We start from the raw sequence: 137,654 nt of genomic DNA, 5'->3' as shown, positions 1-137,654 counted from the left end.
TTGCTGGCTGATGAGGGACACATTGGCTGTGGGCACGTGAGGGTGCTGCAGGGAGAAGGTGTGGGTGCGCGTGGGCGGGCTGCCTGGGTGCACGTGGGGGGAGCCCGTGGTTTGTGTAATTTTCTGGGACAGACAGGTGCAAGAGAAAGAGGGAAATTATTCTGTCTAAAATCTCCAGGATGTTCTCCAAAGCTGACAGAGTGATGCTGCATGTCTGGGGAGCAGGAGAGAGGGTGGACCATTCCCAGGCGCAGGAGCCAGGCCGGGCAAGGCGGGTACCCTGAGGGTCCTGGGAAGGCTGCTACAGCGCTGGGATCGTCTTGATGCTTGCCCAGGTGTCGTCTTGTACAGAGAATGGTGACACTCCCCACACCAACCAGTCCTAGTGAGAATCCAGAGGGGCTACCAGGTAGGAGTCATTGCAGTCACCCCAGCTGGCCGATGAGGCACGGAGCTCTGAGGGGTCAGCTGGACTTCCCAGGTCACAGAGCCAGATGGTTAGTGACAGTCAGGTCTTGAACCCAGGCCTTTGGATCCCAAAGTCCACATCTCCGAAATGACCGCGTGGAGGTCATGTCCCCGAAGGCCAAGCCAGGGAGGGTCCACCAAAACCAAGGGTAGCTGCAGTTTCCAGATTCTGGATTCTAGATAGAGAATTCTAGATTTCCAAGTGGAATCGGCCAAAGTCCTCACTTTCCACCTTTTTCTCTCCCAGGCTTTTCCCTCAAAAGTGTTTCTTTCAGCCAGATGCGGAGGCGCACACCTGTATTTCCAGTGGCTTGGAAGGCTCAGGCAGGAGAATCAAAGCCAACCTCAGCAATTGAGTGAGGCCCTACCAACTTAGTGAGATCCTGTCTAAATAAAACATAGAAAGGGGGGATGTGGCTCAGTGGTTAAGCACCCCTGAGTCCAATCCTTGGTACCAAAAAAAAAAAAAAAAAAAGTGTGTCTTTCATGCAGGTTGGCCTAGGGGGACGGTTGCTTTCCCGGACTCCAAGCCCTGGCGGTGGGCTTGACTACTCTGGGGTTCATCGGAACCTGTTGGCTCCTGGCTCTCTGCTGGGATTTTCTTCCTCCGTGGAGAAGCAGCCAGCTAACCATGGCTAGCAGCAGAACCCCACCCCCCGCGGTTGCTGCCTCCTCTCCTGAGGACATTTCATTTGGTGAGATTCCTGTAGGGTGGGCTGCCTTGTAACCCTCTAGCTGGTGGTGTTAAGAGGGGAGAACTTTGAAGGGCACTGTCCTCTTGGATGGCATTGAGTGCCCTCCTACAAGAAGCCTGAGAGAGCATGTTTGTCTCTGTGCCACAGGAGGATGCAGCTAGGGGGCGCTACAGAGCAGGGGGCAAATCCTCACCAGGTACCAGCAGCTCTCCCACCTCCCAGCCTCCAGCTCTGTGAGCCATACATTCTGTTGTTTGTAGATTATCCACTGCAGGACATTTTGTTACAGCAAAAACGGACTAAGACAGTGGGCTGGGGGCTCAAGGCCCTGGGTTGATCCCCATCGACATATACACTAATGTCCACTACGCACACGCACACGCGCACACACACATACCACTCATGAGTTTTATTAGAAAAATGGGATCACGGTTGTACCGTTTTCCTCAAGTTTGCTTTGTTCACTCATCAGTGTTTTTGACACTGCCGTTCTGCGTCTCTGCCTGGCCAGCCAGACAACACACCAGGAGAGGAGGGACAAAGGAGGGCAGGGGTCCCCTGGAGCCCTAGTGTCTCCAGCCTCAGAACGCTGCGCTCAGGAAGTCCTCCAGGAGGTTGAGCCTCGAGGGCTTGAGGCCGAACCTTGGGGGGGAGGCCCTTCCTAGACTTCCAGGCACGGCCTCGGACCAGCCCCCCAGCAGGCCTTTAGAAATCTGCTCCCCGTGTCCTCCTCCCACGGCTGCCACCTCCCCAATAATTTCTGAGGCAATTGCTCCTGCCTCCCACAGCGGAGCCGGCAGAGGTGTCTCAGCTGTGGGTGGGGGTGATGCCCCATCCTCACACCTGCAGGAGGTGAGCTCTGCAGGAGGTGGCCTTGAACGCCTTTGTCCACAGTGACCCTGAGCATGCTGGGACCACGCCCGAGCCACCAGAGTCAGCCAGAGGCAGGTGAGCCCTTCAAGGAGGGGCTGAGTTTTCAGTGAACAGGCTCCTCAGCTAGAAGCAGATAATTAACAGATTAGCAGGGCTGTTAGCTGCCAGCCAGGATTGCAGGCGGCTCCAGATTCATCCAGACTCCGTTGGCATGAGAAGGAATCTCTGTGGGAGGCACCTGAGCGAACCTGAGGGCAATGGAGGAGGTCATGGGACTCAGCAGGGACCCAGCATGCAAGCTAAGGGTTGGGGCTATGTGACCTGACTGTCTCTGCTTAGAAGAGCCCTCTTTGCCTGAGCCTGGGTGGAGAAGGCAGTTGGTGGGAGTAACAGGGGTCAGGGTGTTGACACCCGTGGTGTGTGTTGGTGTGCGTCTCACCCACGCAGCTTGCAAGGCGTTTTTGCAGTTGTTTGGGGGAGAAGAAGCTGTATACTGCAGAAGTCCGAGCAAGAACTGTGATGTTAGGCTCCAGAGCTAAAATCTTGCCCCCACTTCCTAACTGGGTAGGGCTCATGGGACTTCCAGTTGCGTTCCCAGGCTGCCATCTGCCATCTTGGAAGACCACTGGCCCAGATTGGTTAACTGGCCTGAAGCCCCAGTACCAGCAGATTGCAGGGGCGGAAGACATGGGCCAGGTGGGAGAAGCAAACTATTGAGATTTCAGAGCTGTTTGTTACAGCAGCATCGCCAAGCCTGTCTTACTACACAAGGGCCCTTCTCCCTGAACCTCTGTTTCCTTATCCCTTCCTGTGAAGTGGGTAAATATGGTCCCTTTTTGAATGGTTATTATAAGGTTAGGTAAGATGGTGAAAGGTGGCTGAATGGTAGTCTCAGCTTCTGGAGCCCACATGCCTCCAAATAAAAGAAATGTTGTTGTCCTGGGCCAAGGTCAAAGGCTAGGCACCTGCCATTGGCCACTGTGAGTGGGTGGAACTCTTATAGGGCTGAGCAAAGGGCTTCAGGGTTCAGCCTACAGGGCAGGGGCAAGGCCTGGGGAATGCTGGGGCCTGGACTTGGCCCTTCCAGGAAGGTTGTCCAGCTCCTTCTCTCTCTGGCTTTTCCAGTGCTCTTTTGTCAGCATGTGGGGAGAGGCTGAGGCTGCTCCCCATCTTACCTGGCCGGGCCTGCGTGTTTCTCCTGGTCTTGCTGGGCTCTGGAAGGCCTCACTTGGAACCTTCCAGGTTCCCGGTCAGAATATTGTGATGCACAAACTTCCCCTACCCCGTTCTATAGCAGTCTGTCTTAGTCTTTTCTCTGTTGCTATAACTGAATACCACGGGCTGGGTAATTTATAGAATAAAGGTTTATCCTACTTATGGTTCTGAAGGCTGTGAAGGTTCCGAAGGTGGCATTTCGGGTGAAGGTCTTCTCATTGGTGGGGATTCTTCAGAGTCCCAGTGTGGCACAGGACATCACACAGGGAAACAGCACGTCTAGCTCAGGTCTCTCCTCCTATAAAGCTACGGTCCCACCAGACCAGGGGCCCACCCCGGTGGCCTCACTTAATCTTCCCTCCCAAGGGTCCCACCTCCAAATGCCAGAGCTGGATTAAATCTCCGCCCTCTCCGCCTGTTGGTGGGGACATGGGAGCACACACAGCCCCTGCTCTGCTTGCTCTTCTGGCTGCCCCTCACCCACCACTGAGTCACGAACCCTGAGCTGGCCTGGCTGTCCTCCATAAGCGCGGCCTCAGGGACACTGCCCTGGAAGCAGCCTCTGTCCTTCAGTCCTCTGCTGGCCTGTCCCCTGCTGCTCCTGTTCAGCCTGCAAGATCAAACCCAGTTCTTTCAGCTGATCTCATTCCTCCTGGAGTTTCTGTGCTCTGTGTCCAAAGCCTGGGCCTCCGACCGCCTTCTGTTCCCTTTCCAAAGACGGAGCCCTCTCACGCCCCCTCTCTTTGTAACACCTTTTAAAATTCCCTTCTTGGCCTGTGCATGCTCCATGGGGACTCCTCCGCCCTCAGCTCCACATGGTATCCCCTCCCCAAGAGGCTGGTGGCCTTCAGTCCTCTGGGCTGGGCGCCTCTTGCCCCCCATGGTGGAGCCCACAGCTTGGGGCTTTGAGAGGTACAGACACAGTGGCCTTCAGTCCATCGATCACTGATTAGGAAAGAACTCATTCGCACACACCAGCAGGGGTGGGTGGTTTTCACTGTCTGTCACAAATGCTCTGGCCGAGGCCATCTGTGGCCACGCTTGCAAACAGAGGTAGCTATGAGGCCTGTGCCCTGCAGAGCACTCACCCCTGGCCACAGGTGATTCTAGGGCACTTCAAATGGGATCAGGAAACAGATCGGCTGGGAGCATAAAACACTAGATTCAGAAGGCTCAGGGCAAATCAGGTCAAATAGGTCATTTATGCTTTTATCGTGACTATATGTTGAAATGAAAGTGTTTTGAGCATACTGGGTTAACTATATGACTGAATTTTATCTATATTGGGGCTTTTAAAATGTGTATATCAAAAATTGAAGATTACATACACAGCCTGAGTTGCCGTCAATGCACAGCTCTCTCCCGCCCTCGTGCAATGTGTTAGCTTCCTATCACTGCTGTAACAAATCACCACCAACTCACTGGCTTAAAGTGACCCACATTTATTACCTTACACTTCTGGGTGTCACCAGGTTAAGATCAGGACTGTTCCTTCCGGAGGAGTCTGTTGACTGCCCCAGCTTCTCTGAACTGCCCCTAATTCTTGGCTTCTGGCTCCCTTGCCAAGTGCAAAGCCAGCAGCAGCTGGTGGGTTGAACTCCCAGGGCACACTCTGACACTCCCCCTCCACCCCTGTCTCCCACACCAAAAGCCCTCTGGAGATCGCCTTAGGACCACCTGGATAATCCAGGGCCATCTCTTCATTTGTTCACTTACTTATTTGAGATGGGCTTGTGCTGTATTTTTCCAGTCTGGTCTTGAACTCCTGGACTCTAAGGATCCTCCCGTCTCAGCCTTCCAAGCTGCTGGGACTACAGGAGTGCCACCAAGCCTGGCTGATCATCTCTCTAAAGTGAGCTGATTAGCACCCACGATTCCCTCTCACCATGTGGCCCAGACATCCCAGGTTGGGGGCCAGGACATGCACACTGTGGGGACCATCATTCTGCCTCTTGTGGGTCAGCACCCCGTACATCTGATTTCTTGTCCTGTTCAAACTATCCAGATCTTGGAGATGAGATGTGGGGACACTTGCTTCACCCCCCCCCCATTCTCTACAGTCTCCCACAATCTGTTTGAGGTCCCTGTGACCCCAAGGAAGGTGACTGCATCCTGGAGGGGGTGTGGAGAGGAACCACGTGAGTTGATCCACAGGCACCCTCTTGCCCTCGCACACAGGAGCTGGTTCGTTCGGATGCACCCGACCACAGCCAGGCCGATCAGAGAAAGTCTCAGCGCCTCTCTGAAACCTGGGGTATAAAGCGTTCCTATAGGTTGGGGTTGAGACCACATGAAAACTCTGGAGACAGCTGTTGTTTTTTTTTTTTCCTCTGTAGAGGTAAAGCCAGTCAAAAATGAAACTGTCTTGCAGAGAAATACAAATAGAAGTGAAAGTGAATGTTCAGAGAAAATATTGCAAAGACATAATGCCATCTTGGACCTCTGGATCAAACTGTGCCTGAGTCATTTGAATTAGAATTTTTGCTACTTACGAAATAAAGATTTGCAGCGACTCAGAGTGAGATTATAGTAGTACCTGATTGGGACATTCGAAGAACACCTAAAGTCTGTCCTTCCCCCCAGTCCCCGAAGCACTAGGTCCTCAAAGGAACACCCATCCCTCTCCTGGATCCCAGAGAGGACCCTGGTCTTGGCTCTCTCCCTCCCCTGGAGCAGCTATGTAGGTGTCTGCCTTGGCTAATTCTGCCAGCACTCCACAGCAGAACTGATTGGCCAGGAGATAGACAGCAGGAGGGACTGCCTCCTAGGGATCTGGAACAATTTCAGAGAGGCCAGGAGGCTGTTATCCATGGGACCCCACAGCAGGGGCAGAGAAAGCACCCCCCCCCCATGGAAACGGAAAGGAGGTGCTGGCAGGAATGGGGAGACCCCAGAGGCCAGGAGCAGGGGGCAGGGAGAGCAGTTCATCCTGACCCAGGGCTCCCCAGCCTGGGGACCAGTCCTTCCTGAGGTCTGTCTCTGCTCTTGCCTATTGGACCTAAGTCAAGTGACAGTTCCGGGGCTGGGGATGTGGCTCAAGCGGTAGCGCGCTCGCCTAGCATGCGTGCGGCCCGGGGTTCGATCCTCAGCAGCACCACATACCAACAAAGATGTTGTGTCCGCCGAGAACTAAGAAAAAAATAAATAAATGTTAAAATTCTCTCTCTCTCTCTCTCTGTCCCCCTCTCTCTCTCACTCTCTCTTTAAAAAAAAAAAAAAAAGTGACAGTTCCTATCACCTGAAATCACAGCAGGCCTGCAGGGGCCACAGTCCCAATCCCATGCCACCTGAGGTCCCTGTCCCACGTGGAGGACATTTAATGCCCTCCAGAGGTCCATGAGGTAAAGCCTGGTCCCCAGCTTGGCCCTACTGGGAGGTGGTGACACCTTTAAGAGGTGGCTGCAAGGGGAGGTCTCTGGGTCACTGGGGTGTGTGCCCTGGAGGAGGCCTCTGAGACCTCAGGCTCTTCCTTTTCCTCCTGCTCATCCTAGCCAGGAGTCCTTTGAGCTCAGCCATTTGTTATGGTGACCGAGAAACGGCCATCCTCAGGGGCCCTTGTGGAAGCAGTCCTCTCTCTTCCTCCTGTGCCAGACGATGGGAACACTGAGGCTGGAGGCATGAACTGAGCTACCCAGAGTCATGAGGCAGGAGGAAGCAGTGCTGGGCTGAATCCCCGTGTTTGTAGAGAGACGTGGCGCCCACGACTGGCTCTCTACTCGCCAGCCATCAAAAGGCAGAGGGCTGCCACACCATGGTCATGATCCCTCTCCTGGCTGGTGACTGCCTCCATGTCAAGTCCGGGTTGTGTTGACAAGGTGACAACAGGCAGGCAACTGGCAGGGGACCATGTCTTGTCCCGGATCAACAACTGGTGGAGAAAGCAGGACCAGAATTCCACTCCCCTTCTACTGACCTCTGCATGGGAAGAGCCTCTGTGTCCTGTGCAGCAGACACACCTGGGCCACCTGCTACAGTGTTAGGAACTTGTGCTATTGGAGTGGTCCGCATTCTTCAGGTCAGGCATGGTTTGCCTGTTCCCCCTGCCAGAGGCTGGCTAAAATGCAGTTCTGGTCCCGCGGAAACACGGCAGAAAAGCTGTTAGCTGGGTGGTGGTTCTAGGAAAAATTCTCTCACTCTTAAAAGAAGTATCTGGGAAGAGGTAGTCTCCTGTGCTGTGTGCTATTGTGTCTAGATGGGATGCCTGGAACCATGGCAGCTATATTGTGATCACGAGGGAAACTGGCTTGAGAACAAAGGTGGCCTTCTGAGGTGGGCAGCATGCAAAGGTAGAAGAAACCTGGATCTCTGTCGATGTTACTGTGACACTGAACTAACCAGACTTGGGCTGTCCTACCTCTGGGCTTCTTGGCATAGGAAATGCATCTTATCATTTAAGCCCTTTTGTGTTCAGCTTTCTTGCAGCTGAAAGGATTCTAACCAATCCACCCATTTCTGCTTTGCCCACTTTCTGGCTCCAAGGCCAGGTATAGACCAGCACCGAACAGCAGTCCCACTCTGGAAAAAAGGGGCACTACATGGTCTTTGCCCACCCAGTTGGAGCTCAGCTTTGTATGGCTGGCTGCTTATTACACAACCACGCTGCCTGCTACAGCCATGAAAAGTCTGTGGGCTGAATTCAAAACCCCCAGGTGGGGAGGGGTGGCTTAGGGAGGGGCTCTGGGGGCTACACAAAGGAAGGCCCTTCCCCTGCCCCCAGCAGTGCCAGCCCGCCATCGCCCCCAGTGCTCCCAGAGACAATGCAGCAGCCACCCACTAGCTACCTGTGGACGGGAGAGGCAGAGAGGGTGGTGGTTAAGAGCTGGTGGATCTGCAGGTCCTGGGGCTGGGCCAGAATGAGTTTTTGTTGAGGGAGTGTGACCATTTCCCCTGCTGCTGTGTGGGGTGCGGAATGAATACAGGCCCGCTCAGGGCTTGGCTGGCAACTGATTACATAGATTTGCTTCCCATAAGGGCTCTTTTGCAATGGTGCAGGACCCCAGGGACCACCCACAGTCATCTGTGCTTGAAACACTCTGCTTTATCCTCCCCATCCGGAGAAAAACCACAACCACCAAAACCCCCACCACCCTGAGTCCTGCTCTCTGGGAAAGGGACTCTGTCAGGAGAAAGATCTAGAAAGAAGCAATTATTTGAGGAAAGGCTCAGGGGGCCTGAGTGTCACTGTGCTCCCTGCCACTGGCTCCCAAGTACAGCCTGGAAATTGCAGAACCTGTCAGGACATCCCCTGGGCAAAGACCATGTAGTGCCCCTTTTCCCAGAGTGGGACTGCTGCTCAGTGCTGTCTGTACCTGGCCCTGGAGCCAGAAAGTGGGCAGAGCAGAAATGGGTGGATTGGTTAGAATCCTTTCAGCTGCAAGAAAGCTGAACACAAAAGGGCTTAAATGATAAGATGCATTTCCTATGCCAAGAAGCCCAGAGGAGGACAGCCCAAGTCTGGTTAGTTCAGTGCCACAGTGACATCTGCTACCCAAAGCAATCAGCCCAAGAGCAAAATCCACATAGAGTAAAACCAATTTGGGAAGTTATCAAGGACCTTCTTGGTGACATCAACTGAGCACCTGAATGCACTGATGCCTGAAACCTACCCCTGAACTTTTCAGTCACTTAAGTCAGTAAATCAATATTGTTTTAAAAAAAAAATTGGGGTGGGTGGGCGCCATGGTGCATGCCTGTAATCCTAGCAACTGGGGAGGCTGAGGCAGGAGGATTGCAAGTTCAAGGCCAGCCTCAGCAATTTAGCAAGACCCTGTCTCAAAATGAAAAACAAAAAGGAACAGGGATGTGGTCAAGTGTCCTGAAGTTCAATTCCCAGTATTGAAAAAGGTGTATGCGGGGCGGGGGTGCTGAATGTTAGCTCAGTGGTGCAGCGCTTGCCAGGCATGCAGGAGGCCACAGTTCCATCCCCAGCAGGCATTCATGCACATGCGCCCTGAGCAGAGTCTGGGAGTCCTTAGTAACACAAAGGCACACCCCTCATCAGGCCCACTCAGCCTCTCCTTCCGTGGGCCCCTGCTTCCCCCCAAACTCACCTTCAGAGCATGCTCTGTTTCTTTGCCTGCAGGGCTGAGCCCCTCTCCTTCTGGTGGGTTCTTGCAGGACAGAAATTGTTTTGTGTGTTATATTTGTTTCATGCGTCTCTGTGTGTGGTCCTGGGGACTGAACCCACTGGCATTCTACCATTTTTATTTTGAGACAGGGTCTTGCTAAATTGTGCACACTGGATTTGAACTTGATCTCCTATCTCTGCCTCTTCATTTATATATATATATATCTTTAAACGGGCTCTTCTGATTGGTTGGACCCACCTGGGATGATCTCTCTTTTGATTAACTTAAAGTCAACTGACTAGGGGCTTTAATGACATCAGCAAATTCCATTCACTTTTTCTATGTAGTATAAGTGTCACCTTTGACATTCTCTATGGATCAGAAACAAGTTATAGGACCTGCCCACACTCAATGGTGGGGAATATATAAAGGTTTAATAATTGGGGCTCATCTCAGGATTCTGCCTACTGGTCAGGTGGAAGGTCATACCTTGTGATATGTATTCATGCAGCGATACTGGGGATTGAACCCAGGGCTGCTCTCCCATTGAACAACATCCACAGTCCCTTTATTTTATTTTTTTTATTTTGAGACAGGGTCTCACTAAGTTGCCCAGGCTAGCCTCAAACTTGCCATCCTTCTGCCTCAGCCTCTCAAGTCACTGGGATTACAGGCATGCGCTACCATGCGTGGCTTGCCATTTAAATTGTGGTAAAACACATATGACATAAAATTTACTGCCTTAGCTATTGTTAAGTACATAGTTCAGTCGTGTAAGTACATTCACATTGTTGTGCGACCATGCCTGCCCACTCCGTGACCATACTGAGCCCCACTCAATTTGTGAAGTAAGCGGGCCAAGTATCACCCCTGGACAAAAAGAAATGGAGAACCGAAGTCCAGCCAGAAGGCAGTTACCTCTTGACAAACACTTATCAAGAGTCCTCAGTGTGGCATCTTCTCTGCTGGACCCTGCGACATAGCAAGAAGCAGGTCATCAGCCCCAGTCTAGAGTTGGAAAGTCAGTATCAGACGCTGTAGCAAACGTGGTGTTTGTCCCTTTCCCGGGGGAACCAAGGCTCCCATACTCCACTCCTGCTGGGGTGGTCAGTCATAGTACGCGCTTGCTGAACTCAGGAGAGGTGGCAGTGGTCTGGGCCAAGACAACCAACATGGTTCCAAATACCACACCCCCTAGAAACATGATTGGTCCAGATGATGGCAGATCGTCTTAGCAGGACCAATCAGAGTCTTCCCTGGGGCTTTCATTTGGATGTTCAGGGATAGAAATTTCTTTCTGCTGAGGCTACTAAGAAGGGTGGGGGTGAGTTTGGGCTGCTGTCAGTTCTCTTTTTATTGGAGAGTGTCTTCAGGAAGAGCAAGATCAAGCAGATACAAGCAGTAAACGCACGAGAGGGAACCAGAGGACCACCACTGCTTGAAAACACCATGCCTGAAGCAGCTGACGGCCATTACATCACCTTTTGACTTCTGCTTCTTTGAGTTGAAATCATTGCAAAAGTAAAGAGTCTCATTGGACAGAGACTCCAACAAGAAGTTCTCTGCCCACTCTACTAAACTGCCCCCAGGTATCAGAGACTCTTAGATTGGGCCTCACTTGGTTCATATTCTTCTTTTCTCAAAATCTCTTGGAATCCTAACTCTGTTCATTGACATCTGCTAGAAGGCGGATCCCCCTTTATTGCTGTGCTCTTGTTTATTGTTTTGTGACATTTGTTATCAGGCTAAATCTAACCTCTAGGCCATCATGGAAGTTGTTGATAAAGATGTGGGCATGGAAGCTAGAGCTCAGAGCCTGGTGGCTTCCTCCTTCAGGTCACCAACCCATCAATTTTTCCACCCCATCCCTGGTCTTCATAGGATCCCAGTTTTATAGAAGGGCTTCAGACCCTGCCTCCTATTCCAGTGTCTCCTCTAGGAGCTTGTCCTGTCCAGGGGAAGATGGCCTGTGTACTGGGCATTTGTGGGCAGAATCTAGCATTGATGTCTCCTGCCATCAGCACCCAAACTCTACCCCTGTGTTCTTAGCTGTGGTTTCCTGCAATGTTTAAAAAGACTTTATGGAAGATTCTGGAATAATGGAAGGGATAGCAACATGGAGCATCACCAACAATTACCTTACAGAAGAGCAAGATCAAGCAGATACAAGCAGTAGACACATGAGAGGGAACCAGAGGACCACTGGAAGGCTGTGCTCAGAGCTCCTGGGGGTGGCTAGAAGGGGTATTTCCAAAAGGGGCCCTTGAGCATGTCTCCTGTGTTGTTTAAGAAAAAGTGGGTGTCCCAATCCCAGAACAGAGGGAGCATGGATTTGCCTTTTCTCTGCCTTTTTGTTCTGTCTGGGCCTTCAACTGACTGGATAGTGCCTGCCCAGATTGGGTAAGGGGTTGGTCTTCCTTAGTCCACTAATTCAAATGCCAGTCTCTTTCAGAAACACCCTCATAGATAACCAGAAATCATGCTTTACCAGCTATCTGGGCATCCTTAACCCAGTCAAGTTGACACCTAAAAATAACCATGACATCTCATTTTTCTCACCCCCTGGTTGTCCCCAGAGAAAGGGGCAAGAGTCCCTCTGCACAGTCTAATGCCAGGTGAGGTCCTTTTCTCCAGATGATGTACAGCAAAAGGCCTACCATCACATTCACGGCACAAAAACGGGGAGAGGTGGCTTCCTGGAGGGAAGGCTGGGCAGTCCCTTCAGCAGTGGTGGGATGGGTGCTGGTTCCTGTATCTGGGGCCTGGCCAGACTCCCACGTGTCTTGGTTCCTGTAGGGGCACAATGTTCTGAAACTGTGCAATCTTCTAGCAAGTCCAGTGGGCTGTCGGGGAAGGGCCGGCGGTGCAGGAAGAAAGCATAGTCGTCCCCTCCTTATTCTATATTGCATGCCTACCACTTGCTGCTCTCCGGGTGACTTCTGGGAACAGTCAACAGATCAGTGAGCCCATCAGGTCTTCATTCACACGGGGCTCAGGGCTGACACAGAATGCGGTGTTAACTAAGCAACCTTCTGTGGTTGCAGAAGGTCCCTGAGTGTGGTCTGGAGTTCCGATTAACAGAGGAGAAGATGTGGCAGGCCTGACTTGTTGGCCTCTCTCTTGTTTTTTGGCGGGAGTTGAATCCAGGGTGCCTAACCAAGGAGCTACTTCGCAACTCTTTATTTTCTGTGGGATTTGCGATTCCACCTGGGCCTCCAGCATGCCAGGTACTTTCTGTGCTCTCCACGGAGCTCCATCCGCAGCCCTTTCCTTTTGTACTTGGAGACAGGATCTCTGTAAGTTGCCAGGGCTGGTCCTGAACCTGCAGTCCTGCCCAGCCTCCTGAGCCGGGGGGTCACAGTGCCCACCGTGCCCGGCGCTCTCCTCTGTGTCCCCAGCTTCGGATCGCTAGAGCCTGAGCTCCAGCTTGGTGGGGGGTACAACCCGAGAACCTCTTTCCTCAAGGGTGGACTCTGCCCACCCCTGAGTCCTTGTCCAATCTTTGGGTGCCTCGGGTCTCGCGTACATCTCGGGGGTCCGTAGGGGCTGGTACGGCCTGTCTGGGAGGGCAACCAGGGCCAGGCACCGCAGCCGCACTGGGGCCCGACTGCCGCCAGCGTCTGCAGGCCCCGCCCAGAGCGTCGGCACGTGGCTGCGCCCAGTGCAGCGCGTGGGGGGGAGGGGATCCACGGGTGAGGCGGGGCTTCAGGCCCGGCGCGCGTCCCAATTGGCTCCCAGGACTGCCTATAAGACTGCACGTCGTCGCGTCGTCGCCTTCTGCGGCCTTGCCGCATTGCTGCTTTGGCGGGAGTTGGTGGAGGGTGTGAGGTGAGGGTAGGGGGGCTGTTTCCGGGCTGGGCCACTCAGATCTGGCTCTAGGCCGGGAATTGGGCCTGGCAGCAGCGGGGCGGAGGACGGAGTGGGGCGGAGGACTGAGTGGAGCGCAGGCCAGGTGGGGCCTGAGGCGCAGAGGGGCCCCTCAGGGTAATTGTGGCAGCGGGTGGCGCGGAGCGCTGGTTTCTCCCTCCTCGGCCTGTGGCACCCCAGGACGACCGGGTGTCCTTGGGGCAGCTCAGGGAGCGTCGCCGTGGGTCTGCGAGACCAGGCTCTGTTGGAGCCTTGCCTCGCGAAATCAGCTCTCGGGGTACTTGGAAGGGCGCGAACGTCCTGGACTCTGCTTTGATCCCGGCCTGCGTTCTCAGATGTGCGCATTGTACATGTGGTGGCTGGCGAGTGGGCTTGGGCTGCTGAGCGGAAGAGACAGTGGCCTCTGGGCTGCCTCCAGCCGAAGCCCAGTGGGGTACATGCTCAGAGATGTCTAATTGAACATTATTTTTACAGCAGCAGCGGCTGGAAACCCTGATTTTTATATAACAAGCTCTCTTGTTTCAAACGTTGGCCCTAATTCATAATGGTTTAGAGCATTATGTAGCTAGAGGAAATAGATATGAGAGAACTGCATTTGCCCCTTGGGATGCAGCTTGCAACCTCTGCTGTAGGTGTCCTGGGGAGGGGGCATAGGGCAGGAGCTGCAGAAGGCTCCAATTTCTTTCTTTTTTTTTTTTTTGTACTAGGAATTGAACCCACAGGCTTTTAACCACTGAATCATGTCCTCAGCTTTTTAAAATTTAAGTTTTGAGACAGGGTCTTGTTAAATTGCTGAGGCTGGCTTTGAACTTGCGATCCTCCTGCCTCAGCCACCCCAGCCTCTGGAATTACAGGTGTTTTTCCCCATGCCAGATCCAATTTTTTTTTCCTTAATCTTATTTTGTGTCAGAGCCTAGCTAGATAGGCTCAGGCTGACCTCAAACTTTGGTTCTTCTTGCTTCAGCATCTTGAGTATCTGGGATTATAGGGGTGGGCTCCTGTGCCCAACCCATAGTTCCCATTTTGAGACCTTGGGTCCTAGAAAGATATATCCCAGAATTGCCCTGGATTGTGTGAGCTGACTTAATTGGCAGATGGAAGTTACCCCTTGCCCTTGTCTTTTACACCGCCCTTTTAGGATTAGCACAGGTGTAGTGTGGTTAGATTTTGAGAATGGGAATAGTTTGAGGCTCGGGGGATGTAGGTATCCTCCTTGCAAGGAGTCAGGAATTCCCAAAGTGCAGCTTTGGCTTGGAGTCTCACTGTGCCAGCTGTCTGTAAATGGGGCTGTGAGTACAGTTATGAAATGGAGTGCATTTGAGATAGGTCCCCCAGAACCTGTGCACTGTGGGAAGCATGACCCTGTTGCTTGGCTTTGTTTCTCTAAATTGTATAACTGGTCAGAGAAGGGGAGAGCTTGAAGAATCCCTGGAGAGGAAGGCACGGTCATCGAGCTCCTCCTTCCTGTAGAGTGATGGTGGCCGCACCGATGAAATAGTTTCAGCCCTTGCCTCAGGACACTTGGAGATGATGAGAAGTGAAACCTGAACCTTGGAAGAGGGCTTGACATGGCTCTTTGACCAGCAAGCTTGGACTGGGCAACTCAAGGAGGAAAGGGAGATCTAGAGTGTTTCCAAGGCATCATGAACTTAAGCCATGGGAAGAATTCTTTGGGTGGCAGGAAGGGGAGGGCACTCCCACACTGGCATGTTCATAGTATTTTAGGGTGAGAAGTATAGATAATTAGGGGCATAGTGAGAGATCAGGATAGAGGGATTTTTTTTTTTAGTTGTAGATGGACATGATGCCTTTATTTTATTTGTTTTTATCTTTTTTATGTGGTGCCAGGGACTTAACACAGAGCTTGATGCATACCAGGCAAGCGCTCTACCCCTGAGCCACAACCCTGGTCCCAAGGGTAGAGGGAATTTTAGGGTCCAGTTTTTGAGCCAGGGGGGTTTCAGTGCTATATTATGCAACGTAGACATTTGCTAGTATGAGGGGTCTGTTGTCTACCATTTGATGTCTTCTGTGCCATATGAGACAGGTTTGATTGTGGAAATATCTGTTTCCTACCCAGCTGGATGAGTTTTCCTTGTGAATGGGTCTGTGCACCATTTCTTTGTTAAAAGTCCACTGCTGTCCGTCATCTAGTAGCCAGTCACATTCCTGTAATGATTGAGTAGATAAAGAGCCGTCTTCTGGCAGAGAGGGGAAGAGCAGGAAAGCAGGACCTGGTGCCCTTGTGGCGATGATTATGTTCCTATTGGCAGTCCCATGCCCTGTCCTGCCAATCCAGTCCTGCACTTTCCCTCTGCACAGTAGCAGTCTCCGTCTCCAGTACAGGCCTGGTCAGTTATAGGTGATGGCAGGGTAGGTGTTGATGGTAAGACAATCAATACCTCTCATATTGATCTGAGAGGGACCTGATCTGGACACTGGGAGATGTTTAAAGGACAGATGGGTCTTTGAACTGAGCGAACTCCTAGCTTCCAGTCTGGTTCCTCCTCACTGCTGCTCTCCTGGATGTTGTCTCTCTGTTCTGGGGTAGGACCTTGGAGTCACCCCAGGAGCTCCTGGGTTATGGCTCAGATTCCATATGGTTCTGTCTTCACCTTCCCATAGGTCAGGTTCCTGCGGGAAGAAAGGTGGCTGGTTCTCAGATCTTATAGACCCTCATGACCACCATGTTGAAATCCAGATCCCCAGTCCAGCAGAGGAGCAGCCATAATGGCCAGGAGGTAGTGTGGTCCCTCTCATTCTCATGATACGCTTTGCCCTCCTACTTCCCCTCCTGTGTCCCTAATTCCTAGTGCCTTCCTTCCTCTGCCAAGGATCTTAAGTCCTTTCACCTCTCCCTGTGGCCCTTTTCCAGACCAGCCTGTGGTCCTCAGGCTTTGGGATGAAGCTGGAGGCTGTCACCCCATTTCTAGGGAAGTATCGTCCTTTTGTGGGTCGCTGCTGCCAGACCTGCACCCCCAAGAGCTGGGTAAGTGTTGGTCAGGTTGGACCCCACCCTAGGAAGCTCAGGTTAGCTTGGTTCTGGGAGCTGTGGTCCTGGGAAGCTGCTTTCTTTATGCCTTTCCAAGATTGGCCCTTCTCTGCTCCACACCTCTGCTTTTGTCTTTCAGGGAATGGAGGCACTGGTATTGGGTGTGTTGTTGGGCTATGGTTGGTTCCCAGGCCAGAGGGGCCAAAGGGAGTACAGGGTGTGCCTAGAGGGCTGGTTTCTAGCCACATCTGCATGAGTACTGTGGGGACACCGTTAACTCAGACTTCCCCAGGCTCAGGCACATGGTTGAAGCCCTCTTGTGCACCCATGCTATGTGCTGGTGCTGAGGGGCCTGCAATTCCAACAAAGATCCAGGGCACATGTCCCTCTGATGTTGATGAGAGAACTTGTCCCTGACCTTTTTGGGGGTGTGGGCACTGGGGATTGACCCCAGGGGCACTTGTCCACTGAGTCACATCCCCAGCCTTATTTGTATTTTATCTAGAGACAGGGTCTCACTGAGTTGCTTAGCGCCTTGCTGTTGCTGAGGCTGGCTCTGAACTCATGATCCTCCTGCCTCAGCCTCCCAAGCTGCAGGCATTACAGGTGTGCAGCAGTGCACCCGGCTCTCCCAGACTTTTGATATGCTGCTCTCTAGGACAGCAATTCCATATAGGATACAGCGCTTCTGTTTTGAGCATAGAACCCTTCTTCCTGAGCCAGCATCTGGATCTGGGTCAAATGTCTTCTGGAAGATGCTGTGCTGTAATTCTTTCTCCTGGTAGAATTGAAGGGCCACTTAAAGGGGCTGGGCAGGAACTCCTTGGCCCATGAAAAGGCCCTCCAGTACATGCTGTCCCTGCCCCCTTGGGCAGGAGTCCCTCTTCCACAGAAGCATAATGGATTTGGGCTTCTGCAACGTGATCCTAGTGAAGGAGGAGAACACCAGGTCAGAGCTGGGGGTGGCCAGGGTTCTTTTGGTGGAGGGTTGCTGGGTCCTGCTTTGTTATAAAGTGCCATTTTGTTGCTGTGATGGAAAAAGAATGGTCCCTGTCCAGCGCCTCACACCCATAGTGGGGAGAGGCAGGTGAGCACTCTCGCAGCTCCTCTTGTGAGCATGTATGGATTGCCCACTGGGCATCAGGCTTTGAACTTGTGTCCCTCTTGGTGGGGAGAGGGCTGGGACTAAGGTACAGAGAGGTGGTCTGTTCTCCCTGCTTTGCGATAAGCCATGCTCAGTGTCTTGGGAACAAGGGACTGGCTTGGTATGATGGCTTCCTGAGGCAGAGCCCCTTGTGGGCCCTGTGGGTGGCCCTCTCTGAATCACTGTCTCCCTTGCTCTGGGGTCTGTGCCCAGGTTTCGAGGCTGGCTGGTTCGCAGGCTCTGCTATTTCCTGTGGTCCCTAGAGCAGCACATCCCCCCCTGCCAGGATGCCTCACAGAAGATCATGGAAAGCAGTGGGTGAGGAGGCAGGGTGGGGTGGCCTGGCACTTCTGGATCCGTAAAGGGGAGGCTGAGAGGGCTGGTTGAGAGGACTGGCTGGGGCAAGGCTTCTCGAGTGCTGTCTTTGCCTGGGCCTCTTCTCAAGGAGGGAGAGTGAAGCCTGCAGCCAAGTCCTGGGGAGGCAGTCTGCTGCCTGCCTCACCCTAGCACCATTGCCCTGCACCCACAGGGTACAGAACCTCCTCTCAGGGAGGGCACCAGGAGGGGCTGGGGAAGGCCAGACGCCAGACCTTGTGGAGAAGGAGGTTCAGCGCATCCTGGGCCATATCCAGGCTCCACCCCGCCCCTTCCTACTCAGGTAACTCTGAACTGAAGGGCACTGGTCCCTGGGCTGGGCCTTCTGCCCTTCTGGACAGTGGGCAAGAGCTGGATGATATTTTTCTGAGTGGGCTGCAGCCTGCTGTCACCAGGTGCCTCCCTGCCCCACCCTCATGCAGTGCAGTTCTGTGTGCCTGTTAGACGTAGGACACTGGGACTAGAGGGGTGAATAGAGACACAGCTGTAAGAAGGAAGGAGTGAGATGGAGGAACCAGTCCCCAGGTGTTTCCCCAGCACCATCCGACTGCTCAGGGCCAGAGGGAAGGTGGGCAGCAGGGCTGTGCCCAGAGACTCTTTCACAAAGTCATTATTATCATGATAGGGGTGGAATCTAAGCTGGGCCAAGAGGGAGGTGGCCAGAGTAAAGGTGGTCATGTCTAGGAACTGTCACAGTGCAGGGTTTGTCAAGGTCACTGGTGGTCTCTGCTTTCTGTTCTGGCTCAGTCACCACCACTCTGTTCACTGGAGGGGTGAACAGAGACAGCTGTAAAAAGGAAGGGGCTGAGACAGACTGCTCAGAGCAGGAGGAGCCTTGTATGGCAGGACAAAAGGGGAAAAGGAAGCTGACTATTAGGGTATAGAAGTGAAGTTGGGGGAGATAGTTTTGCTGAGGGAATAGCACTAGCAAGACCCTGACCAGGAAAGGGTTGTGTTGCTCAAGAAGCTGATGTGGTTAGAAGCCAGCAAATAAAGGGGGAGAGCAGCTAGAGATGACTTTAAAAGGCAGAAATAACCAGATCATTCAGGGCCATGGAAGTTCAGGTGGGATCTCTAAGTGCAGCAAAACCAGTTCAAAGGTATTAAGCAAGGAGTGGCAGCGTGATGAGGTTGGTTTCAAGTAGAGACCAGAAGAGCACTGGGAGAGCAGCTAGTCCAGGTGAGTTGTGATGGACAGTAGAGGTTGGAAAATGTGGATCAGGAGATCAAGGTGCTAATAATGGGACTCACTGATGGATTGGGTGGTGGGACTGTGGGCAGGGAAGGGGAAAAGGGAGAAATCATAGGGGAGCCACCTGTACCCTAGAACCTGGTGGTACATACAGAGTGGGATAGGCTTGGGGAGAAGGGAGTTGGCCCAGGAAGGATATTTTAGACTTAAAAAGTTCCAGCTCCTGACTGAGGATGCAGTTGCATAGATGGGTCTAGAGCTCAGAAGAAAGTCTGGGGCTAGGGACCCACGTGTGCAGAGCTTAACATACAATTGGTGTTTAAAGCCAGGGGATGAGTGAGTCCCTGAGGGAAAGGGCTTAGGGTTGTGTATGTCAGGCTTTGTTGTCTTAAGTGCTGAGTAAGCAGAGGCCTGTTGGTGACCTTGACAAGCCCTGCACTGTGACAGTTCCTAGACAAGACCATCTTTACTTTGGCCACCCCCTCTTGGCCCAGCTTAGATCCCCCCTCCCCCGTCATGATGATGATAACTTTGTGAAAGAATCTCTGGGCGCAGCCCTGCTGCCCGCCTTCCCTCTGCCCCTGAGCAGTTGGATGGTGCTGGGGAAACACCTGGTGACTGGTTCCTCCATCAGTACGCATCTACAGGTGCATTTGGCACTCTCAAGGGCTCCTACCAGGTTGTTCCTTCTCAGGAGATCAGCCACTGCCAATAGACATCCTTTGTCCTGCCTTGTAGAGAAAGAGAAGCCATTGGGCAGAGAGTTCTGCTTGTTCACCACACCTCCCTGCCACCTGCTGCTACACCTCTGTCCTCAGTTAAAGCTGGTTTCCCAGCAGCGTCTGCACAAACTGCTTCCCACCAGTTTGCCCTCGTGGTGATGCCCTTTCCTTTCCCCCACATTATTCCACCTTTCCGGTAGTCTTTAGAGACAGTCTGGGCTCTACCTGGAGAAAATCTGGGTCTTGGACTCCTTTGGGTGAATGGAGGCAGATGGCTGTGAATCTGACATGAGCCAGCTTCACTATGAGGACTTGTGAGAGTATTGGTGCCTCTGAGGGCCAGGTGTGGCACCTGGCACCCACTCCTTTGCATCTTTACCACTAAGCAGAATGCAGCATCTCTGGGCCTCACTTTCCTCTTCTGTAAAATGAGGACAGTGGTAGTGCCTGGATTGGAGGAGTTCTAGGCGGCCCTCTGAGGTGTTGTGGGTTGAGCCTTGTGTCAGGCGACCCCTGCTGCACCTCAGGCTGGGTGTCCCTTCCCAGGCTGTTCAGCTGGTTGCTGCTGCGGGTCCTGAACTGCCTCTTCCTGAACGTCCAGCTCCACAAGGGCCAGATGAAGATGGTCCATAAGGCTGCCCAGGCGGTAAGGCCCAGCCCACACTGGGGTGAGATGCAGGGGCAGGGGCGAGGCGGAGCCCTGAAGTCCAGACCAGCCCCATCATGTGGTGGGAAAAATCCACTGCTCTCCAGCGACCTTCCCTTGTAGTCTCACGGTCCTGCTCCCAGGGGGCCGCTCCTAACGTCTTTTCATCATGGTCTTAACAACCATGACATCAGTGCATTCATTACCTTAAAAGTTTTGGAAATGTACTCAGGGGAGGAGCTCTTCCGCTGATTCCTCTCCCACTGGGGATCCTTGAATTTGCAGGTGATGGGGTTTGGCTTCCTGTGAAGTCAGGGTGGGACTGGGTGGACATTTCCCTCTGGTTCTCCCTGGAGCAGGGGTCTCCGCTGGTCTTCCTCTCTACTCACAAGTCGATCCTGGATGGAATCTTGCTGCCTTTTGTGCTGCTCTCCCAGGGCCTGGGTGTGCTCCGTGTGGCTTGGGACTCCCGTGCCTGCTCTCCTGCTCTCAGGTAAGAGCCATGTGTCCCCAGTCACATATGGGAGAAGTTCCAGGCTGGGGAAGGGTATTTGTGAGGAGGCATATGCTGACAGCAGCTCCCCAAAGGCCCCCTTCCAGGACCCTTGCTCTCAGCCATATGGCAGTCCATCCTGTGGGTCACAGATGGAGGGTCAGCTATGGGCTTCAGGACCATGGCTGCCTCAGTACGTTCAGACAGGGCATAGGCTGGCTCTGGGTGAAACAGGCTCTCACTAGCCTCCAGCTTAGTCCCATCTCTGGAGCCCCTTCTATCATCAGCTCTTCTGTGCCCCACAGAGCCCTGCTGAGGAATCTTGGGGGGCTTTTCTTGCCCCCAGAGGCCAACCTCTCTCTAGACAGTTCCAAAGGGGTCCTTGCAAGGGCTGTGATCCATGCGGTAAGTGCCCCCATTGGTCATATGTAAGCCAGGCCAAGGGAATAGGGCTCTGTTTCTGCTCTTGCCCTGACACCTGCCTCCCCCTCCCTCCTTTCCCAGGCCATGGAGCAACTACTGGTCAGTGGGCAGCCCTTGCTCATCTTCCTGGAGGAGCCCCCTGGAGCTCCAGGGCCACGGCTGTCAGCCCTAGGCCAGGCCTGGCTAGGACTAGTGGTGCAGGCAGTCCACGTGGGTACTGTCCCAGATGCTATGCTAGTGCCAGTGGCCATTACCTACGACCTGGTTCCAGATATATCTTGTGACATGCATCAAGTGAGACCCTCCTGCCCTTTGGGATTCCAAGTGGACACCATCTCCAGACAGGCATAATGTTGTGTCCCATGGCTGAGTCCCCCTTAGGGCTGGGGTCCAAGTAGGGTGTGAGGTGTATCGTTCTGTAGCAGGTTTCACAGCTGTTATATCATTATCTCATTTCATTCCTGAAAAACCCTTTTAGGGTTGTTTCATGGATGAGAAAACGGGAGCGTGGAGAGGGCAAGGTCATGCCTGCATGAAGTTGGACTTGAGATAAAGTTACAGGCTGGGAGCAGAGGGCATCTCTGGAGAGCAGGATAGGGTAGGCAGCCCTGAGACCTGCCTGAGAGTAGTGTCCCCAGCAAGCCAGGTGCTCAGCCTTTCCTCCCCACAGGCCTCCAGCCCCCTGGGGCTGTGGAGGGGAGCTTTGGCTGTCCTGCAGAGACTGCGCAGCTCCTGGGGCTGCCTCCATAGGGTCTGTGTCCGGGTGCACCTTGCCCAGCCCTTCTCCCTGCAGGTATGTAGCTAACTGGGCAAGGATGAAAGTCTACTTCGTCCTCTGGCACCCTGGCCCTCAAAGCCACTGAGGGAGAGCCTCTCCTGCCTCAGTGGTCTGTGCAGGTTTGTGGCTAGAGCAGGTCACCTGAGAGTCTTGTCCTGGCAGGAGTACACCATCAATGCCAGGAGCTGTTGGAGTGGCCGGCAGACCCTGGAGCACCTGCTGCAGCCCGTCGTGCTGGGCCAGTGGTAGGACAGGGGTGTGTGGGTTTCAGGGCCCCACAGGCAACCGTCCAGCTTTTGAAGTGGAACCCTCTCACCTCACTCAAACAGGCATGTCAGCACCCCTGCCTCACATGCAGCATGGGGTCATGGATAATTCCAGATACTTGCCTATGGTCTGAGTGAGGAACATGGCCCACAGGCCTGGAAGGGGTGGGGGTTATAGGAGCCGTCGCCTGGGCTGCGCTGAGCGAACACCTTAGGTGAATGCTCTGGGCTTCCCAAACATGCCTGTTTTTAGATTTGGTCCCTTCATTCAGTTTGTGTGTCTGTCCAGCACTGCTGTCCCAGACACAGAGAAGGAACAAGAGTGGACCCCAACAACTGGACCCCTCCTGGCCTTCAAGGAAGAGGACCAGCTCCTTGTCAGGCGACTGAGCCGGCACATCCTGCATGGTGAGGGGAACTGGGTGCCGGCCTTTGGGGAAGGTCCTACACACAGTCCCTTCTCTCTGGGTTGACCAGTCATCAGGGACTCCTGTTTCAAATTCATGTCTGCACCTGACCCACTAACCCTTGGTGGCATACTTGAGACACGTGAAGAAGAATGGACCCTGCCCCTGCCCAAAGTGCAGGGTAGCTGGGCAGTAGCTGAGTGCACACAGGCTGCCACCTGCACTAAGCATGTGCAGCACAAAGGCACATGGCCACTACATCAAGTCCTACCAGCCTGCCTTGGACTCATAGTGTCCCCTTACCTTATAGCCTTTAGCTACAAATGGTAAGGACAGCTGGATGGAGTGGTGCATGTAAGGGGCTTACCAGTGCCTACAGAGTTACACACTTGCAGAGGTCCCTTGTTACCCCCACCCCCACCAGGCCTTACAGACCCAGGCAGGCCCCGAGCCCAAGGCCTGGCTTTGCATATGTGTGACCACGGCCAGTTCTCCAGTCCTGTTCCCCTGCTGGGGTGGAGCTGTGTTGTGTGGCTGGGAAGACTTGCCAGGTGACGGGGAGATCAGGCCCCTGACCAGCACCTGCCTCTGTCCCCAGCCAGTGTAGCCAGCTCGGCAGTGATGAGCACAGCCATCATGGCGACGCTGCTGCTGTTCAAGCACCAGAAGGTAGGAGCTGGGTGGTGAGGCCTGGTGGCCAGCTCTCCTGCTCAGCTCTGTTGTGTTCCATAGGGTGTGGTCCTGTCACAACTCCTGGGGGAGTTCTCCTGGCTGACAGAGGAGACGCTGCTGCGTGGCTTTGACGTGGGCTTCTCAGGGCAGCTGCGGTGCTTGGTGCAACACACGCTGAGCCTGCTTCGGGCACACGTGATCCTGCTGCGCATCCACCGCGGGGACTTGGTGGTGGTGCCACGGCCTGGCCCAGGCCTCACGCACCTGGCTCGCCTGAGTGCAGAGCTGCTGCCTGCCTTTCTGAGCGAGGCTGTGGGTGGTGAGTCCCGAGGGTGCGAGTGGGTAGGGTGTGAGTGCAGGGAGAGGGGACCTGCCCATTCACTCTCCCCTGCTTCCACCAGCCTGTGCTGTGCGTGGGCTGCTGGCAGGCAGAGTGCCACCTGAGGGGCCCTGGGAACTTCAGGGCATAGAGCTACTAAGCCAGAGCGAACTCCACCGCCAGATCCTGCTGCTGCTGCACCTGTTGCCGCAGGACCTGTTGCTGCTACAGGTCAGACCCGCCCACAGGGTCCTGGGCCCCTCCTGGTTTGTTGGAGGTGGCCCAGCCCTATCCTGCACCCTCCTGTGGTAGTAGTAGTTGTGGCCTTGCCCTACCTCTGGCTAGGCCCCTGGCTTTCCTGGGTTCACACAGGTGTCCGTCTCTCCTCAGCCCTGCCAGTCTTCCTACTGTTACTGTCAGGAAGTGCTGGACCGGCTCATTCAGTGTGGGCTCCTGGTTGCTGAGGAGGTAGGTGTGGCAGCTGGAGGCAGAGTCCCTGTGTGAGGCCTAGCTTGCTCCTGCCTCTCCAAGTACCAGTTGCCCCAGACTCCTCTGTGCTATGTGCTGTGGGAATGGGTTGCCCAATGGCCCAGAGCACAAGGGAGCCTGACTCCACTGCAGCTGCCCCGGGCCCACGAGTGTCATGACAGAACATGTGTGTACTGTTGGGGTCCCCTTCACACCTCCTGCCTTGGCCTGTGAGTGCTTTGGGGCTCCCTCCCTGGCTAGCCTGTCGGGGACTAATGGCTCTCATGGCTTCCAGACCCCAGGCTCTCGGCCAGCCTGTGACACAGGGCGTCAGCGTTTGAGTGCAAAGCTGTTGTGGAAACCGAGTGGGGACTTTACTGACAGTGACAGTGATGACTTTGAGGAGGCAGAGGGCCGGTACTTCAGGGTGTGTTGGGAGAAGTCACTCCAGGAGGGAGGCAGCAGGGGGCACGGGGAGCTCCCCTCACCCTGGGCTCTTCCCCTTCAGCTCAGCCAGCAGTCACGCTGCCCCGACTTCTTCCTTTTCCTCTGCCGCCTGCTCAGTCCACTGCTCAAGGCCTTTGCACAGGCTGCCGTCTTCCTCCGCCAGGGACAGCTGCCAGATACTGGTAAGGCTCCCCCTGTGCTTGCCATGCTCAGGGCAGGTTTCTGCCCATGCAGGACTTGGATCTAGGTCTTCCTTCTGCAGAGGCAGGCTATACAGAGCAGTTGTTCCAGTTCTTTCAGGTCACGGCCCAGGAAGAGGGAATCTTTGGTGAGTCCAAGCAGCATGTGCAGGTTCCTCTAGTGGGGTGGATTAGCTGGTGGCTGCTGCCCCCTGCTGGCAGTGGCAGCCCAACTCCAAGAACTGACTACACAGAGGGCCTTAGCTCCTGTTGTTTGGAGGGCCCCTCAGTCCAATCGAAGCCCTATCCCTGGGCTATTCCCTCTTTAAACTTAAACAAGAGGAGGAAAGCTGTGTCCTGTGGCTCCCCCTAAGCCTTCACTTCTCCTCTCTCTAGAGTATGTGGACCCAAACCTCGCCATCAGTGCTGTCTGGACCTTCAGAGACCTGGGGGTGAGAGGGCCAGTGTCACCATCCTCCTGCTTTCAACCTCTGATAGAACTGCTCAAGGAAACCTGCTGTGTCCCCCACCTGCCTGGGCTGGCCCTGATGACACCGTAGACACTGGGATTTACCTAGGAATAGACATGATGAAGGATGAGGCAGTTTTCTTATCCAGCTTGGTATCCTAAACCACTGGCTTCCCCTACTCCCAGGTGGGGTGCTGAGGGCAGTTGGAGAGACAGAGGCAGTGTTTACACCCAGACAGAGGCCTGAGGGGCCAGAGGTCTCACTGCAGATTTCTGAGGACCAGGTGTGGCTGTTGGCTCTGTGAGCACAGTCCTGTGTGGGAGTACTCACAGTCCCATCTCATGGCCTAGGTGCTGCAGCAGACGCCCAGCCCTGCAGGCCCCCAGCTTCACCTGTCCCCTACATTTGCCAGCCGGGACAATCAGGACAAGTTGGAGCAATTCATCCGACAATTCATCTGCAGTTAGAGCCATAAGGCAGAGCCTGATCTCAAAGTGCCTCAACCCAGCTGTGTCCTCGAGACAGACCCCTGGCTGGACTAAGAAAAACTGTGGTTTGACAGTGTCTTGGCTTCTCTATTATTTGGTGTAATAAACAAGGGGAATGGACGAGTCCTCATTCCTTTGGTTATTGTGTTTTTATGTCCTTCTTCTCCAGTTCTATGAAAATTCCCATCTTGCCCTCATAAAAGCCCGAAAAGACGACAAAACAACAGAAGCTAAGCTAAGCTTCAACTTGAATTTATTGTGGAGCTCCACCTTCCTTCCTCCTACCTAGAGGAGCAGCATTGGGCCAAGTGGCACAGCAGAGGCTCCACCTTAGCTGGAGCTCGAGGGAGGAAGCTGTCACACCACCTTGTTGATGATGCTGCCAAGTTCTTCAATCTCACACTGGACTTCGTCACCCTTCTGCAACAGCAGGCCACCAGGGTTTCAGCTCTGGCACACACACCTACACAGCCTGCAGTCCTCAAGTCTGTGCCAACCCTGTGCAGCCTTCTCAGTCCTTGCCCCCTTTCTTCCTTTTAGCTAACTCACCTTGAGAAAGACAGGTGGCTTCCTGAACACACCAACACCTGGGGGGGTCCCGGTAAGGATGACGTCCCCTGGGTAAAGAGTGACAAACCTAGGGCAAAAGCAAAAGGGCCAGGTGAGGAGCATTGGAGGGCTCAACTAAGCTTCCAAGTGTGTGGATGGGAGGCCCACCCACTTACCGGGAAACCCAGGCTATCAGCTCCTCTGTCTTGAACACCATCTGGCTGGTGTTGCTGCTCTGGACCACCTCCCCGTTCACGCGGCAGCAGATCTTTAAGTTGTGGGGATCTGAAATGAAAACACCGTGAGGTCACTTGCTCCCACATTCAAAAAGATTTAACTGTACAGAGGCTTCAACCTGCCAGGTGAAGGGCCCTATGTGCCTAGCTTGGACTGTACCCTGAGACTTCCTGTGCAGAAATGGCTCCCTGCATCCCCATCACTCCAGGCACCAAGCAGGAGGCACTTGGGTGAGTGAAGGGGTGGGGGAGAAGAGCAGCTGGGTTTTCTTTTTCTTTTTGCCTTAAATGGACATCTGTCCACAGCAGAGCCTGACAACTGTAGCTATAAAAATGACTCGGCATCTACAGAACAGCAGGGTGATGGCTTGAGCAGGGACAGTAAAGCCCTGTGTTGCTGTCACCTGATGCTGGCTGGCAGTGGCCTACTCCACCTGATTAGCACACACCTGTATTTTTCTTGGTGGCTCTGTGTGCTGCATCCCCTCCACCCTCCACAGGCAGAGCAGCTGGAACACAATTGAGCTTTACTGGGGATCCTGCACTAGTGCTGGCAGGCTCTGCTGCCCTGGGAGTGGCTCACACACGTGGCCATGCCACCTGCTGGTGCTGCTCTGTGTACACAGTGGCTGGCTGAGGTCCAGTTGGTGCTCCTACCTCTCCTTCTCTATTGTGAAAGTGAACAGGATTTTTTTGGTACCACGACTGAACCCAAGGTTGCCTAACCACTGAGCCACATCCCCAGACCTTTTTTTGATTTTGAGACAGGGTCTCACAGAGTCCTTAGAGCCTTGCTAAGTTGCTAAGTTTGGTCTTAAACTTCCAATCCTTGTGCCTTGGCCTCCTGAGTCATTGGAATTACAGATGTGCACCATCATGCCCAGCTGAATAGCCTTTACCACAGTGATTTTCCATGCGGAAGGGCCAGCTTTGCTTCTAGTCCAGACAGGGGCAGCTGGAGGAAGCCTGGCCCACTATTGCTGCAGGGCTATTCTTTGTGATTCACTTTATGAATGTAGTTTTGCAAGCACTACAGTGAGCTCCCTCTGGGGACTCAGAAGGACGCCCATGGGGACCTCAGCTGAAACTGTGCACTTGCCCTCTGTAGCGGCCAGGGAAGTAGGCTCGCTTGTGGCTGCACCTGCACTCCTCCAAAGAGTGCTGCTTTCTCCTGATGCCAAGTACAAAGACCCACAGGGACCCACCTGCTATACTGTCCTTGGTAACCAAGGCAGGGCCCAAGGGGCAGAAGGTATCGAAGGTTTTTCCCAGCAGCCACTGCTTCCCATTGCGTCTCATTTGCCAGTCCCGAGCACTCACATCATGGGCCACAGTGAAGCCAGCCACGTGAGCCATGGCATCTGTGGCCTATGGAGGCAGGGGATTTGGCCAGATAGGAGGTTACATCATAGGTGACACCAACCCCCTAGAACAAAAAATCTCAAAACAGTCATCCCAAGTTAGGTGGTAGGTAAGGCAGTGTCAGCAAGCAAGTAGGTGCTGACCATGTCCCACTACTGGGGACAGCAGGCACCTTTGTTTTGGGGAGAGTGGTCAGTATTAGCAGGGACAGAAGCTGGGGCCTCTGCTCCAGTCGGGCCTGCGAGTCCCCTCTTCCACTTCACCTTGATATGTTTGCCTTTCTTTCCAATGACCACGGCCAGCTCCACCTCCCAGTCCACCTCCTGTAGAGTGGAAGAGAAGTAGTGAGGGGGATGGGAACCAGTATGATGGTTCTCTCTAGCTGCAGGGGCCCTGAGCCCCAGGCCCCAGGTCCCTAACAGTGGCCTTGGTTGCCAGTCCATATCTACAGTCCCCACAAACCAGAGCCAGGAAGTGCTGGGGAAGAACTGCCTTGTGGACCCACAGAGGCTCCAGCAGCGGAGGTAGCACTGAAGGCCATGGGCACAACTCCCCAGTGTAAAGGAAGAACAATGAGTGTCTGTAGGACTGAGCATAAAGTCGCTCTTGATGCCTGTAGCAGAGGATACCAAGTAACAATAGCTGACAATATATGACCCTAGCTTGTTCTAAACGCTATGATGTATTAACTCAATTTAATAAGAAAAAGGTCAGCATCTTGGGAAAAGTGCTTCAATAAGCACAAAAAGAAATACAGAGTTATAAAATAGGAACAAATGCTCCACATGGCCCAAATTAGCAAAATACAATTACAAAGTAGACAGGACTTAGCCTTCTGAATTGTCTGCTATTTCTCATGGTGATAACCAAAGCTGGTGTCAGTATGCACGACTCCCAGGGGCTGTTCTCCAACACTAGTCTCCACTAAAAAGGACCAGTTCCTTGAGAACGTGGTTAATTCCAGGTGCAGGAAGTACAGAGGGGCCTGGAATGACAGCCAGAAAGCAAGAAAAAAATGAGGGGCTTGGGAACCAACACAGTGGCCCTCTCTGCCCAGAGGAGGTTGTAAAACGAACATCTGAGCCAGGGAGTACAACCAACTGGACAGAACTCAAGAACAGGAAGTCACGGTGATGTTAAAGGCATGGAGGCAACTTTGCCTCTGCAGAGAAGAACACCAGCGAGTGAAGGCAGAAGGTGTCCAAGAATCATGTGCTACAATGAAGCAGGTAAGGACCCCAGGACTCCAGGAGGAGCCATTCGTCCCACACTGCCACCCACAGATCACTTAGGAACTACAACAAGGAAAACACATTTCACAGGGGAGACAGCTAGTGAATGTCAAGGAAACCAAGAGGTCACACTGTAGGACCACCTCATGTGAGCCTCCTGACAGGAAGTACAGAATTATAGAAAGTGCTTAATGAGGAAAACACAGAACTAGAATGTGGGATGTACCTTGACAAAACCTGACTGGATTCTTGGAAAAGTGTAAAGAGTTGGGCACAGTGGCATATACCTGTAATTCCAGCAACTCAGGAGGCTGAGGCAGGAGAATTGCAAGTTCAAGGCAGCCTGGGTAACTTAACAAGACCCTCTCTCAAAATAAAAATGATGGGGGATGTGGCACAGTGGTCAAGTGCCCCTGGGTTCAATTCCCAGTATACAACAACAACAACAACAAATCTAAAAGTTGGAAACAAGTCCAATAGTAGGTGACCAGTGAAGAAATTATGGCCCTGGTACAATAGAAAACGATGTGGTAACCTAAAATATGCCAAGGAGAATATTTAATAGTATTTATGAAAACGCCCTTGGTGGAGTCTTAAGTAGAACATGCATATATGTACAGTGTAAACACATTCAGGAGTAAAAGGACACTGGGGGGTAATACAGCCAAACACTAATAATGCATTATCAAGTAACAGAATTCCTGCAAGTTGAATGTACCCTTGTGACTGGCCCATTGACACAAAGGTGGTGGGGAGGCACAGACCTGGCTCTCTGGTGGGAGGACCACCGCATCGTAGGGCCCCACGATGGAGCTGGCAAACTTGCTGAAGATAATGGGTTCCTTGGGCACAGGCACGTTCTGTTCTTTGCAGTGGTCCACATAATTCATGCCCACACATACCACCTTGTCTGGCCGTGTGACTGGGGCTAGGAAGGTCACCTCTGACCGTGGGAGGATGGGCAACTGGGTTGTCAGGGCTCTGTAGAGACCAAGCAGGAAGAGGCTGGTTGGGAACAGGTTTGCAATCCTTGGCTGCCCCATGACTGGGGGCAACAGGGCGGATGGCTGCTTTTTAAAATATATTTCCTAGCTCTATCAACCATCAGAGTAGGTGTCCTTCGAGAATACTTCGAGCACTGTATTCATACAGTGTTTGTTTCCTTCTCCCATTAGGTAACTCATGTCCATTCTGGAGAATCCAAAAGGCACAAATGGGAATACGTGGCAAGGTCTCTTTGACCCCTTCCAGTCACATGATGTCCCTCCCTGGAGACACCCTCTATGTCCTGAGCAGTTCTTAAGAACAACTCACTGATGACCTTTCCTCTCATCCTTCTATACCCAAAATAGTGTACTGTATGCCCTTAAAAAAAAAAAAAAAATATATATATATATATATATATATATATATATATATATATATTTAAAAATTTTTTTGAAGATCCCTCCATCACAACAAATAGTTTTACTTGTCCCCTCTGCCCCTGCATATCACTGCACTTCAGAGATGCACACAACTCCCTAGTGAAGGGCAAGACACTGTTTCCACCCTGTGGAGAAAGCGACAGTATGGGAAAATGTTATCATCAACACCACATGCTGCCAAGTATTTCTGGTTTTGCCAATTTAGTAGGTGAAAACATCTTCAAGTGGTTTTAATTTTCGGGTCACCAATCCTTGAGCCAGATTTCACAGAGCTTCTGGCTTCAGAACGCCCCACTCCCCGACCCCAACTTGGGAAACAATAATCTCAAGAGAAAATCTTTTTGCAGTCCCCTTTCCTATAAGGAGCCAGGAGTCTAAAATGCTTCCCTTCCCTTGCTCCTGTAGGGAAAGGCCACCTGCTGATGTTCACCAGGTGGGGGAGTGTGGAGAGGGGGACTGGGGCAGTGGCTGTAGGGCGGTGCTGCTGGCTGACTCACCTTCTTGCCACTGACAAGGTGGCCTCTCCCTGCTCCAGGAACTGCAACATCGTCTTGGGGAGTGTGGGGTCAAATGCGTTGAGGTCAATGACCCCCCCATCATTCCCAGCCTCCAGGCCCAGGTGAGGCCCCTCCAGGTGGGGTGCCTGGAACTGCACCAGTCTCATGTCTCTGGAGGGCTGAAAGGGCTGCTTCCGAGCCTGCAGCAGAGCTGTGAGTAACCTCCTAACAGTGACCAGCATCAGAGCCTACAGAAGGAAAATAATCAAGAGACAGGATTTCAGAACCACCATCAGGATCCCCAGGCCCCATGGGAAGTGCTGTTTATGTTATTTCACCTGCTATATTTCATGCAATGAAAACATATTGGGGAGTGACTCCTTCATGGCAGGCTCTAGGCTTTCCCAGAGATCCTAGTGTTCCTTCAACCACTATTTTTTGAAAGTTTATGATGTGCCTGGCAATGCTTTGGGCACTGAGGCAACGATGTAGGTCCCACAAACTCAGCCCTGCCATCCCGCTTACTGGGAGACAGGTGAAAACTGAAAAAAAAAAACAAAAAAAAAAAAAAACAAGAATCAGCTATTGGGCCCAGTACTATGAAGATGATCACAGCCTTGACCTTTGTCCAGCTGCTATAGGAAGTGCTTTGAACTGAGTGGGACTGGGAATCTTGATAGCGGCAGCCCCACTGCCAACACTGGCCTCATGTGATTCCTTAAATACTAATTTGATTCTGTTGCCCTTCAACTTGAAATGCTTCTTAGTGCTCACATGTGCAAGCCCCTGACTTCTAGAGCAGCCCCCACCCTGCCTCTTCAGACAGCCATTATTTAGTTTCCACTGCTGGGGCTGCTACAGTCAGTGGGGCGTCTGACTTACAGCAGTGCTCTGTTGTCTCTGAAAGGCAGGGCTTTCCTGCTGAGTTCATGGAGCTGAGCTCTGTGCCTTCCATACAGAAGGCTCTCAGCGACTTCAAGGAACACATGACAGAAGCAAGGCCTTGACCTCACTTCTTGGGAGACATTGTTGACTGTCAACCTTGAAACAGATGACTGTGCCTTCCCTCAGATCATCTAGAAAATATCAACATGGTTCAGAAACCAGTTTGAATTCCATGCTCCACTTAAAGACAAATCCCATCCTCTAATTCTTTTTTTTTCCCTAGTGGGAAATTGAACCCAGGGCTTCCCACGTGGTAGGCAAGTGGTCTACCCAGAGCTACATTCCTAGCCCCTCCCATTCTCTTTATTTTGTTCTTAATCTAGGTAGGGTCTCTACCCTTACCACCATGTCCCTCTCCTGCATGGTGTCTTGCTTTTAAAAATAGTACTTGATGCTGAAAAATGTGCAGGTAGCTCTTTGAGCTCCAAACTCTTAGTCCTTACCCCCTGAAGTCAATCTATCCTGTCCAGTCAAAGACTCATTAGACTTAGGTTACCACTGTGCTGACCTCCAAGTTTAGCTAGAAAATCAGGGGCTTTGTGTCTCTTGCCCTGTTTTCTTATAGAAGCACCAACCATGCCACTGTCAAAAGGCTGTCCCAGTCAAAACGCATCCACTAAGAAAGTCTACACACTAAAATAATAGTAATGGCTTCCACTGAACACCAGATACTGTATCAAAAGTTCCACTTAAAATGTCTCATTTAATTCTCTTGACAACTGTATATGGTAGGCATTGTTAACCCCATTTTACAGAGGGCAAAGCTAGGGCTTAGAGAAGTTAAAGAATATGTCCAAGGTCCAAGTGTCACACATTTAAGAGATTGGAATCCATGACATTGGAATCGAGTGTTGTGCAAGCAAGATAATCTATGGACAACCCTTCCACTCCTCCCAGGGCAATGCCTCCAATAGGAGATCCTCCAGAGGCCCTGTTATCAGCCCTATTTGCCATTGGTCATGACTACTGGTGCCCAGGGGCCTGCTGCCTCACAGATAGGACTAATCATCTGCTTTTCTAGATAACCCCAGGTCTCCAGACTTTGCTCTTCCCACATGAGAGCCACATGCTGGTTCCTTTCACCCCTCCAACAATCACCTGGGACATGACGCCCGGTTGAACAAAAAGGGGGCATTGAGTCTTAATGAGGTAAAGTCACCTGCCAAGGTGACCCTGATGCTTCTGCAGTAACAGGCATGCCCCAGAGCCCGAGCTCAAGCCAAGTCTGCCAAAGAGTCCTTTAGCAAAGAGACTGCAACAGGAGTTGGAAACCGTTCAAGCTAGGCGGCCTGAGACGCGGGTTTGCAGGCGGACCCGGCCCCACCGTCTGCTCTCCTGGAATCGAAGTCGCTCCCTCACTTTGCTGGATCCCCAGCTCTAGGCGCTCACCAGGGTCGGCCCCGCCGCCAGTGGGCTCGGAAGCGGTGAGGACTAACCCGCCCTCCGCGGGAGACACCCTCCCGGTCTGCTGCAGACCGAACCTACCTGGCCGCGGCTGCCGGTCCGGCCCGGCGCCCTGCGCTGTGGGGTTAGAGCCCAACGGAGGTTCAAGGCAGAAGGAGCCAGCCAACTCGCCAGCCCCGCACTACATCTATAGCGGACCTCAGAAAGCAGGCGCGCTCCGCTGTCGTCACGGAGCGACGGGCAATAGAAGGCGCCCGTTTTTTTCCCGGAAGCTGAATCGCGCAGGGCGAGCGCAGTGTCGGAGCGCCGGTCTTCCCCGGAACGTACCTTCTGACCTCGGGGCATCGATGCGCGTAGGCCGGACTTTTTAAGGGACGCGCACTCTCAGGGCGACCCAGTGCTTTCCGGCCTGCTTCTTCCGGCCGCCTCGGTGGCCTCCTCCAGGCTGGCTCTGTGGCCGCCCAGCCGCCATCGTTCCAATAGATGGGCAGAATGGTGGAGGAGGCCTAGTCCTAGCGCGGCGAGGGACGGATATTTTTGTCTTCTGATTGACATACTAGAAAGGGAGGGATGGTTGTTATCTGTTTTACTCGTGGGGAACCTGAAGCCGGAAGTGTTTTGCCCGAGGCCCGAGTGGGAATGAGGAGCAGAGCGGGGACTTCCAGACCCCGAGGCCAGCCATTCCCACCCATGTGCCCTGTGCGGGGCGCAGGGCGAGGCAGTGGGAGACCGAGGCTTTAGCCTTCAGCGCAGAGAACATTGCAGTGGAGAAGCGGTTTCATGAGACCGGGCGAGAGGCTCCAAAGTTAATCAAAGACCAAGTGGATCTCAAGGGCTGGACTTGTCCCGTGAAAAAGCCTGAATCTTATCTGAGTGCATAGGCCGCCATTGGAAGCTTCTAACCAGGGTGCAATGTCCAAACTTCCGGAAATCTGACCCAGGTCATTCTTCCCAGAGTGGTGTGGATGCGAGCCATTGGGATTTGGTTTTGAGTGTTCAGGGATGGTTAGGAGGAAGAACTCGCAGCCCTGGGTGACTTTCCTGTCCTTCCCAGCCTTTGACCATCCAGCCAGACCACTAGCAACTACACGCGAATTGAGGTTGAACCATATCTAGGGCCACCTCTCTCTGTAGACAGACAAATATAGTGCTCAAAGTTTATCTGGGAGGACTATTCACTACTGACCCTTGGAGTTGTCCTTGAGAGCGGCCATCATACTGCCATAGATAACTTTTTGGGTGTTATAAAGTATATTGTGCAGACAGTCATGCTTGAGTTTTCTCTTCTTCAGTACTGACCCTAAAAACATACCTGGAAGCCACAGGTGTGGGTTGAGGGAGAGGAGTGAACACTACTGGCTTAGGTGTTAAAGGAATCTGAGACACCTGCTCTTGCAGCTTTACTGTACCTCCCACCCCTAACCAGAGCTCTTTTTCTTATCTCCCATTTCCACTTGATGATAAATTGCTGCTGCCCATGTCCATCTTTATGACAAGGTGGGTCTGACAACATTCAGGTTATTCTGGGAAGCTCAGTCAGATGATCATCAGATATTTTATGGTTTGATGTTCAGACTCTAGCAAAGCCAAATAGCAACCCAGCTATTTCTTTAAAGGAGAGTTGTTATCTGCAGGGGCAGGTATAGATTATCCCTAAAATCCAAGCAGTCTGGCCTCTGATGATCCTCCTATATGGTGAGTTTCCATATTGCAGAGCTACTAGCTATTAGCTATTAATTGACATCATCTAATTGCAGCTTCATGAGTAGCCTTGAACAAGAGTCATCTAGGTGGATGTGGGTGACTTCCAATATGATGAGATAATATTGATCTATGATTGTTGTTCAGCATTGGCTGAATAGAACAATAGAACAACATCCTCAGTGGTTCCCCTGCATCCACACTGGTCACATCCAATCATGTCCTTGTTTCTGGGGGAGATTTCCAAAGCACTAATTTGACATAACACCCATGTTATGATTTGGGTATGGTTGGTCCCCTCTGAATCTTATATGGAAATTTGCCACAGAGTGAGGATGTCATTAAGATTGGCTTAAGTTACCATGAGAGTGGGATGTTATAAGTGAGCCCAGGCCCTCTTGCTTGCCTATCTTCTGCATGTGCCTGTTTACTCTTCTGAATTCTGCCATGTTAGGAAACAGCTTGACGCCCTTGTGAGGTAGGGCTGCCCAGTCTGGCACTTCCCAGCCTCTAGAACCCGTGAACCTAAACAGACTTCTTTATAAATCACCCTGTCTCAGGGATTCTGTTGTAGCAACAGAAAGCAGACAACGACACCTCATCAGTAGCTTCCTGCGACTCAAGCCCTTTGGGTCTTACTCCCACCTACGGCTCTGCTCTGCTGCCCTCTCCCATTCCTTTGGTGTTAGCCCTCAGTTAGCACCCAGCGCTCTGGTTTCAGCCCTCGAAGTGTAGCCCTGGGCCCCAGGCAGTGTTGCCTCCCCGCTATCATGCTTCACCTGGCTCCGGGTCATCCTTCAGGCTCTGAAAAAATGCTGCTGCCCTTGGGGAGCCTGGTGTCATGTACCCTGCTCGGAGGTCTCATCTTCATTGCCATGACATTGAGTATAAATTTACACTGTTTTATATGATTTACTTTATCAATATCTTGTCTCTAAGAAACTCTAGGCTCCATAAGGGAAGGGTTTGCAGATATTCTGCTATTTTATCACCCCTTCCTGGTAATCTTTTTTTTTAGAAAAAAAAAATGAACAAATGAAGGAAGTAAGGGCCTGGGGCAGGGCCTGGGTAAGGGACCTGGAGCAAAGGTACCTCCTGCCTGCCTGCGTGCCTTCCTCAAGTTGCTTTTTCCAGTTACTCAGGAGCAAGGAGGTGAATAAGGAATCAAGGGTGAGACTGCATCTCTTCCTCGTGGGCCCCATTTGGTCTGCCCCGGAGAAACTTGTACTTGGGGGCTGGGAAAGTTTGTCAACAAAGTAAGGAATTGGAAAGTTTCGCAATCTTAGCTGGCTGTCAGGGACTGATGACCTGTTCTTTGGGGCCTTATTTTTAGTTTCTGGATGTTTTACTGTATTTGGTGATTTTTTAAAAAACTGGAAAACTGCTGCCTGGCCTCACTTGTGTGCTCTCGGGCGGGGACAGGGCCAGAAGGGGCGTGGAGAGGGAAGGCTGGGCAGGGCTGGAGTGTGCCTGCTCAGGCGAGGGTGCCCCACAAGGCAGAGAGCCCCCAGAGGAGATGTTTCAAAGAGACTTTGATCCTGGGCAGCCTGGAGCTGGCCCCACAACCTGGCACACCAGGGGCTAATAGGTAGGGACAATGAAAAACCGGGAAGGGAATGAGAAAGAAAGCCATGCATGGACAGCTTTCCTCTCCCAAGACAAATCCTTTCCAGATGCTGGCTGTAGGCGGGGGAAGGGGTCTCATCACACCCAACGTGATCCTCTCTGGGCCGCATTGATCGTCCTCAGAGTAAATCCTCTCCACATGGGGAATAGGGACCCCGACCCAAAAGTCCAAATTCCTGAGTGCCCAAGAAAACTAATGTGCCCACTAGATCACCTCTCAGGATGACCCACATAAGCCCAGTCCCTTTCTTTGTTCGGGAGCAGGAGAGTGAGTTCACTGACGTCACCCGTCCCTGCATCCCCTGTTCCTGTGTGAAACTTTGTTCCAGAATAAAAGAGCTGAGCTGACTCATGAACTTTGCATCCAGCCCAGTCCTTTTGTGCTGTCGGGGCCCTGTGGCCTAGCCTTACCAGGGAACCCTGCCTGGCCTCCTGGCCAACTGTAGTGGCCTCTGTCCTTCTGAGCTTCAGCAGCACTTACTGACCACTCCCCTACCCTAGGCCAGCTCTGGGGACGAGGTGTGAATGCCATGGCTCCTGCTTGCAAGGCGCTCACAGTCTGGCAGGGTGACAGGGCAGGATTGGATGCGAAGGAGGTTCACCTCTCTACAGCTGACCTTGACCCTAGCTATTGGGCATTTTCCAGCTAAAAGTACTAAGCATCCAATTCCCACTGGCTTAAGGGAGGGAGGTCTGGGCACTTTCAGCGTTCCTGTAAGTGACAAGGAGAGGGTGGTGGGGAGTGGCTTAAGGTACAGTTTGATTTTGAGTTTCGGGGCCCACGTCCCTCTGCCTCCTGGGCCTGGCACCCTCGCCAGGACTCCTGCTCTGACTCGAGTCTCTTGGCTCCTTGAAGTGAGGAAAAGCAAGGTCGGCTCCAGGTCTCCCACACCCTCGGCTTAGAGGGAGCTTTTCCCGGCATTCCTGGCAAAGGGCTCCCTGGGCCTCATTGTCTGTGATTAGGTGTGTGCCCACCGCTTGATCAGTCATGATGACCTGGGAAAGACCGTGCCCATCAGATGACATTCCTCATTGCCTTCAGGTTGCCCAGGGACCTAGGTGGGAGAGGCGATCCTAAAGTCCTCTTATTGAAAGGGGCGCAGAGGGGCCATCTCGGGCACAGGGATCCTGCGTCAGTGTGAGAAATAGAAAGTCTGGTGGTCCATTTTCAGAATATAGTATTCAGCCTTAAACATAAAATCGGGATCCCATTGTAAGATCCGATCATAGCCGCTTTGAGCTTCCCAACCTGTATCCGCTGTAGCCATTTCAACTACAGTCCTTCCCTTCACAGGCCCTGATTTTAAAATGAGCCGATCTCATAGATGTAGCCCCGGCTTCCTGCTGTCAGAGTGAGGGCCGAGCTGCATCAGATAAAGACAGGACAGTGCGGTGGACAATCCTCAGAGCAGGCCGAGCAAGCTGAATAGAGGGGACTCTGTTTACACCTCAGAGTGTAGGGACAAAGGCAGTATGGCTGGGCCCTGAGTGACAGGAAGCCAGGATCCTGTTGAGGAATAGACAGAACAAACAGGTGCCCAGCAGAGGCAGGGAGCCTGGGGCCGGCCCTGAGGAGCTTGGTGGTCAGCCAGTGGCAGGGGGTGGGTGAACCTGTCCTCAGGGACCTGCTCATGAAGAACCTGGCTGCTTTCTGGGACCATAGGGACCTTCTCTCAAGGCCATTCCAGTGCAGGGCTCCTCCCGACACATCACTGTGCTGGCCGAGCATGAGTCCGTCTCCCTGCTCTAACTGCACGTGGTGATGAGCAGGTGGGGTGGGAGGCCTTCTCCACACACCCTCATCTTGGCCCCACTCAGTCAGTACTTCTGGCTATGCTGGCTCTGGACCCGGGCCACAGGCACCATTCCTTGTGCAGACTGTCCCCCTCACTTTTCCACCCTCACAGGACTGCATTCCCTTATAGCAGCTGGCTTGGACACACCCAGGTGATTGAAACTCACCCTTGTGTACCAGCAGCTTCCTCTTTGGGAACAGCTGGCCTTTGGTACTCCCCTAATCTGAAGAGTTGGGCCCAGTGGGTGAATGTGCTGGGAGGGCCCGGGACCTGCTTTGGACTGTCATTGGACTTTGGGGAGTATCTGGGATGGAACAGGTCCATGGGGACAGAGAACAAGGAGCTCTGCTCAGGACGAAGGAGGTCCTCAGCAGGAGGTCTCAGTGGAGTGTGCCCAGTAGCAAGGAGGGCTCCCCAGCACTCTGGGCACATCCCCCACTGCCTCCTACCCTGAGGAGCACCCGCAGCCCCTGACTTGGAGCCAGCTCTCTTTGGTTTTATTCATAGTTCTGCGGGAATACAGGTCCTCTGCTTCATTTCCTGGCAAGCTCGGTCTTCATCCTAGGTCCACAGTAACTTCCTGTGTCACTGACACTGTCTTGGAGTGTGCCTCTCTCTGTGCCTTCTGTGTCTGTCCCCATGGGACTTGAATTCCCAAGTGGTGGCAAGTTCATTGTGGCCTCAGGTGCAGCACCTGGCTGTGTGTAGCAGGTGCCTGAGGAACTGACGGGGCCTCTCTTGGTTTAGCCCTGGGAGCTGAGAGCTTGGAGGGGCGGAGAAGGGAATGTGTGGTGTTGTGCCTGGCGTGGAGGAGGCAGGATCCCACAAGAAGTAGACTTGCAGTTACCAGATGCTCAGGGTGGGCAAAGAGCCCTGCAGCCTCATGAGCCTCCTTGGCTACTGTGAACTTGGCCGCTGGATGAAGGTCAGAGACACAGGAGACCTGGGACTGCCCAGAAATGACCTGCACCGGGGAGGGGCTGGTCGTTTTCAAGTTCAGTCCTAGGAGAACGCACCCTCAGCTGCTTGAGACCCAGAGTCCAGGGGACCTCTTTCCCCTGGGGTCCCTGACAAGCCATCAAGACCTGACCAGGGCCTGAGCAGGGTCTCAGTGGGGTTCGCAAGCTCTCTTGGGGACTTAGAAAGGCCTGGCAGGTTCTGTGTATGAGGAGTTATGTGTCCCAGTCAGGTGTATGAGTGGCCATGTGCGTCCTGTTTAATAAAACCATGGGCAGAGTTGCCGCGTCCCCTCACCCAACACCCGGCTTGTAAAGTGTCCCTCGATTCTCTTAAGTGTTTTAGGGAGAGACATGTGGAGAATGAGCAGAAATAGGGGATTGTGAAGGAAATGACAAATAGCTTCCCTTCCATACAGCCTCCCTGGGGGACAGCAGACCTGAGGGTGAGGTAGAGATGTGGGGTACCGTCACCACCTGGTGGTCAGATGGGGACACAACACTCGGAACAGCTGCACAGGGAGGAGAAGCCGGACCCTCTGCACTGCAGACCAGCCACTTCTCCGGGAAGCATTAGGGAAGGGCGGGGGTCCTCAGTGTTCCCATTCTGTGATGTCAAGGTAGCAAGGAGCCCCATGGGCCACAGTGAGGATGAAGGAAGTGGGCCATGCCACAGGATGCTCCGCCCTTACCCTGGGCCCTCTGCGGCTGCCCGCCTAGCCATGCAGGGTCCGGTAGCAGGTGGTTGAGCATGCGGACAGTGAATTACCTGCTGTGGCCTGATTGGTGTGACTGCCCCTCAATAGCTGGATGGTCCCCATGGGGGCTTTGGAAGAACCATGGAAACTGAGGACCCTCTCAGACTTATTTTTAAGACCAGGAAGCTTCTGAAATGTCCTTTTTCTGATGGCTTATTGATGGGAGTCACCCTTCTCTAGGAAGGGTAAAACACAAAAACTTCAGTGGGGGGGGCAGAGAATCCCATTTATTAAGGGGCTAGATTAAGAATTAATTAAGACACATGTTAAATTATCATGACAACTCTGCCAGAGTTGTTATGATCAGAGGATTTTTCTGTTTACAAATAAGGAAACTGAGGCTAGTAAATTGATATGCTCAAGATAACAGAAAATTCTAGAATGGAAGCAAGGGCCCTAGGCCCTAGATGTGGCTTGGCACGTGCTGAGGAATTTTCCCTGGGGGTGGTGTTATCAGGGACTTAATTCTTCCTTATCCTCAGGGCAGAGTCGCGGGGAGGGGTCCCTCTACAGCCCCACCTCTGCCACTCAGGGCATCCCTCCACCCACTCTAACCTGCACTTCTGTGTTGGGCAAGAGGGGCGGGGTGCGGAGCAGCATCCTGGCCCTTGAACTGATTAGACCAGCCCTGACACAGGACAGTCAGTCCATGGGCTGGCCAGAGGGAAAGCCGGGCCCAGCAGGAAGGGCAGTCTTCAGGTCATCAGGGTCCTGGGGGTCAAGGGGAGCTTGCTCTCCAGAGAGAAAGAGCATCTGTGGAGCAGGAGGACTCTGCACACAGCACCAGAAAGGCCGAAGCAGAGAGCAGACAAGTTGCACAGAAGCAGCGCCCAGAGTAGAGTGTGTCCAGGACCCAGGTGGCCCAAGCCCTCTGTGGGAGCTGAATTTGGTACCTGAACATGTGCTCATTTAGCACTTGTTCTATGTATCTCTATCTCACAGAGGAGGAAACTGAGGCACAGAGAGATTGTGCAAATAGCCCAGGGTCACACAGTAAGTGCCTGCTGAGCTGGGGTTTGAGTCCTAGCAGACTGGCCTCAGAGTCACTACCCTTGATGACCATGTCACAAGGATGTGTGTGAGCTGCTGGAGGCCCTGTGCACTCAGAGCTGATGCAGAGTCATTAGAACTGCCCTACAGCCCTCATTCTAGTCCCTCTTCCCAGTGGGACCACTTACAAGGGGCCAAGCCCACCTGTCACACCTGCCCCTGGCACCTGGTCCAGCTGGGTACTCAGCCACCACCATCTCTGAGCCCCTGAGACCAGAGACAGCCTGTGTTTGTCACAGCTACTTAAGTCCACATCTTGTCTGTCACTCTGAACCCACCCCCACCTGCTTGGTACAGAAAGAGCACAGGCTTGGGGTCAGCCAGAGCTGAGTCCCCATTCTGTCCTCACTGGTCTGGGTCAAGGCAGCCTACCCCAGCGCCTGGCCTCAGTTGTGTCTGCTGACCAGCGTCTGCCCTCAGGGATGAGCCCTGTACACCCAGGGCTGTGTGCTGCGTGCTATGCTGGGGACCCTTTGTTAGTAAAGTGACCTCCTTACCATTCCCAATGTGACCATGGACGGGGGAGGGGCGAACGTATCCATGCTTTCTGTGCATCTCATAAAATGAGTGTAAAGTTTTTTTTTATTTATTTTTTTTATTTGTTATTCCAGTGTCTACTTATATGTCAAAACTGATCCCAAAGGTAGTGGCTTCAAACAACAGCAGGGACATTGGTTTGGCTATCCATCTGACGCGGGGGCCTGGCTCAGTCCCCTCTCTCCCCTCATTTCTGTCCTGTCCCCTGGCAGAACCCTTGAGTTTACTCTCAAAAATAAACATCAGGAAAGGAAGGTGTCTTGGGGCTCCTTTGCTTCCATCTGCCCTGTGACCTGCACCCTCCAGCCAGGGGGACACCCACAACTGACTTTCCTGGAAACAGAGGAATCCTGGGGATGAAGCCTCCAGAAGTCACTCTACTCCTCTGGCTTCGCGTATAGGCTCCGGGGCTGGCTCTGCAACAGGGTCCCCAGGCCCACCAAGGACACCTGTCTCTTCCAGACTGGGCCTTGGTGACATCACCCTGGGAACTGGGGACTTCAGGGGTGTCCCTCCCACTGAGCCAGCTGCCAACATTCATCAGCACAGCGTTGATGGGAGCAGCAGAAACGGCCCACATTCAGAGTCGAGGTAGATAGAGCCAGTGAGAGTCCCTGTCCTTTCTCAGGTTTATTTTATTAAAATAGACAGGACAGAATGTGGGTGGGTGCTAGGAACAGGGGCCACCAGGCCGTTGCCCAAGGGAGGCGCTTCTGCCATGCAGACATGCCGCAGCCTGCGTCCCAGCGTGGGAGACAGACCCCTCCTGGCGGACGTGCAGCCACGAGGCCAAAGGGGCAAGGGCACGGCGGTGACCCTCTCCTGTGGCCTCGGCCCCCACAAGCACAGCCACACCAGCTAGAAGGGCCAGGCCGGGGAGGGGAGGGATCCCTGAGCCAGGGAAGCAGATGCCCTCCTGGAGGGGAGGGGACCCCAGTCAGACGGGAGACAGGGTGTCAGTGCAACTCTGAGGGCGAGGCCCACCTTTCCTCTGAGGTCCCTGCTCACCCTGGGCCAGCCTCCTGGGGACACCCAGGAACTCCTGGAGCCAGGCCTGAGCCGAGGGGCAGCAGCCGTTGGATGGAATGTATTGTGTGGGAATGTCCCTGGAGGCCCGTGCTGCCCAGGACAGGGCTCTTACTCAGGGAGGCCTGGGCAGGTGGGAGCAGCCTCTCTCTTCCAGAAGGTTCTGTCAACCGGCCACCGACTCCCAGTGCTCCAGGCTGGCCCCTGCCTTGCTGACAAGCCTCATCCCCAGGGCAGAGCCCAGCCCAGCCCAGCGGAGTCCCTGGGTTTGTGCTTTTGAGTGTTGGTGAGCTGTGCTGGGAATGGGCTTCAAGACCCCATGGCTCTGAGGCACAGAGGGGACCCCTGGGTTGGTTCCCCAGAGCCGCCCTCATCCAGGCTGCTGGGACCCAGAGCTCAGCGTGCCAGGAGCGCCTGGCCTCCAAAAGCAGAGTGCCTTTGGCTCCCCTTGGGGTGGCCTGAGCCGCAGGGAGCTTGTGCTTTGTGTACAGGGCTGGGTGAGGGTGGCCACAGAGCTCCAGTGGGGCACGCAGCCAAGCTGCCGGTCCCTGAGCCACATGACTCCCCCAGGACGTGAGGACCGAGGGGAGAACAGCCTGGTGCCGGGACGATGGGCACCCACTGCATTCCCATCCAGACAGGAATGGGTTCAGGGAAGCTTCTTCCTGCCTGGCGGAGGGGACAGACAGTTCCCCCCTCTGACACTCCAAGAAGCAACCCCCAGGCAAAAGCCCCAGCTGCTTCCTGGCACGAAGGAGAGCGAGGCCAGGGCCAGGGCCCTCACCGGAGCTGGCCTCACAGTGGGTGGCCTGGCATAGCCCCAGCTCCTCCAGGTGGGTGGAATGACAGGGTCTCAGGATCTCAGGGAAGTGGTTCTGGAAAGCTGCAGGCTCCGCCCCCTGGCCCTCTCTTCCCTAGCTAGAGCCCCTCCCCACCAGCTGGGCCTCCAGGGTCCTGCAGTGAGGCTTTCTGGGAGGCCAGAGGAGTGCTGCGGCAGGCCCCTGGGAGGGGGGATGGGGGGGGTCTCAGGGGCTCACAGGGGTTTTTGCTTTGGAGACCAGGCTGCCCCCCCCAAGGCTCTTAAGGACACTGGCTGGTGGGGGCTGAGCCCCTCCTGACTCCACCACCCTCTGCCAGCCCAAAGGAACCATGTGTGTGTGTGTTGTGTGTGTGTGTGTCAGGAGTACACTGTTCACTTTTTGCAAATATATTACAAAAAACTTTGTCATGGAGGCTGCTCCTGGCAGGATTGAGGTTTCCTGGGGGTGAAGTGGCAGCAGCCACCCAGGTTTCCCCCCACACTTCCTAGATGACGTTCTCGAACAGCTGCATGGAGCTCATGATGTTCTCATCCTGCGTGGAGAGAGCAGTGACCTGGTCAGGCACTGGGTGGACAGGGCAGGGGAGAGGGGTCCCCAAGCCCACCCACCCAGGTGGAGTCAAGCCAGCGATGCTGTCTCGCTGGGTGGGTGGGGTGCTGAGGAGCAAAAGACAGGGCAGCGGAGACCCCTGCTGTCCTGGCACAGCCTGTCTGCAGCTCTCGGGCCCGACAGACCCACAGAGAAGTCCCTGGCTGCACATCCTGAAGAGGCTGGGTGATCCAGAGGCCAGCCACTCGAGGAGCAGAGCGGCTGTGAGCTGGTGGGGACCGAGCATCCTGCCCGGGGGGGGGTCTCTGAGGGAGGCTGGCTGCTGGTTTGGAAGGGCTCTGGGTCCATTTGCCCCGTGGCCCTGTCCCAAGGGTTGCTGGGCTGATCACCCTCCTGCTGGTCTCCCTCTGCCCACTCTGATTTGAGGTACAAGGAGGGAGGGCTGAGGGAGGATCTTCACAGGTGGGCGATGGGCTGGCAGGAGCAGGCCAGTGATTGGGAGGGTCCCCAGGATGCTGATAGCATCCCCCCTGGGCCCCCACAGGGGCAGGACCAGGACATGTCACCCTCCCCCTGGCATCTGGTCCCCAGCCCACCTATATCTGGTTCACCCTCCCCGGGGCACCCTGTCCCCAGCCTACCTACCTTCTTGGGTGATCCTTCCCTGGACGCCTGGTCCCCAGCCCACCTACCTTCTGGCAGCTCTCTAGGAACTCGTCAATGGTCACCACCCCATCCTGGTTCCGGTCCATTTTCTGAAACCCAAGTCATATCCAAGGTGAGTCTGTCCCTCACCAGGGACAGCCCTTGATTCCAGCCTGAGGGAGCCATGGCAGGTGAGTGGAAGCCCCTGCACCCCAGTGTGTTCTTGTTCCCCTGCCCTGGGTGTGTCTGTTGTCCACCCCAGGGCTGGCCTTTCCAGTGTCTGACACCTGTGTGCTTCACTGCTTCCGGAAGACCCATCTGGGCTTCTGCCTCCCTCACTCTCCCTACTCATCTGGGCCTCGCCCCCCCCCCCCCCCCGGTGCACCCAGGGCAGAGGAAGCAAACGACAGGACCCAGAATGGCGAGGGTCTAGAAGCCCCTGTGAGTGGGAGCCAGGGCCTGCAGCGCCTTTTGCCACGTGGGCCCCAAGGTCACCCGTCTGCCAGGTCCCTTCGGGAGTTGCCGGAAGTGCTCCCACAAGGTGCCAGAGCATGGTGGGCACGTCGGCTGCCCCACAAGCCCCAGCCCAGCCTGCCTGAGATGAGGTTCTGTGGGGCCATTCCTCAGGGAACAGTGACCACTAGCCAACTGGGGAGTCAAGCTGGACACCCCGGGGGGAGTGGGAAGGCCCAGCAAGGGCAGGTGGGTGGCCCAGGGATGCCCTGGGGCAAGTTGGGCTCCCTCCGCTGGGCTCCCTCCCCTGGTGCCAGGGCAGGCGCCGCCCACCTGGAAGAACCTCTCCACGTGCTCCAGAGGCGCGTCTTCCCGCAGGATGGGGTAGGTGTGGCGGCCCATCATGTCATAGATGGACTTCATGATGGCCAGCATTTCCTGGGAGGCAGGGCACAGAAGGCCTGGCATGAGCCGGCGGGGGTACCTAGAGGCTCTGAGGACCCCAGGAGAAGGGGCTGTTTCAAAGGACAGTTACCACCTCTAGCGGGTGGTGAAGGAGCAAGAGAGGCCCTGAGAGCCACATGGTCACCCAGTACCAGCTTCTGACTCTCTGAGAGGTCTGACAGAGATTGTCATTTGCCACTCTGGAAGCTAGACATTGTATCAACTACCTCAGATACAAAAAAAAAAAAAAAAAAGGTATTGCAATTTTTTTTTTTTTTTAAAGGTCTGGTCCTGTCTACACTTCTGCCTTAAGAGACCACACTGACCCTCTCTCTTGGGAGGGGCCAAGGCCAAGTCCCCTACGTCTGCCCTGACCCTCTCTGTAGCAGAGATGACCAAGAACGCGTAATGGGCTGGACTGAGAAGTGCGGTAGAAGCCGCACTGTATGCCCAGGCATCCAGGACTGAATGGGGGACAGGAGGGCCACCCACAGAGAGCCACCAGGAGAAAGGGTGGAAAGAGCAGTCTGGCGGGGAGTGGTGATGGGGACGAGGGCAGAGAGCCTGGCCCGCCACCAGGTACCTCCTTGGTGATGTAGCCATCCTTGTTAATGTCATAGAGGTTGAAGGCCCACTTGAGCTTCTCGTGTACCGTCCCTCGCAGCAGGATGGAGAGCCCGACCACGAAGTCCTGCAGGGGAGAGGAGGGCCAGGAGTGACCACCCACGCCCCAGTCCTTCTCCTGTTCACTGGGAAGCTCTCCTGCAGGGGTGGTGTCTCCATGAGAATGGGGTTGACACGTGTGAGCACATGTGCCTATACCAGCGGGGCCTGTGTCCCCCGCCTGGGTGCTGCCATCGCCTGTGGGGCAGACCCAGGAAGCATTACTAAGGTGACAGACATGGCTGTTCACACGACTTCCACGTGCAAACACCAACTGGTTACGGCAGTCGACGGGGGCACGTCTTTGCGCCCACCTTCTGCAAGGTTAGAAGGCTGAGCCCCCTGCCCCTCTGGGGCTGCTCAAAAGAAAGGGGTTCTGCCTGGGGAGTGGGGGTGCAGGTGGCTAATTGCAGCACATCAGAGGACTCAGTCCCCGCTCAAGTGTCAGATTTTCTGGGTCTGAGAAAGCCTGTTCCACCAGAGGGAAAAACTAAGGGGAACAGAGGAAAAGAATTTGGATGGACAATGATGATGATAGGAGAAAAAAATTAACAAAAGGGAATAGAAATCTTGTCTCCCTAAAATAAGAACAGGAGGCTATGGGGGAAAAAAAAAGAGGTCTAATTGGAAACAAGAAAGAGCTCTTGGGAATTAAAAATAAGAAAGCAAGATGGCAGACTCAGAAGGAGTTGGAAGGGCCAGTGGGGGCTTCCAGAAAGAGCTGGAAAACAGAAAGGAGGACTGCGAGGGCCCCTCTGGTGCCAGGCCTGCGGGCGTTCCAGGGAGAACCAGAGGGTCCAGAGCTGGGGGCTTCCGAGGACCCGAAGCACCACGGGGACCCCCCTTCAAACCCCAAGTCTTGTGGCCAAGTCAGAAAGATTTCAGACGAGTCGCTCAGAGTGACGGCATGAGTTTATGGACGAGACAGGGAAAAGGGCAAGGGACCCCCTGAAGGGAGAGGGTGGGTCCTCTTGTTAGTGGACAGATGTGAGGGTGGAACCTGAGGTCACAAGACTAATTCTGGACAGCGGCCCCACTGTGCTGACCCCTACGTGATTTCTTTTCCAAGAAGCAATTTACCTGCAGCTCTGCCTGACCTCAAGAGGAATCCACCTTACCCTGAAGGGGGGACTTTTGTGACCAGATCCTGAAACTCTGGGAGATAAGGATAGTTCCTCCTGGCCATAAAATCTGTAAGAATGTATGGTTAAGAATCCAATTAGAGCCGCTCAGCATGGGCCAAGGTGACCTAGACTTGCCAGGACAGTGGGGACTTGAAAGTCTGATGTTACCCTGCTGTCAGTCAAAAGCCAAGAGGTGGACCTGGACAGAACCTTCTGGAACTTCTCTGGGATCCCCAATAAAACTGGAGTTTGGGAGAGGCACACTGTCCCTCTCCTCTCTGAGAGGACCCACCCGCTCTCTCCCTTGAGGGTGTCCCCTTTCGCTTTTCCTACCCCTTTGGTAAACTCATGCCTGTCACTCTGAGTGACATATCTGAAGTTTCTCTGACTTGGTTGCAAGACTTGGGGTTTGCAGTGGGGGTCTTCGTGGTGCCTCAGTTTCTCCAAAGGCCCCAGCTCTGTAACAAAAGGAAAGAGGGACGCGGGTCAAAGAGATCAGGAAGAAAGAGTGGCCAGGAGAAAGTCTGTGGGTCCCTGTGAGGCTCCGCTGGGCACCCAGTGCCAGCTACAGCCCGCTGGAGAGTAGGGAGTGGGGTGCGTGGCCTGGGGAGGCCCGGCTGTCCACCTCCCACAGAGGACCAGGATGCACCTCTGAACCAGAGGGTCAGGAGGAGCTGCCCAGCATGCCACGGACGACAGGCTCAAACAGGACGAGGCGGTTCCCAGCAGACACCCTCCCGGGGCCCGCGAGCTCTGCCATGGGAGGCCACGGTGTGGGGCCTGCTCAGCAGCCATGCTTCTAAGGTGGGCCCCGGGGGCACCAGCACCACCTTCTGCCATGGCCCGCTGCTAACAACCAAGAAGTGTGCCTACCTGTGTCCCTTAGGGGTGACAGTACTAGGAGATGGAGGTGGCAATGTCCTTTGCCAGGCCACTGGCGGGCCTCATTTGTAAAGGAAATACACAGGTGACTCTGAGTGTGGCTAGCCCAGGTCTGGGCGTGTTATGGTTTGGATGTGAAGTGTCCCCCAAAAGCTCATGTGTGACACAATGCAAGAAGGTCCAGAGGAGAAGTGACTGGGTCATGAGTCTTCACCCAATCTGAGAATTAATTCTGATAGGGATTAGCTGAGTGGTAACTGAAGGCAGGTGGGGTGTGGCTGGAGGAGTTGGCATTGGGGTGTGGCTTCGGGGTATATATTTGTATCTGGCGGGTGGAGTCTCTCTCTGTTTCCTGATCACCACGTGAGCCTCTTCTCTCTGCCACACTCTCCCGCCATGATGTTCAGCCTCACGCCAGCCCTGAGGAATGGAGCCAGCCTTCTATGGACTGAGACCTCTGAAGCCGTGAGCCCTTAAATAAACTCTTCCTCCTCTACTGTCGTGCTGGTCGGGTCCTTTAGTCACAGCAGCGAAAAAGCTGACTCAGAGTGCATTGCTGTTCTGAAGTTCAGGGCCACACAGCACAGTTTCTCGTGTGACCATCATCAGTTATAACTCCTTGTTCTGGTCACCAACATCCAGGAATCCTGTCATATCACAGCCCCTGCTCTGCCACTATCTCTGAGGCCGTGTCCAGGGAGGTGCAGGGCTCCTATGGTGTCCCCTAGACCCAGGGAACAGAGGAGGGTGCGTGGCAGAGCCCAGAGCAGGTGCTTGGCTGGCAGTGGGGGGCCAAGGGTGACTATCGCGGTGGCCGGCTGCCCTCATCAATGACATTCATCATGACCAGGGATGCCTAGCCTGGTTGATGACGTGGTTTACTGCAAGGGTGGGAACAGAGAGGTACCCATGCCTTCCAGGTGGGTCCTGGCCAGCACTTTCCAAAGCACAGCTCAGCCGAGGCCACATCCACCCTCGGTGGCCCGCCTCTCTCCTGGGCACCGAGAAGCACCAGCCAAGAAGAACTGTTTAGAAAGCTCTGTGCCTCTCTGGCCAGGTGAACCAGCTGAGTTAGAAAGGCCCCGATGATGCGGAGGCCCACACCAGGCTCCCTGCTGCTGCGACCGGAGCAGGTGCCAGACCCCGAGGCAGGGAAGGGGACTGCATCTGAGGTTTGCTGGCTCTGAGGTTTCTTTCCTTTTTGGTGTTCATTTTGGGGAAGGCAGAGAAGTTACACTATTTCGTTATCCCAGTAAACTGTAATGAATGTGTGTCTTGTCCCCAAGTACACTCAGAAAGGACGGGGGTCATTGTAAGTATTGATAAGCCAACTTGACTTTCCATTTTAGGGGTGCATGGAAGGTTCTGGAAGCCTGGAAGTGAGGAGGGCTGCGTGCCCTCTCCTTCCCTGAGCATGGCTTCCCCGGGGGGGAGTGAGCACTGAGGTCAAGAGGCTCCTGCGGGGTTCCACATGAAGCCAGGGAAATGCATTTCATCCGCAGAGACGTGCATGGAACCCTCAAAAAGACACCAGGAGGACGGCCTTGTACTGTGCCCAGCAGGGCGGCTTCCGCACCAGCTCCCACAAAGGCTGCCTCCAAGGACCCCAGACCTCCCTGGGGGGAGTGCGGCCATGACCCTCCTGAGCGTTCCCCAGCACAGGGCCCTGCTAAGCCGTTCCTCTTCTGAACAAGGAAACTGCGTCCTGCCGTGCCTGGCTGGGCCCTGGCTCTGGGCTCTCTCCTCCTCTGCTTTCCCTCCAGAGGTCCCCGCTGCCTCTGAGCGGCCATGTGGGAAACTGGCCACCAGGGACAGGCAGGAGGAGACCAGGAACCCCCATCACTCCGATGCTGCCTGGATCCTCCCTGTGCTGTGGCAGTGGTATTTGGGTGATACTGAAAATAAAGGAGATGCCAACGTCGGGTGCCACACAGGCCGGGAGCCCTGCGATTCCGGAGGTGGGGGGGGGCTGTGGTCACAGAGCAAGGCCGAGGCCTGGGGCTGCCCCAGCCCATCTGTCCTGTGTGTCAGTGTGTGGCCGGCACACAGTGTAAAAATAAACCAGGTGGTGCAATCGCCGGGTTATTATTACCCCAGCTCCTCTGCTGCTGGCACTGGCGCCTGTGGCCCTGGAAGCCGAGCTGGGATCGATCAGGCTGCCTCCAGCAAGGTGCTCCTCTCTGAAGAGGTTTCAGTGTTCCGCCTGCAGCTATTTTTAGGGGCTCAGGCTCCACAGCTGAGATCTCTCTCAAATGATGCCCTGGTGGCCAGGCCTGGGAGGAGCCCCTGGTGCAGAGCAGGCAAGGCCCCCTGGGGGACACTGTCTGTCAGTGGTGGGGCCTGGCTTCCCCTTGTCACACTGGGGAACCCTGGGCCTCGCTCTCAGCCTCCAGCTGGGAGGATGGCCTGGGGCCCACTCAGGCTGTTCTCCCGATGTTTCTGGCCTGCTTGGGCAGTAACTAGGAGCAGGGCACCCCACTCCCAGCACCAGGACTCGGTCAGACCTGACCCCTTAACATGCACGTTCATACGCATCACAGCCACTGTCCAGGTAGGAGCAGCTGGGCAGAGCTGGCAGCCAACTCCTGGAATGGAGGAGAAGACTCAGAACAGGGGACCTGGGCAGCAAGGTCCAGCTCCCTGACCTTCTCTGTGTGTGGCACGGGCCGCAGGGACCTACCTCGAAGCGGATGGCCCCGTTCCCATCGGCATCGAAGGCGTTGAAGAGAAAGTGTGCGTAGGTGGTGGCATCTGGGGAGAGCAAGGGTGAGGCTGGGTGGGGCCATGGGATGCCTGCAGGCCCACCCGCACCCTGGCCGCCCCACCTGGGAGGGGGTCCCAGCTTTGCCTGGGGCAGGAGACCCTTCAAAAGGGACAGAAGCCGTGCCAGGCCTCTAGAAGGCAAGCGGTGGCACCAGGGCGTGGGTGGCAGCTGGGTCTCCTCCCCGCGAATGGGATGGAGGCGGGGCTTTGGAGCAGCCCCGCCCACCTCGCCCCGGACTCACCCCCCTGAGGGAAGAACTGCGAGTAGATGAGTTTGAAGGTGTCCTCGTCCACCAGGCCCGTGGGACACTCCTGCAATGGGAAGTCACCCCCTCAGCCATCCTGGACAATCCCTGCTCCGGGCCAATTTCACAGCGCTTGGCCTCTCCCTCCCCTGGAGGGCTGTCCACTGCCGAGGGCCTGGGTGGGGTCTGCCCCGCCATGCCAAGCTGCTCCACATGTTCTGCTGAGGAGCGCAGTGGCCGTCACAGCGCCCACTCTGGGGCCTGCCCACCCCAGGCAGCTATCCACAACACCCGAGTTCCGGAATGCCCCTGTAGTATCCCTATGCTTTGCAGAAGTTTCTAGGAGGTTCCCTGGGCCAGGGTCCCTCCTGCTTGGATGGGGCTGGGCAGCCAGGCTCTAGGGCCTCTCCCGGGTGCACAGGTGCACAGGAAGCACTCACGTTCTTGAAGCCCCGGTAGAGTGACTGCAGCTCCTTCTTAGTGAACTTGGTCTGTGCCTGCAGCTGGTCCAGCCCCTCTGGCTGGTGGCGCACCGTGGACAATTCCAGCTCACTGTCACTGCTATCTGGAAGGGACACAGACCCAGGAGGGAGAGACATGTGCTGTGGGCAGGTGCCAGGGCATGAGCTGAAACAGGGCATTGAGGGACTCTCCTTGAATGACATAGATGGTCACACAGGCTGTGCACTGAGGGACCGTGATAGAATGGCATGCTTGGGGGTTGTGCCTCACAGCTTCCCTGCTCACTGACAGGGCCTCCCCGCCTGCCTCACCCTCAGGGTGCCCCCTGTTCTCAGCCACACAGTGGGAGAGGCACTCATCAAGGGAGACAGGAGGAAAAAGACAGCAGACTAGGCAAGAGGAACCCTCGACCTTCAAGACCCTCTTCTTAGACCACCCTTCCTTGAGGCCCTCCTGACTTGCGCAGGAGTCGGGGTGCTGCTCATGGCCCACTGCGAGCTCACATGCTGCTATTTGGCCACATCTGGCACAGGGGTGTTATTCTCATTTGGGGAGGGGGCCAGAACTCCAGACCCATGGGGCAGGGGCCAGACCTTTCTTTAAAAAAAGAAACCACAAGAAAACACGAACAATGGCTACTACCTTAGTGGGGAGAGGGAATTCTGAGCAGTCTTTACTATTCGTGTTTTTTTTTTTTTATTTTTAACATCTTCCTGATTTCTTTTGGTATGGTCACTTTTACAATAAAATAAAGCTGTGAACAAAAGAGCATTGTGCCCCCATGCCTTGTTGGGCAGCAGGTTCACATGGGAATGTCACTGTCCCACTGCCAGGGAGGTACGGCCCCCCAAGCAAAGCATCTGCTTCCCCTGCACCATGCAGAATGGTGAGCCAGGCTTGTCTGCAGAGCCCACCCTGCTGTGCCCTGCAGGGGGCGCTCTTCAGGGGCTTCCCACACTGTTGGACCAGAGCCCAGGATGCCTCCCTGGGCTGGGCTCCTGAGCAGAGCTGCTCTGGGCTAGGCGATGAAAGTACCCTGCTCCATTTCCCTGGTCCATGAACAGCCCAGTCTCTAAGGCAACTACTTCCTGTCTTCCTTCTCTTTAGGTCTCCATCCTCCTCCCCATCTTTACCCTCAGGTTGACTCCTACTTCATCAAGAAAACAAAAACCACAGAAGGAATTTCCCCAAGCTCCTGCCAGCACACCTGCCCACCTACCTGCACAGGGCCCAGACTCTGCTCTCCCTCCTCTGTCCCTGCGAAGGCAAACCCTCCTGCCTGGGCAGCGGGTCTCGGCTCCTGACCCACTCAACCATAGGGCTCCAGAAATTCTCCCCACTTCCTCATTATCTTTCCCTCCTCCTTTCCAGATCATCCCCATTATCAGATGGACATGTTGATAAGTCTGGCAATCCTTAGTCAAAGGGAGCCTAGGCAAACCGTGTAGCCAGCAAGTCCACTGTGGGTAGACACACCCCAGAGGCTCTTCCCCAGCTAAGGGGGTCTGTACAAGAAGCTCACAGCAACAGTCTTGGCGGGGGGGGGGGCAGGTTGGAGACAGCTCAGTGGTCTATCAGAGCAAGATCAAAATGCAGAGGACCCAGGCCAGGGAGAGCAGGGGATCCCATGAGCACAGAGCAACACGTGGGTGGATGCCAAAAATAAGGTGTGTCCTTCCATTAACAGGCAGAGTCTTCAGATTGCATCAAAAAGCAAAATCCTGCTACGTGCTATCTACAAAAAGGATGCCCTTAATAGGAAGATGCAGACTGGTTGAGAGTCAGACTGTGGGGAAAAGGATCAAAAGCTGGACATTTCCTGATATACAAAATTCATTTCATCCAGAAGATGGAATAATCTGAAATGTAATATAGTCGCCCAGTAACAGAGCTTTAAAATACCTGAAGCAAAAAAACTCAGAACTAAAAGGAGAAACAGATGACACCCTAACCATAGCTGCAGACTTTAACATCCTTTTTCAGGAAAGGGCACAAGTAAATATATGAAAGATTTAGAAGCTATTATCAACCAATTTGGCCTAATTGATATTTATAGAACAAACGTAAAATACACATTCTTTTTGAGAGCACATTCTGTGGTCATCAAGATACACCAGATGCAGGGAAATAAAACAGACTTTGACCACAATGGCAATAAGTTAAGTTCAAAACAAGATATTCAGACTATCTCAAATATTTGGAAATTAAAAAAATATATACTTCTAACTAACTCATAAAAAAACCTGCAAGGTGAACTTTGAGTTGAATGATCATAAAAACACAGCATATCAAAATTCGTGGGTGAAGCTAAAGCTGTGCTTAGAGGAAATGGCATAGTTTTAAATTCCTTCCCTGGAAAAGAAGATTGGCATAATCTTGGGGCTCCAGCAATTCTCCCTATGCCTTGAGCTTCCAGAGCTAAGCTTTAAAATCTAGAAAAACCAAAGTAAGTAGAATAAAGAACATAGTAACAATAAGGTTAGAAAACAATGAAGAAAGGGCTGGGGATGTGGCTCAAGTGGTAGTGAGCTCGCCCGGCAGGCATGGGGTGCTGGATTCCATCCTCAGCACCTCATACAAATAAAATAAAGATGTTGCGTCCACCGAAAACTAAGAAATAAATATTAAAAAATTTTCTCTCTCTCTTAAAAAAAAGAAAAGAAAAGAAAAGAAAACAGGCACACTCAGAGAGAAACCAATCAAGTCATCAAGAAATGCAGTGGGCAGGTCACAGACGCCAGATCACAAAGGACTCATTTCCAAAATATATAATGAACTTCCTCCCATTTTTTAAAGAGGCAAAAGACTAGGAACTTCACAAAAGAAGATATATAAAGGCCAATTAGCACAAGGAAAGTGCTGACAGTGTCAATCAAAGGAATAAATTAATCCAATTCAAAACACAAAAATGCCCAGTCATCTCCAATTCTAAAAACACCAAACGCCCCTGTGAGCATGTGAAGCAACTGGAACTCTCGCATGATGTCGATGGCAGTGTGAGATGGCACAACCCTCTGGAGAGCTACCTGGCAGTTTCTTACAGAGTCTTAACACATATCCTCCTTGACCTACTTACACAAGGTAAGCAAAGATAAAGTGAAAATATTCTTCCACAAAAAGACTTGTTCAAGAATACTGATAATAGCTCTATTCTTTTTTATATTTTGTCTTTCTTATACTTTTTGGTGGTACTGAGGTTTAAACCCTCCTGATCTGCATCCTGAGCCATTTCTGTTTTTCATTTTGAGACGGGGTCTCACTAAGTTGCCCAGGCTGATCCTGAACTTGCCATCCTTCTGCCTCAGCCTCCTTTCTTCTTTTTTAATATTTATTTTTAGGTGTAGATGGACACAACACAATGCCTTTATTTTTTTAATGTGGTGCTGAGGATTGAACCTGGGTCCCACCGGTGCTAGGCTCTACTGCTGATACTGCTGAGCCACAATCCCAGCCCTATTCTTTTTTTTTTTTTTTTTTTGGTCGATGATGGACCTTTACTCTTATTTATTTATTTAATTAATTAATTAATTTATTTATTTTATTTATGCTGAGGATGGAACCCCGTGCCTCACACATGCTAGGCAAGCTCTCTACCACTGAGCCCCAGCCCAGCTTTATTCTCAACAGTCCTTAACTGGAACTGACCCAATCAAGAGAAGCAGGGACATGTGGCACATCTATTGTGATGGAACACTAGTCTCCATTTAAAAAAGAAGGGACCATTGATACATGTCACAATGTGGATGCCGCTCAAAAATATCGCACCAGGGGAAAGATCCCAGATGTGAAAGCGTTTACACGTCGTGACTCCGTGTATACAAAGGCCTGGGGCAGGCGGCGCTAATGGCACCGTGATGGAAAGCAGCGCAGCAGGCGACGGTGGGGGGCACGCTGTCCAAACTCAGGGACTGAACTGAGGCCTCTGTGCATTTTGTTGTAGGCAAATCAGACCCAAATTGACAAAAAAAAAAAAAAAAAAAAAAAAAGACCAGCGAAAAGACTGCGGCGACTTCTGCTTTGGGTGGCGACAGGACGTGAGCGCAGACGTACCTTCCCACCGCCACCGACTTTAGAGCTGGAAGAAATATGAGAGGAGAGAGTTCTCGGGGCTGGAGGCCGGCACAGGGCTGGCCAGCGGGGAACTGAAGCGAGTCCGCAGTCCCCTGGGACTGGAAAGTGTCTGCCCGGAGACACTTTCCAGACCGTGGCACAGGGAGTGGGACGTGAGCTAGGGCGCAGCTGGCAAGGCTGAGAGGGGAGCTGGGCTGCTAAGGCAGGTGGAGCGTTCCGAGCAGCGTCCTGGGGAGGAGTGGCCGCAGGAGCCTGGGTGGGCCTTCCCCTGGGGTCTTGACCACAGGCTGGGCTGCAGGATGAGACTCCACCAGGCCAGGAGAAGGTGGCTACTGGGACCGGGGAAGGTGGGATGAGGGGCACAGGGACATATGGGAAGTCATGCAGTGGTGGGACCAGTTGGGGAACTGGCTCAGGCAGAATGTCGATGCCACACCTCGGGGGTCAAGATGAAATCCCAGAAAGGCTGGGCTTTAGGAGTGAGGACTCTGCCTGAGGAAGAGCCTGCTTTACGCCTAAGGACAAAATAAAGACGAACCTCCTCTGGGGAGAAAGCATAAAATAAATTCTACAAAGATCAAGCAATCTGCCAGGCACATGGTGCACACCTGTAATCCCAGTGTCTCAGGAGGCTGAAGCAGGAGGATCACAAGTTCAAAGCCAGCCTCAGCAACTTGGTAAGGCCCTAAACAACTCAGCGAGACCCTGTCTCAAAAAAAGACACAAAAAGGGGCTAAGAGATGTGGCGTAGTGGTTAAGCGTTCCTGGGTTCAATCCCAGTTCCAAAAAAAAAAAAAAAAATCAAGAAGTCTGTCAGGGGGCTGGGAATGTGGCTCAGGCGGTAGTGCACTTGCCTGGCATGTGTGCGGCCTGGGTTCGATCCTCAGCACCACATACAAACAAAGATGTTGTGTCCGCCAAGAACTAAAAAATAAATATTAAAAATTCTCTCTCTCTCTCCTCTCTCACTCTCTCTTAAAAAAAAAAAAGAAATCTGTCAGTAACTTCTTAAGTGTCAGCCAAAATTCAATAGATTTATATCAAGATATATAATTTAGACAACATAATTTCATAGGACATAACATTCATAATGTCCAACATAGAATAAAAAAATTAAAAGACATGAGAAGCAGATGGAAATGTGATAATAATCAAAAGGTAAAGGAGTGAGCAAAATTAGTAGATTTTCATAATTGGACTTATTATTAGAATTACTAAAATGAGCTTTAAAACAAGCATTACCACCACGTTGAAAGATCTAAAGGAAAAAAAAGAGCAACAGATGGGGATCTTGGTGGGAAAATTATTTTAAAAAGAATGAAACATAAGTTTTAAATCTGAACAATAAAATCTAAAATAAAAATTCATTTGATTAATTTAGGATGCACATGACAGAAGACAAAGTCAGTAAGCTTACAAGGAAATAGATATCATCCAAACTGAAGTCAAAGAGACTTGAACGTCATGCAGAGTCTCAATGACAATATCAAGCAGTTTAACATATTTATTTAACATATCAGAAGCAAGCAGGTTGGGTGAGGTGGTGCACACCTGTGATCCCATCTATTAGAGACTGAGGCAGGAGGATCAAGAGTTGAGGAGAGCCCAGACCGGATAAATAACAGGACTGACCTTAAAAACAAAAAACAAAAAACAAAAAACCCCACAAAAACATAAGCAGAGGAAGAAGAAACTAGGACGTAAAAAAACGTTTGCAGAAATGGTGGCCAAAGTTTCCCTGAATTTGTTGAAAAATATCAATTTACCAATCCAAAAAATTCAATGAAACTCAAGAAACACAAATCAAAAGAAACACCATGCTTAAACTGATGAAAATTAAGGACAAAAAAAGGGCAATTTTAAAGTAGCTAGTGATCATGCTTGAATTTTGATTCTAAAATCACAAATGTTCTCTCCACCTTCCCCCGTCCCAGTAGCGACCTTCTTTTGGTGGAGTCTCATAAACATACTGCACAGAACACAAATGTCCTCTACCATACTGAGTACCTTAAAATATTATTCAGTATTTATTTCTGAAAAAAATTACAATCCAGACTTTTATGGGAAGAACTTCATTGGGTTTCTGTGAGGGTTAAAAGGGATTAAGAGTGGGGAAAAGTTGGAATAGCAATTGATTCATTGTGAGCACTCAGTTAATAAAGTCTGCTGGAGCCTAAAAATAAATAATCAAATAATAAATAAAAGTGGCCAGTGAGGAGGGGGACCACCTAGAACAGCAACGAGAAAGACAGGTGACTTCTCATGAGAAATGATGGAGGTCAAATCAATGGAACAAACTTTTAAATTACTGAAAGAAAAAAATGTCAGTCAACTTAAAGTGAAATAAAGTCATTTTCAGATAAATGAATCATAGAGAATTTGTTGTCAGAAGAACTTCACTATAAGAAATGCTCAATGAAGCATGTTGAGATAGAGGAAAATGATGTGAAATGAAAATCCACATCTGCAGGAAGTAAAGGGAAACTAACAGGAATATTTTGAACTGAATCTATGCGGAGGGTAGATCCAGGATTTGGTGAGTGCAGCTAACTCAGTATTTTGAGGAAAATGTAAAACATTACATGCCTATTTTAGAAATGGAGAAAATTTTCCAACAAAGAATATAAACTTCCACCTAAGAAACTAAAAGTAGAGGAGAAATATACACACAAGGTAAGCAGAAAGATGAAAATAGGAAAATAGAAGAAAGAAATCAATGAAACTAAAAATAAAAAATAGAGAATATCAAGGCACCCAAAATATGAAAACATTGACAAAACTGATGCTGTTCTGGGAAAAATAAAAAAGAAAGAAAATACACAAAATACTGATATCAGGGTTAAAACATGGAAAATAAGTGCAGATTTTCAAGACATTGAAAGGATACAAATAAAATATTGTGAACAAGTCTTTGCACACAAATTCAACAATTTTGATAAAATAGACCAGTTCCTCAAAAAGCACAAACTAGGGGCTGGGGTTGTGGCTCACCTAGAATGAGCAATAAATAAATAAATAAATAAATAAATAAATAAATAAAGATATTTGTGTCCATCTACAACTAAAAAAATAAAGAATAATTGTGTAAACCTCGATACCCCACCGGGTGGCTTGAGGCAGGAGCCAGAGGGGGAGCCGTCTCAGACCTGGTCAAAGAAAAAGGTAAAAAAAATAAGTAAATAAAAAAAAATAAAGAATAAAAAAAGCACAAACTACCCATGTTTGCCCAAGATGGAAAAGATAACATGATCCAGTTGATCCTCCTTATGAACACAGGTGCAAAGATTCTGAACAAAATATCAGCAACCTGAATCCTTGTGTGCATAAAAATGACAATACATCATACCAAGTAGCGTCTTCCAGGAATGTGGGGCTGATTTAATATCTGAAAACAAATCAATAGGATTCACCATATTAATAGTCTAAAGGAGACATCAATTGATGTGACATGATCATCCATAATGTGGGGAGAAAAAACTTCAGTGAATTAAACCTGGAAGGGAATTTTCTCAATTTGATAAAGGGCATCTACAAAAAAAAAATCTATATTTCACTATATTTAACACCAAACTTAATAGTGAAACACTGAATGTCTGTCCCCTAAGATTAGATGAAAGGCAAGAATATCTGTCCTTCTCACTCACTGAAAGTCCAGCCAGTGCAATAAAGAAAAAGAATAAAAGAGGGAAGGAGGGAGAAAGGAAGCGTAGTGAATTGCAGGGGTGATAAAACTGAAGGTCCCCTTTCTTGTCTCTTGTATCTGTTTTTGAAGCTAAAGAGAAAGAAAAAGCCAAACCACTCCTACTTGCAGATGATGTCTATCTACATGGACATGATTGCCTATGTAGATAATCCTAAGAAATCTGCAAACCAAATTTTAAAAAAACTTAATAAATGATTTTAACAAGATCACAATAAAGTCTACATACAAAAATCAATCACATGAGCAATGCACAATCAGAAAAAAAAATTTAGGCAAAAGGGTTGTCTTAATCCCTAAGCTGTATGGCACTGTAGTGCTATAGCTAAGTACCACAAACTGGGTAATTTATATTTTATTTTTATTTTTGGCACCAGTGATTGAACCCAGAGCTGCTTAACCACTGAGCAACATCCTCAGTTCTTTTATTATCTCTTATTTAGAGACAGGATCTCACTGATTTGCTTAGGGCCTCACTGAGTTGCTGAGGCTGGCTTTAAACTCACGATCCTCCTGTGTCAGCCTCCTGAGCCGCAGACTGGGTAATTTACAAAGAATAAAGATTTATTCATCTCATGGATGTGGAGGCGGGGAGGTTCAAGGTCAAGGGACACATCAAGGGAGACCCTTCTTTTTGGTGGGGATTCTGCAGAGTGTTTTTTTTTTTCTAAACATTTTTTTAAAAGAGAGAGTGAGAGAGGAGAGAGAGAAACAATTTTTAATATTTATTTTTTAGTTCTCGGTGGACACAACATCTTTGTTGGTACGTGGTGCTGAGGATTGAACCCAGGCTGTACGCATGCCAGGCGAGCGCGCTACTGCTTGAGCCACATCCCCAGCCCTCTGCAGAGTCTTAAGGTGGCATAGGTGAGACAGAGCAAGCAAGCTAGAGAGAGCTACTTTCATAACGAAGCCATTCATTCGATAACCCATTAACCCACTAATGCACTGATCCATGAATAGATTAATCCATTTATGAGGGCACAGCCCTGATGACTCAATCGCCACTTCATGGTACCAGTGGGTACTTCCTAACACTTCACCATGAGTATTAAATTTCAACATGAGATTTGGTGGGGAAATTCAAGCCATGCCAGGGGTCTTCTGAATTGTAGTGGTGATAATGTCTCTTTTATCTGAAGCAAAAGAGGGGAGGGGGAAGGATGATGGAGTCTTTCTGTGTTGCTTAGAAGCTCCAGGGTACTTGAACTTTGATGAGTACAGACAGGAAGCTCTAGGTGTGGGTTTTGCCACTAGGCAGCAATTTTAAGTCAGGAAGGAGATGGAGCACGTTTAAGGATATGGAGATTAGTTTCCAGCTGGGGGAGGAGCTGGAGGAGATGACTTTAGGTGACAGAAACTGTAAATCTATTGCTAGCTAGGATAGAGACAAATCTGTTTATGAACAGATGTGGGATGGCTAGGAAACAAATTTTGTAAGAGAAATTAAAGATGGAAAATGATCGTGACTCTTCCACGATGCTGCTGTCCACCACTATGAGAAGCCAAAGAAAGGTCCCTGGTCTGTGACTGGAGGACTCTTCAGTTTTCCTGTTTATTCAAGTCTCATGGTATCTTGCACAACAGCATGAATGATGACTAATTAATTACAAGGTTATCCTTGGTGTGGAGGTGAGAAGTTTGTAATTTTAATTTTTTTTTCTCCAAGCAATTAGCCCAACTTTGATCTGCAAATTCATTATGTATTATAATTTCTATTAAAATTTTAATTCATTTTTAAAAAGTCAGGAACTAAATACAGCTTATAATTCTCTTTGAATGCAAAGTAAATTGGAATAAAACTCTTCCACTGATGTAAAAAATAAGTAACCAAATTTTAAAAATGACACTATGAACAATCATATTCCCCACCAATAAAATACATCTAGCAAAACATGTGCATGTATGTAAAACTGAAGATCTGATGAAAGAAATCACAGAAGATCTAACTAAATAAAGAGGTATACTATGTTCATGGATTGGAAGATTCAGTGTCATAAAGATGTAAATTATCTTCCAAATGACCTACAGATTCAACACAATTCCTATTAAAATCCCAGCAAGTTTTCTGGTACATATAGAGTATTCTAAAATTTACATAGACAAAGGAACTAGAATAGTTAAAACAATTTTGCAGGAGAAGAATAAATATATTGCTAAATAAAAAGGTAAACACAGACTGAGAGAAAACATTTGCAAATCACATATATGACAAAGGCTATCCAGATTATATTAAAGAACCCTCAAAACTCAGCAGAGGACAAAGAGCCCAAATTAATAAATGGGCAAAAGACGTGATCAAACTCTTTGCTATAAAGGATATATGGACAGTATATGAAGATGCTTAGCACCCCTTTCCATTAGAGAAATACAGATTAAGCCCACAGTGAATTACTACTATGCACCTATTAGAATTGTTTAAATAACAAGTACTGATAGTGTCGGGGTGGTACAGATGCAGAACGACTGCAGTGCATTCTGCTGACAGGAGTGAAAAATGGCACCGTCCCTCTGGAAACCAGCTTGCCAAATTCTTATAAATACACACTTACCATAAGACCCCGCCATCCACTCCCGGTTACTTATCCAAATGAAATAAAACCTATGATATTTCCACAACCACGTTTAGGCCCTCATCTATGGTGATTTTATTCATAATTGCCCCAAACTGGAAGTGGCCCAATGTCCTCCAACTAGCACACCAATACAGCGTGGCACACCATGATGACAAGGACAAATTCCCGAGACACACAAGAACAGGAATGAATTTCAAATGCAGAAATCAGAGAAAGATTCCAGGCACATGAGGCTAAATAGTTCAGGGCTCCATTTATATGACATTCTGGAAAAGATAAAATCATAGAAAATTAAAGCAAAAGTCCAGTGGCTGCTGGGACCTGGCAGGGTGTGGGGGGTGGAGGGCAAGAGAGGGGCTGACCATCAAAGGGGGAATGGGAGGGTTATTCTCCATCCTGTCTGTGGGCCTGGCCACACAACTGTGCATTTGTCAAAACTCATGGAACTGAACACCAGAAAAGGTGAATTCTACACTGGATAAAATTAAAATGAAATAAAAATGAGAATAAGTGCCCATAGAAGAGAAGGAAATGGAGGAATAAAGGGTGAAAAAGGAATCAAGAAAGATGTTTTATTAATTTTTTTAAAGAGAGAGAGAGAGAATGAATCTTTTTTTTTTGTAGATGGACACGACACAATGCCTTTATTTTTATGTGGTGCTGAGAATCGAACCCGGGTCCCGCCCGTGCTAGGCGAGCACTCTACCACTGAGCCACAATCCCAGTCCCTGGACTGGCTCTAGCTCAGCGGTTCCTTCGACACAGAATCTACAAGAAAGATGTTTTAAATGAGTCAAAGTTGAGGATGTCCTATGAACAAAAGAAGAGAAAATCTCTCTCCTGAGAGTCAAAAAGCAAAAACCAAGACAAACATCCCAAACCTGCTCTTTTCTCTATTAAAAAAGTGAGGATGACAAAACTACCTTGATTCACTTTCCGATCTTTATCTCTCCATCTTCTGATCTTTTTCTGATCTTTATCTCTCCATCTTCACTTCTTTTGTTACTTTTCTCCCTTGAACTAACTCCACTCCCAGCCAATGGCTCTCAAAAGGATGATCAGTGATCTCCAATTATGAATCTGCTGGTCCATACAGAAATTTTGATTTCAAAATCATCTGAGGGCAATATGCCCATCACACTCTGAAAGGCAGACGCAAACCCTAAACCAGACGCTGACTCACTGAGCCCAACTGCACAGGTGCACAGTGATCAAGAAGGTGTCCCCTGGAAGAGGGTGAGGGGGAACCGCGTGGAAATCTCAACTCAGAAAAGGCATTGGATAAACTCCACACCTATTTATAATAAAACAAACAAGCAAGGACTCTAGCAATCTAGAGGTCAAAGGGAACTTCCTAACTTGCGAAGTTTATATTTACAAATCACATTGTCAAAAAAAAGAAAATGTACAGAAAGTATTGCATTTAATGGCAAAAGCTCAGATGGTTCTCTTGAAGATCTAGGACAAGAAAGATTGGTTATGATCACCACTGATCAATGTCCTGCCAATGCTAATAGGAAACTTAGAGAAAGGGATGCATGATGTAAGAACTGGGAAGGAAAGAATAAAACTGACATGATTTTCAGTGATACGGTTCCTACAATGACCCAAAGAATCAACAGATGTGAGAGTTCAGTAGAGTTGTCCGCTGCAAAAGAAATTTACTAAAATCAGTAGTTCTCTGCATCAGTAATAACCACCTAGAAAAAAATAACTAAAAAAGATAACACTTAGCAACAAAAAAAGATCTAAGTATTAACCAAAAATCAAAGGACCTCTATATAGAAGGATAATCTGAATAAATTAGACATTCCACCTTAGATAAGGTCATATAATTTTATAAAGATGTCATTTCTTCCCTAAAGTATTTTGTAAGCAAATTCAATTCACCCCATCCCCAAATCCAGGGCAGGGGTGTTGCTTGGTGTAAAGTGCTCACCTCTGACCCTTCTCCTGCCTCCAGACTGCCCACCCAGGCCCAAGGCTCCATCACCACCTGGATGGTCTCCCCTGCGTGTGCAAGGCCCTGGCACTGCTTAAAAAAAAAAAAAAAAAAAAAAGTCCAGTTGGATTTTTTGAGAACTTTGGCAAGTAAACTCTGAAATGTATATGGAAGAATTTTTTTAAATTAAAAATTAAATTAAAATTTAAAATACCAAACCCACAAAAACCTAAAAAGTAAGAATAAAGGTGTTTTTCCCTCTGGGCACAGTGGTGCATGCCTGTAATCCCAGAGGCTGAGACAGAAGGATCTCGAGTTCAAAGCCAGACTCAGGAAAAGCGAGGCACTAAGTAACTCAGGGAGACCCTGTCTCTAAATAACATACAAAATTGAGCTGGGGATGTGGCTCAGTGATTGAGTACCCCTGAGTTCAATCCCTGGGAAAAAAGAAGGAGTTTTCCCTAACAGATAATAATGTATATTGCACAGTCACTATAATTAAAAAATGTATGGTTGGAACACACCAATGAAAAGACTAGGGAGGTCAAAGAGATTCAGGTATTTTTTTTTAAAAAAATTTATTTGTTCTTTTTAGCTATGCAAAACAGTAGAATGTATGCTGACATATTACACACATGGAGTATAGCTTCCCATTCTTGTGGTTGCACATGACGTGGAGTTATACTGTTGGTGTGTTCTTATATGAACGAGGAAAATTATGTCCAATTCATTCTACTGTCTTGAGACTCAAATATTGAGGGGAATTTTATAAAAGTTCAGATTGTTTAGTAGATGGTGTTAGGAACATTATAGCACCAAATAAAGAAAGTAAATCTAGATTTCTTCCTTAGAGCACATGCAAAAAAAGAAAAAAGAAAAAAAAAAGATGACTTAAAGATCCCTATGCGAAAGGTAAGCTATAGGGTTAAAATAAAATCAGAGGGCCTCTTGTTACCTACAGGTATAGAAAAAATTCTTAAAAAACTTCAAAAGCTCAAACCATAAAGGAAAAAAAAATTGATGAACCCAATTACATAAAAATGAGAGGTTTCTGTTCAACAAAACATAGAGTTTGAAACGCATAGAGTTTACAGAAGTCCAGAGCAGGCGACTTCTGAGAAGGAAATGGAGACGATCAGATGCCCGAAAGACACTCCTGGTCAGTAACAGCAGGACAGTGCAGATGACGCTGACAGGGCCACGCCTCCGAAGTGGCCGAGGCATGATGATAGGAATCCCCTCCTTGGTAGCGGGGGTCATCTGCACTTGGATGTCTGCGAGTGACTTAGGGAACCTGTCCACCTGGGGTCCTCCCCCAGCCTGCTCCCCGGGGCCTGCCAGCTCATCCTGCCACAGCTTGCCCTGACCCCTTCTCCTGTGTCCACAGCCCCACCCAGGCCCAGGCTCCAGCGCCACCTCTTCTGCCTGGACCCCACCAGCCTATTCTTCCTGGGACACTGGAGGAGCCGTTGAATACACACCAGGCCCCCTTGCTCCTCAGCGGCCCCAAGCTGACAAATCTCTAAGGCCAATCAGTGTCCCCCCGCTTGACCTCATCTGCCCTGTCTCGGTCCCTACTCCCTTCCCTTCACCCCTTCGGTCTCTGATCACTCGTCCTGTAGACTGAATTCTGAATTTTGTCCCCTGCCCCCAGAGTCACAGTTAAAGCCCTCATGCTCAATGTGACTGTGTCTGGGGACGGGGTCTTCAGGAGGTCATCGGTAAGGTTTGGATGAGTGTCCCCCAAAAGCTTGGTCCCCAGAGGGGTGTATTGGGAGGTGCTGTGGACTTTTAAGAGATGGGGCCTAGCGGGAGGTCCTTAGTCACTAGAGGAGTGTCTTCCATAGGGACTGTGGGACCCTGCCTGTCCCCTTGCTCTCTGCTCCCTGGCTGGAGCTCACGGCACGCTCCTGCCAAGATGGGCCACCCTCACCAGAGGCCCCAACCAGCGTCTTGTCTCGTCCTGAACTTGAACCTTCAGAAACTGTGGGCCTGCACCTGGAGGCACTCGGGGGCCATGCTGGGTGGGTGGAGCCTCCCAGGCGGGTACGAGGGTCACTGCCTTGGGACTCAACTGTAGAGTCTCTGGGCAGAGCCTGCAGATGTCCCAGGCCCAGCCCTCCCTGTGGCTTGCCCCGTTGGGCACGGCGGGGTCCAGAGAGGTGGGGCTGCAAGACTCAGGCCTCTGACAGCAGGCAGGAGGATCAAAGGGCAGCCTGGCAAGAGGGTCTAAGGTGAGCCAAGTGGATGTGATATGGGAGCCACCAAGTCCCCAAAGCTGGGAAGGTTTGTCTGGCCACGGGTGTCACAATGAAGTGTCGCAGAGATGGAGTGAAGGGGTCTTGCAGAGAATGGGGAGAGTGTCGCTGGGCCAGGTGGTACCTCACCCTGCCACTGGTGATGGCTGGTGCCGTCCACCAAGGCTGGTTGGAAGCACCCAGCGGTGGAGGACAAGGCAGAAGGATGGCTGCCTGGCTCCTCAGTGTCACTTTAGAGTGCTGTCTGTGGGAACCACTGTCAATCAGGCCTCGGGCTCTGCACATTCAGCCTGTAGAGGTTGCTGGGACGCAACTGTGACATGTGCCCATGGTCTCCCACTCGACCTCTCCCTAAGCGTGGCCCTCCTGTCCCTCTCCAGGACCTAGTCCCGGGCCACCCCTCCCATCTGAGTGTCCACTGGTAACAGAGGGTCAGCGAGAGTGCTCATCCCTCCACCAAGGGGTGAGTGCTTGAGGGTTTTCTTTCTTCTTTGGTACTAGACTGGACCCAGACGGCCTTTACCACTGAGCTACATCCCCAGTCCTTTCCTTTTTAATTTTTTTTTTATTTTGAGACAGGGGTCTGGCTGAGTTTCTGAGGCTGGCCTTGACCTTGCAGTCCTCCTGCTCTGGCCTCCTGAGTCGCTGGGAGGGCCGGCGTGCACCACCGTGCCTAGCCTTTTCTTGATATTTTAAAGTTCAATGTCCCAAAGTCATATAACAGACGGACAGATGACAATCTGGGCTTTCTTTCAGGATGTAAAAGTCCCAGTCCAGGTCCTGTCCTGTTTCCCATCGCCCCCTCTATGCAAGACCTGCCATCAGGGGCTCGGCAAAGGTGGATTCTCATCTTTGATTTAGTGAGCTGAGAGGCACGGTGCTGGGCCTGGGTGTTCTGGGCCCCCCCCCCCGCCCCCCCGCCCCCCCCGCCCCCCCCCCCCCGCCCCCCCGCCCCCCCCGCCCCCCCCCCCCCACCGATGGCTGAGCTCAGCAAAGCTTCTCTGGGCTGTCCTGTGGGCCTCCTGCAGCTTGTCCCCAGCAGGGAGAAAGCACAGACTGCAGACTCCCCCAGCCTCCTCGTGAGCCCACATCCCCGCCTGCCATCGCCCATCCTCGCCCTCTGAGGCAAACTCCAAGCACCCTCTGCACTCACTGCCCTCAGCCCTCTGGAGCCCGGCTGTTCATGTGGTCCCTTCCCCACCCCTCCCCAGAGCTGCTAGGCACGGTCCCCCAGGTGCACAGCAACACATTCACAGTCACCTGTGTGCAGACTGGCATACGCTCTGCCAGGGTCTCCAGGGAAGCGGGGGCCAGCAAGGCAGGGCCAGGCATGTGCAGGTGAACTGGTATTTCAGAAAGTTTCCATGTGATGACCGAGGGAAGACCCACCAACTTCCTTACAGCCATTTCACCTTCAGTGTAAGGTTTAATCTGTTTACTGATGGGAGGCCTCAGAATCCTTGCAATCTTGGGGCCTCTGAGGGCCTCAATGTGGTCCCGATGTTGGTGACTTAACACCATAGCCTTCCCAGTGACCATGTGTTGAGGAGGAGGGCTGGGTCACTTTGTAAGTCCTCTGGGGACATGACTGCCACCCCAGGAGCCCAGCCTCTTAGGGCTGAGTGGGTCTGGGCCCACCCCACTGGGACCTCTGGGTGACAACAGTTCATAAGGGTTTGGGGAAGAGAGGGAGCATGCACTGAAGGGGGCTCCCCACTCCTGCCTGGGCCTCAGCCCTCACTTTGATTTTGCTAGTCAGGTGACTCCTGGACCTGTGGTCCTACCGAGAAGTCCCAGAACTGCTGTGGGATGAGGGGAGACTGGGACAAAACTCCCTTTTCAGACTCGGTTGCCCCTTACCAGTCCAGAGGCCCTGGACTTCTAAGTAAGAATTCTGTGTTAGTCAGCTTTCCATTACTGTGACAAACTACCCGAGACAAACAACATATAAGCAGGAGACGTTTAAAATCTTGGTTCATGGTTTCAGAGGTTTCAGTCCATGGACACGGGCCCTTGTTGCTCTGGGCCTGTGGCAGCACTACAACATGGTCAGAGCACACAACTGAGGAGGCTGCTCACCCCATGATAGCCAAGAAGTGAAAAGAGAGGAAGAGAAAGGGCAGGGTCCCCATCTTCCCCTCAAAGACACATCCCCATGACCTAACTTCCTCTCACGAGGCCCCACCCCCTAAATGTTCCACGGCCTCTCAGTCGTGCCACAGGCTAAGACAAGGCCTTTAACATTTGGGGGACATTCCAGACCCAACTGTAGCAACCTCCTTTGAAAATCTGTGGCTAAATGCCTTGAATCCACAACCGGGGTCAAGGTACTGGACAGTAGAGCCTGATATGGGGAAGTAGGGGGCCTTGCCATGACCCCCAGCCCCCAGCAGCACGAGGCCCACATCGTCTTCTAGATATCACCTCAAGACAGAGCCGTCTCCCCCAGGGACCTGACCCCACAGAGAGAAAGGAAGCCCCCTGACCTGAGGACGGCCTGCAATTGTAGTCCATGGCACTTAGGCTGTGGAGGACTTGAGCTGGGACAGTCTGGACGAGAGAGGAGGAGAGCTTGCACCCCATGCACCGGCTCTGCCCAGCCCCGTCCTGCGAGCTCAGCACCTGATTGCCACTGTGGGTCCTCGCAGGGACTCCACAGGGAGACTTCTCCCACTCTGGATTTGAACCCAGGTAGCTGGCTCCACCTGGGCTCCTGACAGCTGTTCTAGACTGTTCTAGAAAGACTGGGACATGTGTGCAGTGGTTCCCTGGCCCTCAGTTAGAGCGACATCCAGGGCAGGTACCCCAGCATTTTGGAAGGTCCTGGCTCTGCCATTCTCTGGCTGGGCAACCTCAGGAGAGTCCCTCATTAGCACTGAGCCTCGGTTTTCTCATCTATAAAATAGGCCCGCTGATGAGCACAAAGTTCAGACAGGCCCAAAGTGTCAGACACAGAGAGGTATTCAAGAGACACTCCATCGTTGATGTCAGCAAGCCAGTCCTGGAAACTCAGCCTGAGGAGCTGCCAGAGTCCTGAGGGCCTTGCAGTTTACAAATGGTGGTGGATTCTGCACGGAGAGGGCATCCAGGGCGCTCCGAGCAGCACCACTGGTGTCTTAGGCTGTTTTCTGTTGCTGTGACAAAATACTTGAGGCTGGGTAATATATGAAGAGGTTTGTTTGGTTTGTGATTCTGGAGGATCCAAATGGCATGGTGCCAGGGTCCTGGTGAGGGTCCATCTGGCTGTGTCACAACATGGCCGAGAAGCAGAAAGGAGACTGGCCCCATAGGGATGAGATTACATGGTCAGACAGGAAGCTAGAGGGTCTCAGGGCCAGGCTTGCTCTTCCACTCTTGTGGGAACTGACCAGGTTCCTGGGAGAACTCACTAACCCTGCGGAGGACGGTGACCCCGTGACCTAACCCTCTTCCATTAGCGCCCCCCTCCCCCGGAAGGTCCCACTACCTCCACACCAACACCCAGGACCAAGCCTCAGGCATGTGATCTTTGCGGGGACCACCCTCCTGTCTCCACGCCAGCTGGAGGGACCCTCTTCTCAGAGGCCACCTTCCCAGTAGTCACTTCCCAGGAGTCACTTGCCCTCCTGGTGGCCTTGCCCTCGGGGCACACAGTGGGTGCCTGGAATGTCGGTGCCAAGAGCAGCATTCAATTTCCATTTACTCAATGCCACAGTTTGGAGGTGGCCAATGTGACCCCCAGCCTTTGCGTGTTGAAATCAATGTCCACTGTGAGACGGGGAGAGGTGGAGCCTGTATCTGACTGGTGTTCGGAATGGGGCCTTGGGGAGGTGAGCAGGATTAGTTAAGGTCACCAGGATGCTGTCCCAGGAAGAAGAGGGAGAGACTGGAAGGGACACATACCCACATGGGCTCCCTGTCTCTTGCCATCTTGTGCCACCTTGGGACTCTGCCAGCAAGAAGGCCATCACTAGATGTGGGCCCTTGACCTTGCAGTTTCATGACCGTGAGCCAAAATCAACCTGTGTGGCTTGCCCAGTCTGTGGTATTGTTATTGGCAGCAGAGGACGGACCCATACGCTCAATGCTGGCCGCTGGCCAGGCCACGCTGGGCATGCTCAGAGACCATCAGTGTATAGACACAGTCCCAGCTGTCCTCAGAGGCCATAGGCGGTGGAGAATTTGAGGGCAGTGTCATCTAACACAACCTCAAGGGGCAGGTGGTGGGGGGATCAGGGAAAGTCCCCGAGTGGCCGGGGCCTCACGCAGCAGGAAGCGGAGCTCAGGGAGCAGTGACTGGCCCCAGGGAAGCTGCTGCCCAGCCCTTCCGCCTGCTCCTCAACCTGGACACTACCGTCTTTTGGGCCGGAAGCTTCCCTGTGGTGGGGGGACCTAGTGGGTGAGCCCGGTGGACCCTAGGGGGACTCAGTTCCAGCCAGCTCTGGGCGTGAGTCTGCCGGTGGTCCCCAAGGCCACCCGCAGAGGGGCCAGCTGTGTCTCTGACCCCCACCACCCCTCCAGGTGGGACGCGTCTCTTCTCCTCCCTCTCCCTATGGCCTGGCCTCCCTGTGGTGGTCTTGACCCTGTGGAGGGTCGGGGTCTGGGAAGGCCCTGACCAGCCAACCAGGAGCAGGATGCCCTGACTTGGAGGGCAGGGGACGGAGGGCTGATGGGCTCAGGATTCCAGGGGGGGGTCTACTAGGTCTGCTGGTGGCTCCTGTCTCCAGATGACCTGGGGCCTTAGATGTGGGTTTTGGGGGCAACAAGCAGCTCATCAGCAGCACCTGACCTGGGGTTGGAGGACACCCCTTCCTCCCCTGGCCTCCCTTCCTCCTCTCAGCTTCCAGAACATGCTCTCCATGTCCTATGACCTTTGGGCCTTTTTATTCCTCCATTAGCCCTGGGGGCCCCAGGGTTCAGCCCCTGACACGGTCCCTTTTCCATCTCACACACCCCCGTGGTGACCCCCCGTCCCCAGTCTCATGGTGCCGTGTCCCCACCGGAGGCTGTTGGCTTGTGAACTTCTCTTTCTAGTCCATCAGCTCCCCTGAAGAGAGAGAGTGTCTTCCACCACCTCCTTGATGCCCCACTTGGAGTTTTGTGTTTAATAGACCCGGTGCTAGCAGAGGGACAGCTCTGCAGGCCCGTCCCTGAGTGCCGTGATTCCTGGAACCTGTGGGTGTGTTGGTCACAGGGTGAAGGGGTGTTAAGGGTGCCAGTGGAATTAAAGTTGCCAACCAGCTGGCTTTAAAACAGGGAAGAATCCTGGGTGTCCAGGTGGGCCCAGCAAAATCACACGGGCCCTCGATAGCAGAGGAGGGACCAGGTGTGGTGCCCACCTGTAATCCCAGCGACTCAGGAGGCAGAGGCAGGAGGACTGCAAGTTCAAGGCCGGCCTCAACAATTCCGTAAGGTCCTAAATAACTTAGTGAGACCCCGTATCCTAAATAAATAAATAAATAAACAAATAGGCTGGGATGGAGCTCAATGGTAAAGTATCCTGGGCTCAATCTCCAATATTTCACCCCCCAAAAATAAACTGAAGGAGGAAATCCCCTCTTCCTCGCGTCCCATGGAAACCCACCAGCGCTGCCCCAGCCATGCAGCCAAAAGCTGTCTCCACCCACTCCTGGAGGGCTGCACGTGGCTTCCACTGGGACCTCCGACCCAACCTCCGCTACCCTGCCACAGGGTGGCCAGGGAGCCCGGTTAAAATTCAAGGCCACCTCCCTCCTGTGCTTGGGGCCTTCCAAGAGCTCTAGTTTTCTCTAAGAATAAAAGCCAGTGTCCTTAGGAGGCTCCTGTCCAGACAGAGCAGGGGTCATCAACCTTGGGTAAAAGACAGCCGCTGGCCCCACTCCTGGACCCCAGAGGTTCGGGTGGAGGCCTAGGGGCAACTTCCCAACAAGCCCCTGGGTGCTGCTGCTATGGTACTGGGGAACACACTTTGAGAAACGCTACCCTGGAGGGCCTGGCCCCTGTGGCTGCAAGTGCGTCTCCCAAGAAGCTTATACAATCCCAGTGTCTGGGCTGCAGCCAGAGACTCGGGGCTCAATGCCCCACAGTATTTCTTTAAGGTCACCAGGTGATTATGATGAGTGACCCATTAAGAAGCGAGGCCCACAGCTCCCGGGCAGCCTCCGCCATCTCCCTTGCTGCGGGTCCCCACTCTCTGCTCTGGCCACATGGAACCCTGTGGACACCCAGTGCCCCCCACTTCCCAGCCTCTGCGCTCCCTGCAGCAGAACCTCTCCTGCACTCAGAGGCCTCCTGTGCCCCTCTGGCCAGCTGCTCTCACACACCTGGCCCCAGGTTCATGGGCAGGGGCTGAGGCACTGGGACAGAGAAGGTTCCAGTCCTCCTCCCTTATTGGAAGAGTCCCTCCTGAATTCACGGAGCTGCATCAAGCTGCTGCCTGGTACCAGTCTCTGTTGCAGGCCCGGGAAGTACAGTGAGCAGGACAGAGTCCCTGTCCCCACGTGGCTGGCCACAGACTGACAAATACACTGAGTATCCAGTACCGTAAGGTGTGTCGGGGCTGGGAGGAGAACTCAGGTTTGGGAATTTAGGTTCCTGCAGGAGAGCGGGATGTCACCAGCATGTCAGAGTGGCTGAGGCCATGGTCTCAAGCAGGCTTCCATGGCTCAGGGGCGACACTCACACCCTGTGGGAACACGAGCCCTCCGAGAACCCTGCTTCAACACTCAGGAAGACAGACAAACCACACCACACCATGTCCACAACTTCCCTGGCCTCAGGACCTCCGTGGGCCTCCCGGGCCCAGACTCCACTGTTAAGCTCCGAGTGTCAGGCACCCCGAGAATCCCGAGCCCCTCAGCCCTGCGGGTCCCAAAGCTGGGGAGGGATCTCTTCGATGGCCCTCTGGCTGTCCTGCTAGCTCCAGGCTCTTTGGTTCTGAACATCCCCAGGGACTCGTGGCTCTGATTTCTTGCAGACGAGAACCACGGAGGCTGAGAGAGGACAAGGGACACGGAACCACACAGGCGCAAGCTTGCAGTGGTCCTGGGGGACCAGCCCCCTTCCTGCCCCCAGTGGCACTGAGAGCAGTTCATGGCCAGGTGGATGGGACAGCTCATCTGACAGTCCCTTAGACACTGCCCAGCCATTGGGTGCTTCTAGGCCCCTGGCTGGCACTGTTCCCCATCAACACAGAACATCTAGAACTCACAACTCCCCCTCTGTGACCTAAGCGGGGGGTGGCTGGCTGAGCAAGAGCATGTTTTCAACCGAGAATCCGTTCTATTATTACAAGCAATCAATCACTCCTTGCTAGCTACGGCTGAGAGTAATGGTTCACAAAGTCTGCGCGCCGACTCACACCTGTGGTGGTCCCCGCAGGTAGGAAGCATTATTGGCCCATTTTACAGATGATGCAACTGAGGCTCAGCATGGTGAAGGGACATCACACCAAGTCTTTGAGGATAATAGGACCCCAGCTCAGGCCTGGCTCTGTTAGGCTCTGGACTCTCCCAATTGTTTCAAAACACCAGAACTCGGAGGAGCACACATGAGCATTTAGACCACAGAAGAGAAACTTATCAGCTTGAAGCAGGTTTTCAGCAGGTGGAAGAAAGCCTGTGCTGTCTTGCACAGCCCTTGCACCTTGTAAATCAGCTCCTGTCCTCAGCAATCACAGAGGCAAACCTCAACCCTCCCCAGAGCCGAGAGCCAGTGGGCCCAGTTACTAGGTAAAGCCAGGCTAGCTGGTCCTGGTAGAAAATGGATAGGAGGGGACAGGGGACAGAGATGCCCTGCAGGAGGCAGGGCACAGCAGTGGAGAATGCCGGCCCCTGCTCTGATCCCAGGCACCTGTACAGCATTTCCCACTAAGACCTGGTCACAGATGACGCTGCCAGGGTCAGCCTCCAGCCAGCGAAGGCTCGGCTGGGGCCAATTTCCTCCCCAGCTCCCACCTAGGCTCAAGGTGGTGGCTCTCTGAACCACTCTGAGAGCTCCTTCTCTCTAGGTCTCATGAACTCACCTAGGAAAGAGGTGTGATGGAACTCTGGGGCTTCTCGGAGGCCTGGGACCGGAAGTCAGGCAAGGATCCTGCCAGATCCTGCCCGGCTCTGGAGGCAGAATGGAGGCAGGGCCTTCTTCCTGGCCGTGTCCTTCCCAGGGGCTCTCCAGGAGACTGCTGGGCAGTCCTGCTCCCTCCCCTCAGGCCTCTGGCTTCCAGTGGCAAGGGCTGGAGCCTGGCAAGGTCAGCAGAGTGCTGAAGCAGGCAGGACGCCCCTCCTCCTCCGAGGCTGGAGGGTGCAAGCCAGCCCCTTTCCCACCCACCAGAGCTGCGCCTGTATCTAGGGACAGATTGGAGGGGCAGTTCCCATCCCTGTGTCAGGGTCTCCTTCCTAACCAGCTGTGCCCTGGAGGGGCCCCTCCTCCTACCCTGCAAAGACAGGGCCCTAACCGTGGCTTGGGAAGCAGCTGCTCCCAGGGGCCTGTCAGGGGTCCAGGAAAGCCTCGGCCTCTGGTTTCAGAGTAGGTCTGTCTCCTCAGTTAATATTTTATTGGGACAGAAATGTGGCACTTGCAGATTTGGTTACTGATCCCCTGGGCCTGAGCTTCGCTTGAGGAGGGGGAACTGGATACCGGCTGGAGGACCGAAAGGGGCGGCCCCTCCTGCCGCAGAGGGCTCAAATCACTTGCCCTCTGTTAGGCGCCTCGGAACGAGGGTCCTTCCTGTCATTTCCACCCAGTGCTACCTCCTGCCGCCGGGTGCCCAGGCCAGGGGCGGCTGGGACCTGCGGGCCTAGGACAGCCATGCACGTACAGTCAAGGTGTCACTGGGCACTTAGCTCATATCCACCCCGAGCGCCACAGCCCTGTCCCTTCTGGGACTCCTCAGAGCCCTAGCTTTCTCTGCTCCTTTAGTCCCAGGCCCAGCCCTCCAGAGCCAGGAGGGGGCGGCGGCGGCCGAGACCTCCAGGGCCGCTCCTCGCCAGACCCGCTAAGAAGCGGTGCAGTTGCCTCCCCACAGCCCGGTGGCCCCTGGCGAAGGGCAGCGGATGGGCAGGTGGCCACGCATTACCTTCCATGGACATGGGCTCCAGGATGCCGAACTGCTTGAGGACGGCGATGAACAGTAGCACAACCACGGCCATGGCACACAGCTCCATGCCCTGGATGCCCATGGCGCCTAGGCTTCCTGGGGCCAGGGCGCACCCCTCGCCCGCGCGCGCCGGGGCCCGTGCAGCCCGCCCGGCCTCTCGGGGTGGCGGCGGCTTACATGCCCCCGGCAGGCGGGGCTGCGGCGCTGGCGGGGCCGGGACCCCGCGGAGGGCGGCGGCGGCGGCGATGAGCTGCACCGGCCTGGAGGCTGGACACCGCGGGGCGGCCGAACCCGAGCGCAACTTTCCCAATCAGCCGGCAAACTTCGAGGCGCGGCGGCGGCGGCGCGGAGCGCAGCTCCGGAGGCCAGCGCGGGCCAGCGGCGCCTCCATGCCCGGGGCGGGCGCCGCGCCTCTGTCGCCCCCTCTCCTGCCCTGAGGGCGCGGGGCCACGGTGGCAGCAGCGGGGGTCCCGGGCGCTCCCGGCCGCCCCAGCCTTCATCGCGGCTCCCCGCGCGCTCATTGGCCTAAGCGCGGCGACCACTAGGGGAGGCGTCCCCGGCCGCCCCCTCCCCCGCCAGCCCGGGAAGGGGCGGAGGGAGGCGGCCCCGCCCCGCACGGTCCAGCCCGGGGCCGAGTCTGGCGCCTAGCCACCGCCACCCGGCCAGCCCCCGGGAGGCCACGCGGTCTGCGGTTTCACCCACCCGCCCGCGCCGGGTCGGGGCCGAGTGGCCGGGGGACTGGGGAAGCCGGGTGCCCGAGAGGAAGGGAGCCGCGGCCAGGCTCTCTGCAAGGAGTCGGGGCTCCGTGCTCCTCCGGGAGGGGTGCTGAGCCTGGCCACCGCCGGCCCGGCCTGCCCTGCCCCGCCGGCCCACGCAGGTGGCCTGCGGAGGATGCGGGAAGCCCTCTCTCCAGGGGTAATTTCCCGCAACCCTCAGCCCCCGGCCGGAGATTGAACTTGACCATGATTTGGACCCTTTGAAAACGGAGAAGTTGATATCCAAAGTTCTTCAGTTCTGGAAACCTGCGTGCGCTCAAGGGTTTAGAAGGAAGCGCAGGCTTGGCACTAGATTCTAAGAAACTGAGTTCAAGTTCTGACTTTGCCGTGTGACCTTGGTCGAGTCCAGGACTCGCAGACTCTCGCTCTGTAAGGGACCGATCTGCCTTTCCTGCTGTGCGGAAGCGCTAGGAGTCTGAAGAGTGCTACGCGCCGGCAGCGCAAGGACGTGCTAATTAGTTTGTGGAAGGCTTCCTCCCTGACCCGGGCTCGGGGCAGAAGGGTAGCCGCGCAAAGGACGGAGAAACGCGGAGAGGACGGGGCGTGGCAGGGCGGAGCCCGGGATGCTTGGGGCGGGGAAGCAGCGGGGCTGGAGGGCTGGACCCTCGACTCTGCTGCCCTCCAGCGGGCGCCGCGCACCGCGCACCGCGCACCGCGCACCGAGGCTGTCCTTGCCAGACGGATTTGGAGAGCGGGAAGAGCCAGCTGAGGCGCACAAGGAAGCACACCAAGTCCTTCTTGCTTGCTCTCTTAGCGCAGGAGAAATTTCAACATCGGTTCACGCATATGGTGTGAACCCATTTGGACCCACGACCTGAACAATCTCAGGTCGGAGTTTTTGCTACCTATTCGGGCATTCACTCAACAGTGAGATGTACTTTGTCCCAGGTGCTGATCTGGGATCCCTGGTTGGGTGACAACTGTTTCCTGAGGCTGCTGAGGTCCCTCTTGGAACCAGTGTATCTGGTCCAAACTTTTGGGTTTATTTGTAATCCTTCAGGATTCCCCTAGAGGGCATTCCTTTTTCCCCATTGTACAGATGAGAGAACTGAGACCCCCAGGGTGAAATACTTAGGGGGGGGGCGCAGGTATGCCCAAATCCTGCAGGATTCTGGAGCCAAGTCTTTCCCGGTTGAAAATGACGCAGAGAGGCGCTGCAGCAGTCCAACCCACTACTTCACATGGCTTAAAAGCCAGGGTTGGGTGATATTTTTAAAGAACTATTAATGCACAGCTTTTATTTCCAGTTAATTGGATGCAGTGAGTCTCCACTGACCAAGGCAAGGGGTCTAAGCAGAGAGACTAAGGATCACAGAGAAGACGGGACTGTTTGAGCATCCAACTTGCTAACATATTTAAAATTCTAGGAAGATTAAAGGCTCTTTTGCAATCTAATTTACATACTGGAGTGCAGAGCAAAATGTAGCCCATGTCCCAGCTAGTTACCATGGACCCTAAGTCAATGACTTGGTTGATAGCCCAATAGTACTTAATGTCCCCAAACCTCAGTTTCCTCATCCATAAAAATGGGAACAAGAATCCACCTCTCCAGGGGCTTGTAAAGGATTGAATGTGACAACTAGCATGGGACAGGGGCTCTGATGGCCCTTCATAATGTACCCTCAGAGCTGGATGTGCTCAGCTGTGCAGGGTGATGCGTGTGCCAAGTGAAGGAGAGAACCCAACATGCAAAGGAAACCATCTTGGGGTTCTTCCAAGTCTGGCACCCATCCACCTCCCCTGCCTCAGTTTCCCTTGTGCTCTGAGCATCTTCTCAGTCGCAGCAAAAGCTCAATGACGGTCCATAAACACTGAGCTATAAACAAGACATCGATCCCCTGCTCTATGGTGTAAAATATTAACGACGCCTAAGTGGATAGCAGGCCCGAGAGCAGAACGTCCGCTTGGTATCAGCAGCCTGGGCTACAGGCCTAATGGATGGGCTGATCCCTGCTCACTCCTAGCTCAGGGCCCATCGGCTCTGGGGCTCACCCAGGCCCACTGATGCTCCTGCCACATTCCCCTTCCCCAGAACCTGGAGAAAGTGCCGCAGACAGGTCCCAAGCCCCGTGCTTTCTTGACCCACCATGAAGTGCCAGGCCAAGCCCTCCCCAGCAGCCTCTGCCACGCCCCGGGGGACTGTCTGTCCTGGCAGGCATCCGCCCCTTCCCAGCATGCTTCTGTGCCTTCCTGGGCGCACGCTCAGAGCTGATGGTTCCACTGTCTTGAGGGAAGGGCCGGGTGGGGATGGGGTTAAGGGCTGCCTTGGAGGTGGAGACAGATAAGGGGCAATGGGGGGTCAGGGAAGGCCAGGGCTGGGAGCCCTCCCTTGAAGACCTCAGGGGTGCTCTGCATCCTGGTCTCCTTCAGGAAGTTGTCACTGGAAGGCGCTTACACCCCACCCCTAAGGTCATGGTCTTTTTTCCTGGGACGCTGAGGTAGCCAGGCCAGTGCTGCCTCCACGAACCCACCCAGGTTACAGCAGCCCAGCTCAGCCCTGTCTCTGAGCGCCCACGGCCTCTGCTGCCTGGGCCGCCATTCCCCCCAGCACTTTGGCCATCTGCATGCGACACCTCCTCCCATGTGGTCCCGTGTAGCCTCTGTCTCACCACGGCAGTGGTGTCCGTCCCTTGAGGCAGGAGGCGGCCGACTGACATTCACTGGTCCCTCCACGCTCCTTCTTGGTCCTGAGGGCCTCACTGCTTGGGGGCTTCAAGAGGTCTTTTGACTCTCACAGGAGGGACTGAGGGACAGCCTGGACCCATGCTGTTCAAGGGACCCATCCCTGAAAACAGCCCAGTAAGCCCATCCCCTCCAAGCTCTCCTGGGGTGGGGGACAGCCCCTCCCCCAGTTCTAGTACATTCTACTGGGCAAAGCAGATATTATCCAATTTGTTTATCCTTCTCATTTTTCATAGAAACCAGACAAGAATGCCCAAGAGTAGAATTTCACACCCCCAAGAAATGCCTCTAGGACCTTCCCCCTGATGTCCCCAGGCACCTCAGACTCCGCACACCAAGAGCCAAGCTGGCTTCCTCAATCCTGTAGCTCCACCAGCCTCTCCAGCTCTGTGGCTCAGGCCCTAGCGCTGGCTCATACCCTGGAATCCACCTGTCCCCCACTGTGCCCAGTCTATCATGAAGCTCTGGCACCGTGTCCCCTTGACCACTCTCCCATGCCCACCAGCCTGGACACATCATCTCCTGGACTCCCAACATTGATCCCCAATTTCCTGTCCACCTCACCCCTGTCCTCCTATCTCTCTGCATTCAGCAACTAAAGCCCTCATCTCAAGATGCACATCAGATCTTGTCCCTCCTGTTTGACTTCCAGCGGCCTCTGACTCAATGCTGGCTGCTCAGCCTTCCCCAAGACCATCCCGGATTTGGTAATTGCACCTGATTTCTCTTTTGGAGCCCCTGCCAGGCTGCTCCATGCCACCCCGTACTGCCACTATGATCAGCTCATGGATGGGCACTGGATGAGAGCCAGACCAGGAGATCCCTCCATGGATTGGCTCTGGGACAGTCCCTCAAGTGTTAAGAGGAAAACTCTCCCACCCCACTGCAGGGACCCCAGGATTCCTCAGCACATGTCTCCTGATTCCAGGGGGGTGCAGTTATTGGTGGGCCATGGGGTGGGCCAGGGGTGGGCCATGTGGTTTGCATGATCCAAAGAGGAAAAGAAATAAGCTTTGTTCTTTTAATGCCTCAAGGAAAGAGATGAGATGAGGTGAGAACTATCGATTTTGAAAATAGATGCGGCAGGAGGGGGAAATAGTGGATATTGAAAGCTGTTTCACAGCGTTAGGAAAAAAAGGCTTTTGGACCAAACAGAAGAAATAAGATGGTAGCAAAAATAACTTTTCAAAAAAAAATTTTAGTTGTTTATAGATTTTTATTTTATTTATTTATACATGGTTCTAAAAATAGAACCCAATGCCTCACACATGCCGGGCAAGTGATCTATTGCTCAGCCCCAGCCCCAGGCCCTCAAAAGATTTTTTTAAGATTTCTCAATCATTGTCAAACAAAGGTACGAGAGAGAAAGAGAGAGAGAGAGAGAGAGAGAGAGAGAGAGAGAGAGAGAGAGAGAGAGGAAGCCAAGACTTTTATACCCAGATGAGTACTTGGGTAGTGGTTGCAGAATGTAGAACTAACTGGACACAAATGGTCCAAAGACTGAGCACGTCTTCGAGGAGTTATTGTGACAGAAACCAGAAGCCTGGCTTTAAAAACCCTGTGGCTAATCAAGACTTAAAATAACTCTTAGATCTTCCAAGTTGCCCTTGCAGAAAACCAGGGCACCTCCACCTACTGCACAGGTGGCCAAGCAAGTGATGGGCAAGAATGGCTCTCCAGAGGGCAAGGCCAGGTCATGGAGGACAGTGGATAGGGGCTGTTCCCAGGGGCAGAGCAGAGGGGACTCTCCCACCCCACTGCAGGGACCCCAGGATTCCTCAGCACATATCTCCTGATTCCAGGGGGGTGCAGTTATTGGTGGGCCATGTGGTTTGCATGATCCAAAGATGTTAGGTTCCTGGATTTGGGTTGGCAAGCCGGGAGAGCTCAGGAATGACAGGTAATTCCAAGTCTATTCGGTTCCTGGGTTTGGTAGGAAGAGTTCTGATAGCAGTGATGTTTTCCTTGCTGTGGACCATTGCCTGCTGTGTCCCCCATCCTTAGGCTACCTCCTTTAGGAGGGGAGGAAGTATCTGAAAAACGAAGAAGATGCTAGGGTGTGCACACGGTTTGTCCCCCACAGGTCTTGTGCTGGAGGCATGGTCTTCAGTGTGGCAGTGCTGAGGTGGTGGGCTCTTTAAGAGGTAGAGCCTACTGGAAGTTCAATAGGGCACTGAGAAGGGATTAAGTAGTTCTTGTGAGATCTGAGTTAGTTCTTATGAGTGACTTGTTATGGAAAGAGCAAAATGGCAGCCCCCTCCCCGCCCCCTGGCTTCCTGTCTCCCTTTGTGAGCTCTTCCTCTTGCTTGGGGTCCCGCCATGATGGCTTTCACCATAAGGTGACACAGAGCTGGTGCCATGCTCTTTGTACTTTCAGCCTCTAAAACTATGAGTTATAAAAACCTCTTTTTTTAATAAAGAACTCAGCCTCAGTTTTTTTTTTATAGTAATGGAAAATGGATGAACACAAAGGATACATATTAGGGTGGACAGAGACAAGAGACCACCAGTCATCCACAAAAATCCATTTTACTCTTCTTCTCTGGTGATGTAGTTGTTACTGAACTCATGTAGCTTGGGACCACATTTCCAAACCTTCTAGGGCCTAGCATTGTGAATAAGTTTTCTCCAGCAGAATGTGAGCACAGGCAACAGGTAGAGCCCTTAGGCATTGGGCATGGCCTTGCCTCCTCATTTCCACATCTGGAGCCCTGACACAGAAGTACCCCATCATATTATTGCATTGGTGGTGACACAGCTCTTGGGGGTGGCAGAGCCACATGTGGAAGGCACCTGGGCCCTGAGTGACTGTGTGGAGCCGAGCTGCCCACCAGCCTGAGCACGCCCTTCAAGGAGGTTACAGCAGGGAAAAATTAACTTCTTTGTCCTTGGGACACTGGGTTTTGAGGTGTCACCGTTTTCCCACCTGGTCTAGCTTCATGAACACAAGCATGATGGTCAGATCAAGCAGGCCTGGTACCTCTCACGGCTAAAGGGAGAGCCTTGAAACGGGCGGGGAAGCAGAGCTCTCTGAAGAGAGAGGAGGAAAGAGGTGGGTGGGGCGGCAGCTGGGTGCCTGGGTCTCTCCGTGGGCGGGGCTTAGAGAAGTTCGCGCTGCGAGGACCCGTGGCGCCCTTACCCAGTGGGGTCCTGTGGATTCTCCAGGGGCATCAGTCTCTCCTAAGGACCTGGCTCACGCGGGTCATTAGAGAAGCTCTTCAAATTCTTGAATAACTGCCGTCACTGGTGGCCCCGTCCTGTTAGGCCTTGACAGGAACGACCTGATTTCACCCTCTGGTCCAGAGTCCCCCCGAAGGAAATCACACCGTGCACACCCGTGGCCAAGGCGTGACTCTTCTCTCTCGCTCCCTAGCAGAACCCTAACGAGGCTGGGGCAAGGATGTGCTCGACTATAGAACTGCATTTCCCGGCTTCCTTTGTGGATGGAGCTGGCCAATGGGATGGAAAGAGAGGGCTCCCGGTGGGGCTTCTGGGAAATCACGTGGGAGGGAGTGGGCGGGCCTCGCCAGCGCTTCCGCTTCCGCCCTTTCTCCTTTCTGGGAGTGACTTAACGACAGCTGTCCCTGGAGCCGTGAAAGGAGGTCTCTGATGACTTGAGAGGCCAAGCTAAACGTCACAGCCACCTGCCTCTGGACTGCCGCTGCTTGAGAAAGCCTGTCTCGTTTGGTTCACTATTAGGTTTTCCGTTCCGTGAGGCTAAAGTCCATCTTATACAGATTTGAAGGCTTGAGAGATGTGTCCACGTGTGCACCACCGGCCAGAGGCAGGTGGCCCGTCTCAGGAATCGGACTTTCTCCTACAGGCTCAGTCCCCATATGAGGCACTCCAGTTGTCTGTTCTGCTGCTCTTCTCCCCACCTCTGATGGCTCCTCCCAGAAGCCCTGTGGCCAGGCTGCACTTCCTTGGCCCCAGTCGTCCTCAGCAGCTCTGGGCCAAGTTGTCTGCCTTCCTCTGTGGGCTATTGCTCGTGCAAGCTGTCTGAAGGCAGAAAAGCCCGTGCTCAGGACGGAATTGGGGGAAGGTGGAGGCAGAGAGACTGGAGAGGAGGGACATCATCAAGAGAGATGGGTGGGGACATCATCAAGAGAGATGGGTGAAGCTCACAACTCTGGGACGTCCCGGATGCAACCTGAGAGGAAGACTGAGCTTCCAGGCCTCGGCTGATACAGTGATGTTTCTCATCCCTTCTGTCTGTAACAAAGCCCTACACAGTTGAGATTGTTTTTCAATGACAGCACAAGAAGTGGGTCCAAGTGCAGGCCTGGAAGTCAGACTGCCCAAGTTCAAAACTTGGTTTTTCTACTTACTAGCTCCGTTACTTTGGCCAGTCAACTCAGCCTTGATACGACTCAGTTTCTGCAACTATAAAATGGGAAGGACAGCAGCTTCCATGCCTCAGAGTGAGTGTGAAGTAGAAATAGATCACTGTGTAAAGTACTTTAGAAAAATGCCTTGGTCCATTTGAGGAACTCTATAAGGGCTGCACCCTCTGCTGTTATTACAGAGAAAAGGCTCCTCGTGCATCCTAATGGCACACTCAGAGACCAAGTAGGAGCAAGAGGAGTCTGAATAAATCTACATTTTTCACTGTAGCAGCACCTTTCCCTCCCCACTCTCTTCAATCTACAGAATCAGTTTCCACCATGATAGAACAGCTGCCCAGACTTATCTTACTACTGGAAACCACAGCTATAAAACCTGGACAGAACACAGCCACTGTCTGAAGGCATTGGAGAGCAATTAACAAGGGACAATAACCCTTGAGAGAAGGGAACCACGCTACAGCCTATGAATAAGGAAAAACTGAAATAGACCTGCTCTAACAAAGTTAAAGCAAACTTTAATGGGATTGGTGTGATTTTTTTTCAAGAATTTAACTGCTTGCCAAATTTTTTACTGGAAGAGAAGTTGAGTCAGAGCCTCTACAATACATTTTCAATTTCGAGCATGTAATTGAAAATTGATAGACACAAGAAGACAGAAAAAGTAGATAATTATGAGATCTACAAAAAGAGAATCCACAGATGACCCAGATGTGGGAGTTAGCAGATAAGGACTTCAAAATAACTCTGATCAATGTGTTTTTAAAAATAGAAAAAGAAACGGGCAAAATGAATGAAAGATCAAGTTTAAATTTTAGTAGAATTGGGATCTTATGTCAGTTAATGTTTGGGAAAGTAGACCCACTTTGGAGGACATGGGATCCAGGTTTTATGTTAAGAACGAGACCCATTGTGAGATCCAGGGACAATGTCTGCTGAAGGTTTCCTCTGTGTATGCATGGGGTTGCTGAAGGTCAATAGGAGCAGGAGGTGGAAGAAAGCTTGAGTGGGAAGTGAGAGAAGTCGGAGCATGCTGGAGCTCAAGGGACAAACTGGAATCTGAGTATATCTCAGATGTTGCTTGGATCTTGAATGTTCCCCAAAGTATTGAAGACTCGATCCCCCCAACCCTACCCTATGGCTTTATTGGGAGTGGTAGGCTTTTAAGAGGTCATTGAGTGTGTCCTTGAGGAGAACATTTGGACCCTAGTTCCCTCCTCTTCCTTTCCAGCAGGTATAAGGTGAAAAGGTCTCCTCTGCTCCATGTTCCCACCAGGTGGTTTCCCACAGGTCCAAAGTGACAGGGCCAAGTAACCATGACCATAGGCTAAAACCTTCAAAGCTGCAAGTCAAAACAAACTTTTTCCCTTATTAGATTATCTCAGGTATTTTGTTACAGCAATGGAAAACTGACTATCACAGCCTCTCAGTGCATCCAACCCTGACATCAAGGTCACCTGCCAAAGGAGTTGACATCTGTTACAGAGCTGTACTCAACAAACATTACAAGGCATGCCAGGAAACAAGAAAGGGAGCAAACACAAGTAAAGGAGAAAGAGGAACAAAAAGACATGAGACAAATAGAAAAAAAAATAGTCAAGTGGTAGACATTATTCTGACCACATAAATGATTATGTTAAATATGAGTGGACTAAAGGTGAATGTGGAAAAAAATCAGAAAAGAATACAAGGAAAATAAGGGACAAAGTAAAAACAATGTGTAGTTGGGATCTCAAAAGCAAAGGACAGAGGAGGAGAAAAGTCCAGAATTCTAATTTGGAGAAATTGTGATCATAATTAGAAAAATAATTTGAAGAACACAGAATAATAGAAAGTAATAGGGAAATAAAAAATAGTTTGAATAATAAATATTCAAAATAGCTTGAATAATAAAATTTAAAATAATTTCCAACACGAACAAAAGAAATCAAAAAGATTCAATAAGCTCAACAAACCCTAATCAGGATAATGCAAGGAAACCACAGCTGGCCAGAACATCATCAAATTGATGGAAACCAGAGTTAAAGGAAAAACCTTAAAAGCATCCAGAGGAAAAGACACACATTATGTGCAGGGGAATAACAATCCCAGTGATGGTGGACCTTGCCACAAAAACCACAGAGGCCAGACTGCAGTGGGGGGGCTTTTTCAAAGTGCTCAAAAAAAAAAAAAAATGAATGGTCAACCTAGAATTTGATACCCAGCAAAATGTCTTTCCAAAATGAAGAGTGAATTAAGACACTTGGAGACACAGACACGTTCCTCAACAAGTACTGAGGTGAAATTCCTCCTGTGGGAACCGATTCTGGGAATAAGTCCTTGCCCGTCACAGGAAGTAGGACATCTCCAGCACCCAGGCCACCATCAGGGCCAGTGATCTCTTGAAGGAAAGGAACTTTATGCTCCTTAATTAAATGGTTCTGGTTTCCACAGTTCTTGTGGTCAGGAAAGACTTGGGAGGCATGAGAGGACCCAGCTATGTGGCCACGTGGGCACGTCCCTGAGTGTCACCGTGGTGGGCCCCTTACTGCTGCCTTAGGGAAACCTCCCTTTAGTTGCTGGCACCCCTTGGCCAGCAGAAAGGCTTCTTTCCCCCAGGTCTCTGTCCCCAGTGGGACATACCCAAATCCCCGCAGTCTAGTCATATTGAACAAGTGATGGTACGGGACCTTGGAGGGCAGTTTGTTCTCTAGCCCCTCATCCTGCCCCCCGGGTCCCCGTCTCACTTGGGAATGGCCATCCTGGTCCTGTCCAGGGGAACTAAGCAGCCCCAACCTGCCAGGTGGATAGGGCCAGCTCCACACTTTAGACCTTGGAGTTTCTACAACATCTGTCACTTGGGTCTGTGAGTTTCTTTGGGTGCATTTCTGTCTCTTGGACGATTGGGTTGGCAAAAGGACAAGGTAAGGATCAGTCAAGAGACACAAGACAGGGTGCCCTATGCCCCTCATCTCCTCAAGTCTCAGTGTCCTCTTCTCCAAAGCCAGGGAACATTCGGGAACCCCAGACCTGCCCCTGGGTATTGTCACTGGGAGACTCTTGCGCACCCATCTCTGTGATGGTGCCTGCAGCTGGAGGGGCTCTGGGCACTTGCTGACTGGTGCGGTGTCATTGGTGTCATTTTAACCCCCTGAACCTAGGCTGGAGCCGGGGCCTGAGGCACCTGGGAGCATCGCTGGCTGCCCAGCGTCTGCCGTTCCCCCTGGCGCTCGCCCCAGTCACATGGGTCCATCAATCCTCAGGTTCCAAGACACTGATGCAGAGTGCTCTCAAGTCCCATCCCGCTGCTGATCTGGGCGGACATTTGGACAAAGCATTTCTTTATCTGAACTCGAGCCCAGGGCCCAGGGGTGTCTCGGGGAATTTCCATCTGGGTCGCTTGGTGCCAGATCTCAGCTCCTGCGGTGTCTTCTGACAGATCAGAGGGGTGTTTATCACAGAAGCCCCGTGTCCCCTGAGGCCGATGAATGACTCAAGGGTCGGAACTCGGGACTGGAGGCAGAATTTGCAGGTTTTGGGTGTGAGCCCACCTTCGCCTCCAGGAAGCTGGGAGGTCTCGGCCAGGCCCTCGTGAGGAGGGGGCGGCCTGGTATGTTGAGTGCTCGCTGAGTCTCCAGCACCACATACAAACATCACTGTCCTCACAGTGCCCTGGAGGCAGGCCTAGCCAGGCTTCTGTCACAGTCACAGCCACAGGAGGCTGGAGGACCCACTCCTCTACTTTCCGGAAGCTTTGGGACACCCACCCTGGCATATGCCTAGCACGCCTGTTCCTCGGGGCAGATCAGTTGTGGGCAGGACTGGTGGAGTCATCATGGAGACCCTTAGCTAGACCCAGAGCAGGGGCGTGGTTAGAAGGGGCCTGGGTACTTTAGCTCTTCTCTGCCGTCTGCACCAGGCCTGCCACGCAGCCTTCACAAGGCTGCCTGGGTGCCTGGGCTCAAGGGGCCTCTGGTCCAGAGGAGGCAGGCCATTAGCCACTTAGAACTGGGCATGGCAAGATGTGCCAGAAGGAGCTCCCATCTCAACCGAGCACCAGAGGTTTCCCAGAGGGACCTGCACGTCTCCACCCTAGAGTGGAAGGTGTGAGGAGATGTAGGCAGAAGGGACCGGAGCAGGGGTGGGGGGGGGGACTGGAGGTGGCCAGTACAGTGAGAACAAGGGGAGGCAGGGCCACAAGGCCAGGCTCAGAGGTGGAGGGCTTGATCCCCAGGGGCATTCCTGTCCTTTTTAACACCCTGAACTGTAGCATGGCCACAGGTGGGTGGGAGAGGCTCCCAGTGCACAGAGGAGACTACTGAGGCCCAATGGGGGCAGTAGGGTCACATGGGAACAAGAACACAGGGATCTCCACTCCTTGGCTGGCCTCTTCCTTCCCCGGGCCTCACCTCATTCTGCTTAGGCATCTAAATGACACCTGGTGGCAGCATGAGGTGACAGGGGAGGAGCCTGCATGACCCTGTCCCCACCCCACAGCAGGAAGAGGGGCTCTGATCCCCCAGGTGCGTGGAGGGCAGAGATGCGTGGAGGGCAGAGATGCGTGGAGGACAGAGGGTCTTCGAGCCTCTCAAGACCCACACCTACCACAGGCGCAGACTCCGGGGCCAGACTTAGGAATCATGCACAGAAAGTGGAGTCCGTACGGCTGCCACCCCAGCCAGGGCAACCAGCGGGCAGAGGATCTGGTGGCAGAACTAGGGTGGAACGGAGTATTTCCTACCCACGTGTCTCTGAGCACTCTGTGCTGTGGATCCTGCTGCCCTTCAGTGTGACCCTAGGGGTGCCGTGCCTTTGAGAGGGTCCTCCTGATTCTGGCCGCAGAGGCCCCTTCCTCATTCCTTCCTAGTTATCTTTCCGGAGGACTGGCCCACGCGGCCTTGACCCATCCCCTTTGCCTGAGGTCAAGGGCCCGAGGACACGCCTTCTTGGTAATTCCCCTCTTGTAGGTGCGCCTTAAATACTCACAGGTGACAGGTGCTGGACGCGGGCCCTGAGCCCAGATGCCCACCTGGACGCTGCCGGATGGTTGCCCACAGCTGGCTTATCAGTGGGTAGGGAGGCTGCTCACACCAACCCAGGGACCTTGTGGAAGCCTGTCCCCGAATCCCATGGAAAGGGACAGCCCCTGTGCCATGAACCCCAAAATCACACCCCTAGGTTGCAGCAGGAACCCAGCCCATATATTCACCGTCTACCTGAATCTCAGGCTCAACCTGAGACTCTTGGTGGCGGCGGGAGGTGGGGGGTGGGGGGATCAGGAAGCAAACAGTACAACTTCCATCCAGAACCCAGAGGAGCTGGGCTGGCCTCGGATGCATTTTAAAGCAGTTGGATCTTTGAAGGGTTGGATCACCCTCAAGCTGCCCCAAGCAGTTCGCATCTGGCCCTGGTCTCAGGAGCCACTCGAGTGTCACCCACTCATCCTGAGCCTGGCTCGGGCAATCTGGTCTAGGGGTTAGGAGAGTCAGTCCCTCATGCTACCCCTCCCCAGTTCTCTGTGCATGCCTCCTCTCTCCATCTGACTGCCAAAGGCCAAGTGAGGGCTGCAGTCGACCTTGCTCAGGCAAGGGCACTTATAGCCCTTCACCCACAAGAAGGGAAGGGAAGGTGACCAGGAATGTGGCCTTCAGCATCTCCACCTGTCACATGCTGACTTCCTGCACCTCAGCTTCACTCTGCCCAGAGGGCTTCTTCCATGCCACTGGATACTGGGCCACCAGAACTCACCAGGACTACATGTTACAGCCTCAGTCTCAGACAAGGGGCCACTCACTGTCCAAAGGGATCCATTGCCCAGCCCAGCTCAGGTCTGGGCAGTGGGTATTCTGGCCTTGACTGGCTGGAACTCTCTCTCATAGCTGCCCAGGGTCAGAACAGGCCCAGGGTCACCGAGAGGAAGGGAGTTGGTGCTTTGCTGGCTAGAACTGACCATAGAAGCCTTCAGTGTACGTCAATCAAGACCAGGCTCAGAAGCTGGTCGCAGGCAAGCAAACCAAAGAGGCCTTTGAACACTGGTCCTGACTGCTTTTGCCTGGGATTTGGGCATCAAATCCCATCTCTGTGCCAAAACCCACCAATGTCCTGTCTCTAGTCCCAGCCTTTCACATGCCCCATCCCCTTATACTTCCCCCGGATGTCTTAAACTTCGACGCACCCCAACTCTCACTGTCCCCCAGGACAGGTGGGCTTGTTTTCCACCACAATAAATAATGTTCTGTTCTCCTGGGTGCTCGGGACACAGCTCTTGCTGTATCTGACTCTGGACTTTGGCTCTTGCCTAGACCACTGTCCCCTGGGCTCTCCTCTCACCGTTGGATCTTTATTCAATGGCAATATTCCCTCCAGGCCCAGCCCTGGGTGCCCCCATCCCTTCCTCCCTGTCCAGTATTGGTTTCTATCACTCTGTCTCCTTTTAATACATCTTTTATTTATCAGTTTCGTTTTATAGCCTCTAAACTCTAGAGGGATTCTGAGCTCTGAGTTCCCTGCTGTCCCCAAGGCCAGGACAGCCCCTGCTGAACAAGAAGTTCCATGACTTGTTGAGTGAGTGCCCAGGTGGATATCCTGGGCCTGGCCTCAGGCATGGAGCGCAGGAGAGACCAGGCCAGTCCAGCAAGCTCCCCAGGACTGGGCCTCACGACCCCAGTGCCTTGGTGCAAAAGCCCCTCTGTAGCAGCAGCCACCAACTCTGGCCGGGCTTGGCTCTGTCCTTAGGGTTGACCTCAGCCAGGCCTGGTCCTGTGGTTGTGAGATTTCACACTGGCAGATGCCTACTGTACTGGGACACCGGCAAATCTTCCTAGCACCCTGCGGGGTCTTGCAGGACAGAAAGGAGAGCTCAGAGAGGTACTATTGGTGATGGCTGGGTCATCCTACCACACAGGCAGGCAGGACCTCACCCCACCCAGATATGGCCCTTGGAGGGCACCGGGAAGCATTGCCAGCCAGGAAATGGGCTGCAGGGGAACTACCCACACAAATTTGGCTTCACCCCTGTGTCTGCCACAGTCATGGTGGTCTCTGGCCTGAGGCCTGTCCACACACCCATTTCAGCATCGGCTTTTCCTGTTGCCTCACGGTCCCCATGCCCTCCCCTCCCCTCCCATCTGCAGCACTTCGAGGGACCCTGGGGAGCAGCGGCTAGATCCGCTCTTCAGCTCAATTACTCTGGCTCTCCTCCCCCACCAGTGGACATGGCCCTGCTTGTGGTCAGACGGAGGGACACCGGAACCCCAGCTCCCAGGCCCCTCCCCAGAGCAGCCACGGGCAGGGGCAGGAGGTCAGGTCTGTGGCAGGAGATGGGTGGGGGTTTGAGGAGGACCGAGGTGGGAGAAGCCCTGAGTTGGCATTTTCAAGTTTGCAGTTTGCAGACAATTAGCAACTGAATTATTCAAGATGCTCCAGGGAAGAGGCTGTTTTTAAGAAAGCATGAGTAAGCAGGGCTCGCTCACAGCCGGGCGCGGGATCGAAAGCGATCAATTGCCATAATGCCTGTAAATATTTACCCGGCTTGATTGTGAATGTGTACACCAGCTGCGGACTTGACACCAGAGTCTATGCCCGACACACCCTCCCAAAGTGGGCGGAGGTGCACGCTGCAACCCCTCCCTGCGTGCCCCTGCTCCCTGGCCCCCACGCCTCATCTGTAGAATGGGCTGGTAAGGTTCACCTTGGCACAGGTGAGTGCAGGGCAGCACCCAGGGCCAATACGAAGCAAAACTGGCCTTGACATGGCAGGAACAAAGGCAGAGGCAGACACCTGAAGCTCTGATCTTACCCCAGATCCTTGGCTTAGTTAAAACACAGGCTCTATTTGCATCTCAGGAGAGGGCTGTCTTAGTACCAGCCCCGGAAGCATGAGAAGGCTGGGGTGAGCCACTCAGCCTAAGCACCCACTGAGCCTGACTGCAGTGTTATCTGGGCACCTACTATGAGCCAAGTATGCCTAAACTGATTGCTGGGTCTTATTTAATCCTTGCAGCCCCAGAGAATTAAGTTCCTCTGTCATTACTCTCTGTTTTAAAGATGGTGAAACTGAGGCTCAGAGAAGTGACTTTCCCTAGGTCACACAGCTGGTACGTGGCAGAGGATGACCTCAGTCCAGGCCATGTCTAGGAGCCACCCTCTGCCTTCCTCCTCTTCCTTCCACGGTGCTCACCCCTTCCATTGCAGCCGCAGGCTTGAGGGCGGGGCTGTTATTCCTGCAAGGTGGGAGTCAGAGCACGCTCTGCCCAGCAGACCCCCACCCCCTAGTTCTGCTATGGAAGGGCTCGAGCAGCAGGCTGTCCCTGTGATCAGGGTACAGACCTCTGAGTGTGGACTGAGATGCTACTGCAAGAACAGCACCTTGTCTCTTGTCCAACACGCAGACACACGGATCACAGGGGACGCGAAGGTGATGAAAGCGTACGCAAACGCATGCGCACAGCTCAGCCAGCGCCCTGTGGCTTCCGCCTCCACACAGACCCACCTCAACCACATCCCTGTGAAATCAGTGCTTGGAAATAGCTCAGTCGCCCACTGAGTGCCTGTCACCCTCCCCCAGGTGCTGAGACATAGCCCCCAGCCTGTGCCCCTCGTATTTTGCAAGCTAGGTCACCAAGCCTGAGACTGAGCAGAGGAAAGAGCTCTGCCCTGGGGTTCCCAGGGCTATAGAAGCCACGTGCAGCTCACGTTTTCCTTCCAGGGCTCAGTTTCCCCATCTGTGCCAGGAGAACTCAGAAGGTCTGAGAAGAAGCATGGAGGAGCTGGGGGAGGGATGGAGACTGCCCTCATGTCAGGTGTTTCCTCGTCCCGAGTGCACAGCCATGGACTTGAGATCCTCATCGGGGAGCCCCAGGGTAAACCGTGCCTAGGTCTTTGCCTCTGCCCTCTTGCCTTTAGAAGGCGCTGGGGACATGGAGCCCCTGTCTGGTACAGGCTGGCATCGGGTCCCCAGATATGCCCAGTTCAGGCTTGGCCCCGACACATCAACCACAGCAGGTTTCCAGCCATGCTTGGGGTGAGGAGATTAGAAGGGCTCTGCAGGCAAGAGAGGGCAGAGGGAGAATTCCTGTCTCCTTCCTCCCTTTCCTGACTCTTTCCTCCCTGTGTAGGTGCTTCCTAAATGTGTCCTGGGTAGATGGATGGGTGGATGAGTGGATGGATGGGTGGATGAGTGGATGGATGGATTAATGGATGGATGGGTGGATGAGTGGATGGATGGATGGGTGGGTGGATGAGTGGATTAATGGGTGAATGGATGGTAGATGGATGAATGGATGAGTGGATGGATGGGTAGATGGCTGGATGGATAGGTGGATGGTGGATGCATGGATGGATGGATGAGTTAATGAGTGGATGTGTGGATGGATTATGATGAGTGGATGGATGAATGAATGGATGGATGGCTGGATGGGTGGGAGGATGGAAGGATGGATCATTCCCTCTGTCATCCCCAAGCTCTCCCCCAACAAAGGTGGGGGGTGACAGAGCTATCCACTTGGCAGGGTTAGCCAGGGGCATGGTCATGAGTTCCAACCTGCCCCACCCACAGCACACTCTGCTCACTCTAGTTCCCTCCTTTTGCTCTGGCCACAGGGGTGCTCCCAAGCTGCACATCTCCCTCTGCTCTGGGGCAACCCCTCTGTGTTGGGAGCAGGAGACAGTTGCTTCCTTGGACCCCTGAGCCTCCCACCTGATCCAGGCAATCTTAACAGACAGTAGCCACACTCTTGGTCAGATCCCAAGGCTGCAGGGAGCTCCCCGGTTTCTGCAAATGCCTCCTCTTACAGGGCTCTTCTTGATTTCTTTCTTAAAACTTAGAGGTGGTGTTACTATGATAAAAACAAAATAAATCCTCTACCTTTCCTTCCTCTTAGTTGACTTAAAAATCACTTATTTTTGAGGTCCCAGAGCTGGGCTATGCATTATTAGTCTCCTGCGGTACCTCTGCTGTGTGGGTTATGGGGCTAACAGTTGCCTAGGTTACTTTACAGGGACTGAAGTCCACTCTTTCTGAAAACACTGACTCTTCCCTCAGGCCTAGAGACGACTGAATGTGACTGGGACAGAATGAGAGGCTTGACCTCCCTGCTTTCATGTTGTCCGACTCCTTTGTTGACCATCCTCGAAGTGTTTTGTCCAAACCTATAATACAAGATGAGCCTGCCTGCTCTCTCTCACTCCTTCCAGGCCAAGGACACAGACCCTCCAGGACCAGAGCCACCGACCACGAAAGAGTGAACGAGGTGGCCTCCAAGTTCCTGGAAGCTCTTTCCCTGTTCCGAGGAGAGACATGACTATTCCTCCCTTTTGTTAGCCGCCCCCTCACTGTTCCTATCCTGAACTGACCCCCCGAAGCCCCCTGAAGATGAGAAACTGGTCTTTGAGCACAGCCCGTACTTCTCCATTCTTCCACTAGAAAATGTCTCTCTCCTCAAACTCATCCCTGGGACATTGGTTTTCCTGTGGAATGGGCTCTGAGCTGAGTTTGGTGACAGTGGTGACCTGCAGGGTGGCGCTGTGGTCAGCACTCCCACCATCATGGCTGGTTCCTTCTTCCTCCTGCTCACTCCCATGACCCTGACTCATGGACCTGACTCCTGTATGATCTCTGCCACTCCCTGCTTTTTTCCTGACATTTTGGTCACGACTTAGGTTCTATTCCTCAGTGCACCCTCCTCTGGGGACCAGATGCCAGCCCCAGAGGGGGAGGCATGACCTCACCAGCATGGCTGTATCTTTCCCTGAAGGGAGGCAGGGAGCATGTCCTCCTTGGGCCCCAGCCAGGACACCTTCCCCACAGCTTGCCCCAGGCACTGCCTGTCACTCAGCCAGCCTGTGACTAGAGCCCTCATCCAAACTCCAGACCAGGGGTCTGCCAGGCTGTGGACCCAGGCTTTTATAAACCCTCTCACCTTTTCCCCCAAATTGGAAAAATCCACAAAGCACCCATCTTTCACTTACAATGTAGGGACACTCAATATATATTTTTAAAATAAACCCAACTTCTCACCATCTTCACCATTATTTCAAAAGAGAATGAAGACTTGACTCCATCCATCCATCCACCCATCCACCTATCCATCCATCCACCCATCTACCCATCCACCTATCCATCCATCCACCCATCCACCTATCCATCCATCCACCCATCCACCCACCCATCCACATATCCATCCATCCACCCATCCACCTATCCATTCATCCACCCATCCACCCACCCATCCACATATCCATCCATCCACCCATCCACCTATCCATTCATCCACCCATCCACCTATCCATCCATCCACCCATCCACCTATCCATCCATCCACCTATCCACCTCTCCATCCATCCATCCACCCACCCATCCATCCATCATCCATCATCCATCCACTTGTTCATCTATCTAGTATACTGGCAAAGTCTCTTCATGGCCTGTTTTCCACCATTTCACCCCAGAGACCCCCCAGCCTGTGGGCTGTAGGTGGGAGCCCTGGTCTGTGTCCAGGGAAGCATCCTAAATGAGATCATTGTGGGCTTCCCTCCCCCAGCCCTGTCAGGTGCCAATCAGGAGGCCCTGCCTTGAACCTGTCCCTTCATCCACACACGAATGCAGAGGACAGCAAGAGACCTTCTTAAGCAGCATCCTTGGATCCACCCACCTTCCTGAAGCCTCTGGAGGTGACATGGAATGAGGCTCTTGTCACTCTAAACCACATGGAACACTAGTGACGAGCAGAGATCTCATGGGCAGCAAGGACTAAACTCAGGGAATTGAGAGCCAGGATGCATCCTGGGTGAGAGGTGGCAGCCTGAGATTGCTAGCTCTCTTTGCCCCAAAGCCCCAAAGGTGTGAAGGGCGTGGTCAGAAAACAGCCTGTGACAAAATGTTAAATTGGTGCAGGGAGATGGCCACGTTGGCACATGCTGCCCCCTGGTGGGAAGATGGGGAATGACTACCAGGAGAACTGCAGGGAGGCAGGGACCGCAGGTTGGGCCTTCCCAGGGCGGGGCTCCAGGATCCCCAGCCTGTGAGGGTCGGCCTGGGCGCTCCAAGCCCTCAGCCACCCAGCGTGGTTCTCCCTTTCCCTTGAGTTGTCCTAAGTGTTCCTCCCATCCTGGACATGTGGACACTTTCCCAGCCTCCCTTCCCTCACCCCAAAGACCCTCCAAAGCCCTCCCCCTCAGAGCACAGGGACCCCCACATACGCACACCATGCCAGGGGAGGGGTCTGGTGCCAGTCCCCATATCCAGGCGGGTGGCTCCTCAATGCTTTGTGGAAACTCCCCTGCCCACCTCATCAGCTGGCCAGGCCCACCCTTCCTGGTCACCCTGCCCATTGGCTCTGTCTGTGTGGAGGCAGGCCATGAGGGAGGCCGGGTGGGCAGAGGCTGGAGTGGGGGCCCGGACCACAGCTGCCTGCTCTGTCCACAGAACCCAACCACTGGCTAAGGAAAAATGCCAAACTGCTCACAGTTGGCTCTTAATGAACTCCGCCTCGTTAGCGAGGCCCTGGGGAGCGGTTTAGGAGATGCTCAGAGCTGTGAAAGGGCCCGGGACATCCCAGGATGCAGAAAGGAGGGGCGGGGAACAGAGTTAGAAGCAGGACTGGGCATCCCCCAGACCTGGGTAAGTGGAGCCGGGAGAAATCACAGGATTTACAGCTGGCCCTTGACCTTGAAAATCGCCATCTTTAGTCTCTGTTTTTAGCCTTCGTTTCACAGACAAGGAAACCAACCGAGGCCCAGAAAGGGAGATGCCCCAGCTCAGGGCCACAAAGACCCCATCAGCATCATCCCAGACACTGGCTGTGAGGGGTAGCACTGCTCTGTCCTTAACTGACACCGGTACAATCCTCAAGAGTACCCTGTTATGTCGGACTGATGGACACATGTCACCTGACAGCCCCTCTCCATGACCTCTTCTGGCCACTTCACAGATGAGAAATAGGCTCAGAGAGGTGAGAATCTGCTTTGCACAGAGCCATGAGATTCTGTTTTTATAATTTGGGAAGAAAGCTAGCGACCACTGAGTAACCTTTGAGGTCCTGCCAGGACATCGTCCACTCCTGGGGACAGAACTCAGTGGTTCATGGACTGGGGCTGGCACACACAGACCTGTCAAGCTGATAAGATGCAATGGATTCCTCTTCTCTCTGGCAAAGAACCTGCAGATGGTGGCTTTGCTGTCCTGGATCTTTCTTGGTTTCCCAACCCCAGTGTCCATGGGAGCATCCTCTCTCTGTCCCCTGCATTGCCACCCTCTGTCAAGCTGCCTGTATTTCCCTGGTGAATCAGCCTCGTCACGTTTCTGCTTTCCGCATTTAGGGTTCACTAGAACCTTGACACTCTCTCGAGTCTATTTGTAGGCGCACGATATTTTTAACGCTTTGGCACGTTTCTTTGACAACTCAAGCCAGATGTGCTCAGCTTTGTCCCTGCTGTCCCAGCCTCATCCCTGGCCCCTCCCTGCCTCTGCCCCACAGCTGCTTGTTTCTGGGAGCCCTGGGCCTGCTCTGTGATGGCAGGGACTCTCTGCTGGCCATGGGGCCCCACGTCTCCTGTCTGGGTGCCAGATGGGACTTTTCCTGTAGCATTTGGGCAGAGTCCCAGCAGCCAAGGCCAACACAAATGGTGGTGACCAGCTAGGCAGGTCACATTTGGGGACTGGGAAGTCTGCTCTGTGTGACTTGCTCCTCCTCTCTCCCTGAAGGGCAGAGCAAGTGGAGGTTGGTGACTCAGAGGGAGAGAATATGCTGGAAAAGGCAGGTGTGTTGGGGTGTTTCCCTCTGTCCCCCACCCAAGGAGCCTCCATTCATACCTCATCCAAGTAAGGGGCTTCTCAGAGGCCTGTGGGTATCTGAATGTGTCCCCTGGAGTTTGGGAGGTACAGGACTAGGGGGTTCTGACCCACCCATGGAAGAGGTGTGTTGGTGGCTGGGGATACATTGGCCAGAGGCAGCCAGGAGGAGGGCAGTGACCTGCATATGCTGCCCTGGGACCCTCAGAGAGCCAGGGCTCCTGCAGACCCCAAGGAGGGGCAGGGGCATCCCTCTGCTTGGTTCCATCCTAGAGAAGGCGTGGACAGGAGGTGGCTCAGCACCTGAGAGTCAGGGCCAAGGGCACCTGGCCGTGGGAACAGCATGAAAGGCCTCCCTGGGCATGGCTGACACCTAGTGTCTGCATAGAGTTCATCCAGAGGGCAGGCAAGAGCCATCCCACAGAGTGGACTGAAGGGTCAGAAATGACAATGACCAGGATCTCCCCCAGGTGGTCCGATAGGTAAGCATTGGGCATTTGTGGTTTTAGCAGCTGCCCAGATGGTTCTCAGGACACCGCGGGGCTCCTCAGGCCTGGCTGGCCTCGGCTTTTTCTATGCCCAGGTAGCTCTTCCCCACATGGCAAGAGGCCCAGAGCCAGTGGCCTGCAGAGCCCATGGGAGCGTGGAGGTCGACCAGCAGGCCCAAGCCTTCTCCATCCACACGCCCTACCTTGTCCTGGGGAGGCAGGTTGTACCTCAGGAGACACAAACCTGCAGTCCTTGCCCTTCCCTCCCCTGGTTCTGAACCAGTGTTCATTGTCCACCTTGGGGACAACCCTATTAGGCTCCTAATCAGGCTTTGTCTCATTCTCCCTAAGGATAGGATGGAGAAATTATTGAGAGAGAGAGAGAGACACACACACACACACACACACACACACACACACACACACGTACATGCGGGGGTGGGGGAGAGGGGGAGAGGGTACCAGGCCCTGCAGGTGGAAGGTCTGAAAAACACGTGGAGCTCCCAGGTCACGAGGACCTCTGTTTATCACAGCACCGTGGCAGGAACTGACCCTTCTGCCTCCTCCAGAGCAGGCTCTGTTACATATCCCACTGGACACATGAGGGGCCATGGTCAGGAGAGACCCTCAAGGTCACTCATCAGTGAGCATGTAGGGGCAGCTGTAGGAGCAGCTAGCGGGGTCATGGCCGGTGGGCTGGTGACCCTGGCTGCACCCCTCTGCCCTCGACTGGGCCCCTCCAGGGGTCTCTCCTCACATAGAAGCGGCCAGCGGCCCCACCTCAAATCCCCTCCTCCCCCTTCCTGGAGAGGGGCGTGCTCTGGCCCTGCAGGCAAGGCCAAGGGTGGCAGGAGCACCTCAAAGTAAGGACCTGGGTCCCCACCAGAGCCCCCTGAGCTTGCCACGTGGCTCCAGACTTGGCCCCCACCTGCAAACCGTCACAACAGCAGAATCCTCTCCTCTTGTCCCTAGAGATGAAGTTCTGCTTTCCAGTATTTTCCACTGATTTCCAGAGGTTTGATTCTGTGCTCAATTTGGTGTTTTTATTCTTAAAATGTCACCTGTGAGTCTGACAGGCATTTAACGTGACAGAGGCTCTGTGCTCCAGAGGAGGCAGGGAATAACCTGGGCTAAAGGCCCTGCCTCTGGGGAGGGGACAAGGTCAGGGACTCCAGCCCTGCCCTCGGCTCGCGGTGGGCAGGCAGGTCGGTGGGCATCACACTCAGCCTGTTGCTTTGGCTCTTGGGAAGTGTGCCTCGCACGCCCACACCGACTCAGGCAGGATTTTTAGGGGTTTTGATTTATACCCAGGAAGTCACATGACTGCTTTAGCCCACCAGTAGCAGGACAGGACAAAAGAGCCAGGAAGTCCTTGCTGGGTCCCCAAGCTGCAGATGGCCACCCTGTTTCTGGGTCTGAAACTCCTGTCACCACCCCTTCCCAGGCATCCTGCCAAGGAGACTCTGGGTCCCCATGTGCAGGGATTCCTCCCCTCCACCCTCCTGGCTGTCCCCAGGACTGAGTCTGGGTCTTGGTCCTGCTCAGCTCTGGGTGGGGGGCGGAGGAGGCAGAGAGGAAGAGGGGACGGGACGCAGCCTGCTTGGAGTCACCCCCATCCTGAGCTCCAGCCCAGGCCCGAGCCTGAGAGAACTCAGGGATTCTCAGGGGACCCCTGCACTCCTGCCACACCTCCAGGGATGTTGGGTTTCATGAATTTTGAAAGGTGGGTATCTGTCAGCCACTAGCTCATCTCCCTTATCATCACCACAGATGGAGGAAGGGGGGGGGAGGGCCAGCCGTGGGGCCCAGGGTCTGTGCACCCCGGGGAGGAGACTTGTCCCCTCCCCTCCGGCTCTTCCTCCTGGGCAGCCCTGGCTTGGCCTCCACTGCCCACTGCTCACAGCAAGAGGGGCAGAGCTCAGAGCCGGTTCTTTCCAGTCCCGTCCCCAGGGCCGCTGCCCCTGGACAGTGCTGTGCAGGAGGCAGGCTGGGTCCTCAGCCCCAGGGGTGCCTCTCTCTGCCCTCCACCCCCCGACCCTGGTCCCACGGAGCAGCCCTCACCTCGAGCCAGGTTCCCAGAGATGAAGCGGAAGAAGAAGCTGATGATGTCGCCCAGGTGCTTTTTGCAGCCATGCTGGCACTCCTGCAGCCTCAGGCGGGGTCCCTCGCTGTGCCCCGCCATGCCCCGCCTGGGGGCCCCAGGCCCAGGGCCTGTCCCAGGCTCTGCACCACAGGCCACAGGGCAGGCGGCCGCCCCCTGCTCTCCGCCTCCTCTGCCTGCCTCTCCCAACCTGATGCTGAGTGCCTTTCTTTTTCTAGAACTTTCTCTTCCCCCACCCACTTCTGGCCTCTCAATACCGGCGTCTCTTCTCTTGGCCCCTATCTCTCTGTCCCTGTTGCCTGCTCTCTTGGTCTTTCCAAAGACAAGCTACCCCGCAGCCCAGAGGCGCAGAGGCCCTGGGCAGCCACAGCCCCACAGCCCCTGCCCTGGACGTGTCTCTCCACCAGCCCGACCCCTGCCTCAGGACCCTCCACCTTGCACCTGGCTCCTCAGCCTCCCAACCCAGGAGCTCGCTGTCCCCGCGGTTGTACGGGAGGGGACTGGTGAGGGTGGGCAGGGCTCCCGAGCTCCCAGCACCCAGGGAGGAGCTGCCACCAGTGTGACTCTCACTAAGGGTGTGATCTCACTGCAGAGGGCCCCGCCAGGCCCCCATCTCTCCGCAGTCACCTAGGAGGCTCAGTGCCAGGGCCCAGGCAGAGCTGGGGCAGGGGACCCTGGTCTTTGGTTTTTTCTTGGCCTCTGACCTCTACTCACGGATCCCACCCCGCAGCCTTACTGGTGCAGCATGAAGAGGTGGGAAGGGGTCTCTCCAATGAGATTAGGGGAAGATGTACCTGGAGCAGGAACTGCTAACCCCGCCCACCCCCCAGGCCTTCTGAGCCCCAGTGAGCACCTTCAGCCCTCAGTGTGACCCTGTGAGCTGTTGTGCTGTGTGTGGCTGAGAACACCAGCTCCACATCTGTTCTCCCTGCTTCTTTGTCTATGGAATTAGCTTCTATTGAAGACGGAGATAGGCCCAGCCCCCCAGATTACCATTCCCCCCACCTTCCTTGCAGACAGCATGGCTGAGTTATGGCCCATGAAATGTAAGCCTAAATCTTCCAGAGGTTTCCGAAAGTGTTGCTTTCCTGATGGAAGCGTCACCAGTTTTCCCCTTCCACCAGATTTCTTCTACCTCTTGCCTGGAATGAGGCCACGATGGTGGAAGCCAAAGCAACTGTTTTGCAACCGTGAGGGCAAAAGAACAGACGTTGACTCACATCCTCAACTAACAGCGAGTGCCCGCCACCTCCTATCTTAGATAAAGCCATTGCTACTTGGTACTTCTGCTATATACAAATGCAGACGAGTCACAAGATCCTCTCCAGTGTCAAGGAAGAATGCTTCACCTTGTAGCTTCTGCTGATTAAAGAAGATGCAGAGTTTCATGGGCTGGCTTGTGTGTCATGGGTTGGCATGCTGCTCTGAGCTGGTCACTTGGCTCAAGGAGTGGCTGGGCAGCAGGCCTGGCCAGGGCAAGCAGCACTGCCCTGGGGCTTAGTCAACCACACATTCCATGGCACAGTGTGCCTGAGGCTGGTTAGGACACCTGTGGTGCCACAGGTGTGTGTGTGTGTGTCTCAGTGGGAGAATCTCGGGTTCTAAGCAAAGTCTACTTTTTTGGCAAAAATCTCCTCTCCTTCTAAGCAAGCAGCCATTGCTTGCTGCTGGGCTGTGCCAGAGGTGAAAGGGCTGATGGGACACCAGGTTGCCTGAGTCCTGAGCTGCCTTCCACCTCACCCTCTCCCCCAGCTTGCAGGATCTGGTGTGTAACGCTCCACGATGATGTAAAGGTGCTGCAACACGAGTTCAGAGCCCGGGCAGGGTGGGGACTGAGGGCACAGGCCGGTTGTGCAAGCAGGTGGCTTGTACTCTTGTGGTGTGTCTGCTACATGGCCACTGTCCCCTGAACCCACACCTGGTAAGTCCCTAAGACTTCTCAAAGAGGACAAAATTCACATCTGATTTGCAGACAGAACTGGAGGAACTGTTAGCACCAAGTCCAAGCAGATATTAGGGCCCACTTGGGGACAGGAAAAATGGGACATGTTCAGGGGGCAGAACTTTGTGGACATCTACTTTCCCCTGTTGTCTGGAAGGAGAGATGGCCGAGGCACAGATTTACCTTGACCATGGGAAGGTGTTGACCATTTGTTCAGGGCTCAGGGAGGCGGAGGGGACAGGATTGGGCAGTGGTGACAAGGAAGTCTGGGGAAGAACCCAGAGGGGGGCTATCAGAGTCCTTGGTGAACTCTTGGAAAGGTGCCCAGGGATGGGCAGGGGCCTGGGGCCCAGGGAGACCCGAGGACCTGCTCTGTGCAGTGGGGCCTCCCCTGCCCACTTCAGTGCCTGCTCAGAAACAAAGCGCCCTTCCCGTAGTTGCCTAAGGTTCCACAGATTCAGCACAAGAATCCCTCCCGCTGTCTGGCCTGGCTGCTGAGTGCCCAGCCAGCCACCAGGTGGCAGGTCAGCCAAGTGTATGCCACGCATCACAGAAAGGGCCACCATTCCCCTCCCGGCCGCTCACACATATCTAGACGTGGACCTGCCTGTATGGCTGTCCTGCTGCTGGGGTCCCACATGTCATTGTTACTGACCAAGGGGCTCACTGCAACAAAGTGTTTTCAAACCCCACTGTCCTTACGCGTCCCACCCCTGGATGGCCTTGCCCAGAGGTGGAGAGGTCTACTGCTGCGAGGTTGAGACCGTCCTGTTAGATGCTGGACATGCAGCTTCTCCCGCCCAAAGGACGGTCCAGGAACCAAGGGATGAGGTGAGGCTGTCCCCATCCCATGCCTAGCATTTGGCCCGTGTCTCCAGTGCTCTGGGCTCTGGATTAAAGATATCAGATTCCAAAGGCAGAAGCCATCTCTGAAGGTGAGATGCCATGGCTCTGCGGAAGCTCAGGCTGAGAAGCCACCTGGCCATCATGGGCTCCTTGTATCATTTAGACTAATGGATGTAACAGAGCGTTGGCCAGGTGGACGGTCCTGATGGTCAAGGGATGAAGACGCTGCAGCTACACAGCGAGGGATCCATAGGACCCAGGCGACATCTAGCAAGTTCTCCAGGGAACCCTGGGACAGTGCCAGACACAGTGATTAAGATCAGTGTCAGGTGGGCACAGTGGCACACACCTGTTATGCCCACTATGCGGGAGGCTGAGGCAAAAGGATTGCAAGTTTGATGCCAGCCCAGACAACCAAATAAGTCCCCCTCTCAAGAAAATAAAATAAATAAAACAGTGGGGCTCATAGCAATCCCTCAGAGGTGGACTACAGAGGGCTCAGATCTCTAAGGAGCGGGGGTTTGGATCTCTCCACTGGGGACTCTTAGCTGAGGCCTCTGTGGTGGGTTAAAGATGGCCACACAGAGGCGGAACCTGTTTGTTCTCCCCTTGAATCTGGGCTACCCCTGCACTTATCTTGATTGATTTTTTCCCTTGACTTCCCTGATGGAAGTGTCCACCAAGTAAGAAGCTGGCTTACCCTGAGGCTGCCATGCTGTGAGGAAGCCCAAGCAGCCACGTGGACAGAGACCCACACTGAGGCACCACAAGGCAATTCCCAGGAGCTTCACGCCCATCCCAGCCACCAGCGAAAGGCAAATTATCACAACCGGTAACATGCCAAGTAGAAGAACCATCTAGGAGGAGCCCTGCCCAAATTCCTGACCCAGAGGAGAGAGAGAAACAAAATAGCTGTTACTTTAAGACACTATAGAGTATGTTGTTAAGTAACAAGAAGAAACAAAACTTGCCCCTCAACTTCGAGGGTGGTGGGCTCAAACAACTCTCCTCTGTGTAGAGATCCTCTTCACAAATCACCTCTCCCCTGGCTCCACCTGACCTCCTGCCTCTACTTTTGGTGAAGACGGCAGCTTCCCAAATCACAGAACCCTTTTCCAGAAAAATCTGCATCCAATCTGATATTTCATTTGGAAATATAAGATCAGTTGAATCCTGGTGCTTCAGACACGGTAAAATGCTGGCGGTATACATTGATATATCCTCACAGTTGAGAGGCAAGTTAATTTGACTTTTTGTTTCCAGATCTCTCTGCCGTCCCCTTTCCAGGAGGATGCTGGTGGTGGTCTCCTGGTTTTGCCTGCAGCTATGATGGGAGCCTGGGAGGAGTATGTCCCAGACACAGAGGGGCTCAGGGGCTGAGGAGACTGCAGGGCTCCACTCTGGGAGGGGTGGGGCTATGTCCTTTGGTCAGCAGTCGCACTGTCACACTGAAGCACGTGGCTGGTGCTCCAGGGCTGCTTCAGGAATAGCCCAAGGGGTGGGGGAGACGCTGCCCACAGTGGCAGGGCTTAGTCACATCCTTGTTCGATGACCCTCCAGAATTTCTACAAACCTGTCCAGGCCTGGAGCCAGCGCTGCCCTGCTTAACAGCCTGGATCCGGCTGTCCACAGTCAAGACCCAGGTTAAGCGGGTATTATTCTGGCTAAACAATCCAAGAAACCCAAGGCCCACAGCCCTGGCGAGGAGTCAGACTTGAGAAGCAGGTTTGTCGGGTTGGCTGCCTCAGCCACGCTCTGCTCGAGAGGTGTCCTGCCAGGAAGAACGTTAGGAAGGACCTTGCTGGGGAGGACACACAGCAGGTGGGTCCCAGCTTCTGGGTTATCAAGAAGAGCTCCCTGGAGCTTCTGGGCTGAGGCTGGGGAGCTTCTGCTGGCTGAGGTCCCACGCCCCTGCCACAGAGGCCACCACCTTTGCCCACCTCCCAGCTGCAACTCTGGGGTCTTCGGCCCAGGAGTGACTGCCCAGGGCACAGCTGAAGCTGGTTCAACCCCTGTCCTTTCTTCTCCAGGTCCCTCAGTCCCTCTCACCCTTTGCCAAGGTCCCAACCTACCGGAGCCCTAGGACACCGCACTGGACCTGGGCTTCTGCTCTCAGCCACTCAGACCCCATCTCTCTGGCCCTGTGCCTGCAGAATGGAAAAACCCGGCCAGGAGGGCCAAGTGTCTGGGCCGCCGACTTCCACAGACCCTGGAGTGCTCAGGACTGCGTGCCCGGCCTCTCTGAGCACGTGGACAGACAGCACTGAAAGGCACCCATTGTCCCCCGTACCCAGAGCCCACAGGGAACAGAGGCGCCTCACCGGCACACGTTTGCACAAAGCCCCTGATGTGGCCACATCTGGAGTCGTCCTTGAGGACACAAGGGTGCACAAGGTCTGTTTGGACTGGGGAATGCGGGCTTAATCAGGGTCTGGGTGCCTCAGTCTGTGGGGTCCCCAGGAGACCCATGTCGGGGTGGGCACCCTGCTCAGAGCATGCCAAGGTGCTCCAGGTTCCACACTTCCTAGGGCCCCAATGCCGGTGACTTGCTGAGCCATGTGACCACGCCAAGCACCCATGGACTTTTATGTAAAGGAGGGTGACAGATTTGCAATGCCTGCTTCCATAATTACATAGAATCTCATTGTTTGCTTTCGTATCTCTTCTCACTGCCTGGTATGGGGTCCAGTAAATGTGTCCTCCTAGGGAAGCGCACCAAACTCGGGGACCCATCCATGTTGAAGCCCTGCCCTCCACTCATGCCCTGTCAAGAGCCGCAGGCAAGAGGCCCCGCCCATTAGGAAGCGCCCTGAGTTGGGCGTGGCCGTGGGCGTGGCTTTCCCATCTCTTCCATTTCCCACCTTCTCTCCCATCATCCGCACTCTGCGGGGCTGCTGCTTGGCCAAGGACACACCAGCCTCAGCCCCATCCTGAGCCACCACTGCCTGCCAGCGGGAGACGCAGAGGTGAGGGTGGGTGACATGGGACCTACAGGAGGAGAAGGAAGCCTCAGCTCCGTCACCCGCCTTGGATCCACCAGGAAGACTGGGAGACCCAGAGGCCAGGAGGGACTCTGGGTTTCAGGGGTACAGAGCTGTGCCTGTTAGAGTGACCCAGAGTCCCCTGGATATACAGAGGCTGTACCTGCCCCGCTGCTCTCCCTTCCCTAGCAGACGGAAAATAGAGTGTTTTTATCTTGCTGCAGGACACGCAGCTCGGTGAACATGTGATCAGCCCGTTTCTACCACCTGCAAAACCTATCCTCCCCCACAATAAATACGGGGTGCACAAGGGCCCCAAGAGTGTATTCAAGTGTGCTAGCACTTCCATGGGAGAGGCTGGGGGACAAATGCCAGCTAAGGGTGACAGCAGCACAGATGGGTAAGGGCTCCTGTGGGCTGGAATGGTGCAGGCAGGATGGGGACTTGGCGGGTAGCAGCCCTGTCCCCTCATGCACACTCAGGACACTGGGAGTGGCTGCTTGTCGCTATGTTTGCTGCCTAGGCCCCTCAGGGGGCCCTCTCCACATGTGACCCCATCAAGCCTGAGAGGCTGGGACCTTGATCGTGCCCATTCTCCAGCCCCAGGCTCCCTGGAAATCACACAGCTAGAGGACGTCCAAGACAGTGAGCAAGGCGCAGGTCTGAAGGACAAGTGTGTACCTCAGAGGCAGACTCTCACCCGTGTGTGACATCACGAGTGTGCGGAGTGTGTGCGTGGGAAGGGCAACTGTGCATGGCATGCAGGCGTGAGGGCTGTGTGCCCATGTGTGCAAGGTGGTTGTGCCCACCTGTGTGTGGGGAACACGGGCATGCGTGCACAGGTTAAGTGAGGTGTGTGCATGTGTGTGAGATCGTGGGGGCTGCCTCTGCCTCTCCCTCTCTGTCACACCCACCAAACACCAAATATGGCCGTCAGCAAGCACAAGACGGCCATTTCTGCTAGTTCCTCTGTGAACCCCTAGGATGCCAGCTCTGCACACTGGGGCACACTGGGGCACACTGGAGGGCTGAGGGCAAGCCTCCCCTCTCCAGGCCCTCATGCCCATCCACATATGCGCCTTGTGTCAGGGGTACCAGGCCCTCTTTTTACAGAGGACTTGGAAAGGACAGAGAGATGCCCAAGGAGACCTGGCAGGTGGGTGCTGGGTCGGGAGGAACCTGGCTTCTGAGACCGCAGCTCCGTCCTCGAAGCCACCCACTCCCAGCAGGGCCTCAGCCCTCTGTCCCCACGCTCCCTGAGTCCTGCCTGGAGCTCACTGCCCTGATGAGACCTGGGGGCGAGGCTAAGGCCTCAGAAAGGACAGAGCTCCAAGCAGATCCCTGCCCCCAGCCCCAGCCCTACCTGAGCCCTGCGGGGCTGCGCTGGACAGAATCCACTTGACCAAGCAGCACCGCATCAGGGCCTGGCGGGTGAGCCGTGGCCGCTGCCACTTGACACTCTCCTTCTTGCTCAGCGGTGTGCGCCCAGGGTCCCCCAGGAGACTGCCGTCCGACGCCTTCATGGCTTCCTGCAGCAGAACAGGCAGAGTATCCTGAGCCGCTGATCCCAGAGGGGCCTCGGGGGCATTGCTGGGCCACCTCACCCAGGGCTTGGAGAGGCCCCAAGCTCTGCTGCCCCACGGGCCTCCGTGGCCCCTTCCATGTCTTCTCTGCCCCATCTCTAAGGGTTTCTTCCTCTCTGCACCCTGCTCTAGTGTATGATGGGGCCCCCCAAAAGAAGGTGGTGAGGATTCGGGGGGGGGATTAGGGTGAGCCTAGACCTGCTGACTGAAGCCCCCGCCTGAGAAAAGACCAGATTGCCAGAGCTGGTGGTCACTCAGAGGTCCCAGTCCAAGCCCCGCTCTCTTCACTAAAGCCCGCGGACAGCAGTGGGTGTCCCTGTGCCCCGGAGCCTTTGCTCTGCCTGCCTTATTTTTTTTTACCTATGGCAAGCGGAGGATGGGTGAGTGGCTGATGGTCACCACAGGAGGGGCATGCGGATGGATCCCACCACCCAGCTGTGCAGTGACCTGAAGAAGCAACTCAGATGGCTAACGGGAGGGGTCCCGGAGGAGAGAGTGGGTGGTTAAGAGACGGAGGGGCCTGAATTGGAGTTGGTGTGAACTGAGAAAGGACAGCCCCAGAGCAGTGGGACTTGATTTCCCGTAACAATATTTGAGGCCCCTTGATCATCCTGGTTTCCAGACCACCCGGGTCTTCAGTTCCCCAGGGGCAGCCGCGTGGCCCCTTCCGGCCAGCTGCAGTCAGCTGCAGTGGTCCCTCTGGGCATTGCTGTGCCTTTGTGTCTGGTACCTGTGGCCATGGGACAGGTTCTGGCCCTGTGATTGGGTCACGGCCCCCAAGCAGCCCTGGGCTCAGGGTATCCATGTGCTAGTCTTGGGGGCTCTCGGGACTGTTCTGAATGGCCAGGTTGTCAGTCCCTCCAGGACCAGGACGCTTTACGGTTTTACATTCACACAGTTCTGAAAAGCCTCTTGTGGCTTAGCGTGACTGACAGGCAGATGTGCAGTTGGGTGAGGGAGGGAGGCAGGGAGCCAGTCCTGTCACAGTCTCCACGGAGGGACAGGAAGCCAGGCTTAGGAGTCGGATCAGGACAGCCAGAGGCCAGTGAGGCCTCTCTGTGAGGCTGGGTGATGCTGGCCCCTGTCCCAAGGGCACCAGGCCTAGGACCCTCAGTGACCTCATGGCCTTGCTGCCCCTGGAACTAGAGGCTATGCAGGGCCAGCTCGATGCAGACACTGGCTCCGGGGTCAAAGCCAAAGCCCTGGCTGGAGACCCACTCCCTGGCTGCCGGACACAGGAAGCAAGCCCCTGGCCTCCATTCCGTCTTGCTTGCATTCTGTAGGAACCGTCTGAACACGGGAAGAGGCCCAGCCATGATCCCTGAATTGCTGAGGGGCTTGCTGCGTTCTGGAGGCTCCAGGTAGAGGACAACCCTCCAGTGGCTTCATGGCTCATGGCCCCACAGTGACTCCTGGTCAGATTTGGATGAAGTGACCCCTTGGCTGGCCAGTGTCCAAACCCCTGATGCTGGCTCTCAGGCCCCCTCAGCCAGGTCCCAGCTGTCAGTTCCCCTGTCCACAGCTGTCCCCACCTCCCCAACACACCTCCTCAGCAATACCCCACAGGCCCCCTTTCTCCATGCCTGGCCCCGCGGTGAGGGGCATCAGTGGTGCCCAGAGCTGCAGCCTGGGTAGGGCCGATGGTGCTGATGGGCAGAAAGGGGGCGAGAGGCGGGTAGAGGGCCCAGGGAGGCACACACACAGGGACCCTACCCTGGCTGGTTGGAGAGGCACCTTCTCCATGATTAAAGATCTGATTCAGGAGAGAAATGGCCTCAATGAATAAAGGCTTCACTTCAGTCAAGGAGGGGGCAGAGCTGCTGCCTCTCAGCTCCCAGGTTCCTTGCTGAAGGATCTGCACACAGGTTGGTGAGCGCGTGGGAAGGAGAGGCCAAGGTGGTCCTCAGGTCACTTCTGTGAGTTCACACCCCAGGACAGTGCTGGTGAGGGCAGGCGGGGGCCACCCTGGCCAGGCGCAGCTCGGTCACAGGGATTCTATCTCGCGGGGGCCAGGCTGGGAGAGGCCTGTGGTGTCCCTGGCTTCCACCTGGGAAGGTTGGGAGGCCCATGGGCAGGCCGAGCCCCCTGGTGCATGTCTGTTCTGAGCCTCAAGTCGTCTCCTTGCCACCTACAGGGCGGGAACACCACCCAATTATATAGACCAGGAAATGACATCCCCGAGACAATTTGGGACATCCCGGGACCACACTGGAAATGCCAAGGCCTTCTGATGCCAAAGTTCAGGTGGCCTTGGCCAGAGTGACTGGTCATAGGGCCAGGACCCTGGAGAGCTCACAGAAGTTTTGGGGTTCCCCAGCCCCCGCAACCCAGTCAACAGTCTTTCAAAAGTAGCCGATGTTCTGATGTGTCCCGGGGTAAGGGGCCCTGGTGGGGAGTCCAGGAGGGGTGGTGTTGGGAGGCCTGGGCGGGGCTGGGATGTTGGGCTGCCTGTTGGGCTGCCTGCCTGAGGGGCCGGGATCCCACCTGTGAGCCCCAAGGCAGGGCCTGTGACCGCCTCCTTGTGAGGTAGGAGTAGGTTCCCAGGAGGCTGGAGGGGGAGGCCCAGCCATCCACACAGCCTCAGAGAGGAGCCAAGGCCTGGGACTAGGCCCGTCAGGCTGTGGGAGAAGGGGAGGAGGCGGGGGAGTGACCAGGTCACTCTCATGAATATTTGACACTTGTCTGTCTGGGAGAGGGTCTGGCGGAGCTGTCAGGAGTGTTCAACAGCCGCCCTCCTCTTGGCCCCCGAGGCTGCGGGCTCTGAAGAGCGGGAGCCCTGGGAGGCCACCCCGTTGCTCCTTGCCCAGTGCTGAGAGGTGACGGAGGAGAGCTGGGGCAGGAGGAGCCCATGAGTCACATCCCCTCCCCCCGTGGCTTCCTGCGGAGTTTCAAGAAAGGCCATTCGGCCTGCCCCACCTGCCTCCTCCGCTCCTCCTGCGCTGGGCTTGTCCCTCCACTGAGGGGACACTGATGCCCCTGCACTGGACACTTGTCCTGTGGATGCTCAGGGGCTGGCTCAGGAGTCTGGTTCTGGGAGCACCCCCTCAGCCTAGGAGAACCCCTGGGTCCCCGTCCCAGCACTGCTGTGTCTTGGACTTGGGAACCTTGTCCTCTTGGAACTTATCCTATAAATTTTTTTTTCTGTTTTCAGATGCATTTATTTTCTTCTTCCAAAAGAGGGTGGGTCCTGCCATGTGTCCACAGCTCCTCGTGTCACAGACCCTGGCACCCATGAGACCCTCACTCCTCAAACTCCACAGGAAAATCCAGTGAGAACGTGGGTAAAAGCCATGCAGATAGCCCTCCAGTGGAAGGGGACATGGAGATGGCGATGAGCCCCTGACCACATGGGCAGCTCCATTAGACTCTGGGATCTGTGAGCAGAGCCACCCAGAGAACCATCTCTTCTCAATGGCCAAGATAAAAAATAGTGACAGCATCGAAGGTCAATGCGGATGCAGGGACCCTGGACCACTCCTTCCTCTCTGGTGGCAGGCAGGACCCTGTGGCTCCTCTGAACAAGGGCTCTGCAGATTCTTAGAAAACTGAAGACGCATCGACCGCCCAACCCGCCCATCCCACTCCGCGTCACTGGTCCAAGCAGCTGGAAATACATGCTCCAGCACTTACACACGAGAGTTTGCAGCAGTTTCGTCTGTAAGAGCCCTGAACTGGAAACCTCCCAGGTGTCCTTCCGTGGGGGACGGTTAAATACACAGTGGTGCGTCCATGTCACGGGCTCAGCATGAGAGCAAACAGCCTGGGTGAATCTCTAGGTTGCCAGGCTGGATGAAGGAGGCCAATCCTGAAGGTCACGTGCTGTGTGATTCTAGTTATGTGACATTTTGAAATGGCATTTTAGAAATGGGGAACCGATTAGAAGGCCAGGGGTTGGGGACAGGGAGAGGCAGGCGGGAGAAAGGGTGGCTGTCAGAGGGCAAGAGGAGGGGTCCCGGGGGGCAACACTGTGTGCCTTGACTGTGTCTCGGACTTGGGAACCTGTGCAGTGCGCGCACGCGTGCACACACACACACACACACACACACACACACAAATGAGTACAGGCAAAACCGGGGGAATCTGAATAAGATCTGGGACTGCATCCCGTGGATACTCCAGCTGCCATATTGTACTAGCTTTGCAAGATGGAAGTCAGGTAAAGGGGTTGCAGGACTCTGTTGATTTCTCACCACAATCAGATCAATAAAAATTCAAATTGCAAATACTCTCATAAAAAAAAGAGTATTAAAAATACAAACGGAAATAAGGCCTTTGATAAATACCCATGAAGGGCAAGGTGATGACCCTGATGTTCTCCTGAATCCACCCGAGTGACCTTCACTCCATGGGCTCCTGCCTGATTCTGCCTCATTTTAACTGGTGACAGAGTTGTCATTGTCCCCAGGCCCCAGGATGGCCAGGGCAGGGTGGCAGAGATTGATGAAGCCAGAAGACCTGGGTCCAGGGGATCCACAGAGTCCCCAAGACCATGTCCCAGAGACAGCGCCCAGCAAGGCTTACGAGATTCCCTCAAGGTGGCGCACGCCTGTAATCCCAAGGGCTTGGGAGGCTGAGGCAGGAGGATCGCGAGTACAAAGCCAGCCTCGGCAACTTAGCCAGGCCCCGAGCACCTCAGTGAGACCCTGTCTCTGAATACAGTACCAAGAAGAGCTGGGGATGTGGCTTAGTGGTTAAGTGCCCCTGGGTTCAATCCCTGGTACAAAAAAATAAATAAATAAATTTCCTCAAAGGCAGAGGCTGCAGGTAGCCGGGCAACTCTCTGCCGGTCACCCCAGAGCCAAGACTCACAGGTAGGCCAGGGGCAAGTCTAAGCTTCCTTCCAAGTCCCCCTGGCCTGTGGGGGTGGGGGAGGGACCTGGGCTCCCCAGAGCAGGGTGACACACTGCTGTGTGCTGGTCTGGGTTACGTGTCAGGAGAGGTCACTCACTGAAAGCTCACACCAACACAGTGAGGTTCCTCAGAATTACACACCCTCTTACCAGGCCCACCAGGCCCCCAGGTATGTGCTCTCCCTGGCTTGACAGGAGCAGCACCAACCTGTTTAATGTCCAGACTGGGGTTGCCCAGGAGATGCCCCCGCCTGGCATGAGAGGTGACTTAGTGCCCCTCCAGCTCCCCCTCACCACCTCTGTACAAAGAGGGGGCCTGGCCCCATCAGGCCACGCAGGTGGAAATGGGACGCAGTTGATGTGTTTTTGTGGCATTGCTGGGTCACCATGACAGCTGTCCGCTTTCCCTTGACAGTACTGACTGAAAGATGCCCCTTCAGCTGGGCACAGAGGTACCCACCCAGCTTGGGAGGCTGGGGCAGGGGGATTGCAAGTGCCAGGCCAGCTTCAGCAACTGAGCAAAGTTCTGTCTCAAAATAAAACTTAAAAAAGGCTGGGGACCGTGGCTCAGTGGTTAAGTACCACTGGGTTCAATCCCTGGCATGAAAAAAAAAATGCCCCTTCCAGGGAGTGTGTTAGAATTTGAAATGCCAGTTAATTAAGAAAAAAAATAACTCGCACATGGTGAAGCATGTAAGGCATAAACGGCAAAGGCAGATGTTGTGGCTTGACTATGATTCATCCCCAAACCCATGGAGCAGTTGTGTCCCCAGAGCCTGACGTTAATGAAGGGGTGGGCTCTTAACAGGACTGCGTGTGTTTAGAGGTGGGGCCTTTGACAAATGGTTAGGTTAGATGAGGTCGGTGGTGTGGGGATATGATTGAATTGTTGTGGCTTTATAAGGACAGGGAGAGACCCCAGACTCAGAAAAACACATACACTCCCCCCATGGTGTGATGCAGCCTAAGGGACCCTCGTCAGAGCCTGCACCCTGCTTCTCTGACTTCCAGCTCCAGAACTGTGAGCTAAGTGAACCTCTTGTCTTAAAAAGGCAGCCTGCCTGAGGTATTTTGTAATAGTAAGTGAAAATGGACTATCACAGGGGAGGACAAACAGGCTAAGAAGCTTGTGTTTCTCATCCCGGCTGAACCTGGCCCAGCAGTGACCCCTGAAGGTCTGAGCTACCCCACACAGTGGCCACAGCCACATAGGATTATTGAACAGGTGGTGTGGACCTAGTCCAAACTGAGAAGTGATATTCCGTGTAAACACACACTGGGTTTCAAATATTTGTGTACCGGAAGCAAAAATAGCTCATTAATAATATCTATAGAGATTACCTGTTGAAAAGACAGAGTTTACACTGGTTTCCAGTTAATCAACCTGGCTGGGGGTGGGCTTCGGGCCAGTTGGTACAGTGTCAGACCACTGAGTGCAGAGGGAAGAGGTCTGTGGTCAGTCAGACTGGAGGGCTGACCTCAGGGGGCCTGGAACCTGGGACCCTCACGACCCAGCTCGGTTGCCTGGACAGAGTCCACTGCCCAGGGCCTCCCCAGTACACCCTGGCTGGTTTCTGAGTGGTTAGGTGAGGCGTGAACACAGAGCCCCAGAGGGAGACCACCACGGCTCTCCACCCTCTGGTCCTGCGTCAGGCCGCTGCCCAGGACAAGGGGAAGAGGTCAAGGGCATGGCCAGTAACAGACTTGCTGCCCCGGGCAGGTGCTTGCTGGGATCTGCTGGGAGATTTCCACCCCTTCGGGGGCCTGCCCACCTGTCTCCCCGTCCTCAGGGGCGGCAGCAGCGGGCTGTCTCGCCGCTGTGGTTGGCTCTATTTCCATCATGCGGGACAGATGGCGGGAAGCAGTGGTGGGCGATGTGTCGTGCGGGCTCCCAGGTTTGGGATGGGGAGGCTTTGGGAGCCCCAGCTCGTCACCCACCCTGGGAATAGACAGATGAGGGCCGGCAGGGGGCTGAGACGGCCGGGTCCCCACAGCCACAGGCACATTTGCACACCCACCCACGTGCTGCACGCCCCTGGCCTCGGCCCTCTCAGAGCGCTGGAGCAGGAGAGGCCAGACCTGCCGTCCTGGCCTGAGACTGCCAACTTCTCCAAGGCACAGACTCCTTCACCCTGAGAAGGGGACATCGCATTGACCCAGAGTTGACCAGTGGGGCTGGCTGGCCTTCCCAGGCGGTACCCAGCCACCAGAAAGCCATGGCGTCAACACCCCACCTCTACGCAGCCCTCAGCTGAGCAAGCTGGCAGATCATCTCCTTCATCCAGGTGGGTGATATCTCCTCAGGAAAATCAAAAGCGCTTGGCACAGAGAAGCTGAGCAACTTGTCTGTGGACACACAGCTAAAGGGTGTAGGGAGCAGGGCTGAGTCCAGAGAAACGGGGGGGGGGGGGCAGAGTCTCGGCTAGCATCTGGCTGCCCTGAGTGCCCGTCCAATAGCACTGAGTGTGGGGTGTGCCATCAGTGGCAGAGGGACTTGAATCTACTCTGGTGGCCACCCACTGCCCATTGCTGGAGGCAAGGATGACAGGCAGAGCTGGAGACCAGGCCAGCAGTGCTTCATCCCCTCTGGCAGAGGGGACAGCTGGGCAGAGAGCTGAGGCCGCAGATCCGAGAGGGGAGACAGAGCCAACCGAGGGGAGGGACAGGGCCCCTTCTGATGTCCTCCTATCTCAGCTGAGCTCTGTCCCCCCCACCAAGCTGGCACCTGCGGTCCCCTCGGTTCCTCCCTGTCACGTGGCTCTGTGGGCTCCAGGACGTGGGCTGAGCACAGCTGACAGACACACCTGTTCCAGGGAACATCAGCTTGCTGGGGCGGGGGTGGGCACCACAGTGAGTCAGGTGCCTCCCGCCTGCCCGGGGGCTGGGCCACCAGGAGGGGCTGTGCCCAGCCTCTCTGGTCCCTTCTTTCTCTGCTTTGGAAGGCAGGGGTGTCCTTCCCCCTCCAAGAGGCCATTTCTGGAACCCCCAGAGAAGCCTGGTGGTGGTCTGCGGGAGCAGGGGGCTCCAGCCTCGGCCTCTGAGTAGAAAGGCAGCTCTCCACTCCCGTGGAGGGCTTTGGAGAGCAAAGGGCGGTGGGGTTTAAAACCCTGGGCTCCTCTCCGTCACACTCCTGAACCCTCAGCCCAGAAAGGGGAGGCAGGAGCCAGGCCCCAGGACTAGGAGCGGGCAGCTTCCCGGTCACCTGGGTAGGGGCATGCCCTGGCCCCCTGAAGTCTTCCCCTGGAGCCGGAGCCCTGGGGCCCAAGCCTGAGAATGAGGCAGAGCGGGGTTCAAATCCCAGCGACCACGGCGCTTGCCAGGCAGCACGGGCCTCTGCTTCCTCATCTGTGAAACGGGAGCAGAAGGGAGGGGGGAACTTCAGAGCTCCTGCCCCTCGACCCTGGCCTTCTCCTCCACGCCACCTGGACAGCAGGGCCACTTCCTGACCTGCGCTCTCAGGGGCTTTGGAAACCAGGGAGCAGTTTAGGACCCATTTTGCACAAGTTCCTGCAAGAAGGCTGGAGCCGGGCAGCAGAGGTTCCCGGGCTGAGCTGGGCCTCCAGGACACAGCCCCCCAGAGCCCCAGGACGGCACCCGCGCCCATCGCGGTGAGCCCAGCCCAGGCCCCCTGCCTTCTCCTAAGAGCTGGTGGAGTCCATGCTCCTGGGGACCTGGTGCTGTGACATATGATCCCCTTCTGGGCCTCAGTGTCTGTGGGCTGGGAGCGGCAGTGCCCACCCCCAAGGCCGAGCCAGGGCTCGTGAACGGGCAGCTGGGGAGAGCAGGGAGCAGGGCAGGGCAGGGCTGGGGGCAGGGGCTGGCGAGAGTGACCAGAGGAGCCAATCCCCTGCGGGTGCTGACGGCAGACCCCGCCGCCCCTGGAGAGGAAGGTGTCGTGCCCCATCTCCAGCGGTGGCTTCCCCGGGAACCACTGCCCCTGCCTGGCCCAGCACCCAGGGGTGTGGGCTCCACTCCTGTCCCTGGCCAGGCCTACACAGGAAGGCCTCTGGTGGGCAGAAGGACAGTGAGACCCACAGGGACCCAGGCGCTGGTTGTGGGGCGGGTGTAGGGCGGGAGAGGGGGCCACAATGGCCAGGAGAAGGGCCAGATGCACCTGCAGGACTCGGGGCACTCACTCTGCCCATGTAGGAGGGACAGTGGTGGCCACGCTCCAGGGGTGATCTCCAGCAGTAGAGGCAAGGGGAGGGGGACCATCCTCTGTGGGTGGACAGAGCTGGAATGCACATCTGGGTGCCGCTGGATGGTAGGAGTCCCTGCCTGTGGACGCTGCATTGCATGATCTCCCGGGGCTCTGTCCTGGGGCTGCGGGAGCGTGTGCTGGTGAGGCTGTAGTGCGCACCAGGCCAGCCTTCACGCCAACCTCGGGCCACGTGACCTGGGCTACCCACAGCACGGGTGGACAGGGAGCCTCGGTAAAGCCTGAGGTTTCTCCGCGTCTGCTCTGCCCTCCTGGCAGATACTGGGGACACTTGAGGTGACAGGAGAGAAAGCAACTTTTCAACGTTCATTGTCACCATGCTCAAAAGCTTCGTGTCATCACCTCTGCTGATCCTCCTGGTGTCCCTGAGAAACAAACTGGACAGGGCCGGGGCAGCCTGGGCTTTGGGACAGTGTGATCTGAAGCCAGCCTCGAGCCCTCTCTGGGCTGCTTGTCCTCTTGGGTGGGAAAGGCAGGAAGCCCTCTCTTGGGAGGCGAGATTAAGAGATGCCAGCCCAGTATTCATTCTTTCTTACTCACAAGACCTTGATTTTATTTGGGTCCTTTTGTCCTTCCTTCTTTATCCTTACTTCTACCTGCCTGTGCTGGCTGGAGCGCCAGCAGCCATGTTGGGCAGGGAGACAGATGGAGCCTGGGTCCCTGCTGACTGGTGGGGGGGCAGTCTGTGTCAGCCCTGTATCACCTCCCTCTTGACATCTGCATGAGAAAAATTGCAATCAACCTTTCTGTTATTTGGGGGTGATCTGAGCAGCCAGACCTAATTCTGGTGCTTCTTCTTTCCTTCAGAGCAAAACTGTCCCGCACCTTTAAGCGGCTGCAGGGCACTGGACCGCATTTTCTGAGGGTCAACTCTGGGCTGGGGGCTGGCTCACTTTCCTTGCCTACAGTTAATTCTTCCTCCTTGCCCCCCTCTACCTTTATTTCTCGACCCCTGTGTCAGGGGTTTCCCTCACCTCCTCTCCAACCTCCCAGCAGCCGCACCAGAGGGGACAGCTGCTCTGGGTCCTTGGTAGAAGAGGGTACTCGTTAGCTACTGAGCAGTTAACCGGAAGATGCACTCATTGGCCCTCCTCCAAGCACCAGACACCCCTCCTGTGTCCTGCCTTCCCTGACCCTCAGGACAGTGGAAGCAGCTCCCGGCCGCCTGACTCCTGTCCCCGGGACCTAACTGGGCAGGACCAGGCACAGGGCTGCCCTCCAGCCCTGGTCTCAACGTCACCTTAAAGGGGACAGCAGAGGATGGGTCATAGAAGGAACCTCTAAGAGGATCCCCGGTCCCGAGCAGTCCCCAGAAGCCCCACGTCCCCTCCACCTCCCAGGCGAGCCCTCGCCGGCCAGCGCCTACCTTGTCCCGCTGCATCCCGGGTGCTGGCGGGAACTGCTGCTGGCCGCCCCGCTCCCCAGCCCAGGCAACCAGGACTGCCCGGCGCGGCTGGCAGCTGCCTCATGTTTGCTTGGACCCAGACGTAATTGTCACCGGTGGCTTCTCCCCCGCCCCCTGCCCACACCCCTACCCCACCCTCCCTCCCTGCCTCCCAGCGCTCCGCCCTCCTGCTCCCCCTCCCTCTCCCTCTCCCCCTCCCTCTCTCTCCCTCTCACGCACGTGTGCACGAGTCTGTCTTGCATCTTTCCGGTCCCCTCCCAGGCTCTCTCTGCACATGGCTTCAAATCCTGGCCCCTTGTCCTGTCCTCCAGGTCATGTCCCCTCAGGTGTCTGTCCCTGACTCACTCTCTCTCTCTCATCACCCCTTTTCTTTGTTACCAGGGGAGGTTGCAACTGGGGGTGCAGAGGGTGCAGGGGGTGCCCTGGGTCAAGGAGCAGCAGCTGGTGGGAGCTGTTCCCGGGGCAGGGGTCCTGTCCCTCCAGGGGAGCTCTAGGAGCCTCTTGGTGGCATTTTCCAGGCCAGCCCCTCCCTGTCCTGCGCCCCTCCCCTGGGACACAAATGTGGAGAAGCTGGCCCCGGCTGCTGTGGCTCTGTAGGGGGGCTGGCCACCAGGACAGATTAACAGCCCGGGGCAAAACCATCAGGGTGACACTCAGGAGTCCTTCCATCTCTTTCCTCTGTCCCTCAGGACCCTGAATCACCTCCCTGTCACCCTGCTAATCCTTGCAGAGTGGGAGTCTCCCCGGAGCGTGGACTTTTCCTGTTTCCCAAATACCATTGAGCTGGCTGCTGGCTCTGAGGTTCGGAGAGCATTCAGGGCAGCAGAGGGACCTCACCAGATGCTCTGGGAGGAGGGCAGCGGCAGAGGAGAGGTGAGGGCCCCCGGGATCCCGGGGAGAGGGGGTCTTACTGCCGTTTGCAGGGGGCGGGCTCCCTAGCTTCTTCTCAGCCCTGGGGAAAGCACCCAGGAGCCGGGTGCCTGAAAGCTCTGCCAACTTTCCCCTCTGGGTGCCCGGAGGAGCCCGCCTGTGCGGTGCCTGTGGTTCCCATGGCAACAGAGCCCTGGCCGCCCCCTCCTCTGCAGTGTGCTCAGGAGCTCGCAGCCCTCCCCACCCCCCTTTTTGAGCCAGCCAATTAGCTTCAGTGTTCAGACGCTCCAGGGGAGAAAACAGCCTGGAGCTGTTGACCCACTGAGGCCAGGAGGACTGTCCCCAGATGGGGGATGACAGTCCAGGTGTCTGCCAGAAGCTCCCTGAGGATTATAAGCTGGGCAGACCCCAGACTTCCAGTCCCAGAGCAGCACTGCCCGACAGAGGGGAGCCCCTCGGCAGCTGGGGTGGGGACCAAGCTCCCTGCCTCAGGGACAGGGACAGCCCTGCCACTCCTCCCAGCCAACTTCCGGAAGCTGGGTCTGATGAGCATGCTGTCTTTGTGGGGGCCTTGGGAGAAAAGTGTCTTGGTTCCACTCTGTGATAATGACAGGAAGACCCGGAAGAGTTAAAAGGTCGGCCAGTCCCGGGCTGGTCAGTGGCGGGGCCAGTGAGTACAGGCTACTCCTTTACCCCACGGAGCGCGGGGGGCAAGACCTGCCTGGCCCGCCAGGCACCAAGTCCCACCATCCGCCTGGACACTTCCTCACCTACACACAGGCTGCAGAACCAGGGCCACAGCAGCCGTCCCCAAGTCACTGACCTTCCCCTGCTCAGAGGCCCTTCCTGGGGATTCGCGACCTGCACAGAACAGGCGGGGCTCCCCTCTCTCCGCTGGGCCATGGGGCAGGGGCAGGGGCATGGGGGTGGTGCAGGTGGCAGTGCTCTGGGAACTTGCCCTGCAGCCCCCTGAGGTGGGCGTCCCCCATGGGACACAGAAGTGGGTGCATGTGCCCTTTCAGGGTCCTTGTGTCACCACACTCTCTTCCTCCTCTGGCCCCCAAGGGGGTCTTTCCATGTCTCCAGGCACTGCCCCCGGGGTCTCTCTGCTGGGCCTCTGGAGAATAAGAACGAGAAAAGACCAAAGTGTGGCTCCCCACCTGGGCCCCACAGACTCCCCCCAAGACTCTCAGAGTGGCCGCATCAGCCCTGTCCAGGTGAGGGACTTCCCTACTCTGCCCACAAGTCTTGGGGTCTTCTGGCCCTTCCTCAATGTCTGTCCATAACCCTCTGCCTTAGGCCCAAGTTCAAGTCCCTCGTCCCCAGGCCCCCTGGTCTGTGGAGCCCCCTGCCCCTGTCCTTTCCTCAGCCCTTGCTCTGCTGGGCCCTGGCCGAGGAGGTGGAGGAGAGAGACAAGTGCTGGGTCAGAGTGGGCTGCTCCTCCCCCGGGAGCCCCTGCCTGTCAGCAAGGCCCAGGGCTGGAGGGGGCTCACCGTGCACATGGAGCCCCTCTTTACGGGAGCATTGAGAATGCCTGAGGCCCCCAAAGGCCCCTGTCCGGGCGCTGCAAACTCAGGAGTGTCACATGACTTGAGCTGGTGCAGCTGTGGCTTTGGAACCTACCAGAAGCATCTTAGTGGTATCTCCTGAAACCTCCTCTGCCCACTGCCCTCCCAGAGCCCTAGGGACAGTTGAGGCCAAGGGCACTTCTTGGTAGGGAAATACAAATGGCCGTCTCTTGCGTCACATCACACAGCTTGGCCCCTCCCGTCCACTCTCCTGTCCAGGGTGGGAGTGGTGGGAGGTGCGCTGCCCGCAGGGCTGTGCTCGGCCTCCAGCTGACCTCAGCTTGGCGAGGTCGCAGACTCCACCTCTTTCTCTTTGGGGGCGCATCCAAGGGTCTCCAGAGCCCGGCCCCCCCTGCCTGGATTCTCAGGGACCAAGGAACCCGCAGTGCCCAGTGGCAGACTTGCCTTCTCTTGGCGAAGCTCTGTCCCTTCTCCCGGTGGCTTCTGGGACTGAGCGAAAAGACCCCGTGCCGACTGTCATGAGGGCCTTCATGGAGGCCACCCGTCCTTTTCATAGCTCTGCCACCAGCCACCAGCTCATCTCCCACCTGCTGGACTGTGCAGGCGAAGGGCCTTGACATCAGCCACTGGATTTGTTAAACTGCACGGGGCCCGGACCCGACCTCAGGCTCTCAGGCCCCCCTTCCTTGTGGCTAGAAGGGCCCTCCTCACCGTCCCCCAGGGCCCAGTTCACACCCTCTAGTACCCCTCCTCTAACCCCAGCCCCTGGTTGCCAGCCCCCATGACCCCCCCATATCCCCTCCCACGTGTGTCACTCAGGCGCAGGTCAAGGCTCGGTGGGGGTCTCCGCCCCGGGCATACCCCACCTCCCTCCTCACCCAGGGCTCTGAAGCTCAGTCACCATGTGTAGGACAGAGGACTGTAAGGTGCTGTAGGATGGCACTCCAGGACAGCCAAGGGAGGACTGGGGACCTCCGGAGGGGCTTGGTTCAAGCAGCACATGGTGTGGGGAGCAGGCTGGCCACCAGCCTCCCGGGTCAGTCCCTGGCATTCCAGCCTGGAGAGGCAGGGCCCAGGGAGAGGCAGGCCCTAGGCGCTAAGCAGAGGGCCCTGGCTCTAGCACGTGGGAACAGGGACACTGTCATTCTGAGCAGGGCCACAGATGGTCAGGCTGGGCGCGGAGGATTCGGAAGGCCGCCATCACCGTGGGTGCCTTTGGGTAGGTGGCGCCCTTGGTACTCAGCCCCCGTTCAGTGTCCATGCTCTGGTTTTCCCAACCAAGTAGCTAAGTAGCGCTGGCCACCTGGTCATTAGTCCAGGTAAGTGTGCAGCACACTCCCTGATGGATACTCAGCTCAGTGAATACAGGTGAAGTCACATTGTCCCAGCCCCATCACGTGGCCCTCCTTCTGCACACCCAGCCACTGCTAGGGACCTCAGATGTCCTGGCCCACGTGGCGTTTCTTGGGCAAAATCTGCCACAGGGCTTTGTGCTGGGCAGCCAGGTGGAGCACCTGGCAGAACTCCCAGGGCCCCCAATCTGTCATCTCTTCTGCCACAGGGACATCAAGGACATCTGAATCAGATCTCCCTGGAGACACAGTCTCCTTCCCGGGCTCCCGCAGGGAATGGAAACAGCGGCTCCTCCAACAGGAAACCCCCAGGCTCAGCTCCAGAGAACCCGAGTCCAACTTATGTGAACTTGAAGCAGACGGAGACATCATGGAGCCTCGTCTGCTCAGGCACACATGTCAACCGCCCCGTCAGGACCCCTGACGTCTGCTCCTGTTGGAATGACAGACCAGACTGTGATGGTGGGGACTTTGTTTCACCTGTGAAGCAGAATTTGCCTGGCAGAATCCCAACATTCTAAAACCAGGTCATGAGGCGACCTTCCCACACCATTCCCACCTCTCTGTCAACTGCTGAGTGCCGTCCCCAGCCCTGAACAAGCTCCGGTGCAAAACCAGCATTCGGCGGGGCTGGGCTGGACTTCTGGAGACTAGATCTGAAGTGTGGCAGCCACTGGCCAGTTCTCAGGAGGAATATCAAAATCGACTTTTAGGACCATGACTTCTGATCATGGTGGAAAGGTGATTTGTTCCAGATTCCCAGCCGAGGACAACTTTAAATGTTGCTCAGATGACTGCATGTAGACATGTGGCTGCACGTATACATGTTCACACCCCCGTGCACACACACAGAAGCACCTGCACAGCAGCCAGCAGCTTTTTGACCTACTGATTTATTTAATATACATAACGTATACATTTAATATTTACAATGTATACTTATGTAGGTCTATTTAAGGGTGATCGAGGGCACCAAGAAGCTAACCAGACAGCCACGGACCATAGTGCCAAGACCTGGGAAACAAGGACATCCAGAGACCGGTGCCCAGTACCGAGACTACTTTCTCCCGAGAGGGTCTGCCGATTCCAGAAGATACCGCAAAGGTGCAGAGTTCTGAACAACTTCTGGGACGACAAACCAGGCCCATGAGAGCAGTGTGCCCGGCACGTCTGTTGTACTCTGGGCTGGGACCCCAGAGACCCTCGTGCTAGGAATGAGTCAAGTGGAAATGAAGAATTCCGCCCAGGGACGGAAAAATCATCTCTTTCCCACAAGTGGACTCAAGCGACCTGGTTTGCCAGGTCCCCAGACACCTGCAGATGTAAACATAGGTTTCCTGGAGGAAGAGAACTTCATCCTAGGCCTCCTACTGGTTTCAGATACAGTGAGGACCCAACTCAGTCAAAATCCACCAAGTACCCAAAGAGGGATACGAGAAATCGAACAGAACCCAGGGGGAAAAACAGCCACTAGAAACAGACCCATGGGTCTCCCTACAAAGGAATTACTCAACTTTAAAATAACTCTGCTGCTGGGATGGAGCTCAGTGGTAGAGAGCTTGCCTAGCACGCACAAGGCCCTGTGCTCAATCCCTCTCACCACAAACAAAACAAAAAGGCAAAACTATGCTTAAATATATTGATGACAAGAGGCAATTATAATAGAGAACTGGACATGACTTTTACATTATTTCTACTTCATTTTTTTTTTTTTATGGTACTGGAGACCTCTACCACTGAGCTACATCCCCAGACCTTTTCTATTTTTATTTGGAGACAGAGTCTTGCTAAATTGCTTAGGGTCTCACTAAGTGGTTGAGGCTGGCCTTGAACCTGTGACCCTCCTTCCTCAGCCTCCTGAGTTGCTGGGAGTACAGGTGTGTGCCATGGCACCTACGGCATGTTTAATATGCAGGGTGCCACTTCCTCTGCACAAGCCGGCCTGCGAGCAAACATCAAAACAAACAAATAAAACCCTCTGGGGAAAGCCAAGAAGAGCGACTGTGCTGAATTTGAGGATGCTTGTTGGAGATGTCACATAGGCACCACCCTGACTCCCAGTGGAAATCTGTTGCTGGTTTGTAAGATGCAATTAAACACAGACACATCCTGTAATTCAGGAGACCACCGCTGTCATGAAGGCTTTGGCCTTCGAACACAGACCCATCTCCCTTTTCCCTTGTGCCCACCCAGACCTTGGCTCTGCCTTTGGTCCAGTTAAGTCGTGATGGAAAACAGCAGCCCTCGGCCAAGGGCATTCCACAGATCACGTTTAATTGTCACGACCCTCCACGGGGCTGGGGTGCCTCTGTGCTATGAAGGGAGACACCGAGGTGAGGGACCTGCAGTGCATGTTCCTGGTGCCCAGCCAGCCAGCACCAGAGCCAGGCTGGGGGCCAGGTATGGCTGCTCCTGGGCAGGCCCCCAGATGGGTGCTGCTCCCCTGCTGGTGGCTGGAATCACCCCTGGATGCCTGAAGTCAGAAGAGGCCTCGGCACTCTTGTCTCCACAACCCTCATTGAACCCCAGCTGTGTTCAGGGACCCAGCGTGAGACCTGGCTTCTGGGACCCCAGGCTGAGGCTGCCAGGGAACGGAAAGCTGCCATCTCTTCTCTCCCTTGTGGAACTCGGTTCAGCATGGCGGAGATGCCGGGGACGGGCTGGGACGGCCTCGGCCATGTACACAGGGGAGAAGGGGCAGTGCCAACTCCCGGCCACCAGGGCCCTCCTGGGAAAGCTGCTGGGGAAGACGCTGCCTCGGGAGGGGACGCAGGAAGGGGACGCAGGGAGGGGACGCAGGGAGGGGACGCAGGGAGGGGTAGGGCCAACACAAGGACTCCTACCCCGGTGCCGGCAGAGGCTCGGGCCGTAGAGGCCACTCACCCCACGGAGGTCCCTTAAGCCCAGGCTGGGGCCCAGGGCAGTGGAGGGCTCAGGGGCCACCAGGGGAGCCCAAGCCCAGACCTGGGCCGTGGTGGCCTGATTAGTTTGGTTAAGTAGAGGAGTCCCTGGGGCCAGCAAGATAAGAGTGGGGACCAGATAAAGAGGGGACAAAGGGAGGGAAGGACTTCCCTGGAGGAGGAAGGAGAGGGCTGGGGAGGGAGCAGGAGGGAATCTGGGCTGATGGGAGGTGAGGGCAAGAGGCAGGAGCTTGGAGAGGAACAGAGGGGGGCCCAGGTGGGGACAGGGCAGGGCTGGGCAGGGCTTCTGTCCCACCCAAGGGGCTGGGGAAGGGGTTCCAATAGGTGAAGAACAGGTGCTTCTTGGTGCTGGTGTATTGCAGCAAGGAGGACAAGGGCGAGACACCTGGAGGAACCTGCAGGCGCTGTATGATTTGGGAGGTGAATGAAGGGGGTTATGAGCAGAGAAGGGTGGAAGGGGAACAGGCAGGACGGGGCCAGGGAAGGTGGAATTGGGGGACAGCCCAGATCTGGGGCCAGGTTGGGCTCTAGGGCAAGAGCTACAGAAGTCAAAGTGGGGGACAGGCAGTCCCAGGGGGCACCTTGCCCTGTTAGGAAGGAAAGAGTGCTGGGGGCGGGGACCAGGGCTCCCGCCTGTCAGATCCGCTGCCGAATGGCCACAGCTGGACCCAGACGCCACCGGGTCCCCAAGCCTCCCTGCCCTCTTGGAGACCCCTGGTCCCAGCCCCTCTGCTCCCCACCCTGAGCGCCCAGCATGGAGGAATTGAGGGGAGGAGCAGCTCACCTGCTGCGTCCTACAGCTTCAGGGAGGTGACCCGGGGGATGTGGAAGAGCTGAGTCTCCTCAGAGCTGGTAGAGCTGTGGCACAGCAAAAGGAAAGTGTCCCCAGAACAGAACCCCAGCTCCCACACAGGGACAAACCCAAGTCCTGATGTTCCTGCCTCTGAGGCCCTCCAAGAGAGAGGAAGAGTTTTAAGATGCTATGCTTGGATGCATGTGTTACAGTAAGAAGGATGTGGGGCAGACATAGGGGAGGACTTCCAGGCCATGGAACTCCTTAGTGCATGTGTCTCTTCAGGCCTAGACTATGATTCTTCTCTGCCAGGTTTCTGGAGTAGGTAGGGCAGGGGATGAGGGTCCAGTGTCTATAAAGACTCCTTCCTGGGCCTCCAGTGTCCCCCCTGTCCCCTGAGATCCTGGCAGCCCCTCACCTGAGGCGTTTCCGGATGGGACGGAAGTATTTGGAGGTCTTCACAGCAAAGACGATACTCGGGATGAGGAAGAAGGTGCACCAGGCCAGGCAGAACCAGAAGGCATTCTGGAAGGGGTGTGAGGTCAGTCAGCTGGCCGGGTGGCCTTCCCTGCTGCTTTGCAGCCTCCGCACTGGCCCAGCGAGGGACGGGGACAGCTGTGACCAGCGCTGGGAGGGCTGGGAGCAGGCCCCGGGCTGGGGGCGCCGCATGGCCTGCTCACACTGCCCATCCATGGGCCTCCATGTCCACGGGCCCTGATGAGCCGGGGCACTCACCCAGGGGTCGGCCACCATGTCACACAGGATCACACGGCCATTGTCCAGGGCTGCGGAGAGGGGCTGGCAGGTGGCGATACGCTGAGTCACCTGTGTTGGCAAAGGAGGCGGGCACATGGGGAGACCCCTGCCCCTCAGGTGTGTGCCTCACATTCAGCAAGAGGTGGACAGGACATGGCTGGGGCCCTGCACACCGTACACAGATGCGGGCAGCGGCCCTGGGCAGGCACAGGGTGCAGACCCAGAGATGGAGACGCTCCCGCTCCTGCTCAGCTCCTGCCCTTGGCGCTGGTGGCTCGGCCAGTGCTAGGCCCACCCTGTGCCCAGCACTGAGCTCTGAGTGGCCCTCACTGGACAGCAACACATACATGTGCACGTGCTTGCCCACGTGGCCTTATGTGCTTGTACGCACACGTGTGTGCACAGACACACTCAGGCCGGGCCAGCCCCCTGTGGCCAGTGCAGAGCCAGGACAGCTCTCAGAGGCTGTGGCCAGCGGGCGCCTGGAAGAGGAGGTGGGCTGTGACCACAGAAGGGCAGGGGCACGGCGTGGACGGCATGTTCTAGACGGCCAGGGCCCTCCCAGCTCACCCTGGCGCTGGGCAGAGGTGGGCAGGCAGAGATCAGCCAGCAAAACCAGGCGTGCCGATGTCAGGCCTGGGGCACCTCCAAAGGACAGGGTGGCCAACTGCTCCCCTGGGCGTGGGGGACCCTCAGCTGCTCTGAGGCCAGGCTAGGTCCAAGCCCCCACTCACCTCCTCTCTCACCCAGGCCAAGTACTGCGAGAAGTAGCTCAACTCCCGGCTCAGGAAGCAGGCACTCTCCTGCAAGAAAGAGGAGGCCCAGGCTGGCAGGAGGCCAGGAGGCCAGGAGGCCAGGAGGCCCCTGCCCCGGGCCTGACACCCTCAGGGCAGGATGGGCCTCCCTGGGAGCCACCGTGAGGGTCAGGGTTAAAGGAGAGGCTGGGGTGGCCCGGTCCCCAGCCCCACTCACGTTCATCAGGATGCGGGCGGCCCTGGCAGGCAGCTCCCTCTCGAGGTCAGCGACATGGCTCAGGACGTCCGCGGTCTGCAGCTGGAGGGAGAGGAGCCTCGGCTCTGTCCCCCTCAGGGAGCAGGACAGCAGCCAGCCACTCCCCACAGTCACCGCTCACCTTAGCAGGGTGGGGTCAGCGCCGAGGACCCTGAGGCTGAGTGGTGGTCCCCAAGGCCCCCCACCCCTCCTCCTTCCCACCTCACCGCGGCCCTCCCTCCGTCTGCAGCCCACTGCCCACCCCCTGCGGCCACCTGAAGACGCGGGGCAGCGGATTCCAGGGCCCTGACGCTGAGGTTGAGCTCTGCCTGTGGGGGAGAGACCATGCTGGAGGGGGAGGGCACGAGGGGTGTATGTGGCCCTGGGGCCTCCTGCTCCTCGCTGCCCCCCCCCCCCGGCAGGCCGCAGGCCCCTGGGCCTCAGGACTCACCACCAGGTTCTGCCGGGGGACAACCTTCTCCTGATAGAGATCTCTAAGCCCACGGGCCTCCATTCTCAGCTGCTGCCCCAACGAAGAATTGCCCTGAGAGTGGACAGAGACCACAATGTCCCCCACGCCCCGCAAGACAGGCTCCGCCTGAGAATCCTTGACCCAGAGTCTCCATGGAGGGGAGGTGGGAGTGCTAGGATCAGAGGCAGAAGAGGAGACTTCTCAGCTCCAGGGAGACCTGTGCCGGGGTTTTAGGTCTGCCCCTAGTCAGCCACGGGACCCTTATTGGCTACGGTAGCATCTGCAGACACCAAGGGATGCTCCTTGCCTGCCCACCAAGCTAGGTGGCTGCAGGGTCTCAGAGATGTCTCAGAGAGAAGTTCCCAAACTCTAAATATCTGTGAATTCAAAATGCCATTCCTTCCCCTGGAGGGCGTCTGTCCTGGGGTCCCCGCAACACCTGTCCCTGCACGTTCCACGACGGGCGTGTGCACAGGAGACACACGATATCAGGCCAGTTACCTCATCTGATCTGAGGTGACGTCAGTCCTTTTTATGGTTAAAGAAACTGAGGCTCAGAGAGGCTGAACGACTCATCCAAGGCCACACAGCCCATTGGTGGCGGAGCTTGAGTTGGAACAGATGGTGCAAAGCCTCCAGCCCAGTTTGGGGACTAGGAGCCTCAGCTGTCACTGGTGAGGGGACCCTCGGTCCCCTGCCTCTGCCCTCATCCCCTCTCCCATGCAAGCATCCTGGCCTCCTGCACCCCTGGGCCTCCTCTGCCTGCTTCTCACCTGGGCCTGGGCCAACCCCTGCAGCTCCTGGGCCAGCTGCTCCAGGTCAGTCTTCACCACAGGCCTCTGGATCTGAGGGCAGACGGGAGAGGCCACGAGGGGTGAGTGCTGAGGCCCCTGGCCACATTTCAGACATTTCCCAAGACAACCACAAAAGGAGGCGCCCTCTGGTGGAGCCCAGGCGGAGCTGCCCAGCGTGGGCTGCAGGGGGCTCAGCACCAGGAACAGCGCTGGGGGTGGGCCCAGGGCGTGGCGGCTCCCAGCAGGGAGGACCCCGGAGCGGCTGGGAGGGTTGGGAGGTGAGAGCCTCTCTGAGGCCCCTCCACCCTGCGGGGACCTGAGGGGCCCTGTCCACCTGCACGCGGAAGGCCTGGTAGTTGACTTTGTCCAGCCCACTGCTCTGCAGCGCCTCCAGGTCCCGGTGGGCCTCCGGGCTCAACAGCTCCAGATTCTGCACATTCGGCTTGAAGTTCTGCAAGTTCTGCTGCAGGTTGTGGGTGTACTGGGGGAGGAGGGGGAGGATGGGGAGCACGCCCAGGTGGCAAGCCAGGGTCCCAGACGCTCCCCAGGCCGGCGGTCAGCCCTCACCAGCCCTCAGGACCTCCGTGCTGGGTAGGCAGGACCACCCAGACGCACCCCACCCGCTGCCAGCCTCCTTGCACACCCTCCAGGACCCGGCCTCTGCGCTGCATCTACTGGCCACCAGGCTGCCAGCACGGGCCTCCCCGTCCGTCTGGCCCCTTTTTTTCACATCCGCAGAGTTGAGGTCTTTCCAGGGCCCCAGGTTCTGAGATCTTCTTTTTTCCATTTGTCTACTTGTCAACTGCCATCAGCCCCCGTGACCGTGGGACCTCGTCTACCTATTCTAGACACCAGCCCCGGGCATTAGAGCGGAGACTCCCACGTAGTGGCTGAGGCCCAAGTTTGTGGACTACAGGAAGGAAGGAAGGAAGGAAGGAAGGAAGGGAGGGAGGGAGGGAGGGAGGAAGGAAGGAAGGAAGGAAGGAAGGAAGGAAGGAAGGAAGGAAGAAAGGAAGGAAGGGAGGGAGGGAGGGAGACAATTGCATTTCCAGGAAAGATCCTTGGCATTTTCCTACCATCACGGCAAGAGATTTAGGGCTCATGAAAGTTCAGTCTCAGAGTTTAACAGAGAGAAGCTGAAACCAGACAGGGGTTCATCTGCTGGACGATGCACAGCAAATTAGAAAATGCAGCCCACCTCTGCTCACTGCTTCCCCCAGGCTGCTTCCCCCCCACCACCACCATGATGGAAAAGCCCTCACCTCCTAGGAGGGGGTCTCAGTATGGGGGGTCAACGCAGTGGGCCCCGGAAGGCTCGCCTGCCTCACTGATCCCTGCATAATCAGCGGTCGCTTTCTGACTTGAGGACGACATCTCTAAGGTCCCCCGGGTCAGTTGCCGGATGGACTCTGAGGACCTGAAGTTCTCTCTGTCCAGACTCTTCCCTGAGCTGGGCCTTTCCCTTCCCAGGACCAGGCCTGAGGCCTCTCTCCCTGGAGCCGGGACCCCGAGCCAGCAGCCTCCACCCTGGGGCAGTGTCCCTGGCCTCTCCCTGGGGCACGCCAGCTCAGTGGACCTCCTTTCTGGGTCAAGAAGCGGACAGGAGTGAGCTGAGGTCTGAAGCCAGCTGTCCCAGGTCACACAGCTGAAGGCTTGGAGGTGGGACTGGGCCCCGTGGACCAAGAACCGGGGTGGACCTGAGAGGAGTCGGGGGCGTTCTCGGGGGGAAGCAGAATCAGAAGTCAGCCTGCTGATGCCCAGGGCAGCGGGGGCAGGCCAGGGGGGTGTGGGTTTCCTAGGACATGCTCGGAAATGGCTCCACCTCCCACCTCAACTAGGCACCAGGGAGGCAGGAGGGAGGTTCACAGCCTCCACACATTTAGAGCCGTGTTCTCAAAGTCCGTCCCTCTCTCGTGAGGTGGCATCTTGGTTTGTTCTAGAGCTGCCCCTGGCCAGCATGGGCCAGCGTCTCCACCAACTTCCTGTGTGACCTCTGGCAGGCGAATGCCCCAAGTTCCAGGAGGCACAGGGAGAGTCCTGGGGGTCAGGCTGGCCTTGGGTGCTGGGCAGGGGCCCCGAGCACCTCCACCAGACTCCCTGGGTTCCCAGAGTCGGCGCCTCCACAGAAGAGGACCTGAGGAGGAGTATCTGCAGGAGAGGTCCTCAGAGCCTTCTGGAATGTTCTCCTACCTGGCTGATATCCAGGTGCTTCTCCAGGTTGTAGGAGTCATCCAGCTGCAGGACCTTCCAGAGGGCAGCCCCTTCCCGGCACTGCCTGGGGGGAGGGTGAACACAGAGAAGGGGGCTGGTGGCCCGCATCACCCCAAGGGGACAGCCACTCTGCCCTCCCCGCAGGCCCCCCTGCCCCCAGCCCTGGCTCCCACTCACTGATAGGTCAGGAGGACGCTGACATTCTTCCGCATGCCGAGAAGGTGGGACAGGTTCAGGGACGGGGGCAGGTTCCCCGGGGTGTCTGCAAACTGGGCATGGACAGGGAGAGACGGGGTGAGCGTGGTGGCCAGGCTGCCCGCTCCCCTGAGCCCACCCTGGCAGAGCAGGCCGCGGGGGAGCACCTCGGGGACTCTAGAACCAGGTCTAGCCCAAAACCTGAATGAGCCCCGGGCCCCTCCTGGCTGGGGCGATTCCCATGACTCTCGGGGAGGGTGGTGGGTTGGCCTGACCCTGGGAGAGAGCCCAGGCCAGCCCCCAGCTCACCACCAGAACGCACCCAGGCCCCGGGCTCAGAGTGGGAGGAGGGAGGGGGCCAGGTGTGAGTGGAACCACGAGGCCCTTGTCTGGAGGCGCACGGGTTCTCCCCGTCCTGTCCCCTGGGCCTTCCTGTCTCTGTGCCCACTCTGCCCCCCTCTCTCCCTCTCGCCCCTCCTTCTCTGCCCACGCCTCCCTCCGCCGGCTCTGGGTCCCACCTGGTAGAGCTCCCCGCTCTCCCAGCTCCGGCACACCAGGGTCTGCACGTTGCCGCCCACCAGGAAGGTGAGGAAGACCAGGAGGATGAGGGGCGCGGCGAAGACGAAGCTGAAGCCCACCCCCCTGGGGAGGGCGAGAGGCAGGCTGAGGGGGCAGGGCGGCTGCCCAGGCAGCCCTCCGTCCCCAGCCACACCCCAGGGCCAGCACGGTCTGAGTGGACAGCAGGGCAGAGCCTGGTGGGGAGCTGGATGGGGGACTGGGCCTCCTGGGAGGTCCCTCCTGGTCCCACTGCACCCCACCTTGTTGTTGGGGTCCTGCTGGCCCTGGCAGCCTAGAGAAGGGACAGCTGTTGTGTGCACAGAGCCGGGTCTGCCTGGCACCTAGTGCCTGTGGAGGTGGCCCGATCCAGAACCCAGCCTTCAAAAGGGGTCACCAGGCATGGCTGGCCAGCAGGAGCAGCACCCCAGTGGGCAGTAAGGACCCTTGGGCCAGGTGCCACTGACTTGTAGGCTCTTTTGTGAGACGGCCACAGCCCCATCCAGGCTCTAAGACTCGGAGAATGAAACATGCGGTGGAATCAGCTCCCACGCTCCCAAGGCTGTCACCCTTGTGCAGTGAACAGCCTGCCCGACTGTATGCAGCAGCACCCTCTTAGTCAACAGCTAGTGTAGGGAAGGTGGAGAAATAGGACTCTGCCTTCTGGTGCCGGTGCTGCTGCCTGGATCCCGAGGCGCTGGTCTGAACCCAGTGGGAAGCACGCCCCCTGAGGACCACAGTTGTCCCTGGTGTGTGTGCACGGGGAAGTTTTCTGTCCATCCTTCCTGCTCTGGTCCAACCCCCTGATGCAGATGAGGACACCGAGGCCCATGGCTGGCCATTTGCCCAGGGCCTCCCAGGAAGTAGGGGCTTCTTACACCATGAGGAAGCGGGCTCCAGCCTCGCCCTTGGCTTCCGATTGGCTGGGGTCCTCTCTGGCAGACAGTCCCCAGATGCCCAGGCTGAGGCCCAGCAGGTTACAGGCCACCACGAGCAGGACCACGGAGCACAGCACGCAGCCCACCGTCCACCTGTCACAGAGGGGTTGGAACTCTGGAGGGGCTGGTACGGGACCCAAGGCTAGAGTGCAGAGGAGCGGGTGTGGACGCCTCCCGAAGCCCTGCTACTCAGGTCCCGGCACACAGCGAGGTAGAGATGCGCAGGCCCGGGGAGTCAGGGGTGGCGGGGGCTAGAGGTGGGGCTCCAGCCACAGAGAGGCCGGACACCCACCCTGCCCGGCCCCAGGCCCCTGGGTACCTGTAGGTCTCGTATCTCTGCGCCTCCTGCAGGTAGGGACGGCTGTTTTCTTCCAGCTCCTCCAGGGCCCGGCTCCAGCGGGGAGCTGCTTCCAATTCGGGGAACGCTTCAGCCAGTGTCCCCATGCCTTCTGGCTTCTGGGCCACGGCCTCCTTCAGATCTGCCCGAAGCCACAGGTCTCAGGGGATGCAGAGGGCACCCAGGGGCCAGGGAAGAACCCCTGGGACCTACCGAGGGCCCGCCAGGGAGGACAGCCCTGGTCACCACTGCCCCCCTCCTCTCCCCTGGAAGAGCCTGGCTCCCAGGGGCTCACCTTTGATCACCAGCTCCATCTGCATGGCCACCAGGATCGGGAGGCTGTTGAAGGTAGCGTTCTCCTGCAGGAACCAGGGGGGTTGTGCCTCCGACCCTCCAGCTGGTGTCCCAGCTTGGGGGTCCCAAGTCACAAGGCCTCAGAGGGCGGGCATCCCTCCTGGCTGCCCTCTGCTCGGGTCACAGTCCCTTGGTTCTCTTGGTCTCTGCAAAGCCCGGTCTGACGTATCACCCTTCTTCCGCAGAGACCCTGTCCTTCCACTCCCAGTCCCTTCCTAGACAACAGGTCACCTCAGCTATCCCCTCCTGTCCCGTCCATCCTGCACATGACTGCCAGCCCTGTCTCCAGATGTTCAGCTCCCGTCTGCCATTCTGCCTCAGCTCCCACTTCCTCCTTCCCAGAACCTCCGGCTCCAGCCACCTGTATGGCTGACTCACTGTTTCCCCAACTCCAGGTTCTAGGTCACAGGTGCTGACTCACGCACCCTCCCCCGGGGCTGTCTCCACCCAGGAGAGCCCGCCTGCCTGGCAGAGCTCAGCCAGGGGCTGGCTCACTGACCCCCAGCCCACCCCACCCCAGGCCTGCCTCCGCCAAGGACCAGCGTCATGAGCCCCCAGCCCAAGGTGACAGGGGTGGCCTCAAGTCTTAGGTTCCACTGGATTCCCACTTCAAAACAGGTAAACTGAGGTCCCCGTTTGTGAGTGCCCAGGCAGGAAGAGGAGTCGGGGGGCCCAAGTGGGCGCTCACCTCCTGGACCATGTTGGAGAAGTTGGCCTCGGGGACACCCTTCAGGCGATGCAAGACATTGTCCACAGGGGGCACCTGCAAAGGGGCGAGATGTCCAGGGAACAGCGGGAGGAAGGGGTGGGTGCCTTTCTGAGCCCTCGGGTGTCACGTGGGGACTGCTTCAGCCCAGCTGCCAGAGCCAGGGTGCGTGAAGTCCGAGGCACCATGTGTGTCCTGGGGAGAGCTCTGACTCGCTGCCAAGGTGAAGGTCATTGGCCTTGGGCTCTAGTGCTCAGGAGGGGAAGGAGCAGCCTGGGAGGGGACCAGGGCAGTGGGCCTCAGGAAACCCCAGGCCATGAGGATGCTGGAGGATCCCTTCAGAGCGCCAAGCCTCTGCCCCTGGCCTGCACCTGGGTGAAGTCAGCGGCCAGCTCCAGGGCTCGGGCCCGGTCCTGGGTGTCTGTGCAGTCCTTCCCGCACCCAGGCTGCTGCAGCAGGGTGAGCAGGCGGTCTCGGTGCTTCTCAAGAGCCAGCCCCAGCTGCTGCTGTCCCTCCTGCAGTTCCACCAAGGTGCTGTTCAGGGCCTGGAGCCGGTCCATGGAGACCTGCAGGGCTGAGACCCGCACTTGGCCTGAGCTGACGCCACAGCTCCTGGCCTCCGCAGCAGCAGCTCTGCAAGAGGAAGGACAGTCCTCCCCTCTGGCCAAAGGGACCTGTGGTCATTGACCTGTCAGGTCACAGTGGAAACTGCCCCAGGGCACGTTAAACCAGGAAGTGGGCAGAGATGCCCGAGGACACGGGGATCTGGGATGATGGGATGGGGACATCCTGGGTGGGGTAGGCAGCTGGAAATTCAGGGCCGGGTGAGGGTGGTCCTGCCCGGGTGGTCATCTGCTGGGCCCCACCCCATGCAAGACACTGGCCCAGCTCACCCTGGCCCAGGCTGTGTACTGAGGCCAGCACCGAGTACATGGTGCTCCTGAGCTGGCTGTGAATGGTGGGGCCGATGCTCTCACCAATCCCTGGGGAACACAGGGCATGGGGCATTCTCAGAGCTGGCCCCCAGGAGCTGAGGGTGACCCTACCCCCACCCCAATCATGCTCCCAGGTCCCAGCCCCGGCTCTGCAGGGTGCTGCTGGCTTTTCCGCCCCACAGCAGGGGGCCTGCTGTGCTGGGAAGCCAGCTGGGCCAAGCCGCTGTGACACGGTGTACCAGGAGAAGGCCAAGATTAGGGCCCCGGGGCCAGCTGACGCCACTCTCACCGTCCAGCTCCTTCAAGACTTGCTCCTGGGGCACAGAGAACTGCTTAGCCACGGCCTCGAGCTCCTAGACAAACACAAGGCTGTAAGCCACCTTTCCTGTCCCTTGGCAGCCCCTTCTCTCCTGGGGACAGCACAGGGGCAGTTACTCATGTCAGCGACTCCGCAGCAGGGGGTGGCCACGTGTGCTGAGGAAGGGCACCTTTTTCCCTTTGCAGGCTATGAACACGGGGCCCCCCCTCTGCTCTGTCCTGCCTGGGCCTGGTGCTCAGGAGGCACCTGGGGACAGGGGCATTACTTGGTGCTCACCCCGGGAACATCGGAGACCAGGCCCCGGAGGCTGCGCAGTGTCTCAGGAACAGCTTCAACGCTGGGCCCCATCTGCTCATGTGTGCGTTGGTTGGTGACAAAAGCACAGACCACACCAGCCCTGTGGGAGGAAGGCGAGGAGGAAAGGTTGGCGGGGCATCCGAGGGTCTGGGCCCCGGCCGGCCCTCCCTCCCGCCTAGCCAGGGCCGCTCCTCACAGCAATATGATGGTGGTCAGCAGCAGGAAGGCCATGAGTGTGCCACGCTCACAGGCCATGGCCTTGTGCTCAGTTTTCACACGGCCGCCACAGCGCCGGCGACAGCGGCAACAGCAGAAGCAGAGGCCGGTCGTGGGCACTGCCACGAGGTAGAGGCCCGCGGTCACTGCGCACACCACGTAGCCCGCCTCGTACCGCACCACCTGGCGGGGCAGCAACGCGTCAGGCGGTCCCGACCCCCCTCCCAGCCTGGCTTCCCCGGATGCAGAGGGAAGCGAGGGTGGAGGGCGTGTCTCTCTTCTTGGTGGTCAATGCAAGGAAGACACGGTGTCCCTCCCGGCTACCATCTTACAGAGTTCAGGGAGTTTCCGTCTTGCTGCAGAGCTGCGGCTGGAACCCAGGCCTGCCACTGCAGGACCCCTGGAAAGGGGGAGGGATGACCGAGACCCCACCTTGGCCAGCACCGGGCAGAGGGGACTGAGCTGCCAGGCGACCCCTCCTGCTCAGCCCCAGGCCCCACTCCAGCAGGTCCGCCTGGGTTCTCACCTCATCCACCTTCAAGGAGGACGGCTCATTGAGCAGGGCCTTTACCAACTCTGTGGGGAAAGAGCCAAGCTGAAAGATCGGGGACAGCCACTGCCCTGGCCCTGCGTCACCCCTCCCCACTGCCAGGCCCAGTGGGATCTTTGAGGCCGTCCTGCTGGGCCTCAGCGCTGCCCCAGCGGAGTCCCTCCGGGCAGGTTCTGGACCTGGAGGGGAGGCGGAAGGCCAGAAGGGGCCTGGCCTAGCAGCCCTCCCCTCCAGGTCCCACCCCACCCCTGGCCCTCTCAACTCCAGGTGCCCCCAGACTCAGAGAATGTGCCAGGCTAATGTCATGTGCTTCTACCTCAAGGTCCTCCAGTTAGAGGAGAAACAGGCTCGGAGAGGGAAAGGGGCTGGCCCAAGGTCACACCAGAAGGTTCTGGAACTTTTTCCTAGGGTACCCCGCACCCCCCCAGGACTTCTGGGAGGAAGAAAGCTGACGGGATGCGGGGGGCCCTGTCCTCCCCTCCACGTGCCTATGGACAGGGAGGCTGCTGGGGACCAGCGGCCAGAGGTGCACCAGGGGAGGGGAGGGGAGGGGCGCACTCACCCGAAGGGAAGGGGTTGAGCTGCACCACGGACAGGAAGCGGCGCACCATGCCGTAAAGGGGGTCCAGGGGCCCCGGCGCCCTGACTCGGGGGGCCAGCCAACGGGTCCTGGCCGCTGGGGAGAATGCCAGGCGCTGCGAGGGGCCGAGCGATGAGCAGTCGGTGGCCACCGGGGGCGGCACACTCAGCGCCAGCCCCAGGCCCAGCCCCAGCAGCGGCGCCAGGAGGCCTGGCGCGCGCATCGTGGGGTCGGGCAGGCGGGCAGCGGGGTAGGCAGGTCCGTCTCAAGCGGCGGAGTGTGCAGGCAACCCCGGGGCAGGCTGTGCATCCTTCGGCAGCCTTCCTCCCTCTGTCCCTGCAGCTCTCAAACCGGCCCGACAGGTTTGGGCTCCGGAGCTACCTGGGCACTGGGAGCTGGAGCGTAGGTCGGCAGGGGCGGAGGCCGGGGGTAGGGGGCAGGGCCTGAGCCTGACGCCTTGGGCGGTGGGAGGGAAACCTGGGTTCCCCTCCCTCCCCAGATGCTGGGCCAGGGTTCCGTGGGAGCAAGTTCAGACGGCAGGTGGGTGCCTCTGGACTATCTGGGGTGGCCCAATTTCAATCTGGTAAAACACAGCCACCCAGTGCAGCCTGCCCCAGGGGGTCACAAGACCAGCCGCACAGGCCAGGGAACCGGCTCACTTTCCCTGATTCCCCTGGGGCCTGCTCTGTCCACAGGGGTCATGCCCAGACATCACTGCCAGGCCAACCTGGAACAGAGGGGCACCTGACAGGCAGGGTAGTCCCAGTGTGTGTGTGGGGGCAAACCTAGTAAGGGTGTGCCCTCTGCCCAGCCTTGCCCCACCCAGTTACAGAAAGAACTGATCCAGGAGATGCCCAGGGATGTGTCTCCACAGGTCTCCGTTGTGTACACGGCTTTTGCCTGGTGCCCAGGAAGTTGCCGGTGGCTGATCAGGTCCTGGGGGAAATCTTGCTGAATGGATGGAGGATGTCCTGGTGGCAATGTTCACACCAGAATCAGTCCCAAAGGCCACCCTGAGGAGCTGACAAGAGGAGCATCTCCCACGACACACTGGGCACTCTTCAGAGTCAACCACGTACAGATGTCCCTGTTGACACGAAACTCGAAGCGTTAATACATAACAAATAGCAGGTTCCGGAACAGGACAGGGCACAGGGCCATAGAACATGATCGTCTCTGGGAGAATCACGAGCGAATCTTGCTCATCCGTGTGTCCTCCTTTCTGTGCATTGAGTGCATGTGACTTGTGTTTAGAGAAGTAATAGGGGTTTGTGAGGTTTCATGCAAGTCCCTCCCCTGTCAGGAGCCCTGGGGGAGGGGATGGCTTGGTGGTTTGGGTGAACTTGGGACCCCCCCCCAAATTCAGTCCAGGGCAGTAGCTCAGCACTGTTCTATGAGATGGGTAAGAGGCATGGGGACTGGGGACCGCCCTTGATGGAGCTAGTGATGAAGAGGGGACTTAAGTTTGGTGTAGGGCTGGGCAGGCTTCGCGTTCTGGAGCCTTGCTGTTGCTTCCCATCGCAGTTTTCTCAGAGCTGGGGAACAAGGGTGACCAGGCATTGGAGTCCACTTAATAACGGG

General features: G+C 55.2%; 4 protein-coding genes and 1 long non-coding RNA gene across 12 annotated transcripts; 2 read left to right on the top strand and 3 right to left on the bottom strand.

The window, feature by feature from the left end:
* Positions 1-13,069: 13,069 nt before the first annotated feature.
* Positions 13,070-25,797, top strand: Gpat2 (glycerol-3-phosphate acyltransferase 2, mitochondrial). 3 transcript variants are annotated; one of them, XM_078028471.1, is made up of 22 exons: positions 13,070-13,147; positions 15,812-15,927; positions 16,062-16,175; positions 17,054-17,127; positions 17,536-17,640; positions 17,852-17,980; positions 20,158-20,257; positions 20,617-20,750; positions 21,056-21,155; positions 21,255-21,467; positions 21,844-21,966; positions 22,114-22,196; positions 22,507-22,625; positions 23,223-23,293; positions 23,357-23,615; positions 23,698-23,846; positions 24,006-24,083; positions 24,379-24,500; positions 24,592-24,712; positions 24,793-24,858; positions 25,106-25,161; positions 25,530-25,797. In XM_078028471.1, the coding sequence occupies exons 2-22, from the start codon at positions 15,865-15,867 to the stop codon at positions 25,768-25,770; spliced, it is 2,520 nt and encodes an 839-aa protein (XP_077884597.1). In that variant the 5' UTR covers positions 13,070-13,147; positions 15,812-15,864; the 3' UTR covers positions 25,771-25,797. The 3 variants fall into 3 exon arrangements, with proteins under 3 accessions (XP_077884597.1, XP_005339631.2, XP_077884598.1); XM_005339574.4 differs by having other exon boundaries at positions 24,379-24,510; XM_078028472.1 differs by lacking the exon at positions 13,070-13,147 and adding an exon at positions 13,163-13,271.
* A 106-nt stretch (positions 25,798-25,903) lies between these two features.
* Positions 25,904-33,629, bottom strand: LOC101958538 (fumarylacetoacetate hydrolase domain-containing protein 2). Of its 2 annotated transcripts, XM_005339573.5 has the most exons (8): positions 33,401-33,620; positions 30,971-31,218; positions 29,811-30,027; positions 28,078-28,137; positions 27,658-27,820; positions 26,393-26,501; positions 26,217-26,304; positions 25,904-26,087 (listed from the first exon to the last, which is right to left on the bottom strand). In XM_005339573.5, the coding sequence occupies exons 2-8, from the start codon at positions 31,210-31,212 to the stop codon at positions 26,025-26,027; spliced, it is 942 nt and encodes a 313-aa protein (XP_005339630.2). In that variant the 5' UTR covers positions 31,213-31,218; positions 33,401-33,620; the 3' UTR covers positions 25,904-26,024. The 2 variants fall into 2 exon arrangements, with proteins under 2 accessions (XP_005339630.2, XP_040126666.2); XM_040270732.2 differs by lacking the exon at positions 27,658-27,820 and having other exon boundaries at positions 27,987-28,137; positions 33,401-33,629.
* An 8,731-nt stretch (positions 33,630-42,360) lies between these two features.
* Positions 42,361-117,746, bottom strand: Kcnip3 (potassium voltage-gated channel interacting protein 3). 5 transcript variants are annotated; one of them, XM_040270729.2, is made up of 9 exons: positions 117,623-117,746; positions 106,710-106,875; positions 51,799-51,923; positions 51,356-51,425; positions 51,031-51,101; positions 46,265-46,372; positions 45,571-45,675; positions 44,832-44,894; positions 42,361-44,122 (listed from the first exon to the last, which is right to left on the bottom strand). In XM_040270729.2, exons 1-9 carry the CDS (start codon positions 117,677-117,679, stop codon positions 44,075-44,077), a joined length of 813 nt encoding a protein of 270 aa, XP_040126663.1. In that variant the 5' UTR covers positions 117,680-117,746; the 3' UTR covers positions 42,361-44,074. The 5 variants fall into 5 exon arrangements, with proteins under 5 accessions (XP_040126663.1, XP_013220333.1, XP_005339628.1 ...); XM_013364879.4 differs by lacking the exon at positions 117,623-117,746 and adding an exon at positions 117,365-117,503 and having other exon boundaries at positions 51,799-51,919; XM_005339571.5 differs by lacking the exon at positions 117,623-117,746 and adding an exon at positions 117,365-117,464.
* LOC144369255 (uncharacterized) lies at positions 113,647-122,778 on the top strand. The gene is made up of 2 exons (XR_013428725.1): positions 113,647-114,064; positions 121,364-122,778. It is a non-coding gene; the product is annotated as an uncharacterized LOC144369255 (long non-coding RNA).
* Positions 122,779-123,407: 629 nt separating this feature from the next.
* Positions 123,408-136,629, bottom strand: Prom2 (prominin 2). Its single transcript, XM_078028470.1, has 24 exons — positions 136,056-136,629; positions 135,470-135,519; positions 134,924-135,126; positions 134,707-134,827; positions 134,401-134,464; positions 134,070-134,159; positions 133,548-133,750; positions 133,159-133,233; positions 132,412-132,475; positions 132,099-132,258; positions 131,720-131,872; positions 130,805-130,928; positions 130,269-130,360; positions 130,071-130,155; positions 128,215-128,361; positions 127,860-127,931; positions 127,066-127,158; positions 126,890-126,943; positions 126,597-126,677; positions 126,359-126,427; positions 125,604-125,693; positions 125,287-125,393; positions 124,860-124,933; positions 123,408-124,479 (listed from the first exon to the last, which is right to left on the bottom strand). The coding sequence occupies exons 1-23, from the start codon at positions 136,294-136,296 to the stop codon at positions 124,870-124,872; spliced, it is 2,502 nt and encodes an 833-aa protein (XP_077884596.1). The 5' UTR covers positions 136,297-136,629; the 3' UTR covers positions 123,408-124,479; positions 124,860-124,869.
* Positions 136,630-137,654: the final 1,025 nt, after the last annotated feature.

This window comes from Ictidomys tridecemlineatus, chromosome 12, assembly GCF_052094955.1.
Source record: "Ictidomys tridecemlineatus isolate mIctTri1 chromosome 12, mIctTri1.hap1, whole genome shotgun sequence".
Lineage (NCBI taxonomy): Eukaryota > Metazoa > Chordata > Mammalia > Rodentia > Sciuridae > Ictidomys > Ictidomys tridecemlineatus.
This window is presented reverse-complemented; position numbering and strand designations above follow the sequence as displayed.

What these genes read in the sequence shown, in the direction of transcription:
- Gpat2 (XM_078028471.1), top strand. Translation starts at nt 15,865, where the DNA reads ATGACCACCATGTTGAAATCCAGATCCCCAGTCCAGCAGAGGAGCAGC. An exon ending in CAAGGGCTGTGATCCATGCG is followed by an intron (nt 21,156 to 21,254) that starts GTAAGTGCCCCC and finishes CTCCTTTCCCAG; the next exon opens with GCCATGGAGCAACTACTGGT. An exon ending in TCTGAGCGAGGCTGTGGGTG is followed by an intron (nt 23,616 to 23,697) that starts GTGAGTCCCGAG and finishes TGCTTCCACCAG; the next exon opens with CCTGTGCTGTGCGTGGGCTG.
- LOC101958538 (XM_005339573.5), bottom strand. Translation starts at nt 31,212, where the DNA reads ATGCTGGTCACTGTTAGGAGGTTACTCACAGCTCTGCTGCAGGCTCGG. An exon ending in TACCAAGGACAGTATAGCAG is followed by an intron (nt 26,502 to 27,657) that starts GTGGGTCCCTGT and finishes TTTTCATTTCAG; the next exon opens with ATCCCCACAACTTAAAGATC. An exon ending in CTGATAGCCTGGGTTTCCCG is followed by an intron (nt 26,305 to 26,392) that starts GTAAGTGGGTGG and finishes CTTTTGCCCTAG; the next exon opens with GTTTGTCACTCTTTACCCAG.
- Prom2 (XM_078028470.1), bottom strand. Translation starts at nt 136,296, where the DNA reads ATGCGCGCGCCAGGCCTCCTGGCGCCGCTGCTGGGGCTGGGCCTGGGG. An exon ending in ACCAGGCCTTCCGCGTGCAG is followed by an intron (nt 127,932 to 128,214) that starts GTGGACAGGGCC and finishes GTCTGCCCTCAG; the next exon opens with ATCCAGAGGCCTGTGGTGAA. An exon ending in TGGCCTGGGTGAGAGAGGAG is followed by an intron (nt 125,694 to 126,358) that starts GTGAGTGGGGGC and finishes TTGCCAACACAG; the next exon opens with GTGACTCAGCGTATCGCCAC.
- Kcnip3 (XM_013364879.4), bottom strand. Translation starts at nt 117,467, where the DNA reads ATGAGGCAGCTGCCAGCCGCGCCGGGCAGTCCTGGTTGCCTGGGCTGG. An exon ending in TCTACCGGGGCTTCAAGAAC is followed by an intron (nt 51,426 to 51,798) that starts GTGAGTGCTTCC and finishes TTCCCATTGCAG; the next exon opens with GAGTGTCCCACGGGCCTGGT. An exon ending in ACGGGGCCATCCGCTTCGAG is followed by an intron (nt 46,373 to 51,030) that starts GTAGGTCCCTGC and finishes TCTCCCCTGCAG; the next exon opens with GACTTCGTGGTCGGGCTCTC.